This window comes from Mobula hypostoma, chromosome 1 (assembly GCF_963921235.1).
Source record: "Mobula hypostoma chromosome 1, sMobHyp1.1, whole genome shotgun sequence".
In the NCBI taxonomy this organism is placed as follows: Eukaryota; Metazoa; Chordata; class Chondrichthyes; order Myliobatiformes; family Myliobatidae; genus Mobula; species Mobula hypostoma.
The window spans coordinates 157,229,937-157,374,115 of NC_086097.1; positions in this window are offsets into that span (position 1 = coordinate 157,229,937).

Consider the following 144,179-nt stretch of genomic DNA (forward strand, 5'->3'; position numbering starts at 1 on the left):
TATTTCTGCATAAATATGAACTAAAATGTAAATGGATCTTCAAGTAAGTCCTAAAACTAGATAAAGAGAACCCGATTAAATAAATAACACAAAAACATTATACTTGTTATATTCATTCATTTGTTTATTGAAAAAAAAGATCCAATATTACATTTATTTCTTGGAGAAAGTATGTGAACCTTGATTTCAGTAACTGGTGTGACCCCCTTGTTCAGCAATAACTTCAATTAAATGTTTCCAGTGACTGTTGATCAGTCCTGCATATCAACTTGGTGGAATTTTAGGCCATTCCTCCTTACAAAATTGCTTCAACTCTGAGATGTTGGTGGGCTTCCTTGCATGCATTGCTTGCTTCAGGTCCTTCCCCAACATTTCAATAGGATTAAGGCCAGGCCATTCCAAAACACAAATTTTCAATTCTGTTGTTGATTTACTCTTGTCTTGTGGATCATTGTCTTGTTGCATTATCTAACTTCCATTAAGCTTCAGGTGATGGACTGCTACCTGACATTCTCCTGTTAAATATCTTGATACAATTTTAAATTCATTGTTCCCTTCATGATTGCAAACTTTCCAGGCCCTAAGGCAGCAAAGCAGCAGCAAACCATGATGCCCCTTCCACCATGCTTCACAGATGGGATTGATGTGCATTTGGGAGGTTTTGGTGTTGATGTGCAGTGTCCTTTTAGCATTATGCATTTCTGCCAAAAAGTTCAACTTCTATCCACAAAACACTGTTCCAGTTATTTTGTAGATTAGAACATCCAGGTGGTCTTTTGCAAACTTGAGATGTATAGTAACGTTGGTTTTTATTTGGAGAGAAGGGGTTTCCTCCATGATGTCCTTCCATGAACACCATTCTTGTTCAGTGTTTTTCTTATAGTGGACACATGTACTGTTTAGCAAGTTCCAGAGATTACTGCAGGTCTTTTGCTGTTATCCTTGGGTTCCTTTTCACCTCTTTTAGCATTGCATGTTGTACTGTTGGTGTGATCTTTGCAGGATAACCACACCTAGGAAGGGTAGCAACAGTACTGAGTTTTCTCCATTTGTAGACAATTTCTCTTGCTGTGGACTGATGAACACTCAGGTCTTTAGAAATGCTTTTGTCGCCTTTTCCAGCTTCATGCATCTTTACAATGCTTCTTCTAAGGTCCTTTGAAAGCTGTTTTGATCGAGACATGGTGCACTAAACAGATCTTTTTCATAGGACAGCACCTGTACAACCCACACCTCCGATCTCATCTCATTGACTGGAACACCTGACTCCAAATAGCTTTTGTAGAAAGCATTACCCCAGAGGTTCAAATACTTTTTCCAACAAAATACATGTAATATTGGATAATTTTTCACAATAAATAAATGAATAAGTATACTGTTTTGTGTTATTTATTTAATTGGGTTCTCTTTATCTAGCTTTTGGACTTGCGTGAAGATCCATTCACATTTAAGTTCATATTTATGCAGAAATAGAGAAAATTCTACAGGGTTCATAAACTTTCTAGCACCATTATAAAACGTAGGACAATGCCATAATAGACAATATAATAGCAATCAACTATTTACCAGACAGTAGTGCAAACAGCCATGAGAAAGCAACAATGGGCAGAATGGTCCTATGCACAAACATCAGTGATCAAACTGAAGCAAAGGTGAACTTATGAACAGACTCAATAATTATCAACAAAACAAGAAGAGCAGGAAAGACCATTTAGTGGATGTTGTGCAGGGATAGTTAGGGTATTACTCCTGAGAGAGTTTTGTTGAGATGCTGGATAGCTACAGAACATAAAGTTTCAGAGTTGATATGTAGTCCTGGTGGTGATCGACCTGTAGTGTCTACCTGATGGCAATTTGCTGAATAGGTAACTGCTAAGGTAGCTGGAGTAAACAATAATATTTTCAGCTCTTTTCTTCAGTCTGGCAACTAACACGTTTATTAATGTTAGTAGTTGACAGCCGATGATCTTCTCCGCTGACTGGTCCACTCGCTGCAACCTAGACTTGGAGAGGGAGAAGGCAGCGGGAAAACAAACGGCGATAGAGGTGATCACGACACTCTCAATGATGGGTGAGTATAATGTCATCAGGATACGCCCTGAGATGTTAAGTTTCCTAAACTGGCATAGGAAGAAAAATCACAGAAACACCAGTGATTCTGCATCACTGGAAATCCAGAGCAACACACACAAAATGCTGTAGGAACTCAGCAGATAAAGCATCATCCTTGGAGAAGAATAAACAGCTGACATTTTGGACCAACACTTGATGAACTGTCTTGTCCCAAAACATCAACTGTTTATTCCTCTCCATAAGTACTGCCTGACCTGTTGAATTCCTCCAGCATTTTGTGTGTGTTGCCACTTCAGCACAGTGCTGAGGAGGGCTTGCACTGTTGATGGGGTTCTCTCTTAGATAACATGCTCTATTAAATGGTATTAAAAGCAGGGAAAATTTGCTGGGCAATATCTGTTATTCAATTAATCTTGAGGTAATGAAAAAGGAATAACTTGGTCAGTATCAGCTTACAGTGTTCCCTTCATTACAGCTGCGACAATATTGTGCAAGTGCCCTACTGGTAATGAAATACCAAGCAATGTTCTGAAAGGTGCGATATAAGCACAAGCCCAGCTTTTAATGACTTTATACTTAATTTTCTCAATCTACAGAGGCCATGTAAAGCAACCTTGCTGATCTGTAGTGTTTTATACCCACAATACATGACACTTTTTTTTGGAAAGAGGGTTTGCTCTGCAAAGCAATAGATTCACAGTGTGATGGTACTGACCAAACGACTTCAACTAATTCTGTACTGCATGACCAGGAAGAGCAGAAATTTCTGTATATTTGTCTCAGTTACTTGACATCACCTTAAAGTCTTCTACTGCCAGAAGAATATTGCTGACCTCAGAACACAAAACACACATTCGTCAGAAGGAAGCAAGGATTAAAAGAGTTAATGTAGAATGATGGTTTGCTCAAACTTTTCCCCTTGACTACAGAACAATAAGAAGTTATGCAACAGTAATGCCTAAGTTGTTAAAATATTTGATAGGGTGGCTGAAGAAAAATTAATTTGATGAGGTGAAATTTGGAGTATTGTGTGCAATATTCTTTGGTTTCTCTTCAGATGATGTAAACCTTTCTGGGCACCTACATACAGGAAAGAGCACAGGGCAAAATCACAAGGGTGTTGCCAAGGCATGAGGACCTGAGCTATAGGGAAGGTTGAATAAGTTAGGCCTTTATTCCCTGGAGTTTAGGAGAATGGGGAGAGATTTCATGGGTATACAAAATTATGAGGCTTGTAGACAAGTTAAATGTAAGCATGCTTTTACTGTATCACTGAGGTTGGATGAGACTGGAATAAGAGGTCATGGGGTCTAGATGAAGTACTTAAGGAGAATCTGAAGGGAAATTTCGTTACTCAGAGGATGGGGCAAGTCTGGAATGAGCTGCCAGTGGAAGTGGTGGATATAGGTTCTATATCAACATTTAAGAGAAGTTTGTCTAAGTACATGGCTGGGATTGGTACGGAGGGCTATTGACCAGATGCAGGTCAATGGGGCTAGGCAGGTTAACAGTTTGGCAACAACTGAATGGGCTGAATGATCTTTTCTGCATTGTAGTGCTCTATAATTCAATGACTCAATAATTCCTCTTTTGGGGTAGCCAGGAAAGATGGAATAAAAATAAAAAACAAAACCAGAGCAGCTAAGGAATCTCAAACAAGTGGTGATTGAATAGTTAAATTCTCTTCCTACTTCTAACAGCTAGGTTATTTGAAAATTGTAACATTTCAGTGATAATGATTTATTTGTTGAGAATTTTAGGTTTAGGGATAGGTGGGATGAAATGGTTCTCAGCCATGAATTGGATGGTAGGGCCAGGATGATTCTCCTATTCTGATTAATTCTTCCCTTGTTTGGATCCTGTACTGAATGACCATTTGTGTTTCTATTGTCCTAAGCAAACTTCATAATGTTACAAATGCAAAATAATCAGATAGAGAAGAATTGATTTTTATATTTATAGAATGTACTTAAACCTGGATTTGTATTTAAAATTGTAAAGAACAAATTTTAAACAAAGTTACTCTAAAATTCTTTGATTAGTATTTCCATGAGGACAATTGCTTTCTAATACACTTCCATGTATGACTCAGGCAAGTCTGTTGTATTTCTTATTCACGTGTGACGTGCAGTGATCACTGGCCAGGTGAATACTATTGGCCTCGAGAAGATATTGATGATTTGCCATTTTGAAATGATGTAGAAAGCATGATACTAGTATGCGATAGGGAGTTCTAGGATTTTAGCTCAGTGAGAATGATGAAACAGTGAAAAGTTTCTAGGTTGGGATAGTTTGTAACTTGCAGGGAATCTTGCAAGTGATGGTGTTAACATGTTTCTTCCATTCTTATCTTTCTTGATGGTAGATTTTGGAGGCTACTATCAAAAATATTTTTGATTTCCTTCAAAGTAGGTTGAAAAGTATGAATGCTTGAATGATTAAAGGAATGCGAATTGAGTGGGAAGTTTTATACAGTACTATTGGATACTAGTTTATTGGATGCATTAGCGGTCACATTCCTGTAGAGGGCATTCCGTCATATAACTGTCTTGTGCCTTGTAGATAGTGAAAACCATGGAAAGCCAGAAAGCAAGTCATTTATGACTGGATAACTAGCTGTCTTGTAGTTAATTGTGATTTACAGGATTCTGAAGTGGCACTGATATCATTGAACATCTGGCTATATCCACAGAAAGACTGTCAAGTGCAACTTTAATGGAGCTGGATGGTTGGACAGTGAGGGCATTTTATTTTGTGAGAGAACAATATACTTAAAGAACCTGCTAGCTGTGAGAACTGGATTGGTCCTGATGAAGGGTCTTGGCCCAAAACGTCAACTGTACTCTTTTCCATAGATGCTGCCCAGCCTGCTGAGTTCGTCCACCATTTTGTGTATGTTGATTGTATTTCCAGCATCTGCAGATTTTGTCTTGTTTCTGCTTGTCCTCAGCCTTCAGAAATATTAACATAAGCATGGACTACTGAAATAAATAATCCATTACAAAAATTGCCCCAGTTATCCAAGAGTCTGCAATCGGAAATCTTGCTGTAAATGTCAAGGATTAGCTAGAATCAGTAGAGATACACAGCTGGAGAAGATTTTAAGACTTGTTATTTTTCCCACCTAACATTCTGGGTACAGAAACAGTTTTCACACCTGAAATTCAATTTAAATGAAAAGTGTAACCAAATATAACTACTAGAATTTTTTGACCACCCAAAACGCAATTTAGATAATGAAATTTTCATATATTAATTTCCTTTTCAAACAAATGAAGAAGATGTAGGATAGCAAGCTAAATCCTGTTTCTGAAACCACTGTTTGGATCGAGGAATGGAGAGACCACTCCTTTGGAAGCGGCGAGTGAGAGACTGTCACATGCATACACCTTCCTGTGGTAGCTGCGAGCAAGCGACTGTTGATGGCATTCCACACTCACCACAATGTTTTCAATCTTCCTCGATGCTTTAACTGGTGAGATCATAAAGCACCATCAATGAATACTGTGGGATATAGATTAGTTACTGATACACGTAGAGGAAAACCTGGTGGAGTTTAATCAGGGCAAACGTGAGCAGTTGTATTTTGGGACATGAAATTAAAGAAGAAGGTACACTGTTATTGTCAGCATTATTAACAACTGTGAAGTACAGCAGGATCTTGGGGTTGAAGTCCATACTGCCCTTAGCAATCCCTTCTGAGCCCGTAAAACCACAATGGAGACAATTTATTCTCCATCCTTGAGGACTATCTACAGAGAAGAAAAATCCAATGCTGAGATGGTCATACAACCAAATTAGAAATCCTAAATCCCTATTGATATTAGGCGAATCCTCATCATAGTGGCTGAAAAATATATTTACAGATAAGGGAAACATATTCCTACAAGAGGACCACAACTTTGTTGTTGTTTGGAGGCTTGCTTGCCCCAATAACCTGGAGAGCTATGCTGGCTGGAGTCCAATTCTTATGCTTTGGTTCCTGATAAGGTCACCTATGCCAAACAGATCAAAGGGTAGAGGCCAGACCCAGAGTGATCCACTGTTCCTCCAGGTTTGGGAGTTCAGCTCAGGGCTAGCAACCCTGACTAGTCAAACAAAACTATTATGGAAAGAGCAATGAAGAAACCTTCTGCATCTGTGTATGATGGTACAGGAGACCAAAGCCAACTTGGTGGTGTACTGTAGAGGCATAAATGAGGGCCCTGAACCACACCTAGAGCACAATAGAGAAGAAGGCCAAGCACAGACAGAGATGGAGGACCTTCATTGCTGCCGTAAACGCCAGCAGTATGATGGAATCAGTGTTTTTTAAGGGATTGTGGTCAGAGACAGAGAGAATCCTTGTGGGAATATCCAGGCTGAGATTTCAAAGACATTGCAAAAAATATATTAACTGGCTATGAGTGGCATCTAAATTATAGCAAGAAACACCATTAAGTATAACAAATAAGAGTGTACAGTATATCTATACATGTATGTTATTGTACACACAAGTGGCCAGATCTTCAGTGTTTGTTATGTGTTCGAGCTTCTGGGCTAAAAAGTTAAAAAAGAAAGTGTAAAGTTAACAAGTTGAAATGAAAAGTTTGGATACAATGGTGTATTTGTTGAGCTTCACAGGAATATAAATTGTAATGCTGAGGATGGAGCCTTCCTTCAAAGCAACAAGTGAGCTTCAGTCAACAAGTCTCATAAATCAGTAAGTGCTGGTTATAAAGTGACTAACATTGATCATAATAGAAAAATATGATTTATAACATGGAGTATGCTCATAAAATATAAACACTGCTTTTGCAGATGGAATATAATATTGTTTTACAAACTAAGAGCAATACTTATGATAAACAGAATATTTCTATAAAATTACAACTAATTTGAAAGGGAACATATTGTTTCAAAAATTAAACCACAGTCTTCCACTGGAATTGCTTTTGCTAAACTTAGAGAATGGAATTACTCCCAAGGTGCGATTATGATCACAACAGTAGTTTCACATGTGATTGAAAGTATATCTCAGCACAAATATTAAAAAGCTTTGATTCCCTTGAAATTCACAGTTTTAAGAAAAAAATTAAAAATTTGTTCCAGTAATCACTATCTTTATTTTTTAATTGTGAATGTTACATTGTAAGTTTGTAATAGTGATATAATTCCTCTCATAAATAAATGTAGTTAATACATTACATTTTACACCGAATTTAGTGCTGGAAGTTCAAACATGATATTGAGATCAGACATCGCTGCACAGTGTAATGGAATTACAGTATGCGCTAACAAGAAGCAAAGATATAGGGGTAGAAATTCAACCTAGCCAGCTGCCCATGTTATTCCCACTTTGATCATTTTTCAGTTTTTCCATCTATTGAGAATAAAATCAGCCAGAGTACAACTCAAACTGTTGATTCACTGTTTTCTCATTCATAGCCTAAGATGAATATCTACCATAAAGATTTCAAAATGACACTCTGCAAAGATTAATAAATGGGTTAACCCTTCCATTAAAATAGATAAGAAATTTCATTTAAGATTTCATTAGTACACTGTATGCAATTCCAAAACAATTATCTGTTTTATCCTATTAAAAAGATATAAAGAAACTGTCCAAATATTGAGAGCAATAGATTTATTTGCAGACATACTTCAACAAAAGATGACAGTTACTGAAATTGTTGGACATGTTTCTGCATACTGTAATAATCTGGTAGGTCAGGATATCTGGCATTTTCTTGGCATCCACAAACCCCAGATGGTTTACATTCTTATTAATATATTCCATCTGAGCTTTACTTCATTATCTTTTCTAGAGCTTTACCTTCAGTATCATTTTATGCTAGTCTCACAGGCTTTGCATGCTGCCGAATAATTCCAAATTATTTGTGGCTCAGTTAAATTGATTTGGTATCTGTATTTCTTGCTGCCGATGACTTTATTTGATCAATATCCATTCCATTTTTCTTTTGGAATATCAGCTATTGAAATGCAATATCTCATCAGTTAATATCACAGCAGGGGTGATTGATAAGTTTATGGCCTAAGGTAGAAGGAGATGAGTTATTAACTTCAAACTTTCTGCATAATCACTCAGAGTTGAACTGCATGTGCATGTAACATGAGCTGGATAACTCATCTCCTTCTACCTTAGGCCACGAACTTATCAATTACCCCTGCTGTGGACACTTTCTGGAGGTCCAAGATCCGTATGTTCCACGACCGCTGGACTAAGTGTGTAAATGTAGGAGGGGACTATGTTGAAAAATAAATGTGCTAGGTTTTCTAAAATTGAGTCCTTCTACCCTATAGGCCACAAACTTATCAATCACCCCTCGCACTTGGACAGTACAATTGTGGCTGTATCTTGCTTTTGTACACTGCTTATGGATTACATTGAAATCCTTTGGATACTTCCTCAGGAAAGTGTTTGATATGTAAGCAAATACAAACAGCCGATTTATATGCACTGTACAAAATGGACAATGATTCAAAGTATAGATTGTCTGTTTTTAAAGGAGTTGATTAGGAAAACCATGTTGGCAAGAAGGGCTCAACTTTCTCTGTTCTTTGCCATGTGCCTACTCTAATGTTTCATCGTAAAATTATTATAGCATAAAATTATTGAATCACAGTTACCGATGGTAGACTGCCATTTGGCCTGTCAAGTCTGTACCAGTTATATGTATGAATAATCTAGCTTGTCCTACATTTATAAAATTTCTCTTACTTCAGATACTTGTCCAGCTCCTTTGAGAACACAACAAATTAACCTCTCATCCCTGTTATGCCTACCAGTGCATTTCAGAATCTAACCATAGGCTATGCAAAAAAGCTCTTCTCCCTCATGTTCCATTTGGTTCTATTGCCAGTCCTGATGCAAGGTTACAACCTGAAATGTTATTTGTTCATTTCCTTCTATAGATTCTGCAACTCACCCATTACTCTGGATTCAAGCACCAAGTGTTTCCATAACCCTATTGCCAAACACCTTTATTGTGTTCTTCAATTCCTGGTCTTCTTTACCAATCGGAACACTTTCTATTTGCTCTTTGTATCCTGCATTATATCAGATCCCTTTGAAATCAACTCTATTCCTGGGAGAATGACCATGGGGTATCCACATAACAAAAGCATATTATCTCTGTGATCTGTTCACAGGATCTCTTTCATATCTTTTCTGAAGCCTTTACATTTTTCCAAAAAGGTAGTGTGCATAAATTAACACAATACATCAAGGGTGGTCACATCACCATTTCACAAATGTTCAACATGTTTTCTTTTCTCTGTTTTTCTACTTATCAGACCCAAGTTCTTTTCCACATCTTTAACTACTTCCTCAATTAAATATGAACATCTACCCAAGATCTCCCTGTTCCTAATTCTGCAGTTTATTTTGCTTCTTCTCATTCTTCCTGCCACTTTGCATTGCTCAACATTAAATTTTAAATTTTATTTACTTGAGGTCTTCTGTTGGTCAGGGTTGACCATGAATGTTGTGTCCTAGCTCTCCACATGATATGTAAGACAGGGCAGTACGATATGGAGAGCAAGCTGTTTCTCATGTAGCAGACTCCCCCTCACCTCACTGCTGAGGAATTCAAAGGAATGGCAGGTACCGATAGAGGTTGGTTCCAGCGGTGTCAAGGCGTTGCCGGTCAGCATTGAGCTCAGCATGGGACTGTCTTAGGGACTCCAGCTCCGTATTTTTCCCTCTGGGTTTACTCCCAAATGAGTGGGTATAGCTACAAGGCAGTGGAGGTTTGTGATCAGAGGTTTCCTTCTCCTAAATGAGCTGCTAACCATGAATGATGAGCCCCATCTGCCCACAGCAACTGTTTTTTAGGTGTCAGTAACACGCCTTTTCCCCTTCTTCTGTCAGTAGAAACAGTTCTTCCAGGATTAATAGTTAAGCCTCACCTGAAGGCCACAAGCTGGATTGATTGTCAGAGGCTATTTGGGATGCATGCCATTGGGAGCATTTAATAGGTAGCTAGGGCTTATTCCTGTTACCACCCCCAGCTACAACAATCATAAGGAATACACACAAACTGCTAGAGGAACTCAACAGGTCAGGAAGCATCTATGGAACTGAATAAACAGTCGATGTTTCAGAGGAAGACACCAGCATAAAAAGGTGGGGGAAGGGGAATGAGAATAGCTAAAAGGCGACGGGTGAAGCCAGATGTGTAGGAAAAGCGAAGGGCTGGAGAGGAAGAAATCTGATAGGAAAGGGAGTTCACCATAGGAGAAAGGGAAGGAGGAGATGACCCAGGGTGGGTGATATGCAGGTGAGAAGAGGTTAAACGGCCAGAGTAGAGAATAGAAAAAGAGGGAAGGGGGAGGGAATTTTTTTTTTACTGGAAGGAAAAATCGAAACTCATGCTGCTAGGTTGGAGGTTACCCAGACTGAGTATAAGGTGTTGCTTTTTCACCTTCAGGATGGCTTCCTCGTGACAAAAGAGGCGGCCATGGACAAACATGTTGAGTACAGAGAGGAAATTAAGAACCTGGTGGCATGGTGCGAAGACAATAACCTATCCCTCAATGTCAGCAAGACGAAGGAATTGGTTGTTAACTTCAGAATGAGTAGCAGACCGCACGACCCAATTTACATCGGTGGTGCGCAAGTGGAACAGGTCAAAAGCTTAAGATCCTTGGGGTCGATATCACAAATGACCTGACTTGGTCCAACCAAGCAGAGTCCACTGCCAAGAAGGCCCACCAGCGCCTTTACTTCCTGAGAAAACTAAAGAAATTTGGCCTGTCCTCTAAAACCCTCACTAATTTTTATAGATGCACCATAGAAAGCATTCTTCTAGGGTGCATCACAACCTGTTATGGAAGTTGTCCTGTCCAAGACCGGAAGAAGCTACAGAAGATCATGAACACGGTGCAGCACATCACACAAACCAATCTTCCATCCGTGGACTCACTTTACACCGCACGCTGTCAGAGCAATGCTGCCAGAATAATCAAGGACACAACCCACCCAGCCAACACACTTTTCGTCCCTCTTCCCTCCGGGAGAAGGCTCAGGTACTTGAAGACTCGTACGACCAGATTTGGGAACAGCTTCTTTCCAACTGTGATAAGACTGCTGAACGGATCCTGAACCTGATCTGGGCCGTACCCTCCAAATATCCGGACCTGCCTCTCGGTTTTTTTGCACTACCTTACTTTTCATTTTTCTATTTTCAATTTATGAATGTAGCCCCCTGGCCAGCCTCAGGGTCACTCAGCTCGCTGTTGTCTAGGGAACCAGCCCTTGGCCCCGCCAAACTGAGTAATTAGTTTGTGTGGATGCTGTGTGATGTACCCCACCCCGCCCAAATAACAGACAATACACCAGATACGATTAACTGATTTACAGTTTATAGTTATTACTGGAACTATATAATTAATAGAGAATAAAATATAAAAGGAAAATATAAGGTGCCACACTTAACAAAGTTCAATCTGTTCGTGCACAAACAGTTGGAGCTCAGGACCCTCCTTCTTCACTCTGCAATCCCCTCGGACCACCTCGACCTGCCACCTGGGACCAACAACAGTGGTCGACCAGATGATCCACACGAGTCCGTCTCCGTCTCCCCTCCTCGCCGAACACCCTGGACCTCGGATTCCTGCTCAGGGTCCGACCCCCTTAACGGACTCACAGCACCTGGTCCATCCTCTGTCTCTCTCTCTCCTGCCTTCTCCCCCAAAACCCGTGCATACAATATCTTACAGACACACAGAAAGCATGACAACTATCCCAATTGGTTCATTTGTCCTCTTATCAATAGATAATCCAAAACAATCTGCTAGCTGGAGGACTTTCTCAGCAGTTAGCATAACAAAGAAGCCCTTTCAATTATAACATAACAAAGAAGCCATTTTAATTAGACTACACGGTGACAAAAAAACCCTTACAATTTATAATTTAAATTTTTAATATTTACTATTGATTTGTAATCCAGGGAGCGGGAAGCGTGGAATCAAATATCGCTGTGGTGATTGTGCATTCTAATATCAATTGTTTGGCGACAATAAAGTATAAAGTAAAGTGTAAAGTAAAGTAAAATTAAATCAAATTAAAATGTTTGGCCACTGGAAAAGTTTCACTTTTGGTAGATGGAGACGTAGGCGCTCTATGAAGCAGTTCCCCAATTTACCGCAGGTCTCATCATTGTAGAGGAGGCTGCATCAGGAGCATTGGACACAATAGATGGCCCCAGAAGATCCACAGCTGAAGTGTTGCCTCACCTGAAAGGACCGTTTGGGGCCCTGAGTGGAGGTAAATGGGTAGGTGTAGCACTTTGGCCGCTTGCAGGGATAAGTGCCGAGAGGGAGATTAGTGGGGATGGACAAATAGACAAGGAAACCACAGAGGGAGCAATCTCTGCAGTAACTGGGTGGGGTAGTAAAGATATGTTTGGAAGTAGGATCCCTTAAGGATCCTACCATCAAAGGAATAATTTTATGGGTCATTTTTAATTTACTACCAATCATTTATTCTATCAGCTTAATTATAACCCCTTATTATTACCGTCAAATACTCAGATAGAGGCTATTTAACGTATTGTCCATGTTGGTTCTTTGCAGAGTAATCTAGATATCCCATATCACTGCTTTATCCCATTGAAATGCAAAGTATTTTTCTTCAAGTGTCTGTCTAATTCCCTTTTGATGTCAAAAATTAATTTTCCATCTCTGTCAATGGAGTGCATAGTGACTGTATGCTACAGTCTGTAATTGATTTGAAATGGAGTTGTATTACAAATGTGAGCCAATATTCCAGTCCTCCACCTAGGACAAGAATCAAGCTGGGTATTTCTTGAGGTGGTCTGTCCTCAGAGAAGTGCCATACATTGCTCATAAATAGTTCAGAGTGAAAATATTGCATTCTAGTTATATGAGTTAATACAACTTGAGGCTATTATAAATGATTAATTATAATATTATTGCAAAAGTAATAAATAGAGGCTGCATGGTAACAATCTACAATAAGCTTATTAAGCAGTTAAAAGGATTTCATTTATTGGAAACCATCAAGCAGAGCAAAATTATACACACACAAAGCCAGAAGGCATGTGCTTCTCTAAGTAGTTCTTAAATGTGTCTGGAATTTAACATTTTCAAACAAATTCATTGATAATTGTGTGAATTACAGATAGCATTCTCTCATACTTAGCTGTGAGCAGCCACACTCTGAAGACCTGGCTTATCAGTCTCCTTAGTAAGAACTTATTTATACAGGCTTGGTTAGCGCACTGCCAGTAAATTTAATATCATGTCAGAGTTGAGTTCATATTCTCCCAAAAATTTTAAAAGGAATGCCGTACCTGCCATCTCAGTGAGCTAACAGGATTTCAGTTTCAAAAGGTGGCACGTTCTGTGGCACAGCATTCTCTCAGTATTCATTATCAACTTAGATTTTTGTGTTTGAGTCTCTGGCTTGAGACATGAACCCACGATCTTCTGTCCTTCCCCCCACACCCCCCCCCCCGATCCTCCAGCTCTCAGAGGAAACAGAGAACGAGTGAAGAGCTTTGTGTAAAAGCGGTTTTCCCAGTATGTTGAAATGACCTGTGGGTAGGCTGAACAGAAAGGCGCATGCACTTGTCATGATCAAAATCATGCCCAAAGAGCACTGGATGCTCAATAATCCAGTTTAGGCATTTCTTCCGCATCATATGACAGCTCCTTTCTTCACAGAAGAGCCATGATTCTCATGGGACTAGTGCACTGAACGTGTGCATTCTGCTGAGCAATTTAGGCAACACATAGACTTCAAGCTTCCATATCCAACAGCACAAGGAGTTGAATGACAACTCTCGGATCTTTCTACAAAGAACAAAATACACCTGAAATAAAACAATTCCTCCTTAGTTTTGCTTTCCCCTTCATTTGCTTGAAAAGCCAGTGGTGTTGGTTGATCTCCTCAGAAGCAATGGTAAGCTAGAAGTTTAGAATTATGGTTATTTAGAATTGGTACAGCAGTTTCAGGTAACCTTAAATGGAGACTAAAACCCACTCTAGTCCTTGCTAACTTTGTATGGAAACAACAGACTCAGAATAGGCTGTGGGTACCAATTTAACTTAATTTTTATTTATAAATTCCAAGTGTATGTTATTAGTGCTATTTATGTTAATTGGCAGATTGGTCAGTTGGTAACACATGGATTATCCAAGCACACCAGAAGTATGCACAGTACGCTATTGATGTCATCAATTTCGTTGCAACAGCCATTGATGCCAGTCCTGCCAGCTTTGCATGTGACAATCCAGTAAGGATTAATGAAGCAAGAGGAAGCTAGCATGTAACAGCAGGGAGACTCCATAATCATCTCTACTCAACATAATGCCCACAAAGGGGATCCTAAACATCACATATGTTTGCTTGTTGTTGATATTATTGGGGAAAACTGTAGTAATAGCTTTGAATAAAAAGGTAACACTCTCGTAATCCTTCAGTGAATGTTTAAGATGGGTCTGACTGCTCTGTGCAAGGAACGTATTGTCTGAGCTGTGATGGTGGGTCTGACTGTTAAACTCTTACTGTCTCTTACGTCCAGGTCTGGCTTCATCTGAAACAGAGAGGTACAGTACCGAAACAGCCCTTCGGCCTACCATGCCGATGCTGATATTCTATACCAGCACGAGTCTATAGCCTTGTATTTCTAGGCTATTCAAAGACAATTCACTCTATTTGGTGTGTAGTGGTAGTGCAGTGGTGGAGAGCAGCAAAATATGGCTATGTAGAGTCTTGTTAACTTTGTGGGCTTGCCAGGGGAGCAATTTTGACTGACAGCACCCAATTTGCCTTGCCAAAATTTGGTATTAGCACCCTCCCACAGGAAATCCCAAACCACAGTATTATAAACCTGATGGTTAATCATGGACATGAGAGGCAGTGTGGAAAGGTACCTTAAAACCTTAACCCTCCTCCAAGCTCTTTATCTTTTGGTTCCTACACTGGACCAATAGATTGCTGCTTGAGAAAAAGGTTATCCTTGTTAAACCTGGTTCCAGACACCAATCCAAGCCAACACAGGAAGTGTTCTTGAAAAAGGATAAAATAATCAGCAGACTATTGGCATTCGAAAGGAATAGTCTCACTTATTGAACTACTTTCGACATAAAACTGTTATGCACTGCAGTGAAGGTTTTCCAGCATGTGGTGATTGCTAATTCTTCCACAATCTTGGTTTAGTCCATGTTCAGACACTATCAAGAGGAGAGACTGAATGATAGAAATGGCCTTAAAAAGCCCTCCTATTTTTTTGGACATGCAGCATGGTTTTCGGCCTTTCGGGTTCAACAAGCCTGCACTGCCCAATTGCACCTATGTGACCAATTAACATACTAACCCACATGTCTCTGGAATCTGGAAGCAAACTGGAGTACCCATAGAAAACCCATGTAGTCAAAGGGAGAATGTACAAACACCTTACAGGCAGTGGTGAGAATTGAACCTGGGTCACTGTGCTATAACAACGTTATGCTAATCATGCCATTACCATGTCACTTTCGTATGGATAAAGCTGTGACGAAAAACATCATAATATCACTTCATTCTTCAGGGAAGCATTCTAGGTTCAAGAATCCTTGTTGCTTCTTCAACAGTTTCAATAGATTCAATTCTTCATAAGATTAGAAGTGAAGGGTATCCATAGCAGATCGTAGGTGACAAGTAAAACTTGTGCTGCTGCAAGGTCCAGGTAATAAGCAAACTGCTGGGTCAACTCAGCAGGCCAATCAATACCTGGGGAGGAAAAGGATTTGAATGCATTTTGGGGAGGGATCCCAAAACATCAACTGACCTTTTCTCTCCACAGTTGCTGCTCAATAGGCTGAGTTCCTCCAGCAGTTTGTTTGTTGCTCCTGATTCTAGAATCTTCAGTCCCTTCTAATCTCCGAGTGCAGGCAGTGATTATCTATAACAATGACAGCTAACCCTACTCCTCTTAAAATTCAACAGCACTCATTGTGAGCTCCTCCACCATAAACATTCTGTATGTCATCACACATCAGAAACAACTAGTTTGATGAGTAAAAAAAGCACAAGTGCTGAGTATCTGCTGGTGTTCTGTATGTCAGGTTTCTTTGCAGCAGCTCCATATCCCCCACTTCTACCATCTGGAAGAGAAAAGGCGGCATGTGTCTGGGTAACTCACCATCTGCAGGCTTACCTCCACATGACACATTATTCCAAGTTGGAATTACAGTATTTTAGTGATCCTTCATTCTCAATCTATTAAAACCTAGCAAATCTCTTCCTAACAACACGTTGGCAGTACATTCATCACAAAAACTACACTGGCTCATGATAGTGAACCCTGGCTATCAGGACAACAAGGAGTGCGTAATAAATGCTTGTTTTGAAAGCACTGCCCATGTTCTATAAAGGAATATGAAAAATGTGAACTCTTATTAAATCTGTCTAATAATCTCTTCTTCCTCATTAATGTATTTAGTTGCAATTAGTCATGTTCCTCATTAAGTAACATGCCTGGGTGAAGGTATTATGTTTCTGTATTCAATTTCCCCACCATGCAATGTTGGAGACTTGCATCTAATTGGAATTGCATGGTGGTTTGTGAACAGTAAAACTGAGGCACTGCACATTAATTTTGATCATTTGCAGTCTTTATAGACTCTAAAATTGGAATTACCCAGCTTGGTGGAGGGTATGTACTGCCACATGGAATAACCATACATCACAGGGATTAATCACAATGCCACATAATATAAATTAACTCATGTCTGCATTATAATTATTTAGCATTTGTTTATTTCTCACAAAACCTTTATTTCCTACTAGAACAGTTAATAATTTTTAAGAACTCTTCCAGTATTTCAATATGATTAATCATATTTTTACCGTCAAAAGTATCCTGACCGGTTACATCATGGCCTGATATGATAATTCAAATGTGCAGGAACATAAGATATTGTGGAGAATAGTAGACTCAGCTGACCACATTCTTTCCCACCGTCAGTTGTATCTACAGGTGACATTGACTTAGGAAGGCGATATCCGTCATCAAAGAACCCTACCATCCTGCACATGAAATCTTCTTGCAGCTACCATTAGCTACCATTAAAGGTTAGAAAAAAAACTTGAAGTTCCATATCACCAAGTTCAGAAGCTCAGCAAGCCAATCAATACCTGGGGAGGAAAAGGATTTGAATGCATTATGGGGAGGGATCCCAAAACATCAACCGACCTTTTCTCTCCACTGTTGCTGCTCGTTAGGCTGAGGTCCTCCAGCAGTTTGTTTGTTGCTCCTGATTCTAGAATCTTCTGTCTCTTTTAATCTCCGAGTTGCAGGCAGTGATTATCTACACCAATTGACAGCCAAACCTCTTCCTCTTAAAATTCAACAGCACTCATTATGAGCTCCGCCGCCATAAACATCCTGTATGTCATCGCACATCAGAAACAACTAATCTGGTGATTTAAAAAAAATACAAGTGCAGAGTACCTGCAGAGTGTTCTATATGTCAGGTTTCTTCTGCAGCAGTTCCATATCCCTCACTTCTACCATCTGGAAGTAATTCACCATCTGCAGATTTACTTCCACATTGCACATTATTCCAGGTTAGAATTACATCAAGAGTGTTAAAAATTAAGTTAAATGATATTTTATCATCCCTTATCTTTCAAAGATAAGGAGCCCGGCAATTTCATGTTCTTGTCTCTTTAATGTATTAACCCATTTATCATATATAAGGCAGAAACAGCTTTCATACAGCACAACTCCAATGCCATATTTAACTTTGCTGATGACACCACAATTGTTAGCCAAGTCAAAGATGGTGACAAATGTGTGTATAGGAGGGAGACTGTAAATCTGGTTGAGTGGTGCCACAACGGCAACCTCTTTCTTTTCGTTTTCTTAGCCTTAATTTTTCTTTTATTTCTCTTTTATTTTTTATTTTACTTTTTTTCTTTTTTGCTCTTTTTTCTACATAATTTTACACATTTTTTTGTTTTACTATTTTGTATTGCAATGTACTGCTGCCACAAAACAACAAATATCATGACATATGCCAATGATATTAAACCTCATTTGATTCCGATTCTTACTCAATGTCAGCAAAACCAAAGAACTGATTATTGAGTATAGGAGGAAGAAACCAAAGGTCCATGAGCCACTCCTAATGAGTCCTAACTCACTAGTCCTGCTGAAGGGTCTGGGTCCGAAACGTTGACTGTACTCTTTTCCATTGATGCTGCCTGTCTTGCTGAGTTCCTGCAGCATTGTGTGTGTGTTGTTTGGATTTCCAATATATACAGATGTTCTCTTGTTTGTAATTGGATTTATTTGTAATTGTATTCATCTCTCTGACTTTTTGTTTCAGTCTTGTGAAGTCTTGACCGAAACACAGTGATGGTAACACTCCCTACTTACCTCAGTCCACATTCCTAGAAAGTGGATCAGTGATTTGTATAGACACAGTTAATGGAGCAGTATTAATTTAATTCCAGGTTACTGCTTTTGAGCCACAGTGATGGCATTAGTTTCTAGTTAGTTTGAGAATTTTTATAGTTACTGGCCCTGTTGGCCTAGTGTTTATTATTTTCCTTTGTACTGTACAGGTCTTAATAAAACTGAGTAAACTGTTCATTCCGTATCTGTGGCTCTCCCTCTGCACTGGGGCCATCACTGAACTCCTGTCATCAGCCTACTGAACCAGAATGGGTAACTTCACTCACTTCAACACTAAACTGATTCCACGACCTATTGACTCACTTTCAAGAACTTTACAACTTATATTCTCAGCATTTGTTTATTCATTCATAATTATTATTATTATTTGTCTTTTGCACATTGGTTGTTTATCAAGCTTTGATAGTGTATAGTTGTTCATTGATCTATGGTGTTTCTTTGTTCTGCTGTAAATACCAGCATGAATAAATGATTTTCAGGTGTCATATGATGACATATGTACTTTGATAACAAATTACTTTGAACTTAGAAACAGTTATACATTGAGTTATATCATTTTACTATAAGAAGTTTGAATTTTACAAAATTTATATACATATAATAATACAGAAATTGAACTAATTGAATGGGTTAAAGCTCAATTCTTTGGAAGAGGTTTAAGGTATTTTTTAATATAGGATGTGCATAAAGGATGGTTCCAATTGCAGGCAAGATCAGAGCAATAAGTAAAAGTATACAATAAAATCACCAGCAACTTCAACAGAGATACAGGAAAAAAACATGTTTGCTGATATATTTGTTAGAAAGAGCCCCACAAAAGGGATTTGGACTAAATAACATACTGTAGTTTCACATAAAGGAAAGTGAGAATAACGTATGGAGTTAGGAAACTGGAGGATATGTTTGTGGAGTTTGATGGACACTGATGATGAGTCTGTGTGTCTTGCAACGAATGAGGCGAACCCAAATGCAGGACACAGGCATGGAGATTGAGTTAGGATGCAGACGCGGGCGTGAGCGCTGAACGGCAAACAGGAGGGAGTGCAGGAAAGCAGGAGGCAGGCAGAACTTATCTTGACACAGAGCGTAGAAAGGAAAGTGGCAGACAAAACTTTTCTTAGCACAGAGAGACTGAGTTACACAGGTAAACCTTGGTGCTGAAATAAACCTTAGAATACTTATCTTGACATGGAGAGACTGAGTTTCACAGGTAAATCTCGGTACTGAAGCAAAACTTAGAACACACAGTCCTAAGCGGCCGGGAAACGTTAATTACCACCCTGACAAAACCAACAATCTGGCAACTAGTGGGTGCAAAGCCGGGCTTCTTATGCTACAGGTCATGATGAAAACAGGTGTGCTATCATCAAAGGAAATTAGGAGAAAATAGGGAATTAAGGTCGGAACCCTGGCACAATCAATGGGAATTAGGAGAAAATGGGGAATTAATGGTCAGGACCGTGACAGTAGCCTCTCCTCAATGGGAGCCTCAAGGTGAACCACTAGGCTTGTCTGGATTGTCTCAATGTAAATCTCGGATGAGGGAAGAGTCCAGGATGAAGGAGCAGGGAATCCATGAGCGTTCTTCCAGGCCATATCCCTCCCAATCAACCAGGTACTGGTGACCCCTGCCTCAACAATGCACATCCAGTATTCGCCGGATGGTGTAAGCTGGGTAGTCATCAATGATCCGGGCGGGTGGAGGAGGTTCAGCTGGATGGCACAAAGGGCTGACAGACACAGGTTTCAGTTAGGAGATGTGGAACCTGGGATGAATGTGCATGGACCTGGGCAGTTTGAGTTTGACCATCGAGGGGTTGATAATGCTCTCTATTTCGAATGGTCCAATGTAACAAGGAACGAGTTTCTTGGGTTCATTCTTGAGGGGGATGTTTTTTGAAGAGAGCCAAACCTTCTGGCCAGGCTGATAGTTGGGTGCAGGAATTCGATGGCGATCGGCAATCCTCCGGTTGCGTTCAGCTGAGTGGAGCAGGGCCACGCGTGCATCCTTCCAGAACTTACAGCACCAGTGGAGATGGGCCTGAACTGAAGGCACAGTAATGTCGTCTTCATGGGCAGGAAACAGAGGGAGTTGATAACCGAGGGAGCTTTCGAAGGGAGACATTCCGGTGGCGGTGCTAACCAGGGAGTTGTGGGCATACTCCACCCAAGAGACACTTACAGTACCCTGGAGGAACTCAGCAAGTTGGGCAGCATCAGTGGAAACGATGAGTCAACGTTTCGGGCCGGAAGGATTTGAAGAATCCACCCAAGTGAGATGGGTGCTCCAGGATGACGGGTTGTTGGCAGATACACAGCACAGTGCTGCTTCCAAATCTTGGTTTGCTTGTTCCATTTGACCATTAGTCTGTGGATGGAAACCGGAAGACAGACTTACTGAGTCTCCAAGGGCTTGACAGAAGGATCTCCAGATTTGAGAGATGAATTGGGGGCCCCGGTCAGAAACAATGTCAGAGGGAATTCCATGAAGGCGGAATACGTGATGGACAAGGAGGTCGGTGTTTCATGGGCTGTAGGGAGTTTGGGAAGGGCTATGAAGTGCAGGGCTTTGGAGAAACGGTCTGTGTCTGGACTCTTCCCTCATCCGAGATTTACAACAAGACAGTCCAGACAAGCCTGGTGGTTCACATTGAGGCTCCCATTGAGGAGAGGCTACTGTCACAGCTGAGTACAGCAGTGTTACCATGTGAAGGGGTAGTCCAGCAACAAAATCCAGAGCAATGTGGGACCAAGGGCAGCCAGGGACAGGGAGGGGACGAACCAACCCAGCGGGTGGCCGATGGGAGGCTTTTCCGTGGGCACACACAGAACAGGCAGAGACGAAGGAACGAGTGTCAGCATCCATGGTGGGCCACCAGAAATGTCACTTCAAAAGGGACAGAGGTCGATCGATTCCAGGATGGCAGGTGAACCGGGAAGTATGCCCCGAATGGAGAACCTGAGACCAAACAGAGTTAGGCACGAAGAGACCACTGGGGGGTCCATTGCCTGGGTCAGGTAGATTCTGTTGTCCTCCTTGATTATGGATTTGATCTCCCAGGTGAGGGCAGCCACAACACAGAACAAAGAACGTAGAACAGTACAGCACTGTATAGTCCCTTCAGCCCACAATGCTGTGCCGACTCTCAAACCCTGCCTCCCATATAACAGGATGGTGGAAGGATGTTATCAGGGTTGGGAAGGCAGTCCTTGGAGACGTATTGATGAGAGAGAGCATCTGGCTTCCCATTCTTGGAACCAGGACAATAGGTGAAGGTGAATTTGATACAGCCAAAAAATAATGCCCAACGGGCTTGGTGGGAATTAAGGCGTTTAGCGGTTTGGATGTATGCCAGGTTCTTATGGTCCATCCAGACGATGAATAGATGTTCTGCTCCCTCCAGCCAGTGCCTCCACTCCTCCAATGTGAGTTTGACGGCCAGCAACTCCCGGTTCCCAATGTCATAGTTCCGTTTGGTGGGAGATAGACAACGAGAGAAGAAGGCGCAGGGATGGAGCTTTTGGTCTGGGACGAAGCATTGAGAGAGGACCACTCCCACCCCAGAGTCGGAGGCGTCAACTTCCACAATGAATTGGCAAGAGGGATCAGGTTGTGCCAGGATGGGAGCAGAGGTGAAATGCCTCTTCATCTCTGAGAAGGCTGAATCCACTTTGGGGGTCCAGTGGAAGGGGGTCGCAGGAGAGGTGAGTTGAGTAAGGGGCGCTGCCACCTGGCTGTAATCCCTGATGAAGCAACGGTAGAAGTTTGTAAACTCCAGAAAACGCTGGATTTGTTTGAGTGTCGTGGGTTTTGGCCACTCTGCCACCACCGGGATCTTTTCGGGATCCACCCTTACTTGCCCGCTCTCAATGATGTACCCCAGGAAACTGACAGAACGGGCATGGAACTCGCACTTCTCTGCCTTAACGAATAGCTTGTTCTCCAAAAGCCTCTGAAGAACCTGACAGACATGATGGGTGTGTTCCTGAAGACTACGGGAGAAGATTAGGATGTTGTCCAAATAAATGAAAATGAAACGGTTAATAAGGTCCCTAAGGACGTCGTTGACCAGGGCTTGGAAGATGGCAGGGGGTATTGGTGAGACCGAATGGCATGACCAGATATTCAAAATGACCAAGGGGGGTGTTAAAAGCTGTTTTCCATTCATCTCCCTTCCTTAGGTGTGCTATCATCAAAGGAAATTAGGAGAAAATGGGGAATTAATGGTCAGAACCGTGGCACAATCAAAGGGAATTAGGAGAAAATGGGGAATTAACGGTCAGGACAGTGACGGTGTAGAGTTTAAACACCGGTGAAAAACCTATCTTGGTTCTGAATTTGCCATCTAGTTGTAAAGTTGTCTGATTAGATATTTTGTAGTGAGTGAAAACCCTTTGGCATAAGGGATACAACAGCAATCATTCAGTGATTTTAAAATTGGAACAAGTCATTTGTACAGACCTGAAATCTGATGAAAAGTTATTGGCATGAAATGTTCTCTCTATGAATGCTGCCTGATCTGCTGAGTTTTCCAACATTTTCTGCTTTTATTTTATATTTAAGTTGTGATAACTTGCCATCCTCTACAAATGAAGGGATTATAGATCCTGTGCAGGCAGACAGAATTAGTTTAATTTGGCTTCACATTTGGCACCAAAGGACCTGTTTCAGTACTGGACTATTCTATGATCTATATTCGTCCTCAAATTGTCATTGTGATTCACTACAATAAAAACTCTCCATCTCCAAAGATTCTGCTTTAAAAGATCTTGCACAGTAGGTTGCAAGAAGCCATCTCCTCAACGTTATCCAACTACTTGCCCTCAATTGTACTGACGAATATTTTTGATGTACGCTTACATTTTTCATCCTATCTTTAAGACAGCAAGAACTACAATATCAATTGACCTTACTGGAGATTATTTCCAGAGATTCCAGTCTGTTCCCCCTCCATCAACCAGGAAGTAAAACAAGAAGTTGACCCAAACATGCTGGATTATATTGATCCTCTTAATTTGTTTTGAAGAGAGAAAAACAATGTTTATCTGAGAAGGACTAAACTATAAATGTAAATGATAAGGCATGTTAATGGAATTCCCTCTAGGATCATTGAGAGAACAAATGGTTGTTAGTCTTTAAACAAAGGGATTTTCGTGACTCAGGCTTGAGTAGATTTTTCATTGACTCCTTTCAGTGTAGGAACACAATTGTGATTAGATAATGTTGTAAATAAGTAAAAGACCAACAAATATCACAAACTGTCTTCAGACCCATAGGCTGCTTGCTCAGTCTTTGGACCTTCTGAAATGTTCAGCAGTCCCTATGACTGTAATGAGCTGTTTTCAATTATGTGCATCCTGGCTTTATTCCAGAGCAGCATTTCTCTTTTCATTGCTAAACTGTTACCTTTATTTCTCTGTGACTTGCAGCTGGATTATGTTAGGTTCCCAGATTTCTGTACTCACCTGGCCCATGTGTGGAGAGGAGATCACACTGGCACTCTGAATTGGCTGCAACAGCCCAGCATCCTCTCATCCTGCACCCAGAATGTCACTGGGGTCTGCCTTCTGTCAGAACTTCAGGTGAATCCAACAACATTTAATGGTCTCTAGTTATGAAAATATTAAGTAAATCATTTTAAACTAACTAAAATTAAGTAGTAAGAAGTTAAATAGAAGCATACAAATAATTTAGAAATAATTTGAAAAACTGAATATAGTAAAAAGAAAATGGCTTACTTACTCCTATGACATAAGAGATTCTACAGATGCTAGATATCTTGAACAACACACACAAAATGCTAGAGGAACTCAACAGGATTTTGCTAGCATCTATGGAGGGAAATGATCAGTCCATGTTTCAGACCAAGACCCTTCATATGCAGATGAACATCAGTTCTAATGAGTCATTCAGCTCAGAAAAAAAAAGCTGTTTAGTCTACTGAATCCACACATCAATCTACACTAATCTCATTCAATAAGTCTCTCCAATTCTGCGTATTGTTCTGCTGAGCATTGTGGACATGGTATGCAGACACTGAAATGTGAGGAAAAACTTGAAATATTGTGTTGGTTGTTAACATTAATAATCTACTTCACATGTAAATTTGATTAATAAATTAATCAATTTAATCCAGTCCAATCTGATATGCCCGCAATCACATGAATAATAGCAGCAGTTTACAACAGCCTACCAGCCTGCTTATTTTGGAGTTGTGGGAAGCCAGAGAACTTAGAAGAAGCCCATTTAAATATCATATAAAGTACCAGAAGAGTTGATGAAAGTATGAGGAAAGTAAAATGAAATAGGTGTAAAGGGGAACCTGAATATCAGCATGGAACTACTGGCCTAGTTCCCTGATATATTTAAAAAAAACCTCAAAAGTTCATTTCTTCAGCAGTTCACTGGGAAATCCCTGTAAGTCTGGACTTCACCATAGAAGTCCAGCAACAGAGTGCAGTCACAAATGCGAAACCCCCTGTCTCTGTAAGGCTCAGCCTTGTTGAGCAGTCTATCCATTTCAATGGATGAAAGCCAATCAAAACTGTCAAAATCAGTCTTGCAAGATTCAGTCCACCGTATCATCAGAAATGCACAGATCTATACATGCAATGCAATATCTTCAAAGTGGAATTGTTTGAATTGCACACAATAATTGTATTAACCTGATTCTGCGAAGAAAGTTAAATATAATTGCACTTTTGAAGAAAAATACCATGGCAACAACATCTAAACTTCCAATTCCTTTTGTCAGTAGAGTATGAATTTTGCAATGAGCTATGTAAGAGATGGAACAGGTTGTGTGAACATGAGATGTGATATTTAAATTCTGACTGCTGACTTTTGGAACCTATTCAGAATGAAATCCAGAGGAAAAAAAAAGAATCATTACTACACAATCTGTCAGTCTTAATTCAATTAAAATTACAAAATTAGACTGCTTTATAATGGGTAAGAGCATACTGCAGGATTCTGAAACTACAGTATGTAACATATTAAAGCAAAATTGCAGTTATTTGTCATTGTTTAATGAGACAATCTGTGTAGGTTGATGGAATAGGACTGGGAAACCATTTGACAGTAACAACATAGAAATCAATTTCTGAAAAAAAGATAAAAATACTCTTAAGTACTAGAGTCTCAGAGTACATACTAGAAATAAACAGCAGAAATAAATATAAAACAATCTAGGGTCACCCTATTCCAGTGGTAAGAAAAAGAAAGAAACATTGGTTAAAAACAAAGGATTTCCCAACAACACACACAAAATGCTGGAGGAACTCTGCAAGTCAGGCAACATCCATGGAGGGAAATGTACAGTCATCATTTCGGGCCAAGACCCTTCATCAGGACTGGAAAGGAAGGGAAAAGAAGCCAAAATCCCAAACAAATTTCTGCATTTGCAGTATTTTTAAAAACACAGACAATTGTGGAATCTGCTCCCCCCCCTTAAGTCGTTGGAAAAGAAAATTTAACTTCAATTAATGATGCATTCTGTATATCATTAATATCCTATTTTATAATTAACTAAACAGGAATTTCCGTAACCTTAGTTACCTTAGTTCAAAGTTAAGATTCCTAAAGCTCAATGCAATGTTTACTATCTCAAGAGGGGATTGGCACTTTAATAAGACATACATCACAATCATATTTTGCACCAAAAATAAATGACTATAGTTACATTTCAAATTGCTTATCAATTGGCTTAGCCATCCACATAGTTTATTGTTATATGCATATGTCTGGCTAAATATAAAAAGTATAAGTTAGGATAATATCCAAGATAAATATGTCCAGCGGTAAGTGGAAGGGATTTTTTGCTCATTAACTGAGGGAAATATGATAATTGTTATGACGTACATCCCTATAATTAACTATTTTTCTGGTTTATGGGTCTGCACTTGTTGACTGGCAATGAAATGACATCCAAATATCCTTAACAACCAAACAAGTTCTGGGCTTAGCATAGAAATAGAGATTTAGCATAAGAACAGACTGATATTCCAGCAAATAAACATAGAAACAGCTATCCAAGGAAGCACAATTTGAATATCTGAACATATGACTATGTAGTTTTGAATATATGAACATGTGGACATACAAGTGGTCAAATATTTGAACACTCAAGCATGGCAGCATTTGAATTAGCTTAGAAAGGACTTACTGATCCAAGAGCCCTCTCCAACACATTTCCATATTTATACTCTGCAGCTGGGGTTCCTTACCTGGGGTCCACAAACCCCTTGATTAATGCTCACGTTCCATGGCATAAAAAGGGTTGGGAAGCCCTACTCTACAGCCTTCCTGGCAGTCACCCAATCTCATGGAATAGGGGAGAAACAGATAAACCCCAAGTTATTTAGGAAGGACATAATCCAGGACATTCATCTCCAAAACAAGTCAGAGATCTTGTCACTGATAAACACCTCCCGGTTCATGTATAAGCTGATTTTTCAGGCCAAACTGTAAACTCCGGAACCCAATAGAAGAATTCATCAAATCAGTGTTCATTTCAGAGCCAGCAGGCTGCTCCACTGCTCCACTGACAAAAGAGCTTGTTTTCATCTTCAACCGAGATTTGCTCTGATATCCCTTGAGATTATAACCCTGTGGTTTTCCCCGAGATTTCACAGATTCCAGCTGATGTAGGAAGGATGCAGTCCTGACCCATGAAAAGTACAAATTAGAAATTCAAAGATTAGCTTGTCAAACTTACTGTTCTTACTGTCAGATAGTCAGTTCCTAAATTATTGCAGACATCTGGCTCACTAAATCCACTTACACTAAATGTATTTCGTTCTCCCCAGTTTCCCAGTAACTCTGCTACAGTTTCATCGTTCCCCTATTTACCACAGCCAATTTATAGCAACATGCATATCTTTGGAATTGTTGTGTATTTAATATTTCAGTAAAATTTGAATAATATTGTAATTATGTTGATTAAGCATTCTTTGTTTAAATAATTCATTATGGATTATTTGTAAAAGTACGTAAATGGCATTCGTCATCACACCACTACATCTTGTGCACACAGCTTACTTAGACGTAAATACAAACCTACACAGTTACTCTCAGCTCTGTGCTTTTATATTCAATTAGTGTTTTATGCTGTGCAGTTACAAAACATAAAAACTAATTGTTAAAGTGCAGCAAGAAATGATTGTGTTAAAAAAAAGCACAGCACATCTTCACCAAAGGAATGACAGTTCAGTTTAAAAAAAGAAAAAAAAGACAGAAAATGGAACAATTCACTGGTTCATAAGTAATGACTATCAGTTGATCATAATCCAAAAAAAAAGAGCAGAAATTTCTGGCTACATCGGATAGATTGTCATGCTGGATTGTTCAACAGATAACTGGTTCATGTATTCTGAGCTTATTGAACAGTATTTTGAAGCACTGAAATAGCCATTGAGAAGTGACTACCAGTATTGCTATGTATTGGGATTAAAGGCATAGAATTTGTTTAGAAATTTGACTGAGATAAGCTGAAAAGAGCATGAGTGATACTGTGAAAGTAATACAGCAACCTTGAGAACTGAAACCATGGCTGATTGTAGAACACTTTTAGGTTTTATAACCAAATCAAAAAGAAGGTGAGTCTAATTCAGTTTATTCGGCTGAATTAGAGATTGTCGGAGCATTTGTCAGTTCAATGATGGTCTTAAGTTTGATCATTTAGTTTGAGGAATCTTACAAGAAAGCTTTCAAAAATGCCTTCTAACTACAACTTCAGAGGGAAGACAAAAATATTTTAAAAAATCAAGTCGCAATTTCAAAAAGAGCTCTCATCTTATGCTGTTGATGAACGATCTAGTAATGATGAGAATGAAACAGGACTTGATAGCTTTGAGATTTACAATGTGAAAACTAAAAAGAGACATGCAACACACACAAAATGCAAAAGGAACTCACCAGGTCAACTGTTGAGTTCCTCCAGCATTTTGCGTGAGTTGCTCGAATTTCCAGCATCTGCAGCTTTTCTCTTGTGTGTGAAGAGACATGCAACATGGATTACACGGAAGTGAGCAGCAAATTAATTAAAATTTCATTGGTCATTGGCTCTGCTGTTTCAGTCATTCCACAAAATGAGTTTGAACAGCATTTCAAAGGTACTGAACTGAAGCCTGCAGACATCCAGTTTAGAACCGATAATGATGAGAGTGACACAGGACAGGGTAACCTTGATATTTACATGTGAAAACTAACAAGAGACAAACAACATGGCTTACACCAAAAGTGAATGGCAGATTAATTAAAATTGGCATTGCTTTGGCTGTTTCAGTCATTCCACAAAATTAGTTTGAACCTCATTTCAAAGGTATAGTACTAAAGCCTATAGATATCCAATGAAGAACTTATACTGGAGAAAAGATATCTCCTATAGGAGTACAGTCATATCAGTAAAATAAAACAACCAAAAAGAAACAATGGGCTTGTATGTGGTAAAAGCAGGAGGGCTAGCATTGTGGGGATGTGAGTGGCTGAGACAACTATAATTTGATTGGAAATCCATCCACCATTTGCATGCCACATTCCCTGTAATAGAGTCAACTGAGAGCGAATGAAAACACCTACAAAATGTAGTGGAGATGGCACAGTCCATCAGGGGTAAAGTCCTCCCCACCAATGAGCACATCAATATGAAGCATTGTCACAGGAAAGTAGCATCCATCATATCACCAGGGCCCTCTACTACCCAGCACATGTTCCCTTCTTATTGCTGCCATCAGGAAGGAGGTACAGGAGCCTCAGGGCTCACACCACCAGGTTCAGTTACAGTTATTACCCCTCAGCCATCAGGCTCTTGAACCTAAAGTGAAAACTTCACTTGCCCATCACTGTGACATTTCCATAACCTATTGACTCATTTTCTGGGGTCTTCATCACATGTTCTTGATATTTATTGCTTAGTTATTTATTATCACTATTTCTTTTTTTTGTACGTGTTGTCTTTTGCACACTAGATGAACACCTAAGCTGGTTCAGTCTTTCATTGAGTTTATTATGGGTATTATTCTATTACGGATTTATTGAGTATGCCCACAAAAAAATGTATCTCAGAGTTGACATCTATGTACTTTGATAATAAATTTTCTTTGAACTTAAAAAGGATGGACACTATAACAACACTGACTTCTCAAAACAGAAGACCATTGATGCATACAAGAAAATCACCAAAACAATTCTAAAAGATAAGCTATCTTCTTCAGTTTGTTCACTAATTCTCCAATTACAGAGACAACTGAAAACCGAGCGTAAAGCATTGGACATTGATGTTCCACCTCTGGGATCTCAGTTTGAATTAAACTCAGACTAACAAGATTAAAGCCTCCTGGAGATATGGGTTATACAAGAAATAAGTTTCAGCCATCTCAAATCTGAGCTCACAGCAGAGACAGCAGCAAATAACTGTTAATTGGGACTTCACTCAAGAGAGCCAGCGTGGGAAGTGAAAAGATGTCAGAGTGCTGCAGCAGTGTGTTATCCTTCTAAGTTTGGGGCTCAATACATTTTCAGGGGAAGGTAGAGTAGGTTTACCCCACAACCAGCTATTATATTCTAAAATGGAAATCCTTTTACTGATTTGAAATTAACCCTCGTTAGTGTTCACAAACTCTACCCATTGATAAGCATAAAATCAAAGCAAAGAGATTAAAGTAATAATCAACAGAGGGAAAAAATGTACTTATAGTCAAGAGTTTAAGCAGAAAATTGCAGCCTGCTCCCCACGTTAAAGTGAAAATTAAACTTCTGTTCTAAGCAACTTTACAGATGTTGACAGGTCTGGGAAAGCTAATGTATCAAAAATAATCTCAGTGCTGTGGAGAATTGCCAAATGCCTTTTAATTATATAGTTGCTTTTCATCCATCTTGCTTCTTTCATGCAAATATGACTTTTTCCACATATTTGCCTTCTCTTCTATTATAAATTCTTGAGGTTAGCTACGGTCTCATACCCCTTCCTACTGACCTGTAGAATTTAAGGATTGAATATCGGTACAGATTTTATTTGTGGATTTAAATGGCTCTGTAATCAAAATCATGTATAGTCACACTCTAGACAGAAATCACAGTGCTGAACTTAAAGTGCACTCTTATTTTCCCCTCCATAACTCAACCGTAAATTTACTGCTTTCATCACCATTGCAAATCATGTCAACAATTTAGGTAGCTTTAGATTACAAACATTTCTTTCTTTTGTCATTGAATTCCCTTGCAGAATACAATGTATGAGTAATTGAGCTAATATAAAGAAAGTGCTTCCAAGGAAATAGTTGATTGGCTCTCCTCAAAACAAATTAAGAGAATAAATATAATCCACCATAATCCATCTTGCTTTACTCCTTGGTTGAGTGAGTGTGTGTGTGTGTGAGTGAGAGAGAGAAGAAAAAAATGAAATAAAAGAAAACATACCAGAATCTGGAAACAATCCCCAGTCGGAACAAATGATATTGTAGTTCTTGCTATCTTAAAGATAGGATGAAAAGTGTGCGTCAGAAATATTCTTCAATACAATTGAGGGCAAGTCGTTGGATAACTTTGAGGGGATGGCTTTTTGCGACCTTCTGTGCAAGATCTTTTAAAGCACAATCTTTGGAAATGGAGAGTTTGTTAATCTTGAGGATTTTTGTTACTTGTTTGTGTCCCAAATTCTGTTTTTTGTAGCTCTGTGCATAATTGATACTAAATGTCTTCACACATTTCATCAATATGACGAACTACATAGTTATTACTTAGGGGAATTGATTTTAAAATAATGTTATCCATTTTGAGAACAGTGGTGAGCTCTTCTGATATAGCAGGCATTATTAATCTTTCACCAGTTGTATGAGATTTTGCACACTTTTCCATCATTTTTGGATATGTTATAAGAAGCAATGAGACCACTATCAAGGTCATTTTAGCTTTCTGGGCATATGACTAAAGTGTGCAATGCTCAAATGCTTCTTATCATCTTCTGGAACTGAGTAATACCATAAGTAGCCTTTCCAGGGTGCTTTTATGAAAGTGTTCCTACACTTCGTGATTTCATGGCTTCATTAGACAGTACAGTATTACAAATAAGACACATGGTTCATCGCTGATCTGATAGGAAGGGGATATGTAATGTTGTATTGACACACTTTCTGTAGTTTCTGTTTCTTAGGATTAGAATTCAAGGCTTCACTGCCTTCAGGGCTAAATTAAAATAAAAATTAACACAAACTGGGAGTGTCTATTGGATGTTGATGACAGCAGCGTGTTAACATGGAACAATGTAGCGGCACGCAAAGGAACGGTGAGGAGATAATGAAGATCATCATCAACAGTGAAATTTATGTTGACAAGATTCAGACTGGAATCTGAATGTTAGTCAGGATAGAGCTGGTGTTTGGGAAGCTACCTTTATACTATTGCTGTTAGCGCAATTGACCTATCATGCATGGTCTCATAATCCCCAAAGATGGTTCTTGACTGCACATATGAAGTTAAGGCCTCTTTGAACACCTCAAGAGGAATCTTCAAGGTCAGCAGGTTTACTGATTGGCTCTATTTCATCGTTTGATTCCCTCAGCGCTGTATTGTTGCATGACCTGTTTTTCCATAGGTCTGTAGAGAAAGTTGAGAGGGTGTACTTGACTTAGCAACTGTTAAATGACATGAATTTGTTCCATTCCGCAAGTCAAGGAGAACTGTTGGGCAACCTGGTTACTAACTTATCCATTCCCAATCATGTCTGTTTGATTGGTGTGGTCAAATGAGATTGTCGAGTGTCAGACACGTTATGAGGACAAGTTCTCACCATCTGAAGAGCTATGGTTCTTCCTGTGTTCCAGTGCCTCATCCTTTTTTCAAGGAAGTGCCTCCTCTATTAACGCTCAGTCAGGTCTCTTGCCTCAAGTTAGGGTGCGGATTACCTCCCCCCACCCAAGAATCTTGAATGTCCGCTGTCGACTTCTATTTTCACTAATGCCCCCCTAGCACACGTAATTGCCCCCTGTTGGGAATCACTGCTCTCAGATTAAAGCTGATCAAAGGAAAAATGGAAAATTAGATTCAAAGATGATGTTGGTCAGTATTTTTGTGACTGGAAATCTCTGAACAATGGTGTTTGACAGTAACCATTGCTGGAATCCCACCTATATATATTGTTTTATAATATAATACATATAATACAATTATATTTTGACCATCCACTAGATTATTTTATATAAAATCTAGATGTGAATGAGAAGGCATGATGAGTAAATTTGCAAGTAGCATGAAAATTGGTGATACTTTTGACAGATGATATAGAGTATTGTGAAAAAGTCTTAGGCACATATATATAGTTAGGGTATTTATGTATTGCAATTTACTGCTGCCACACAAAAAACATAGTTCATGACATATGTGAGTGATAATCCTGATTCTATATGTATCTCCATTGTGGACTGAGAGTTAGAAGGGGGCAGAGAGAGGGAAATCATGGTTTGGGAAAGGGGAGGGAGCAGGAAGCACCAGAGAGACATTCTGTAATGATCAATATACCAATTGTTTGGAATCAACTAACCTTGCCTGGTGTCTTAGGGTCAGGTATGTCAGCACCCAAGCCACTGACAGCCCCGGCACTCTTCTCTGCCAGGTGTCCTACACCCCTCCCTCATCAATCCACCCTCATCATTTCCAACATCCTTTGCTCCCTGCAGATTTACATACTTGCTCTCTGCTCCATGTTCAGGAATACAGTACTGTGCCTAGAACTGTACATCCATTGAAAAGGTGGAATTTATTTCTGATGAGTGTGCAAGGCAATGAATTTTTTAAAGTCTTGTCAGGGTATACACCATGAATGGAGAATGCAGAAATGAGGATCCCTGGGAGTACTGGAGAACAGATATGTTGCTGCTGAAGTCCAAGGATTCATGAAGGTGAAATCATAAGTAGATAAGTTTTGAAGAAGGTATATGAGATATTTGTTTTCATTGGCTCAGATGTGGAATATAAGACCAAGAAAATTATGGTACAACTTGAGGAAACATTAAGTGAAACTACAGCCGGAGTATTGTGTTCAACTCTCGTGACAACACTATAGGAAAGACACAATGGCTCTGGAGATGGTACAGAGAAGGTTCACAGAATGTTGCCTGGAATGGAGTGTTTTGTTAGTGAGGAGAGAATGGATAGACTGTTTTTGTTTCCATTGGAGGGTGAGTTGGACCTGACTGTGATACAAGTACTCCGCAGGTCGTGGCAGCATTGCATTCCTGTGAATTGTTCATAATCTGGACAGCTCACAAGTTGGAAATGCTGCCAGCACCAAGTTCTTCAGCTGGCTGAAAATGCCTGCAGCCCCAGAGCAGCCGGCATATCCGTCCCTTCGGTCTGGGCAGGGGCCAGTATACAAAATTTATGAGGGACACAGATAAGTTAGATGATCAGAAAATGTTCACTGTAGCTGCAGAGTCTAAACCTTGTGGATATCAAGACAAATCTACTGTCAGATGCCGTTATTTGATAAGGTGAAGGTAAAAAAAAAAAAATTGAAGGTAAAGAATAAAAGGTTTAGAAAGCTCTGAGGAGCAATTTGACATGGATGTGGTGGACTAAAAATTCTGTTTCTGAGTGTTGTGAAATGGGACTGGATGAGATATATCCCAGTTTACCAAGCAAGCAAAGGAAGAGATTGCTGCGTCTTTGGTGATGAACTGTGCGTCCTCACTGGCCAAGGCGTAGCACCAGATAACTGGACAGCGGCAAATGTTATTCTTTATACAAGAAAGGGATAACTCTGGGAATTATAAACCAGTGAGTCTTACTTTAGTGGTGGGCAAATTATTTGTGAGACAGGATTTACAAGCATTTAGGAAGCATAGACTGATCAGGGATAGTTAGGATTGTTTTGTGAGGGGCGGGACATACCTCACGAACCTGAGTGAATTTTTTGAGGATGTAACAAAGCACATTGATAAAGGTAGAGCAGATAAGGTGGTGTATATGAATTTTAGTAAGGCAGTGATGTAGTGTACCTGGACTTTCAGAAAGCCTTTGATAAGGTCCCACATAGGAGATTAGTGGGCAAAATTGGAGCACATGGTATTGGGTGTAGGGTACTGACATGGATAGAAAATTGGTTAGCAGACAGGAAACAAAGAGTAGGGATTAACCGGTCCCTTTCAGAATGGCAGGCAGTGACTAGTGGGATACTGCAAGGATTGGTGCTGGGACTGCAGCTATTTACAATATACATTAATGATTTAGATGAAGGGATTAGAAGTAACATCAGCAAATTAGCAGATGACACAAAGCTGGGTGGCAGTGTGAAATGTACAGGGGATGTTGAGATAATGCAGGATGACTTGGACAGGTTGGGTGAGTGGGCAGATGCATGGCAGATGCAGTTTAATGTGGATGAATGTGAGGTTATCCACTTTGGTGGCAAGAACAGGAAGGCAGATTACTATCTGAATGGTGTCAAGTTAGGAAAAGGGGAAGTAAAACGAGATGTAGGTGTCCTTGTTCATCAGTCACTGAAGGTAAGCATGCAGGTACAACAGGCAGTGAAGAACGCTAATGGCATGTTGGCCTTCATTACAAGAGGAGTTGAGTATAGGAGCAAAGAGGTCCCTCTGCAGTTGTAGGGCCCTGGTGAGACCACACCTGGAGTATTGTGTGCAGTTTTGGTCCCCAAATTTGAGGAAGGACATTCTTGCTATTGAGGGAGTGCAGCGTAGGTTCACAAGGTTAATTCCTGGGATGGCGGGACTGTTATATGTTGAAAGATTGGAACCACTGGCCTTAATATACACTAGAATTTAGAAGGATGAGAGGGGATCTGACTGAAACATGTAAGATTATTAAGGGATTAGACACGCTAGAGGCAGGAAACATGTTCCCGATGTTGGGCGAGTCCAGAACCAGAGTCCATAGTTTAAGAATAAGGGGTAGGCCATTTAAAACGGAGTTGAGGAAAAACTTTTTCACCCAGAGAGTTGTGGATCTGTGGAATGCTCTGCCTCAGAAGGCAGTGGAGGCAAATTCTCTGGATGCTTTCAAGAAGGAGTTAGATAGAGTTCTTAAAGACAGTGGAGTCAAGGGATATGAGGAAAAGGCAGGAACGGGGTACTGATTGTGGATGATTAGCCATGATCACAGTGAATGGCGGTGTTGGCTCGAAGGGCCAAATGTCCTACTCCTGCACCTATTGTCTATTGTCTATTTGATAAGGTTCCTCATGGTAGACTGATTCAGAAACTGAGAAAGCATGGAATCGAGGGACGCCTAGATATGTGGATTCAGAATTTACTTGCTCGTAGAAGGCAGAGGGTAGTTGTGTATGAAGTATTTTCTGCCTGGAAGTAGGTGACCAGTGATGTTTCCCAGGGATCTGTTCTGTGATCCCCATTCTTTCTCATTTTTATAAATGACTTGGACGAAGAATTGGAAGGCGAGTTAGCAAGTTTTCAGATGACAGAAAGGTCGGTGGAGTTATCAAAAGTGTCGAAGGTTGTCATAAGTTATAATAGGGCATTAAAAAGATGCGGCACTGGGCTGAGCTGGGCAGGTGGAACTCAATCCAGAAAAGTTAACTGATTCACATTGGAAGGTGAAATTTGAAGGCAAAATACAGGGTTAATGACAAGATTCTCAGTAATGAGGAGGAACAGAGGAATCTTGGAGTTCATGTCCATAGATCTCTCAAAGTTGCTGTGCAATTTGCTAGGGTTATTAAATAGGTGTATGGTGTGCTAGCGTTCATTGGTCAAGGGATTAAGTTCAAGAGCCGCGAGGTAATGTTGCAGCTCTTTTCTTTTTTTCTTTTTCAATCTTTTTATTAGTATCGTAATGATGAAGTTTAACATAACATAATAATCATACAGTTATTGGGATTACATTGTAATTATCATATATAAATATAAACCCAGTTAATACATGGATATTAAACCTCCCAATCTTACAGGATACAAATATTATAGGTAAATTAACATGAAAAAGAAAAAAAGAAAAAAATATATACCCCCCCCAAAAAAACTAATCTAATAAGATAGACCAACAAGACCAACATGAGCTGTTGTGAAAAATAAAAAAAAGAAACGTTGGTGTCGTTGACTCCGCTCCCCTCAATATATACTAAAAAGAAATAGAGTACGTTTGGAAAAGGTCAAATTACATCATATGAATGTATTGAATAAATGGCCTCCAAGTCTTTCCAAATTTAATAGAGGGATCATAAATAACACCTCTAATTTTTTCTAAATTTAAACTCAACATAGTTTGAGAGAACCAATGAAATGTGGTGGGCGGATAGATCCCTTTCCCATTCAGCAAAATGGATCTTTTGGCCATTAGTGTAAGAAATGCAATCATCCAACAGGCTGAAGATGTTAAAAGATTTGGTTCTATCATTGGTAAACCAAAAATTGCAGTAATAGGGTGGGGTTGTAAATCAATACTCAAAACAGTTGAAATAATATCAATGATATCTTTCCAGTATTGTTTTTTAAAAGAGGACATGACCAAAACATATGAGTTAAAGAAGATATTTCAGAGTGAAATCTATCACATATAGGATTTATATGAGAGTATTAATGAGCTAATTTATCCTTAGACATATGAACCCTGTATACTACTTTAAGCTGTATCAACACATGTTTAGCACATATAGGGGATGAATTAACTAATTGAAGAATTTTTTCCCATTTTTCAATAGGTAAAGTAATCTTAAGTTCCCTTTCCCAATCGATCTTAACTTTATTAGCTACGTCTGGACATATTTTCATAATTATATTATAAATGTTTGCTATTACACCTTTCTGAAAAGGATTTAAACCTAAATTTTTTTCCAAATTATCCGATGAACGTAAGTTCGGGAAGGTAGGAAGAATGGTATTTTAAAAATTGTTGCAGCTCTATAAAACCATGTTTGGACCACAATTGAAATAGTATGTTCAGTTCTGGTCACCTTATTATAGAAATGATGAGGAGCTTTAAAGGTAGGTGCTGAGAGATTCAGCAACATTCTGTCTGAATTAGGAGACATGGCTTATGAGGATAGGTTGAGCGAGCTATAGCTTTAACCAACAGCCAGTCCTGATATCAGAAGTTTGGAGAGGAGGGAACTTCCATCAGATCCACTGCCCGAGGATAAGGGGTAGGAGCGGCTCATGGCAGTGCAATAGAGCTTTGATCAGCAGCCAGTTGACATTTGGGATTGATTAGACAGAGCAAATTAAAGAAAGGCAGGAGGAAGCGCAGCGGCTGTTTTCTGAGTGGACATAGTCAGAGAGGTGATCTAAAGGATTTAGCTCTTCGAGGCTTCAGCAAAGAGAGGCTTCTCTCAGAGAAAGCAAAGGGTAAAAAAGCTCATTTTTTCCTTCTCTTCTGTATATTTGTTCAGGGACATTGGAGATGCCAGGCAGGATAGCACAATGCTCCTCTTGCAGGATGTGGGAAGGCAAGGACACCCCAGTATCCCTGGCCACTACACCTGCAAGAAGTGCATCCAGCTGCAGCTTCTTACAAACCATGTTAAGGAGTTGGAGCTGGAACTGGATAAACTCTGGATCATTTGGGAGGCTGAAGGGGTGATAGGTAGGACATATAGAGAGGTAGTTACACCCAAGGTGCAGGACACAGGAAAATAGGTAACAGTCAGGAAACGAAAGGGGTTTAGGAGCCAGTGGCCATCCCCCTCAACAACAGCTATATCTCATTGGATACTATCGGGGGGCGGGGGGAGATGACCTATCAGAGGAAAGGCACAGTGGTCGGATCTCTGGCACTGAGTCTGCCTCTGTGACTCAGAAGGGAGGGGAAGCAAGAGGCACGCTGTGGGTACAGGGGATTCGTCAGATAGGGGAATGAACAGGAGGTTCTATGGGCAAGAGCGAGATTCCCAGATGGTATCTTGCTTCCTGGGTGCCAGCATTCAGGATATCTCGGATCAAGTCCTCAGCATTCTAAGTGGGAGGGTGAACAGCCAGAGTCATGGTTCATGTAGGTACCTATGACATGGGTAGGACGAGTGATGAAGTTATGAATAAGAAGTTCAGGGAGTCAGGTACCAAGTTAAAGGGGAGGACGTCCAGGGTTGTGATCTCAGGATTGCTACCCATGCCACATGCTGGTGAGGCTAGAACTAGGAAGATTATACAGTTTAATATGTGGCTAAGGAGTTGGAGGGAGGATAAAAGATTTTTGGATCATTGGGCTCTCTTCCAGGGATGCTGGGACCCATACAGAGGGACAGTTTGCACCCGAAATGGAGGGAGACTAATATCCTCACAGAAAGGTTTGTTATGGCTGCATGGTAGGACTTCAACCAGAGTTGCAGGGGGATGGGACCCAGGGTACCAGAAAAGTTAGTGGAAAGGTTGTGGAGGCTGATGTTGGTAAGAACTCTGACATGTTAGGAATGAAAAGGTTGAGCATAGTGCAACAAAATCGAAAAGGGTGAATACAGGACTGAAGGCGTTGTATCTGAATGCACTCAGTAAACAGAATAAGGTAGATTAACGTGCAGCACAGTTGCGATTGGCAGGTATGATGTTGTAGGCATCACTGAATCATGGATGAAAGAAGGTTATAGCTGGGAGTTTAATGCCCAAGGAGATACATTGTATCAAAAGGACAGCAGGAAGGCAGAAGGTGTGGCATTGCTCTGCTGGTAAAAAATGAAATCAAATCATTAGAAAGAGGTGACATAGGGTCAGAAGGTGTTGAATCATGTTGGATAGAGTGAAGAAACTGCTGGGGTAAAAAGACCTTGATGGGAGTTGTATACAGACCTCCACACAGTAGTAAGGATGTTGACTACAATTAACAATGGGAGATAGAAAATGTATGCCAAAAGGCAATGTTACAATAGTCATGGGGGACTTCAATATACAGGTAGATTGGGAAAATCAGTTTGGTACTGGATTACAGGAGGGGGACTCTCTAGATTGCCTCCAAGGTGGCTTTTTAGAGCAGTTTGTGATTGAGCCCACTAGAGGACCAGTTATTCTCAATTCGGTATTGTGTAATAAACCAGAATTGATTAGTGACCTTAGGGTAATTTAACCCTTAGGGGTAAGTGATCAAAGCAAGATTGAATTCAACCTGAAATTTGAGAAGGAGAAGCTAAAGTTAGATGTATCAATATTACAGTGGAGTAAAGGGGATTACAGAGGCATGAGAGAGGAGTTGGCCAAAATTGATTAGAAATAAACACTGGCAGGGATGATGGAAGAGCAGCTAGGCTGGAATTTCTGGAAGTAATTCAGAAGGCATGAGATATATACATCCCAAAGAGGAAGTAGTAATCTAGAGGAAAGATGATACAAACCTGGCTAACAAGAGAAGTCAACACCAACATAAAAGCCAAAGAAAGGGCATATGGTTGAGCAAAAATTAGTGGGAAGTTTTTAAAAGCCAACAGAAAGCAATGAAAAATATCATTAAGAAGATAAAGATGGAATACGAAAGTAAGCTAGCCAATAATAGTAAAGAAGGTACCAAAAGTTCCTTCAGATACATGAAGTGTAAAACAAAGGTGAGAGTGGATATCACACCGCAGGAAAACAATGCTGGAGAAGTAGCAATAGGAGTCAACAAAATGTCAGATGAACTGAATGAGTATTTTACATCAGTCTTCACTATGGGAAACACTATCAGTATAGTGGAAGTTCCAGGTGTCGGGGGTATGACATTTGTGAAGTTACCATAACTAGAGAGAAGGTTCTTGGAAAGCTGAAAGATCTGAAGGTAGATAAGTCACCTGGACCAGATGGTGTCCACCACAGAGTTGGCTGAAGGTATCATAGAGACATTAGTAATGATCTTTCAAGAATCACTAGATTCTGGAATGGTTCTGGAAGACCGGAAAACTGTAAATATCACTCCTCCCTTCAAGAAGGGAGAGAGGGAAAGGAAACTATAGGCCAGTTAGTCCGACCTGAGTTGTTGGAAAAACGTTGGAGTCAGTTAAGGTCTCAGGGTACTTGGAGGCACATGATAAAATAGGTCGTAGTCAACATGATTTCCTCAAGGGAAAATCTTGCCTGACTAATCTGTTGGAATTCTTTGAAGAAATAACAAGTAGGATAGACAAAAGAGAATTGGTTGATGTTGTGCATAATTCCCTAAAGGTTAATTTTTAGGTTTAATTTGTGATGAGGAGGGCAATTGTGATGTTAGTATTCTTTTCAAGAGGACTAAAGCTTTCAGAAGGCCTTTGACAAGATGCCACATATGAGATTGTGGAACAAAATATGAGCCCATGCTGTTACAGGAAAGATTCTAGCAAGGATAAAGCAGTGGCTGATTAACAGGAGACAAAGAGTGGGAATCAGGGGAGCTTTTTCTAGCTGGCTGCACATGACTAGTGCTGTTCTACAGGGATCTGTGTTGGGACCGATTCTTTTTACTTTATATGCCAATGATTTGGATGATGGAATTGATGGCTTTGTGGCAAATTTTCCAGACAACATGAGGATACGTGGAAGGGCAGATAGTTTTGACGAAGTAGAGAGGCTACAGAAGGACTTAGACAGATTAGGAGAATGGGTAAACAAATGGCAGATGGAATACAGTGTCAAGAAGTGCATGGTCATGCACTTTGGTAGAAGAAAGGGATGACTATTTTCTAAATGCAGAGAAAATGCAAAAAATAAACTGAGGTGCAAAGGGACTTGGCAGTCCTTGTGCAATATTCCCTAAAGGTTAATTTTTAGGTTGAGTTTGCGATGAGGAAGGCAATTGTGATGTTAGTATTCATTTCAAGAGGACTAGAATATAAAAGCAAGGATGTAACACTATGATTTCATAAAGCACTGGTGAGGCCTCACTTGGAGTATTGTGACCAGGTTTGGGCCCCTTACCTTAGAAAGGATGTGCTGAAACAGCAGATGGTTCAAAGGAGGTTCACGGAAATGATTCCAGGTTTGAACACTTGTCGTAGGAAGAGTGTTTGATGGCTCTGAGCCTATATTCACAATAATTCAGAAGAATAAAAGGTAACGTCATTAAAAAATGTTGAATGATGAAATGCCTTGATAGAGTGGATGTGGAGAGGATATTTCCTATGGTGGAAGAGCCGAAGACCAGAGGCCACAGCCTCAGAATAGAGGGGCACCCTTGTAGAAAAGAAACAAGAAGGAATTTCTTTAGCCAGAGGGTGGTGAATCTGTGGAATTCTTTGCCACAGGCAGCTGTGGAGGCCCAGTCTTTATTATATTTAAGCTAGAGATTGATGGGTTCTTGATTGGTCAGGACACGAAGGGCTATCATAGTCATAGTCATACTTTATTGATCCCGGGAGAAACTGGTTTTCGTTACAGTTGCACCATAAATAATAAATAGTAATAAAACCATAAATAGTTAAATAGTAATATGTAAATTATGCCAGGAAATAAGTCCAGGACCAGCCTATTGGCTCAGGGTGTCTGACCCTCCAAGGGAGGAGTTGTAATGTTTGATGGCCACAGGCAGGAATGACTTCCTATGACACTCTGTGTTGCATCTCGGTGGAATGAGTCTCTGGCTGAATGTACTCCTGTGCCCAACCAGTACATTATGTAGTAGATGGGAGACATTGTCCAAGATGGCATGCAACTTGGTCAGCATCCTCTTTTCAGACACCACCGTGAGAGAGTCCAGTTCCATCCCCACAACATCACTGGCCTTACGAATGAGTTTGTTGATTCTGCTGGTGTCTGCTACCCTCAGCCTGCTGCCCCAGCACACAGCAGCAAACATGATATGAGGAGAAGGCAGGAGATTGGGGGCTGAGAAGAAAATTGGATCAGCCATGATAAAATGTTAGAGCAGATGCGATGGGCCAAATGGCTCCTACATCATATGGTTTTTCTCTTTGGAGCAAAGGAGGATGTGAAGTGGCTTGATAGGAGTACAAGATGATAAGGCGTAAATCAAGGGGGTAGCCAAAGATAGTTGCCCCTGGTGGAAATGGCTATTACCAGGGGGTATAATTTTAAAATGATTAGAAAAACACTTAGGGGAGGATAGAACCACAGAACCATAGAACACTACAGCACAGAAAACTGGCCATTCAGCCCTTCTAGTCCATGCCAAAACATTATTCTGCTAGTCCCATTGACCTGCACCCAGTCCCTAACCCTCCAGACCTCTCCCATCCATGCATCTATCCAATTTATTCTTAAAACTTAAGAGTGAGCCCGCATTTACCACATCAGATGGAAGCTCGTTCCACACTCCCACCACTCTCTGAGTGAAGAAGCTCCCCCTAATGTTCCCCCTAAACCTTTCCCCTTTCACCCTAAAGCCATGTCCTCTCGTATTTATCTCTCCTAACCTAAGTGGAAAGAGCCTATTCACACTTACTCTGTCCATAGACCTCATAACTTAGTAAACTGTAAGGTCCTTACCCAGAAAGTGGTGGATGCAGGGAACCTGCCAAAGCTAGTGGCAGAGACAAGTAAACCGGGTTCATTGAAAAAAATACTCTTAGATACCCCTCCCACTTTCAAATCTCTTGCTAGCTCTTCCTTCAGTTAGTCCTGACGAAGGGTCTCGGCCCGAAACGTCGACTGTACCTCTTCCTAGAGATGCTGCCTGGCCTGCTGCGTTCCCCAGCAACTTTGATGTGTGTTTCTTAGATACGCAAATGGGTGATAGAAAAATGAGATCATGAGAACTGAAGATCAAAAGACATAGGAGCAGAATTAGGCCATTTAGCCCATTGAATCTGCTTTGCCATTCAGTCTTGGCTGATCCTTTATTCCCCTCATCAGCCCCACTCCTCATAACCTTTGATGCCATGGCCAATCAAGATGCTATCAATCTCCACCTTAAATACACCCAACAACCTAGCCTCCACAGCTGCCTGTGGTAACAAACTCCACAAATTCACCACCTTCTAGCTAAATGAATTTCTCTACATCTCGGTTTTAAATGGACGCCCCTCTATCATTCAGCTCCCATCTACAACCATTCTTCAGCCACGATTCAGTGTTGGCCACAAAATCATCCCCAAAACATCCCCAATATACTTATACTCGCCCCAATGGCTGCAATTTTATCCTACCATTTGCCTGCCCTTCCTGACAATCTGACTGCACACTATCTTTGCTTTTTTTTACCAACCATCCAATCCTGAGTTCCTTCTCCAATTCCCATCCCCCTGCCCAATTAGTTTAAACCTTTCCCCAGCACCTCTAATAAACCTGCCTATGAGAATATCGGTTCCCCTTTGGGTTCAGGTGCAACCCATCCCTTTCGTACAGGTCATACTTTCCCCTGTAGAAATTCCAGTCATCCAAGAAACTAAAGCCCTGCCCCCCGCACCAGCTTCTCAGCCATGCATTTATCTGCCAAATCATCCCATTTCTACCCTCACCAGTGTGTGGCACAGGTAGCAATCCAGAAGTTACTACCATCGTGGTCCTGCTTCTCAGCTTTCCTCCTGGCTCACTAAATTCTCTCTTCAGGACCTCTTTGCTTTTGCTTCCTCATTGCTACCAATATGTACCAAGACATCTGGCTTAGTATGTATTGGAGGGCTATGTGGGAAGGAAAGATTGGATTGATCTTAGAATAGGTTATAAGGTCACCACCCCATCATGGGCTGAAGCTTCTGTACTGTGCAGCAGTATTCTATGTTCTATATACTATGAAATTATTCTCAAAGTCTACTAATTCAGGCACATTTATCATTTGAAAAACCTCTCAGGTCATCCATTCTCTGAAGAAAAAGTTCAAGCCTGTTCAGTCTTCCATGATAATTGCACATTTTAGTTCTAACATCATCCCTTTAAATTTATTTTGCAGTGTTCTATATCCTTTTTATGACATGAAGTCTAGACGTGTGCATTACAATCTAAAAGCAGGCTAATCATGGTAAATTTAAATTAACTTCTCTACAACTGAATGTTGTTCTATTGGAAGTGAACCCCAGTGCACTCCTTTTGCAATTTGATGCCTTTATTAACCTGTGTCAATTCATTTAATAATTTATTATGCTGAATATTCAGATTCTTTCAATACATTTATGCCTAGAAATTCATTCCTGTTCAGTCATATTGAATCTTGTTATGTTGTACATTAGTACATTTTGCTACAGATTTCAAATTAATTTCATAGGAGAAGCTAAGGGTGGATCTAACAGAGGTATACAAAATTAGGAGAGCATAGATAAGATAGATAGTAGGAAGAACAGACGTGTCTTCAACCATAGCTTTGGGGTCAGATTTTAAAGCGGATCTAAGGAGGATTCTCTTTTTTAACCAAGAGAGTGGTTGAAGCTTGGAACATACTGCCCAAGAGCCAATATTTCAGGGGTATCTAGCCAGCTAACCAGTCAATCTATCTCACTCCTGTACATCTCCAATTTGCTACTCTGAGATTCTGCCAACAGTGGTGCGATCAGCCAATTTATAGATGGTGTTTAAACTGTGCATAGCCTGACAGCCTTGAGTGTAGAGAATGTAGAACAGTGGACTAAGCACATGTCCTTGGTGTTTCTGTGTTGATTGTCAGCGAGGAAGAGATATTTTTACCAAACCACACTGACTGTAGTCTCTCTATGAGGAAGTCAAGGATCCAATTATAGAGGGAGATACAGAGACCCAGGTTTTGAAGCCTGTTGATTAGTTCTGACCTAACTCTCAATAGATTACAAATCTCTTGGTTCATCCTCAGCTTCCAATTTGGGTATATCTGGTTCATGAAGGCATACACTCGTCCACACGGGTCTTGATGAAATCACTAACGATTGTGGCATATTCATTCTGATGCAAAGATGAATCCCTGATGAATATAGTGAATATAGAATGAATATAGTGAATATAAGATGAATATAGGTCGGTCCAATGATTCAAAACTGTCTTGTAAGCACCCTTGTACCTCCCTTGACCATACCTTCATTGTCCTCATCATCGCTGCTGTGGTCCTCAGTCTCTGTCTATATGACAGGAGTAGAAGTACAGCCATGTGATCTGAATTGCCAAAATGCAGGCATAAGATGGCACAGTAAGCGTATTTGTTGGTGGTGTAACAGTCATCAAATGAGTTGGTTCCTCTGGTTCTAAGTATGACAAAATGATGGTATTTAATGAGATAATTTTCCAAGCTGGCCTGGTTGAAGTCCCCTGCAATGATTAGGAAGGCATCAGGGTGTGTTGTCTTGTGACTATTGATCAAGTTCAATGTGTCAATATCTCAGAGGATCTAAACTGGGCCCAACATATTGATGCAATCCCGAAGAAGGCATGTCATTGGCTATACTTCATTTGTCTGAGGAGATTTCGGATGCACCCAAAGATTCTAGCAAATTTCTACAGACGTACCATGGACAGCATTCTGACTGGTTGCATTAACTCCTGGTATGGAAAAGCCAAATGCAAGAGGAAAAGAGGTTGCAGAAACTTGTTTTCTCAGATTGCACTTTCATTGGCACAAGCTCCCCTCAGTCAAGGGCATCTTCACAAGTGGTGCCTCAGGAAGGCAGTATCTATCATTGAGCACTTCACCATTAGGGACATGACCTCTTCTCATTAATACCATCAGAGAGGCGGTACAGGAGGCTGAAGACATAAATTCAATGTTTTAGGAACAACTTCTTCCGCTCCGCCATCAGATTTCTTAATGGACCATGAATCCATGAACACTACCTCAATATTCCTGCTTTGAATTATGTATTTATTTATTTATTTTAATTGTAACTTATGGTATTTTTTATGTTTTGAACTGCAATGTTACCACAAAGCAACAAACTTTATGACATATGTCAGTGCTAATAAACCCGATTCTGATTCTGTGCAATTGAATTGTTGCTGCACTCAAGGATATGGACCAAGTGCTGTTAAATGGGATTTGCGTAGGTGGGCACATAATCATTGGCATGAACACATTGGACCAAAGGACCTCATTCTGAATGATTAGTTGCCCTTCTGAAGGAATGAAGTAAGTACCAAGGCAATATTCAATGCATTGACATGAACAAATAGTATATCTACCATTGCCAGCTGGGGCTGAATTTGCAGGCGAATGACATACTTTTCAAATGCAATTAGACATATGCATATCTGCATGTATGCACACAGATACACTACCACACAGATGAGCGAACACACGAACACACATTCTTACACATACAGATGCACAATCCACTCACCTTCTCACACATGGGCACAATCTATATTTGTCTAATGAGCATTTTCTATGGACCGAGACTTGATATTTACCATTTTTAGTGCTGATTGGTTGATGAATTTTTATTGACATTTTATTTTAAAATTTTATACACTTGATCTCTAATGCCCTGCTGTCTTGCTGGTTTCTCTGGTAAGAGGTGAAGCAAATTAACCATTCAGCAACTCTGCTGTTTCACCTAGAGTTAATCTTTTGCAAACTTTTGCAGTTCTATACCTTTTTGATTGGTTCTTTGCTGTTGATGGAAATTCTACCAGATGTTTTTTGTGTTACTTCACATAATCCCATTTCTTAATCATCATAAATTTAAAATTGTATCTATTCATTAAGAAAGGACAACCACTTTCATATCTATCAGAACTTTTGGGAGAGGAAGGAGACAAAATCAGTGAAAGAAATTCAGAACATATCAGCAAGCTTAAATGTCTTCGAACTTTTAAATGTCTTTAATAGAAGCTTAGACTTGAAGTAATAATTGTCTCTCCACAGATGATCTTTGAATTGTTGAATATTTTTAGCATTTTCTGTTTTAACTTCAGTCTTCCAACACCTGCGAATTTCCTTTAAAGTTTGCTCATCGACCTGCCACCTCTAATTGTTTTGAGTCATTTTGTTTATTGGACAGTTGTTTAGCAGAACATATTGGAGGATTGGCCAACCATGTCTCATAAATGCTCTGGAAACAGGAGCTCATTACCATGATGCCAACAACAAAGCCATCAGATGGGCTCATTACTGCTACCTGCCAGCTCTCCTATGGCACAATAACTGTAATGGACTTGTTTTATTTTCACTGATGCCAGCAAAATATTCTTGGTTTTCCTGAGCAACCTGAGCAACCAAAAATATATATTTTTTAGTTCTCTTTTTTTTTTGCTGTTGGTATAGGTTTTACTGAGGAACATTCTCACAGTGCATGTTGAACACAGTAGAAATTCTGAATTGTATTAGCATCTTATCTGCATCACAGCTTCCCAAACTTATATGGATTAAAGAGATCACTGCCTCACAGAAGATCCAGGAGAACAGGAAGAGGCTACTAAGGTCATTTTGATTCTGCTATCACTTACCATGAAGACAAGTTGAAATTTCCTCTCTAACTCTATGGTAATAGTACACAAAATAATAGAAGTTAAACTCTCTGCAAACATATTTTTGCAGAGCCTTTGCCTATAGTATTTTAAAATGAAGCACTCTTGCAAAATTTAGGTTAAATATTTTAGATGCACACAGCTCTAGCTCTGTATCGTGACTTAGTACTTCAGCTTTTAGAAGCACAGAAAAAGACAAATAAATGGGATTGTTAGGCCGACTACAATTGAATCTATTATCCATCACATTCAAAGTATTATCAGTCTTCATTGTCAGTCAATCTGTAGACACTTAAAAGTATATTCTGTTACTGAGGGTTCATCTGGATAAAATGTAAATGCAGTGCTGCATAGCTTCAGTGAAAGGCTTGAACATAAGTATGAAAAAGAAAATATTTTGATGTAGGATTTGAAAGGAAACAGTCAAAGAACAGATCTATGTGGACACATTAATATTCTGATAGATGTTTAATGTAATTGAGTTAGAGCGATAATATGAAGTAACAATGAACAGAATTATTTAAGAGAACTCTCTGGACATGGAAGAATTGAGAACTAGTAGTGCTATAAGACACCATCATGAGGATTTGCTGATGAATGAGCTGTTCAGGATAAAGAAAATAGATTCTGAACACGGGCCATTGGCTGAAACACAGGATCAGTTCCCAGCAGTGGAAGCAGGGACGCTGGGAAGTTTGCTCTACAATGACTGTCCACTATTTCTCAATGTGGCCTTGTAATGCTATTACATTCAAGCTGATAAATATGTTTTTTTACTGAAAATGGTTGATAATAAGCCAACTTCCAAGAGGTGTCAGTGGTTTCAAATCATTTACCAGTCCTCATTCTTTCACCACTTCAAATGGGGTAGGATGACAATACTTTTGCCAATCATTCTTTCAAATTTGGCAGAAATATCTTGTGAATGCAAGAAAGAAATGACAGAAAATGGCATTAGTACTAACTAGAAATAAAGATATCAACAAAAGAATCTCGAATCAGCAAACAATTAGAAGATGGACATAAGTTAAAAAAATTAATTATGTATTGCCAATAAATAAAATGATAGGTTCACTTAGTGTTTTGCCGTGCTGAATCTTCTCTAAGTACTTCAGTGTGTTTTGAAGTGCTTTGCTGCAATTAAATAGGTCTGCAGTGAATGGAGAGAGGTAATATAAATTGAATATAGTTCCCATATTATAAATTATAAAGGATGTTCTGAAAGAAGAGATGCAAAGAACCAGTGCCCATGTGCCTGGGAGACATATTGCTTGAAAGAGACCTGCAACAAATCATGTCCTACTAGTAGAAACATATTTCAGAACAAAAAATGGGAAAGCAAATAAAAATCACTTCTTGTTGTTTAATGGAGCAGGTGGAATAAGAAATTAAAATTGTTTCATCTTGATTACTCGCAGAAAGCTTTTGCTATATTAATATCTGTAATTGTATATAAGTTATTAATTATTAGTGCAATGGAATTTCAGGGCAGCAGGCTTACTTGGGGGAAAAAAGATCAAATCCATTATTAAGAAAGCCATAGACCAGTATTCAAAAAAAATCCTAATACAATCAAGCAGAGCTATTCCACTATATATGAATAGGAAACTGTGTTTGATCATTTGCTTTAGAAATTTTTGAAGATGTAAAGAGCAGGATGAATAAAAGTGATCACTAGAAGAGGTACATTTGATGATATACATTATAAAATGTTAGCAACCAACTTAAATATTTATGGCCATGAGATAACATATAGGACAGTTGATTGGTTAACTAACCAAGAACAAAAAGTTGGGATAAATGGGACATTTTCAATTGGCTTACTTAGTAGAATCAACCATAGAGCTTCAAGTTTATTATGAGCTATTTTCAAGACAAATTTAAAAAAACTGCAATCAAATTTACAGATGATACAAAGAAAGGGGAAAAACTACTTTGAAGGACATAACAATCCTCTGGAATTATAGGCAAGTTTAAAAAAAGCTGGCAAACGTATGAGAAAATGGAGTTCCCTGTTGGGAAATGTGAGGTGTGAAATGCCTGTTCACCTGTGACTGACCATGGCCAGATTCTGCTCTAACTCCACCTATAAATTTGCAGCTGACACCACAGTACGGAACTGCATCTCAAATAATGAATAATCAGAGTACAGGGAGTCACAGAGCTTATTAACATGGTGCCATGATAATGACCTTCCCCTCAACGTCATCAAAAAAATAGAGCTGGTTATTGACTTCTGAAGGGGGGATGACGCACATGCTCCTCTACATCAACAATACTGTGGTTCAGAGGGTTGAGAGCTTCAAGTTCCTGGGAGTGAGCATCAGCAACAGCCTGCCTTGCTCTAACAGCCTAGAAAGTTCACCAATGCCTCTACTTCCTCTGGAGGCTAAGGTAAATTCACATGTTCCTATCAACTCTTACCAAGTTTTATTGATGCACCATAGGATGTATAATGGATTGGTATGACAACTGCTCTGCAGGTGGCCGCAAGAAATGGCACGTGGACAAAGTTCAACACATCATGGAAAGCAGCCTGCTCTCTATAAACTCGCCTGTATTTCTCGCTGCATCAATAAAATAATCAAATGGCCCTACCCACCTGGACATTTTATCTCCTCTCGTCATCTATTGGGTAGAAGATACAAAAACCTGAAAGAACATATCATTAGCCTCAAGCACAAATTCTATCCTACTGTTTTAAGATGACTGAATAGTTTCCTAGTACAATAAGATAGACTCTTGTCTTCACAATCTACTTCATTATAATCTTTCACCTTATTGTTTACCTGCACTGCTCTCTGCAGCTGTTACACTTAATTCTTCATGACACTGAGTATCAGGTACCTCCAGTACCTGATAAAATGGCCACTGAGTGTATGTTCACAGTCTTCTGCTGCAGTAGCCCATCTGCTTCAAGACTCAATGTGTTGCATGCTCAAAAATGCTCTTCTGCACACCATTGTTGTAACATGTGGTTATTTGAACTGAAAGGTCTCAGCCCAAAATGTTGACTGTACTCTTTTCCATAGATGCTGCCTGGCCTGCTGAGTTCCTCCAGCATTTTGTGTGTGTGACCTTCATCTTCCTGTCAGCTTGAACCAGCCTAGTCATTTCTCCTCTGACTTTTCGTTAACAAGACATTTTCACCCACAGAACTGCTGCTTAAAGGATGTTTTTTCTTGTTTTTTTGCAGCATTCTCTGTAAACTCTAGAGACTGCAATGCATGAAAATCCCAGAATATCAGCAGTTTCTGAGATACTAAACTACTGCTGTCTGTCACCAACTGTCATCCCACAATCGGTCACTTAGATCACATTTCTTCACCCATTCTGATGTTTGAACTGAACGTCCTAAACATGTCTTAAACATGTCATAAAATCCTATGCACATGATTGGCCGATTAGATATTTGCGTTAATGTGAAGATATACAGATGTACATAATAAGATGGTTACTGAGTGTATTGTTGTTTTCCCTTGTACTATCTCAGTGCACTGAGTAATGATTTGATCTGCATGGACAGTATGCAAGACAAGCTTTTCAGTTTTTCTTGGTGCATGTGACAATAATAAACTAATTCTAATTTTACTTTCTTTGATTATCAGTGAAGAAGGAAGAATGGAAAAGAGGGATACTATTGAAATGGAGAAAGATTTCAGAAACAGCGGCTCAGAAGAATAGGGTGCCCTCATGCATGAATTTAATTAGAAAGACAATGGTGTACAAAAGTAGAGAAGAACTGCTGCACAAATATTGATGAGACTGTACACAAAGTCCTTCTTGCTGTTTTGATCTCCTTCTTTTAAAGGAGATGTCTTCTGAGGAAAAATTGTGCAGTTGGGCCAATGCTCATTGGACATTGGAATGGCTGGCAATCTGTTGAAGCATACAAGTTTCTGAGGAGGTGTTTCATCTAATGGGGGTGTCTACAACTATGAACTATTGTTTCAGAAAACAGGGGTCATGCTTTTATGACTGTTTGAGAATTCTTTGTCAAGAATCATGAATCTTTGAAATTCTCCACACCCAGAGAGCCGTGGAAATAATTGAACAAATTCAAAGCTGAGATGATCCTTGGCCTGAAATCCTATTAGACAGAAACAGGAAAGTGAGGGACAGGTCCAGAGCAACTACAAACATATTCAATGGTGTAATAAGTTCAGAGGATAAATGGCCTTCCTCCTCTGCATAGTATGCTGTTGGGCTACAACACACAAGGCAACCTGATTCAAGATTTACAATGGACAACTTGTTTGCCTTTTAATGTTAAAACCAAAAATGTGAAACCTTTCCAGCAGAGGGCCCTGGTGTTGCAATGTTGCATTGCTTCTAAAAAACAGGCTTGACTACTGAGTACTGTTTCACTAACCTTAGCTATAAGACAGAAATTATGGCATTTTTTATTATGACAGTTCATATGCAAGCAAAGCAATAATCCATTTCAGAGTAATTAAAAATTATCATTTTATCATAGATATATGAACTAAGGCTTCATTCTTTCAGTGCCCTTAGAATATAAAATATTATTATCAATGTAAATGTAATCAGTCTAATTGTCCATGATTATGTCCATTTTTATGCTGACTTTTGACCAGATCAATCCTTATGGTATATTTGCATATTTCATCATAGCTAGCTTTTAGAACTGGCTTAATATTAGTACAGATTTAAAAATAATCATTGCTGATCTGACAGATAAGATGCTAAAGTGTATCTTCCTATGAGGCAGAAAAGACAAGTGCTAGTAATGCATTTCTTTTCTCAATCTATCATTAAATGGCTACCATCAAGAAGAAATGAAGAAAATGTATCCCAAGCTCTTAAAGGAGCAAGAGAGGAAATAATGAAAGCTCTTACTATCATTTCAATGTTCTTTGGTGATAGGCATGATGCCAAAGGAAGGGAAGATTTGTTAATATTTAACCATTGTTTAAAACAGGAGAAAGGGATGGACTAAGTAAGAACAGTCAAGTAGTAACTAGTGGAAACAGTAAGATTCTGAACTTAGTGATGTGGACATTGCTGGAAAAAAATTACTGAGGATAGCATAAATCAGCATTTAGAGGGACACAGATTAATGAGGACAGTTAATAAGGAAAATTTTGGAAAGGCCTTGCCTAATTTGAGGAGGTAATATATGTCCATTAGATTAGAGCTCTTGGTGTAGTTTATGCAGATTTCATCTAAGCATTTGACAAATTCCTTCATCGACCAAGAAAGTAAAAGCCCATGGGATCCAGGGGAAAGTGGCATGACGGAGTAAAAGCTGACAGAAAACAAAGGGCAATGAATGTTAATGAAATGAGGGCTTTATATAGTAGGACAAATTAATGATTGTAACTTCAAAGCTGAGGTCAGAAGTAAGAAACTTCTCAATGATGCCAAAATTAGCAGTTTGGTTGATAGGTGATGATATTATTGAACTTGTTGCCTGGTCAAATGGGCTTACAAGAGGAAATATGTGAGATATTGTATTTTGGGAAGACAAACATCACCAAAAAAATAACAGAATTGACAGTAGAACATCATAAAATGTAAATGAATACACCAAACAAATCCTGAAGAAAGTTGAACAGATCAAAAACAGAGCGAAGAAGGTAAACAGGATACTGAGCTTTTTTAACTAGAAGTGAAAAATTACCAGGGGGATGGTCATTCCAGAAATGTTCTTACACTGCAGCTACAGGCTGGTGAGCACATTACAGAAAGGATTTAATAGAATGAACAATTTCTTAGGGTGTTCTCTGATATGAGAAAATTTTGTTATGGTTAAAACTGCTTGCTTTGAACAAGGAGACTCGGGAGTTTTAATTGAAGTATATAAATAAGGAGAGGGTAAGTCATGGTAAACAAAAGTGACCCATTTGCTTTCAAGAAGATTTCAATAACTGAAAGAAGTGGAGGATGGGATGCATAATTGGTAAATTAGCTTTTTATTTTCACACGTATCAAGGTACAGAGAAAAACTGGCCTTGCATGCTGTTCATACAGATCAATTCATTACAACAGTGCACTGAGGTATTACAAGGTAACCCAATAACAAAATGCAATGTGTTGTAATTACAGAGAACATGCAGTGTTCATTGGCAAAAAGGAGAAATGTCATTATGTGGAGATTGTGAGGTCAAGAGTCCATCTTATCATACTAGGTGCCGTTTAATAGTCTTACAACTGTGTGATACATGCTTTCAGGTTTTTATATCTTATGCCCACTGGCAGAGAGTAGATGAGAGAACATCCGAGATGGGTAGGGTCTTCGATTATGTTGGTTACTTTACCAAGGCAGAAATGTAGACAGAATCCATGGACAGGAGGTTAGCTTCCATGATGTCCTGAGCTGCATCCACAACTCTCTGCAATTTCTTGCTGCCAGATGCAGAGCAGGTGCCATATCAAGCCAATATGCATCCAGACAGAATGATGCATCAATAAAAGTGGGGTGAGGATCAAGAGGGGCATGCCAAATTTCTATAGCCATCTGAGGAAGCAAAGTCATTGGTAAACTTTCTTGGCCATGGTATCATCAAGGTTGTACCAGGCTATTGGTGGAACTTAAAGCTCTCAACCCTCTTAATATCAATACCATTGATATAGACAGGAGTATGTGCACAGTTTTCACCCACCCCACCCCACCCCACCCCACCCCACTTCCTGAAATCAAAGACAAACTCTTTAGGTTTGCAGCCATTAAGGAAAAGATTATTGTCATGACATCTTGTCACAAGACTTGCTCTCTCTCCTTCAGACTCTTCATTATTTGAAGTACAGTCCACTATGGTGGTTGTTGCATGAACGAAATCACCAAAGAGAGAGTTACTAGTAGATACAGAGCAGCTTCTTTATTTGACAAAACAAGGTACAGCATGCATCATACTGAGACACTTTCAGAGGAAAGGTCTGCTGGCCCAACGTGGGGCTCGATATTTACAAAGGACAACTCCATATTTACAAAGTATAGATAATGCTTTCTTTTGAAGCTACATGCAAACTTCACACCTTCTGGTTCACATCCATCCCACAGATACCAGCACTGTCTGTAGCTTGGGATTCACAGCTTTTAGGAAATGCATTGTTACAAATTAAATCCACAATATATTGTCAAGGAACAAAAGTCTGATAGCCAAAGCCATTTGCTAAATGTAAATGACCTAAACCCAAAAATCACTCTAACAGTTCCTCCTCTTGGCCCTCCTGGACAAAAATAAATTTGTACCAGGAAAGGCCAACCTAGGAAGATCTACTCAAATAGGGCAGCAAAAATGCCCTGCCATGAAATTCCCCCCCAATTTTGTGTGCCTCGATATCTACCCCAGCATTCCCTAATCGCTACCTATCAGATGTTAAGCAGAGAGGTTGTTCCAGAAATTTGAACAAGTCTTTAGAAATGTGGCTTCTTTCGTGAGTCTCTCGGCTCTTTCCCTGCAGGCTGATTGCCGCTTAATCACATTCCTTTGTCTTCACACCTTCATTCTCTGGTCTTTGAAACACTCTTTCCAGGAGCACCCACAGGCCCTCTCATCGATGTAAAAGAAGAGGTTGGGGTGGCCTCTATGTAAATATCTGCAAGGACCTCTCCCCAGTGGCACCCACTTCCGAATTGTTCGGTCGATCACTGGTCCAACTGCTGAAAGGGGCCCAGCTCCTCATTCAGACCAAGGGTGACTGCCTTTAGATGTCGTGTGCAGCCTGAAATGCCATCAAAGTTGTGGAACTTGCTGTCTCTGCTTTAACTTAAAAATCCATCCTATCTATTTTCCAATCTTTTCTAGTCTATGCTATGAATCTAATCATCTACCTTCAGCAACCAGCCTTCACTACAGTGTACCATCATCATCACCCTTTTGCATGCTATTCGTGGTTTTCTGTCACACTCTCAGTGTCTTCTGCCACGCTCTCAGGGTTTTCTGCCTTTGCATTTCCTCTGGGTATGTTTTCATCAGCTGTGGTCAGGTCTGCCATGGCCGGCTGGTGTTCCTCTCTTAGGTTATCTGTAATTACATGGTTACTGCATACATTTGATCCCCCGCTCTGTCTGTGGGAGCAACAAGAGGGTGAGTTGTATGTCCAATGTTTCCACTGGTTGCCTTGCCAAGTCTGCACACAGACACAAGTATCATTGGTTAAGAGTACCGACTGTGGTCCTATCCACCTGGGAGCGAACCCCAGCCTTTCTGGCAGCACCCTCACCATGAGTTAGTCGCCGGGCTGTGGAAGGACGATCTCCTTTCCCTCTGGCTCTCTCTGATCAGTGATTCGCTGCTGTTGTTTTGCTCGGTCCTTCAATACTTTAAGTTGATTACAAAGGTCTTTCACGTACTGTGTCATTCTATCCCTGTAGGCCCCAGGCTCCGCACAACCCATAATTACCCCATGATATAACTTCAGTAATACCTGCCTAATACATGGTGGGGCCACCGCGACTCTTCCCTTCCCGTGTGTCCAGCTCCCGTCTGGCCCTCCTTTGCTCCCTTTCTCCGCCACCTCTCCTCTTCTGCCTCCACCTCTTCATATAATTTTACTAAACTGACTTCTGTCACTTCTTCCTGCACATTCGCAATTTCAGTTGCCTCTTGTCCCCCTGCTACCTTATTCGCAATAATGTCTGCCCTCGGAGGGACTGGAAAATCTTTATGTTCTGGAGACAAGCCATTCAGGATTGCTACAGGGCCGGCCACTATGGGATGCAATCTTGACATGGTCTTAAGGGCGGTATAGCCTCTTAATGGATATAATTCACTGGGCTTTACTGGCCATGTAAACAAGTTAGTAGTGGCCGCAGTCTCTCTGAGTATCCCCTGGTGTTTTTGTTCCTTCACTATACCCTGAACAGCAGTCAGTGTGTTAGTTTTTATAGGGTACTGCTTATAGGGTTTATACAGACCCTCCTCTATTTTAACTGGGTTTATCTTTACTCGACCACAATCTTGCTTGTGTCTAGCTCACATAGCTGGGAATTGTTGACAAGGTAGCCCATAGACCCCATACTGGCTTCAGTCTCTGGTGATGGTGGCAGCTGCGACTATACTAGCCAGGTTGTGTATTCTGTTGGTTATGTGTGTTCGCTGCCTCTGACTTTTCCATGTTATTTCTCCCTTTTCCGAATCTATAACAGCTCTTGCTTCCCTGAGGATGTCTATTCCAAGGATAGTGCCCTCGATATTTGGACGTACCCAGAAATGCACTGGGAGCTGCATTCCCCCGATTTCTAGTACTTGTGACTTGCTTTTTTCTGCTTTCACCGCTTTCCCTCCTACACCCCTAATATCAATGGCCTGTCCGGTTGTTGGCAAGGGTAGGTCTGTTATTGATACCGATGCCCTTGTGTCCACTAACATATTGCATTGCCGTCCCCGTAACAAGGCTATTGTGTACATCCGTAGGTCACCTGCGCTGGCAGTGGGGCCCGCCGCCACATCTTTTTCTCACCTAGGAGGGGTCATTACTAGCTCTTTGATCTGATCGACAGTCAGACTAGTCAGACTGGGCACCGATGGGGTGAAAGATTACGTGTCTGCTCCGACATTCACATGTTTTTCCTTCCTCTTTTTTGGACACTGCCTCCAACCATATCCCAATAGGCCGCACCTGTAGCATATCAACTCCTCTACCTTCCCACGTCTATTCCAGCAATTCCTCGCTTGTGCCCTGGCTGCCGGCAAACAAAGCAAACTCTCTGGGACATCTCAGCAGCTGCATCCACTATGGCCACTTTACGATCTCTATTGCACTTTCTTTGGTCTATCTCACTGGCCCATGAAACTATCACAGAGTAGGTTGACCCCACTGTTAAGCCTAAATCTAAAACTTCCTGGTGGGCTGAGCTCAAGCCTTCCTTCAGCATTTTCAGGAAGACTTGGTCGTCCCTCCCTGGATTATCCAACCCTGAATACTCCTCACATGCTCAATATTTACGTTCTGCATAATCCACGGCCATCTCATCTGCTTTTTGAATCACTGCCATTATCGCTCCCCAGTTACTCTTGTCTCCCCCCAGTCGCTGCCTCACTTCCCCTTTAAAAGAACGATGTCTTTCTTTATTGTGGCATTCCCGGTAGTTGCCCAGGAACCATCCCGCACCCCCTGGGCCACCCTGTCCCACATATTCCCTGGAAACTTTGCTTTTACCAACACATGTATATTTTTAGGGTGCATCTGGTGAACTTCAACCATTTCCTCAAGTTTACACCAGAATTCTGAATTCCCACATGCAACTTTAAGTGAGGGCAACTCAGACAAAATGTTCTGTCTCTCGCCAGCGGTGAAGGGCTTATGAATGGTCATAATAATTGTCAAGGGCTGACTTGGATCATCAGGGTTCTCGACCTGACGTTGCTTGATCTCAACAGGTGCCATCCTGACAGATATATCTGGGTAAAACCTCTGCCTGAAACACCACCACAGTAATTCCCACACTACACAACATATAAAACAGGGGTACCAGTTAAACAGCACGTACTTAAAACCGTAGAGTATGTGCTCCACAATCTGCCACTTTTGAGCACTTGAACTCATGTTGCCTGCTGTATTCCTTTGCATCGCACTTGCAAACACATACACTAAAATGCAGCTCCCCGAATGAGTACACACGCCCCCACTCCGGAGACCCAAACTGTCGGTAACCACCCTTCACAAATGGAGAATGCTTTCTTTTGAAGCTGCATGCAAACTTCACACGTCCTGGTTCACATCCATCCCACAGACGCCAGTATCGATTACAAACTAAGTCCACAATACATTGTCAAGGAACAGAAGACCGGTAGCCAAAGTCATTTGCTAAATGTAAATGACATAAACCCAAAAATCACTCTAACAATGGTAATATAATTGGCAAACTTGTAGATGGAACTAAAGCAGACTCTAGCCATGGAAGTATTGCTGCCTACCCTTACTGATTACAGTCTATTTGTGAGGAAGCCAAGGATCCAAATGCAAAGGGAAGTGTTGAGTCCCAGATATACAAGTTTGAAGGTGAGTTTGCTTGGAGATATAATGTTGAAGGTAAAGCTGTAGCCAATGAGCAATGGTCTAATGTAAGATGGCTTTACTGTCCAGATTCTCCAGAGATACGCACAGCAAGTGTAAGGCCAGAGTAATGGCATCCACCGCATATCTATTTTTGAAGTAGGTGAATTGTGGTGAGCCAAGGTTGTCAGATGGGCAGCTTCTATCCCACATATGAGTTTTGAATTAATACATATCATGACCAGCATCTTGAAGCAATTCATGATGTTGGATATCAGAGCCACCCAGCAGTTGTCATTAAGGTGTCTTATCTTGTTTTTCTTACATACTGGGGTGCCACAACAGGTCAACAGCAGATTTTATTTGATTGGCTCTTCATTCAGCTCTGGAACATGTGGACAGTGAAGATGCTTACATCACGATTCTCTTCATTGACTGCAGATATTCATTTAGTATCATCATCCCCTCAAAACTAATCTACAAACTTCAAGACCTAGGTCTCAATACATTGTTATGCAAATAGATCATCAATCTGCTGACCCAAGTCTCCACAATCACCATCAGCACAGGTGCACCACAAGGCTGTGTGCTTAGCCTCTGCGTTACTTTAAATTACTTTTGCAGGAAAGTAATTTCCATCGTCAAAGACACCCGCCACCTGCGCCATGTTTTCTTTTCACTGCTGCCATTAAGAAGGTGGTCAAGGAGCCTTAGGACACACACCACCAGCCTCAGAAACTGTTATGACCCCTAAACTATCAGAATCTTGAACCAGAGGGGATAACTTCACTCTATGTTACTCACCCCAACACTAAACTGTTCCCACAACCTATGGACTCATTTTCAGAGACTCTTCATCTCATGTTCTTGATATTGATTGGTTATTTATTTATTATTATTATTTTTGTATTGGCACAATTTGTTGTCATATGCACATGGAGTTGTTTGTCCTTCTTATTGTGTGTGTGTTTTATAGACTTTATGGTGTTTCCCTGTACCTACTGTGAATGCCCATAAGAAGATAAATCTCAAGATGGTGACGTATTTTGTTAATAAACTTGATCTGAACTTTGATAGCAGATGGAAAACTCCGATTCAAGCAGGGAGAGGTGAAAAATGTCTGCAAATACCCCCACTAGCTGGATCTGAGCAGGGTCCGAGGATAGACGAGGGGTACCATCCAGACCCAGAAACCCTTCACAAATTCATCTCTGGAAGACTGATCTTGCATCTGCAGTTGCGACTGTAGGTCCAGATGCATTAAACTTAAATTATTTTGTGAAGAGTAGGAGGAAAAACTGATGAAGAGGTAGGGGACTTGAAGTTACTGTGTGGAAGAATGATGGGATTAGAAGTTCTTATCTCATTTAAAGTAAGTGCCTGGGTGAGCACTTGAAGCTCCACACCAATTTGGGCAACAAGATTAGCCTGGTCTATTTGTGATGGTGGTAATGGTAGGCCAAATTACCTCCTTTTGTGTTGTAAATTTTAATGATTCTATGATCCACAGCCAACATTGACTTTACGTGGGACTCAGTCCTCAATAGTAGATGCTTTTGGAGATTCTGTTTGTTGTTATTGTTAGGAAGTAGGAGCTATAATTAGGAGTTATGGCGTAGTAGATATTTCATACAAAGAAAAGTCAGTATTCAAACTGTTTTCAAATGTAACCCACAAACAGTAATTGGTCTTAAAATTACAAAGACAGCTACATAAACAAATACCACACTGATGAAAAGTGCAGCCTACTGCACACTGCAGAGGGCCACTAAATACAAATACTTTGGAAAATAAAAAGAAAACCTCTTAGCAGTTACCTGTATAAAGATACCTTGAAAAAGCTGACATCAATCAATACAATAGAGTGTACAGAGCACTGGAATAGCCATTAGGCAAGTGACATCATAATCTTTGCACCACTAGATAGAGGAACGCAATAGATCAGAATCAGAAGCAGTTTTAATAGCATTGGCATATATCATGAAATATGTTAACTTTACAGCAGCAGTAAAATGAAATGCATGATAAATAAATATAGTGAAATGATTAAATTATGTTAAATATTTATTTATTTAAAAGGTTAAGTTAAAATGTAATTCCAAAAAAAACCTCATAATCCTGGTCTCATTTGTCAATCTATACTTGTATGGCAGGGTGGGATGCGTCTCTACCAAAGGAAGTCAATTCAAGTCGTGAAGTTTACTGTCATTTAACTACATACATGTATTTAATGTTCATAGAAATGAAACGTTTCTTCGAATCAAGGTGTGCAGCACATAACACACGATAACGTAGGAAGGCAAGGATAAAATCTACAGATAAATTGCACATAAATACCAAACTGAATTGCATTAATACTAAATATCGTAAAGTACGGAACAGATTAACCAGTGACACTTCAAAGACAATGCAGTCGGGACTTCAGATGTCTATGGTCTGGAGGAAGAAACTGTTTCTCATCCTGACCGTTCTTGTTTTTGTGCATCGTTGTTTCCTGCCTGATGGTAGAAAGTCAAAGAGGATGGGTAAAATCCTTAATAATACTAAGGGGCCTGCATAGGCAGCGCTCCTGATAAATGTCCCTGATGGATGGTAGGGAGACCTCTATGATCCTCTCAGCTGCTCTCACAATCCTTTGTAGGGACCTCAGGTCCGATGCTCAACCACCCCCATACCAGATGGAGATGCAACTTGTCAGGATGTTCTCAAAGGTGATCCTGTGAAATGCAGTTAAGCTGGGAAGTGGGAGCCTTGCTTGCCTTAATCTTCATGTTGAATATAATGTCCTCCAAAGGGGTTGTCTATTGGCGAGCCCTCAGGTGGCTGTAGACATTGAACTGGGCTGTTAGGGTCGATTTCCTTACTGGAGAATGCCTGTGTGTGACATTGTTTAAAATGGGCAGGTTGATGCACAGGCAGCTACCACACCGTCCTTGACGGATCGGGATCGGGATCGGGGTCAAGATCTAGTGGCATGGAGTGTGAGGGAACTGAGGACCCTTCATTTCTGCAGGCTTCCTCCACCTTCACTGCTGTTGTGATGTCTCATCATCTCCATCAGCTCAATTGCTGGGGTCTCGGTTAGATCGCTCTTTGACTGAAACTTCCTCCTAGACCTTACCACACTGGGGTGACCTTACCAGGAGCTAAGCACCTGATGGCTGAACTCCAGACAGCATTACTCTTAGGATCTCCGGAACTCACAAGCATCTCCAGCACAAAAAGGTGACAATCCTCAGAGAAGGGAATGGATAGAACAAAGGGACTGTCTCTATAGGGTGAACCCAGTTAAGGGAAGTAGCAGTGAGGATCAGATTATCCTTCTTTGTCTGAGAAATATGTTGCAACATAGCATGTTCTAGCAGGCTGATGATGAAGAAAAAGATACACTGAACCAAAAGATGATAGACAGAAATATCCACTTCTGATACACACATAAAGAAGGAGTGAGAAATCTAAAATTGGAGAGTTCAACAACAAGTTCAGAAGACTGGATCACGCCCAGGTAGAGGAAGAGGTGTTGTTGCTCAAGTTTACACTGTGTCAAACTAACAGTGCAGAAGGCCCCGGACGGAAAGATCAGAGTGGGCAGAGGATGTTGAATTAAGATGGCAGGCAATAGAATTCTCCAGCAGACTTGAAGTCTTGCACTGCCTAGTCCTTACTTGGTACCAGCTCAGGAATTGTGCTTAGCTTCCTGCATTTGCCCAGGTAGAAATTCCACATCCAGGGCTTGCTATCAAAGCAAGCCTTCACAAAATTTCTGCAGTATGGATCATTTACCACACTCCAGGTTGAAAGGAGGGAAAACAAGAAACTAATGCAAGATTGTACAATCCATTGACTTCACTTTGAGATTACAGATTTAATAGATTTAAAATAAATTCAAAACATAGCAACAGTATAACTCATTAATTAAAAATAATGAAGTGTTTCAATATGTAATCTTCCATATTGAAGGCCGTTGTGGTATAGAAGCACAGAACATGAAAAATCAAATCAAGAGTAGCCTATTCTGGCATTTGAGCCTTTCAGTAATATCAAGGGTGATGCTCTATCTCAACAGCATGTTACTATTCTCTTGCTATAACCTTAATCTCTTCTGTTTCTGAAATGCCATGAAATGCCCTGACCCACCTGGACAGCCCCAACTCTTACATCAGAATGCTGTTCGTTGACTTCAGTTCGGCAGTCAGTACTATGATCCCCTCCAAGCTGATCACCAAACTTCGCCAGCTTGGTACCAGCTCATCCCTCTGCAATTGGACCTTGGACTTTCTGACTATCAGACCCCAATTAGTTAAGTAAGACAACCTCTCCTCCTCCACTCTCACCCTGAACACCAGTGTACCTCAAGGCTGTGTGCTGAGCCCTCTTCTGTACTCCCTTTTCACCTATGACTGCGTTCCTATACATGGTTCTAACTCCATAATAAAGTTTGCAGACAACACCATAGTGGTTGGTCTGATCAGAGGGGATGACGAGACGGCCTACAGGGACAAGGTCCAGCACCTGGCTATGTGGTGTGCCGACAACAATCTGGCCCTTAACACCCAGAAGACCAAGGAGATCATTGTGGACTTCAGGCATTCTAGGAGCCACACTCACATCCCCATCTACATCAACGGAGCTGTAGTGGAGCATGTATCAAGTTTAAAATTCCTCGGTGTCCACATTTCCAAGGATCTCACCTGGTCCCTGAACTCCTCCATCCAAATCAAAAAGGCGCAACAGTGCCTTTATTTCCTGCGGAGCATCAAGAAATCTCACCTCTGTCCCAGGATACTGACGGACCTTTACCACTGTACCATTGAGAGCATACTCACCAATTGCATCTCAGTGTGGTATGGCAATTGTCCCGTATCGGACTGCGAAACACTCCAGCGTGTGGTGAAAATTGCCCAGCAGATTATTGGCACCCAATTGCCCACCATTGAGAACACCTACCATAAATGCTGCCTGGGCAGGGCGAAAAGCATTATCAAGGATGCATCTCGCCCTAACCATGGACTTTTTACTCTCCTCCCATCCAGTAGGTGCTACAGGAGCCTCCGCTCCCGCACCAGCAGGCACAGGTGAGCTTCTTCCCTGAGGTTGTGACCCTGCTGAACCTCACACCACAGCACTAAGCAGTATTGCACCCATATTGTACTGTCTCAGTACTTTTATATTTGTGTGCTGTAGCACTTACTTTTTATTTGCAGTTATTTTGTAAATAACACTATTCTTTACATTTCTGGTCAGATGCTAACTGCATTTCATTGGCTTTGTATCTGTACTTGGCACAATGGCAAAAAAGTTGAATCTAATCTAATCTAATTTCCTTATATACATACAGTCAGCAGCCACTTTATTATGTACACCTCCTCATTAGTACAGATATCTAATCAGCCAATCAGGTGACGATAACAATGCATAAAAGCATGAAAATGTGGTTAGGTAGTTCAGTTGTTGTTCAGACCAAACATCAGAATGAGGAAAAAATGTGATCTAAGTGACATTGACCGTGGATTGATTATTGTTGCCAGTCAGGATAAATTGAGTATCTCAGAAGCTGCCTGGGATTTTCATGCACAATTGTTTCTAGAGTTTACAAAGAATGGTGTGATAAATAAACAAACAAACAAAAAAACATCCAGTGAACAGTAGCTCTCTGCTTGAGTACAGCTTGTTAATGACAGAAGTCTAAGGAGAATGGCCAGACTGGTTCGAGCTGACAGAAGGGTGACAGTAAATCAAGTAGAACACGTTACAACAGAGCATCACAGAACATACAACACATTCAACCTTGAAATGGATGGGTTATAGCAGCAGAGACCATGAACATACACTCAGTGCCCCTATTATCAAAATCTCTTGCTACAAGGGCCACAATGCCAATTGCTTTTTTAGCTGCTTGTTACACCTGCAGGTTAGTTGTCAGTGACTGGGCTGCTAGGACTAAATCCTTTTTGTTCATTAGCATCTCCCAGTCTATCGCTATTTAAAAAAAATACTCTGCCTTTCTGTTTCACTACCAAAGCAGATAACTCAAGGTTATATTGCATCTGCCATGCATTTGCCCACTTATTTAATTCGGCTATATTATCTTGAAGCTTCTTTGCATCTTCTTCACACCACACCATCAGATCCAGTTTCATGCCATCAGCAAACTTAGAAATAATTAATTCAGTTCACTCTTCCAAATCATTGATGCGTATTGTGAATAGGTAGAATTCAGATGCTGTTCCCTACGTAACCCTGCTTATTATCTCCTGCTACCCAAGAACGTTCTGTAACAGATTAAACAATCCAAATGGTAATTAAATTTGTATACAGTAATGAGTAAGAAAAGAGAATTATGAAGATAGAGGAATATAGGAGATGAGATGTCATGGTGTTATGACTCAGTTGCATGTGGCAAGAGAAAGACAAGTATGACTAAAGCCTCTGCAACTCTCTCCCACTGTAATTTGGAGACACAGGTGTTCTATGGCATGCTAATTACTTATATCTCTGAATGGAAATTAGATTATTAATATAGCAAAAAAAAAGAAGCAGCTAAGTAATGTGTTGTCACTAGGCCCATTTTCAATTATTCTCCATATTTCTAACAATGAGATACATAATCTCAATGTACCTAACATATGCTGTGAAGTAATTGCTTCAAATTAATGAGCTTGATTTCCATGTAACATCACATTATCAAATGTGCCGTGGTTACTTATTCATTTCCCTCAAATTATAAACTGTCAGCTCAATGAGTTCATTGAGGAACCCCTTCAATATCATCAATGACGCAAACTACTGAAGAAAAATACGACTTTGATGCAGTTGAATTATATTCAGATGCTTTATCATATTCTTAAGGCCATCCAGTTCTTTATAAGAAGTGATTAAGGTATTCATTATTCAACAGAATCTTGTTAATATACCTCATTAGCAAGTATTTTTGCTCCTGTACATGAAAAGGCACTCGACAGCATTTCTTTGTGAGTGTTTTTTTCCTGAAATGTTGCAAATGCAGTGGATAATTGTGACAAACTAGTTGACCATGTTTAACAACCATTTCATGTGCAGCCAGATTTCACAAAGTTCTATGTTAATAACCACTGATTATACAGTCATCGACCGGAACGTTAACTCTTCCCTCTTTCCGCATATGTTACTGCTGAATAGTTTCAGAGTTTTCTGTTAATATTTCAAGTTTTCATCATCTATATTATTTAGCTTTTGTATCTATTCATTTATATTCGGTTGTGGTGATAAAAATCCTCGTTATTCCCCAAATAATGCACTGTAAACCAAGGCATTTTATCATCCTTTATCATATACTGAAACACCATATTATCTTATATCCATACATCTTGGGGTAGGATTTAGCCTTCAGTTTTCTAGAAAAGTCGGACAGATTGTGATGGAGTTGTTGATATTGAAGTCAGCCTTCCAATTTGTACATTAATTTAATGTCCACAGCTGAGTAAGTCAGACCATGAAATTATGAGCTTTTATTCAGATTTTATTTTGGGTTTGCAGTATCTGAATTATTTTTTTCATTCGTTTTAATTGAGTGTAACATTGTGACTGATTACATCTTCCAGTCTCGTTAGCCTATTATAGGAAAGAGAAGTTAAATTGAAAGAGTGCAATAAAGATTGATGAGAATGTGAGAATGTTGACAAGGGAGACACTGACAGATAGAACTTCGTTCCTTAGAACTGAGGGTGTGTTATAGAGCTATATAAAACCACAAGGACGTACAGTGAATGCATGAGCATATTTGCAGAGAAAGGGAATCAAAAGATAGCAGGGCGTAGGCTTAAGGTGAGAGGGGTAAAATTTAAGAAGAACACGAGAGGCATCCTTTTCACACAGTGTGTGATGCGTATATTGAACAAGCTGCCTGAGGAAGCGGTTAAATTTACTTACTTAGGCCCAACACCCCTACTGAACCATTGGCCACTGATAGAAGCTCACCAGAATCCTCTACCCTGGGCTATTCTTTAAAGTTGTCCCTAGGTTTAGCCCATCTTGAAGATCCAACTTCTGCGAGGGATACTTCATTGCACCTGTGTCTGAACAAATGACAATAAACTCTGACTTTGAACTGGATTTGCTACATGTCAAACAGCAATAGAAACTCGTAACAAGAATGAATAAATTCAGATAGCTAAAGCTAATCAGGAACAGATTCGTATGAAGAGATTCATATAATTAATTTCTTGGGGCTGAATTTAATTTAATATTTTATGTGACATGAAAATGAAAATTTGGGCCTCAATCAAAATTGCTGTTCTAGCTCGTCGTTAGAGCAAGATGCCACCTGATAAAGGAGTAGAGGTCAATATATGAAATGGCTCCTAGGAGACTTGCTAAATACTGATTGTTGCTTAAAGATCTGCATATCATTTTGATGCCTGGTGCAGCAGCTGATAACTCCTCTTAGCAAATAGCAGCTGTTCAAGAGAAAACATGCTATTGATACCAATTTCAAGTACTAAGAATTGCACTCTTTCATATTCATTGCTTCTTCAGATGCAAAGGCCGTTTCAGAAATACATTGGCATGTTGATTGGCCATAATAAATTGTCACTGGTGTGCTGATGAGTGGTAAAATCTGAGCAGGGCTAGCAGGAAGAATAAAATGGGATTACTGTAGGATTGACTTTTATGAGTACATGTTGATCAGTGAAATTTTGGTGATCATTCGCCAAAGCTACACCAAAACTGAGCAGCATTTAGTACAGAAGTTCTTTGAAAACTTTACTGTTATGAATAATTGCTGTACCAGTCTACCTGGCTGGACACCTTATAGCAATCACCATAAAAGAATAATTATATACTTGGCTTTGGGCACCCAGTTTCATTCTGATCATGAACAGAATTAGAATATTTGCCATGTAGAGTAAGACCAGATGCTCTTTGGCAAACTTAGTAGAGTTCTTTGAGGACCCAACGAGCACAATGGGCAAGGGAACAGGTGGATGTTGTATATATGGATGTCCAGAAGGCATTCAATATGGTGCCACATAAAAGAGTAGAAATAGGGGATGTAGTCTAAAGACTTAGGATGGAGATGAGGAGAAACTGCTCATCCCAGACAGTAGTGAATCCGTGCAATTCTCTGCCCAGGGAAGCATTAGAGACTACCTTATTAAATATATGCAAGACATAGTAAGATAGATTTTTTCATAGTAAGAGAATTAAAGGTCATAGGGAAAAGGCAGGTAGGTGGAGCTGAGCCAAAGACCAGATCAGCCCTGATCTTATTAAATGACGGAGCAGGCTCAGCGGGCCAGATGACCAACTCTGCTCATATTTCTTATGTTCTTAAGTTGGAGGAGAAAGGAATACATGAATAATTATGGCAAAGTCCCATTCTCCATCAACATGAGTAGACAACATTACTTCTCCTCTGGACCTCCACTTCCTAGGTCCAGTCTGGGTTTTCATTCAGTCTTAAGTTTTCCTGCATTCTGCCACTCAGTACCAGCCACACTATTCTGCTCCTTAAAAGCTATGCCTCATTTCCATCTGACTTCTAACCTTGCAAGATCTTCTCTTTCCTATCTTTGTGGAGTTTCGATTGATGTTAATAAACAACTCATACCAAAATTCTGTGCTTCATGTGGGCTTTCAGGCAGGCATTTCTTATTAACATAGAACATAGAATAGTACAGTGCTGCACCCATTTTGTGTGTAATCCCCATGTATATCCCCTCTCTAAATTTAGTTGAATTACACTGATTTTAGTTGTCTAACTTATTTGTAGTCATTTTCTTTAAGAAGACATTGAAACATTTGGCTGGAAATACTGTATATTAAAGACATAAAATGAAATAATAACTAGACTCTTAAATCATGGGAAAATTTGCAAGTCTGCTAATTCAAGCTTTGGCTGGAACTATACAAAACCACTCTCTGCTTTCACATGTGCTTATTTTTAATGGGTCTAATCTTCCTGGGTTGATTGCACTCAGCAGATCAAAAATGCATAACAAGTAAATCTCCTACGGTGTTGCTTGCGAAGATTCAGAAGTGTTATGAAAAACATGGTTCATGTATTACCAAAAATATTCCCTGTTCTCCTCCTCACTAAATACCTTTTCTGCACTAGGGACTGTTATGCGGACTAGAGTGGGGGTCTGAATTAAAACTATGAAACAGACTAAATAGTGAACTGCTGGAATATTCGTTTCTGTGTATGTTTTTCAGGGAGAATGAAACCTGCTTGAGACATCAGGTAGGAGGAGTGGGATCCTGAAAGCATGATGCACAGAACTATGTTTAAATATCTTTACAGAATTACAAATTAAAGCAATTCACACCTCACCGATCTTATGCATCATGCTTGTTACCTGCAATGCATATAGTCAGTGCCACCATTTCTATAAATACCACTTACTACAAGTCATTCCTTAGCAGATTTTCTGTGGATGCCTACAGTTCCTCACACTGTAGGCATTCAAACTCAGCTCTATAATCGAACTAAGATGTCAGCAGAACATCAAGAGTAGATGCTTCCAAAGGCAAGATATTGCAGATGCTAGAAATATGAAGTGAAAAGAAAAGACAATGCAGGAGATACTCAGCAGGTCACCAAATACCAGCTGAGAGAGAAAGAGAATTGACATTTCAGGTCAACAACCTTTTGTCTGTACAGGGAAAAGTTTAAAAAAAAGTTTTATGTTACAGTGAAAAAGGGAATGTTAGTGAGAGCATGACAGAAAATGTTTTGTGTTTCTATTGAATAAACCACAAACACTTTTTTTAAAATACTGAACTCTGGAAATCATTTTAAAAGTTCATGTATGCAATTCATACAATACTCACATCCAATGTTTTATAAATAATGAACCAAATTATTTTATGGAGTTCAAAAGCAGTATGTTGTGGATACTAAAATTCTGATTTGAAAATAAATTATGCTTTAAATTTGCTACAATTTAGACAGTGTCTGCGGAGATGAGGATCGTGTTCATATAAAACAGACTAATCTTTGTATCCGTTTAAACTCTTGCACTATTTGAATGAAAATCAATGTGTACCTGAGGAATAGTAGGTCATCTTTCAACCTGACACATTATCAAGGTTATAATGTGTCCAGCTGAACTCATTACAGCCTGAATTCAACAATATTGATTCCACTATTCCCATTTGTGCCCTTCAATAATTTGTTCAATCCTGACCTTTTTATACCTTGCATCATCCACTTCATCATCTAATCGCTCCTCTCTTTGATATCCTTGGTATTGTGTCCAGTTAAAACCAGTTCGTATGGAAGTTCATTGACCTAAAACATTGACTACTTTTCTTTCTGCGGTGACATGACATGACTTGTGGACTGTTTCTGTTTTATCTTAATTCCAAAGGACGCTCACCAGTCGAGAAAGATGATCAAAAAGTAACAAATAAATATTTGTTAAATCATCTGAAGAACAATAACTAGAATGAGATGAATGAGGGCAATAAAGAGGAGAAAATAAAAGCAATGCGGGAAACTGTGAGATGCAGAACACAACTATTGCTGGATATCTGAAATAAAAAGAATATTGAAAACACCGTAGAGTGAGAAAAACTGAATTAATGTCACAGGTGGACAACCTTTCATAAAAACTGACTAATTGTATCATAAGCAGGAAAAGCTTATGATCCGGAGTTGTGACTTTATTCTTCCAAGGACTGCAAAGTTCTCAGGCAGAAGATGAGTTTCTGCTCTCTGAGCTTCTAGATTTCTTGGGAGCAATGTGGGACAGAGGGATCAGAGTAAGAATGGGATGACAAGTTAAAGTGACAGCAGCAGGAAGCTCACATTCAACTTTGCAGACTGATTGAAGGTGCTCTGCAAAGTGACTGCCCAATCTGCATTTGCTTTCTCCAGTTCACTGCAGACTGGATCGTGAGCCCAGAATGTAATACATTAAATAAAAGAAGCACACATGAACTGCTGTTTCATCAGAAAGACTGTTTTGGTAAGAATGAGCAGTTAATCTATTTATGGTGCTGTGTGAGGAAGCAATATTGTTCAGCATTTGATTTATTATATCATTCAAAGGATAGCACCTAGAAAATAGAGTATTCCCATAAAATGTCAGCCCACAAAATGTGCTTGCGCATGAGTGACTCTCAATCCAGCCTTTTCAGGTCAGTCATAAGTGTTACTTACTAAGGTAAATAGCAATAAGGGGTATAGCCAATTAGATATATAAAAAGATCATTAGCGCAAGGATCTGGGTCAACCTGCATCAAATCTAATTTCTCCATCAACAACTTGCAGCCTTGTTTTCTATTTAAGTCAGGCTATAAAAATCAGTTTCTCGGCAATGTAATGCTGAAATTGCATTAAAGCAAACCTTAGAACAAGACATATTTTGCAACATTCATTTGGTTTCACTTGAATTTTGATTTCAACCATAACAGTTCCAACCCAATTCCATGCCTCTTGCTCACACTAAAAAAAAGAAAAAAAAATTGCACTAAAAATGACTTTTTTTAATTAAATGCAATCGCGAAGAATAGTCAGTTCAGAAATGCTGATCAAGTCAACTAGTTACCAAAGAGAACTCTGACAGGCCAATCAGATAGTTCATTGCTGCTCAGCGATAGAACACAAAAATAAATCATATGTACAATTAAAAAATGGTAGAAATACTGGAGTCATGATGATCATGATGAAGTCTGCTGGAGAGAGACATTTATACACATGCTGTCCTCCATAATTCAAAGAGCTTGAAGGATAAGGTTGCAGGGTGACAAAACGTGGCAGGAGCACAATTTCAATGGAAAAGATTGAAAGATCTGCAAACAGGAGAAAATCCGCAGATACTGGAAATCCAAGCAAGACACACAAAGTGCTAGAGGAACTCAGCAGGCCAGTCGGCATCTATGGAAAAGAGTAAACAGTCAACATTCTTGGCCTGAAACATCGACTGTTTACTCTTTTCCATAGATATTGCCCGGCCTGCTAAGTTCCTCCAGCACTTCATTTATGTTGCTTCAAAGAAGATCTGCACGAGGTGAAACATCAGGTGGCTTTGGAGGTTATCACAAGCAAGCAGTCCATGTCAGAATAGCCCTACCTAGTGCAAGGTAAATCTTTAAAATGTTTACTTGTCCCTGAGCTCACAATCTTCTTGCTCGGTGCCATTTTATGTTTTGGATGCTCTATCATACAGAAACAGAAATAGGAGCAGAAAGAGGCAATCATGGCTAACCATCCTCTTCTGGACTCTGTTCTCATCTTCTCCCCGTAATTCCTTGATCCCCTTAACTTACTTGAATGCATTTAATAACTTGGCCTCCCAGTGTCCCAAAATCTTTTCTCCTCTCTTCAGTTTGAAATGTCATTCCCTTCACCCTGAGGGTGATTTGCCTAATTTTGAACTCTCCAGCCACTGAAACTTCCCTCCTTTATCAAGTCTGTCTAATTCTGTTAGAATTGTGTAGGTTTCTATGACATCCTTTCTCCTTGTTCTATATTCTGGTGAATATATGCTTAACCAACTAGAACTCTCTTCATACAACAATCATGCCATCCCAAGTCAGTCTACTACACATTTCTTTCACTCTCTCCATGACAAAAATATTCCTCCTTAAATAAGGAGAACAGAGCTCAGGAGGGAGGTCTCTTCAAGGCCCTCCAGATGAAGTAAGATGACCTTGGTCCTGTAGCCAAGTCCTCTTGCAATTAAAGCCAAAGTGCAACTTACCTTCCATACTATCGCTGCACATTAACATTTGCTTTCAACAACTGTTGCACCCAACTAGCCAAATCTTTCTGCACCCTCTATCTCCTTTTAGATAATAATTTTCTTTCACATCCACAATCACCTCCAGAATGATTTATGTCAATTACGAATCTGTACCACCCTCTCTCATTGGTTTGTCTTGGTAGCCAACCCGTTACAGACGTCCAATTTTTTCACTTCACAATGTCCCTTTATTTGCAGCTTAAAACATATGTGATCATACCTCTGCCTGGTTAGGATGATAGGTCATCAACCGAGCAGTTACTTCTTTTCCATTCTGCATAGATGCTGCCCAATTGCATGAGTATTTCCACTATTTCTGTTTCGATTAGCTGTTTCTATAGGCACCTCTAATGTTTTGTGTCATATATTTTATCGCTTTTGTCCTAATACGAAATCCATCTTCCAGCCACCCTTGGCACCTATCCAAAACTGAACTAGACTATTTGCAAATCTGGTGTAACATCTGAGACTAAATTAAACTTCAGATCTCATATTTGATCATTAGTAAGTTGGGCTGTATGCCCATAACATTAGCTGAGTCTGCCCCAACCCCACTATTAGTGTTGCTAAAATCATTATCCATATGTTCGTTGTTTCTAGAATTGACTCCTGGCTGGCCACCTGTTTTTTGATTTGCTGTAGCTTTATAATCCAGACTTCATGTGCACACATCCTAAGTGTCACAGGGTTACATCTGTGAATAAAGATTTACTTTGTAAAGACATCAAAGTAGCTCATCAATTATAAAGTTTTAATCATTCATCCTTTCATGTTTCTCTGTTTTCTTGCCCCTACTCGATTCAGATTCAGATTTCCCATTTCAAAAGCAACTCTCTATCCTCCCCCTCTGTCTTCATTACCAAGCCAGTTTTGGATCAGACTTACATTAGGGCTGGTATCAGAGCGTTAGCATCAGATTGTGTATTGAGATATTAATCTTGGAAATTACTTAATGGACTGTGGAATCCTATTAAATGTTGTATTATCCTGCATTCCCAACAAAATAGATGACAATGACTACAGAAGCTTACTGAAACAAATGAGAGACAGCACACGAATCCACACTTTTCCTCTATAAAAAGCAGCAAATTAATTCCATATGATTCAATTACCATTTTCTATTTCACTCTTCAGTAAAGATAAAGATTAGCTTTTGTTTGTCAGCTGCATATCGAAACATACAGCAAAATGCATTATTTGCATCAACGATCAACACAGTCTGAGGATTGTGCTCAGGGTAGCTCGCAAGCATCACTTTTGGCCCCAACATAGCCTGCCCAAAACTCACTGGCCCTAAGCTGCAAGTCTTTGGAATGTGAAAGGAAACCAGAGATCTCAGAGGAAGCCCATGCAGTAACAGGGTGAATATACAAACTTCTTCCAGGCAGCCGGGTGAATTGAACCTCAATTGGTTATCACTGGCACCATAAGGCAATGTCCTAACCACTATGCTATTATGCCGCCCTCAAAATTTAACTTTATCAAAAACTTTTGCAGAATACTTTCAATTTTATGGGATTATGCACACTCCACCATTACTGAAGTAATGCCTTTAGAATTTTTAGCATGTATGCACTTGTAGCTTTATTCCAGGTTTTATTTCAGTAGAGTCGCAGCTCGTAACAAGTCTGTTGAGTATCATTGTACCATACGGTCTGGTACCTCTTGTGAATTATTAACACTGTTTCACTTTTGCATTGTTGCTGCTTCCACCTTGAAGAGCCCCCTCTCCTATTTCTTAAATTATAATTGACTTGTTTCAGCAGAGTTCAGCAGCATCCGCTAACATAAATCAAACAGAATATTGTTATAACCAATAAATTTTGAGTTTTAATAACTTTAATGCGATGAAACCACAAGTGAACCTTGCACAAAGGGCCAAAGTGGCCTCATATTTTCAGACTTAATGCTCATTAAGCTGAAGGATCCCAACATTCAAGAAAAGCTTGTATTTAAGCATCAGTCGGAGTATCAAATTTTTTTCTAGGACATACACAGCACAACTTTGCTTAACTATATGACTCAACTACTATCTAAAATTCTCCAATCCTAAATATTCACACCATATCTCTGAAATATCTCCATCTTCTACAAGTATTCTTGAGTCTTCAGTCCCTCAATACCCTCAGACCTTTTCCATGTGATTAGATGCATGGCACAGGTTGTATTGTTGCAGATTTCCAGTGCAGACCACATGTATTAACTGCTTCCTCATTGGAAAATACCAAGGTGAAAAAATTACTTATCACTTTAGTAACCTGTGCAGCAGTCATCAACATAGACTCATCCAATCACACTTCCAAGTGGTCCTCATGACCCCTTTTTATATTTTTTTTCCTCTTAAAATAACCGAGAAACCTTTTCCTGTTCTTCATTACTTCTTCCGTTCCCATTACCCTGTATAATTGTGTTTATGCATTTTCAATTCAAAACTTTTTTTTGTTAGTTTTAGCCATTCACAAATGAAATACTGTAAATTATATCATGAAGTAACTCATTTCAGTTAAGTCAGAACCAGGATGAGCTTGGTAGGCGTGTGACAGTGTTCTGCAGTGAGCAGTGGCTATCTACAATGAGAAAATAGCACAAAAACCTCCCTCCAATATTTTTACCAGCAATTCCATTGTAAAGTTCTCCACCAATGGCATTCTGGACATCAATTCTGACCACAACCTTAACAATAAGCCACATTTATGTAGCACCTTTACCAATATAAAATATGTCAAGATTCTTCATGGAACAATTAGTAATCAAGGATTTAGCACTGTGACAAAAAAATAGTGCTTCACAGATTATATTCTGTATGTGTTGGTGACACAGTGGTTAAGTAGCCAAACTGGAAAGCCTGTCCTAACAATCTAGCAAAGGGAGTTTGAATCCCTTGTTTACAGAGCAGAACTGAAACTCAGAGAAATAATTTTATAATTTAAGAAACAGGACTAGTCCTAAAATGCTAACAAACTAGTGGATTATGCTATATATTTTTTTAAAAATCTGCTTGACTAACGTCCTTGCAAGATGTTTCCCTGCCATCCTGACCCACTCTAGCATTGGACTCATAGCTCCAAACATAAACACAAATTAGGAGATAGTAAAACCTTCCTTGGCCCACGTGATATTTCAAAGTCTTTCTCAGAAATACTTGGAAAGTGCTGTCTTAATTGGAATAGTTTCTGCCAACTGCATCTGCAGACAATTGTATTTGAAACCTTGTTGCCATTAGTTTTCAACTATTTAATTTGAGAGTCTGACCTAATTGGGTGACGAGTGCAGAAGGGCATGCTGAGAGCAGAACCAGGACCGTAGTTAAAAATGTGATGTTGTACTAGTGATACTGCAACATGGCCTCAGCCGGAAGCCTCAGTTCTTTATTCCTTTCCATAGATGATGCCTGACTTACTGAGTTCTTCCAGCATTTTGTGTGTTGCTCTAGAATTTGAGGAGCTGAACAAGCACTTGTATTTTTAACATGGGGAAAACAGCTGTGCTAAATGATGCATGCCAAAGCAAGAAAAAAGAGCACATAAAAGACAGATATGTAATTTTTCAGTCAATGGATTAGATAATAATTTTCAGCCAGCAGTACTGAGAAGTGATGGTGGGAACCTCAGCTCCCTCCTGAGACTACCACGACTACAGAATCCAGGTTTCAGCCAATTGAATTTGGTTGATGTGTTACCAACAAACAGCTGGGAGTACTGGAGACCATCTTAGCTGGTGTACTGAAATCATGACCTCTAGATCTAGTGGCTCCACCGGCCAATTTGTTCCTGTACGATGTGTCTCTGCCAAAGGAGGGGCAGTGAACTACTTCGCCCCGCTAGCCTGCAGGTCACCCTTGGGTAAGGTGTAGCACCTGCTTAGCCCCACAATCAGGTCCCATGAAACCATGGGAGCAGGTGGTGGATGGTCCTATGGGCAGCTGGTGCTTATCACTAGACCTGGTTATGCGACCACTGACGCCAGACAGACAATCTCTGAAGAGTATTGATAATGGTTGGAGTCACATGTCTTGTAAAGGCACTGCCCAAAAGAAGGCAATGGCAAACTACTTCAGAAGAAAAGTTTGTCAAGATGATTGCCCATGTCATAATGATGATGTTGATGACAACGACTGCTAGAGCATTGGGCAAAATATCTGATAGTGGGGAAAAATGACCAAGTATGGCTTGCTCACTGAAAAAACAGTAAATACAAGCTGGTTGATCGACACAAAATTAATCTACTCCCAATAATCAGCGAATTGACAAAAAATGTTACGACAGTGCTATCAGGAGCCACTAATTCTCCAATAGTCTGGTTTCCAATTCAAATCAATGTCTATTGATTGTGGAATTCTAAAGGAAAAAAAACTAAGCTGACAAAGTTTAGTAGGTTAGGAAAGGAGAAACATAGTTAACATTTCACATCAAAGGCCCTTGTAATGTAATGTTAATTCTGTTTCTCTTTCCACAGATAATGTCTTATCTTGTAAGTTCATGCAAACACGAGGAATTCTGCAGATGCTGGAAATTCAAGCAACACACATCAAAGTTGCTGGTGAACGCAGCAGGCCAGGCAGCATCTCTAGAAAGAAGTACAGTCGACATTTCAGGCCTGGACCCTTCATCAGGAATAACTGAAGAAAGACCTAGTAAGAGATTTAAAAGTGGGAGGGGGAGGGGGAGGGGGAGATCCAAAATGATAGGAGAAGACAGGAGGGGGAGAGATGAAGCCAAGAACTGGACAGATGATTGGCAAAAGGGATATGAGAGGATCATGGGACAGGAGGCCCAGGGAGAAGGAAAAAGGTTGGGGGGAACCCAGAGGATGGGCAAGGGGTATAGTCAGAGGGACAGAGGGAGGAAAAGGAGAGTGAGAGAAAGAATGTGTGTATATAAATAACGGATGGGGTACGAGGGGGAGGTAGGGCATTAGCGAAAGTTAGAGAAGTCAATGTTCATGCCATCAGGTTGGAGGCTACCCAGACTGAATATAAGGTGTTGTTCCTCCAACCTGAATGTGGCTTCATCTTTACAGTAGAGGAGGCCGTGGATAGACGGGAATGGGATGTGGAATTAAAATGTGTGGTCACTGGGAGATCCTGCTTTTTCCAGCGGACAGAGCGTAGGTGTTCAGCAAAATGATCTCCCAGTCTGCCTTGGGTCTCGCCAATATATAGAAGGCCACATCGGGAGCACCGGACGTAGTATAGCACCCCAGCCGACTCACAGGTGAAGTGTTGCCTCACCTGGAAGGACTGTCTGGGGCCCTGAATGGTGGTAAGGGAGGAAGTGTAAGGGCATGTGTAGCACTTGTTCTGCTTACAAGGATAAGTACCAGGAGGGAGATCCGTGGGGAGGGATGGGGGGAGGACGAATGGACAAGGGAGTCACGAAGGGAACGATCCTTGCGGAAAGCGGGGGGGGGGAGGGAAAGATGTGCTTAGTGGTGGGATCCCGTTGGAGGTGGCAGAAGTTACGGAGAATAATATGTTGGACCCAGAGGCTGGTGGGGTGGTAGGTGAGGACCAGGGGAACCCTATTCCTAGTGGGGTGGCGGGAGGATGGAGTGAGAGCAGATGTGCGTGAAATGGGGGAGGTGCGTTTGAGAGCAGATTTGATGGTGGAGGAAGGGAAGCCCCTTTCTTTAAAAAAGGAGGACATCTCCCTCGTCCTGGAATGAAAAGCCTCATCCTGAGAGCAGATGCAGTGGAGACGGAGGAATTGCGAGAAGGGGATGGCATTTTTGCAAGAGACAGGGTGAGAAGAGGAATAGTCCAGATAGCTGTGCAAGTCAGTAGGTTTATAGTAGACATCAGTAGATAAGCTGTCTCCAGAGATAGAGACAGAAAGATCTAGAAAGGGGAGGGAGGTGTCGGAAATGGATCAGGTAAACTTGAGGGCAGGGTGAAAGTTGGAGGCAAAGTTAATAAAGTCAACGAGCTCAGCATGCATGCAGGAAGCAGCGACAATGCAGTCGTCAATGTAGCGAAGGAAAAGTGGGGGACAGATACCAGAATAGGTACGGAACATAGATTGTTCCACAAAGCCAAAAAAAGGTAGGCGTAGCTCAGACCCATGCAGGTGCCCATAGCTACACCTTTAGTTTGGAAGTGGGAGGAGCCAAAGGAGAAATTATTAAGAGTAAGGACTAATTCCGCTAGACGGAGCAGAGTGGTGGTAGAGGGGAACTGATTAGGTCTGGAATCCAAAAAGAAGCGGAGAGCTTTGAGACCTTCCTGATGGGGGACGGAAGTATATAGGGACTGGACATCCATGGTGAAAATAAAGCGGTAGGGGCCAGGAAACTTAAAATCATCGAAAAGTTTAGTCAGGGAACTTAAGATGATCAAAAAGTTTAGCCAGGGAACTTAAAATCATCGAAAAGTTTAGTGTTTCTTGTAAGTTCAGTTTGTTCTCCCTAGGACCAATCAGCCTTGATATCATCAAGCCCTTGTTTCAATATGGTCTAAAGAGTTCATATGCTAACTTGATGTCAAGGAGCGTTATCAAGGTGAGGGTTTGACTCCTTGGCATCAAGTTAGCGTCTGAGTGAGTTTTACGTCACTGGGCCCAGGTAAAATTGAAGTTATATACATACACACAATAGCATTTCATTCACTGCAGTCATATATCACACAAAAGGAAGTGGTAGTGGATATTGAATTCAGTCCTCTCAGCTTTAGAACATTAGCACACGAGTTCCTCAGAATCGTGCGCTAGACCCAAGCACCTTCAGTGGCTTCAAGGACCTTCTTCAATTATATGGTCATCTGCCGGCTGATGCCGAGGATGTTCTACGAGTCTGTGGTGGCCAGTGCTATCATGTTTGCTGTTGTGTGATGGGGCAGCAGGCTGAGGGTAGCAGACACCAGCAGAATCAACAAACTCATTCGTAAGGCCAGTGATGTTGTGGCGATGGAACTGGACTCTCTGATGGTGGTGTCTGAAAAGAGGATGCTGTCTAAGTTGCATGCCATCTTGGACAATGTCTCCCACCCGCTACATAATGGACTGGTTGGGTACAGGAGTACATTCAGCCAGAGACTCATTCCACCGAGATGCAACACAGAGCGTCATAGGAAGTCATTCCTGCCTGTGGCCATCAAACTTCACAACTCCTCCCTTGGAGGGTCAGACACCCTGAGCCAATAGGCTGGTCCTGGACTTATTTCCTGGCATAATTTACAAATTACTATTTAACTATTTATGGTTTTATTACTATTTAATTTTTTATGGTGTAACTGTAACAAAAAACAATTTCCCCCTGGGATCAATAAAGTATGACTATGACTATGACTATGATTGTGCATGTTACTATTGATTGTCCAATTTAATTCAAAGCTCCTCAGAAAATAGCACAATCCATGCCTGTCTGCAAGAAAACGTCATCAACATTCAGACCCAGATTGACAAGTAGAAAGTGACATTTGTGCCATGAAAGTGCCAGGCAATAACCAGCTCCAGCAAGAGAGTCTAATTCCTGACCACTGATACTCAATAACATCATCATTGTATTCCCCTGCCAATAATATACTGAGGGCCACCATGGACAAGAAAAATCATCTTGATCAGTCTCGTAAATATTGTTACAATAAAAACAAATCACAGACTAGATATCCTACAATGAGTGACATCTCAGAGTCTCTCTGCCATATCCAACACACCAGTCTGGAGTTTGGCAATCCACTTCTATGTATTGGTTCTGCTCCAATTATCCAAGATGCTTGGCACCATTCTGAACCAAGGCAGCTAACATTGTTTAACTCCTCATCCACCATCTAAGAACTCACTCCATAAACCATTAGCATATAGTGGCTGCAAAGCCCCCATCCACAAATTATAGTTCAGGTTACTCCAGAAACATCTCTCAAACCTGTAACTTTTATCATCAATCAAGGGCAAAGCTTCATGTTCATCTATGTTTCCCATCAGGATATATACTATTCAGAACTAAAAGCACATCAATGTTCCTTCAATGTTGTTGGATCTTAATTCTGGAGCTCACTACCGAACAGCACTGTGGGAACAAAACTAGAAAAAGCTGTTGTAACTCAGTCGGTCAGACTGTATCTCAGTCAAATATTAAGTCTGCAACCTCTCAGCAGAAGTGGTGATCTCAATCTCTTTGCTATATTTTGCTTTGCCTGCATTTTGTCAATTTCTAATACTTTTTTTCTTTCTGCCACCTTAGAAGGCTACTGCTATATAAAAGAGTGAAGCATAACTCTCCTAAAATAAAATAGTACATATCAAAGTTTCAGGAGGATATCACTCCAAAATATAGAGTAAAATCTTGTACAAAGGATAATAGTTGTGGTTGTTGGGACTCAGTACTTTCTTCTCGTCTCTTCCATAAGGTAGAAATTTCAAAAGCATAATATGCATAGCTCCCCATGATTATAGATTTCATTTGATATTTCTGTTATTTTCTCTATTCCAAATCTTCTAAGGCCAGTATCATTTCAACAGTGATGTTGTCTGGACCAGTTGCTCTGTTAGGTTTTGTTTTATTTACGGCTGCTCGAATTTCTGATTTTAGAATGCTAGGTCCTTCAAGATTCTTCTTTATGTTTGGTTTTTCTCCTCTTTGGCCTTCAAAAAGTTCTTTTATATATTCTGCTTTGTCCATCTGTTTAGGATTTCCTTTTTGTTCATAATTAAGCTGCCATCTTTTGCCTTGATGCATCCATTTGCTGAGCAAGGTAATTTCCCCGTTAGTTCTTTAATCTTATTGTGCATCAGCTTTGTTCCAGGGTTATGGGTTTGTAGCATTTCTATCTCTGAGCATTTCTCATTTAGCCATCTGTCTTTAGCTTCTCTGCATCTTCTTTTTATTGTCTTATCAAGTTGTTTGTATTCTTCGCTGTCTCTTAGTTTGATGATCTGTTTTTGTTTCATCAATTGTATTATATCTTCAGTTATCCATCTCTTCTTACTTTTCCATTCTTTTCTTGGGATTGTTTCTTTTGCAGCTACAACCATCTACAAATGAAATCTATGATCATGGGGAGATACCTGATGATTTAAGTAAATCAGTGTTCATCACACTTCCAAAGAAAGAGGGAGCAACAGAATGAGTTACATCGTACAATAACCCTGATGAGCCACGTGGCAAAATTATTCTCAGAGTAATCATGATGAGAGCAAGACACTGTATAAAATCAGAAATCAGTAAAGAACAATGCCTCTTTGTGGAAAACACTGGAACCAGAAACACAATTTTCATGCTAAGGATGATCTGTGAACGAGCCATCCAGGTATAAAAAGATATCTAACTATGTTTCATTGACTATACAAAAGCTTTTGACACTGTCAGACAGCAAGATCTTCTGGAAAGGTTTCAAGATCTTGACATAGATGGGAAATATATACGTTTCTTAAGAAACTTATACTGGAACCAGACAGCATCCATCAGAATAGAAGGAGAAGTGAGTGAGTATGTGAATATCATGAGAGGAGTCAGGCAAGGTTGTGTCTTTTCACCAGACTTATTCAACCTGTACAGTGAAAATATCTTGAGAAGTATCAAAGACATCAAAGGATTCACAATTGGAGGCCATAATTTAAATAACATCAGATATGCTGATGACATCGTACTAATAGCTGACTCAGAAACAAAACTTCAAGAACTTCTCACTATAGTGGCAGCAGAAAGTAATCGCAGAGGCCTCTCAATCAACACCAAGAAGACAGAAAGCATGGTCATCTCCAGAAAGATAAACATCCCACAATGTGTGATCAAGATCAGAAATACAAACATCAAACATGTCAACAAATTCAGATATCTTGGCAGCCTAATAACAAGTAATGGCAGGTGCGACACAGATTATCAAATACAGAATAGCAATGGCGAAAGAAGCTTTCCAAAAAATGAAGACCATATTAACAGACAGAAAGATGAGCATGTACACTAAAAACAGAATACTGCAGTGCGACATTTATTCTATCCTGACTTATGGAAGTGAATGCTGGACCATTTCTTCAGCAATGGAAAAGAGACTAGAAGCAGCTGAATTATGGTTCTACAGGAGAATGTTAAAAATATCATGCACCACACACACATCAAATGAAGAAGTTCTCAGAAGAGCCCAAGCAGTTCGATCACTCATACCAACAATAAGAGAAAGACAACTCGGATTCCTAGGACACATCATGTGGAAAGATAAACTAGAAAAACTCATACTCTCTGGAAAGTTCGAAGGGAGCAAACCTAGAGGAAGACCTCGGCTTATGTACATCAAAAGCATAGCCAGGTGGCTACACATCGAGGAAATGGAAGTCATCAAAAAAACGAAGGATCGATCTGTATGGAAAATCATGGTCACCGAAGTCCGCATCGGATATGGTACCTAGACAGACAGAATACACATATCACCAAGCTCAAGAGCAGCTTCTACCCTACTGTGATAATACTACTAAGTAATTTCTTGGAACAATAAGTTAGACTCTTGGCCTCAATAATTTTGCACCTTGTTGATTCCTTGCACTGCATTTTCTCTGTGGCTGTGGTACTTTATTCTGTCCTGTTATTCTTTTACCTTTTTCTATGTCAATGTACTGTGTAATAATCTGATCTGTATAACAGTATACAAGAAAAGCTTTCCAGTCTCCCTCAGTACCTGTAGCAATGATAAAGTAATTCCAGTTCTATTTCCAATCATTTAAGCATCAGCACATCATTACAGAAATTCTTCAGAAATAATATAAGAATTTAAGAATTAAGAGTGCAAATATGCCAAACAGCCTTTAGAATCTGATCATGGTTGGTTTAATCACAAACAGGAGAAAATCTGGAGATGCTGGAAATCTGAGCAACACACACAAAATGCTGGAGGAGCTCAGCAGGCCAGGCAGCATTTATGGAAAAGAGTAAACAGTCAACGTTTCTGGTTAAGAACCTTCATCATCCTGACAAAGTGTCTCGGGCTGAAACATCGACCATTTACTCTTTTCCACAAATGCTGCCTGGACTGCTGAGTTCCTCCAGAATTTTGTGTGTGATAGTTGGTTTAATTCTCAGTCTCAACACCTTCCTGCCCCGTTTCTTGGTTTTTTGATTCCCCTGGTCCAATAAATCTATTTATCTAACTCTTGAATATGCCTAACAGGTCTGTGTTCACAGATCTCTGGCAAAGCGAATTCCCAAATGGATTCACAGACTGCTGAGTAAAGAAATTCTTCCTCATCCTTGTCTTAAGTGGACTGTATTAGAACACGAAACATAAAACAGTATAGTATAGTGCCTGTGATACTGTATCAGCCTTTTAACATACTCCAAGATCAATCCAACACTTACCTCTCTCGTAGTCCTCCATTTTTCTTTCATCAATGTAATTTGGACATTAATCAAAGATTGTGTCCCTTTTGGAATATTCCCTTGAAATTATTCTCATGGAATTTTTCCTTTCTTCCACCCAACCCTTGTTCAGCTTGCAGCCATGTTTCTGTAATCATAACTTCTTATCTCTGTTTGTGTATATATTGTTGTGAATACTTATTGCAATCATAAAGCAAGTATTTCATTTTGATATCATGATTTTTTTTGGTTCCATATTGTTTCACTGCTACACCATGACCTGTCCCTTCCCTGTCAACATCTGCTTCTGTTTTACCAATGTCACCACACTGTACAACTGCCCTTTTCTTATCAACTTTCTAGTTTACTTATTTGTCGAACTATCTGTGCTTCCTTCCCTTTCCTACCATCTCAAACTGTGTTCCAAAACTGCATGCCATTCAGTCCTCCTGAATACAACAACAGGGTCACTCTATTCTCAGTTGCATTTCAAGAAGATAATGTAGATAACCATCATTATTGTTGAATACTGCATGTTACTGCTGAAAATATTAGTTTCTACAGCAACAATACTTGATTACTATTCTGTGGCACCTATTTATTCATTAGAAACACTAATATTGATGGAAAATGACTCAAATTAAGGAAACCTGCTACATTTTGAAACCTCATCAAGTTCTTTAACTGATATACTTTTAACAATAGAGTGCCCTGAAATGATTCTCCTACCTTCAATTATTGCTTCCGTTATGGTGACAACAAACAGCTCTGCTGTTTTTTTTATGTTTAATCATGTTTAATGCATTTGTAAAAGAACTCTTTTTTCACCTCAGTCATTGTGTTTTTCTTTGTTCAATTCAGTCAGCAGTCTAACTCTAACAAGATTTCTGTACAAGGAATACAACATGTTTATTCGTGGATCATGTGGGTAACACTTGGCTCAGACTGGGAGTTCTGTACATCTAGTATTACAGAATCTATGCAACACAGGAAGCAGGTATTTATTTGGTCTATCAAGTGTAGCAGCTCTTTGCACTCCATTCCCCAACTCTTGAAGTGTAACTTTACAAAATATTTTCCTCATATACACATCTAATTCACTTCAGAGAACCCTGACTGATATTCAGTCCTTCTATCGATCATCCTTTCAGTCTGAGCACTTCGTCACAAGTACTCTCTGCCTCAGGAAGCTTTCCTTCACCACACTATTTCATTGGTCATCATTTTAACATTACTATTTTTCTTTGATTCTGTTTTCTCACTCATCCCTTCAACTATTTACGATCAGCTTTCCTCCACTTATCATATGGTACTGGTAGGCTGGAAAGGCAAGATGTCGGGATTAGAGGTAAGGCCCGGGCCGATTCTCCTCGCTCTTCCATGGTGTTGACTCCTCTCTCTGCGGTGCTGAGACTGTGAGGATGCTCCAGCTGCTGTGCGCGCACCAAGTGTCTGTAAGCTTTGTAATGATTTGCCCCGCTATATGATAAACTGAGATCGAGGCTTTGGGCCTACTCGGAGATTCAGGACTACTATGGACTCAATCTGGTTCGGAATGCTGTTGCTCAATCTTATTATAGAAAATACACAATAGGTGCAGGAGTAGGCCTTTCGGCCCTTCGAGCCAGCACCGCCATTCACTGTGATCATGGCTGATCATCTAGTATTTACAGATGATTCAAAAGGGGGAGGGGGGGAAAACCCAAAGGATGGGCAAGGGGTATAATCAGAGGGACAGAGGGAAAAAAAGGAGAAAGAGAGAACGAATGTGTGTATATAAATAAATAACAGATGGGGTACGAGGGGGAGGTGGGGCATTAGCGGAAATTAGAGAAGTCAATGTTCACGCCATCAGGTTGGAGGCTACCCAGACAGAATATAAGGTGTTGTTCCTCCAACCTGAGTGTGGCTTCATCTTTACAGTAGAAGAGGCTGTGGATAGACATATCAGAATGCGAATGGGATGTGGAATTATAATGTGTGGCCACTTGGAGATCCTGCTTTCTCTGGCGGACAGAGCGTAGGTGTTCAGCAAAATGATCTCCCAGTCTGTGTCGGGTCTTGCCAATATATGGAAGGCCACATCGGGAGCACCGGACGCAATATATCACCCCAGCCAACTCACAGATGAAGCGTCACCTCACCTGGAAGGAAATCAACATATTATTCTCCGTAACTTCCGCCACCTCCTACGGGATCCCATCACTAAGCACATCTTTCCCTCCCCCCCCCGCTTTCCTCAGGGATTGCTCCCTACGCGACTCCCTTGTCCATTCGTCCCCCCCATCCCTCCCCACTGATCTCCCTCCTGGCACTTATAGACAATAGACAATAGGTGCAGGAGTAGGCCATTCGGCCCTTCGAGCCAGCACCGCCGTTCACTGTGATCATGGCTGATCATCCATAATCAGTATTCAGTTCCTGCCTTATCCCCATAATCTTTGATTCCTCTATCTTTAAAAGTTCTATCCATCTCTTTCTTGAAAGCATCCAGAGACTTGGCCTCCACTGCCTTCTGGGACAGAGCATTCCACATCTCCATCACCCTCTGGGTGAAAAAGTTTTTCCTTAACTCCATTCTAAATGGCCTACTCCTTATTCTTAAACTGTGGCCTCTGGTTCTGGACTCACCCATCAGCAGGAACATGCTTCCTGCCTCCAGCGTGTCCAATCCCTTAATAATCTTATATGTTTCAATCATATTCCCTCTCATCCTTCTAAATTCCAGTGTATACAAGCCCAGTCGCTCTGATCTTTCAACATATGACAGTCCCGCCATCCCAGGAATTAACGCAAACACGAGGAATTCTGCAGATGCTGGAAATTCAAGCAACGCACATCAAAGTTGCTGGTGAACGCAGCAGGCCAGGCAGCATCTCTAGGAAGAGGTACAGTCAACGTTTCAGGCTGAGACCCTTCATCAGGTTAATCCCGGGAATTAACCTTGTTTGCATGATTCATGTTCTTTCCCCTCTTTCTCTGCGCATTGAGTGTTTTTTTTTAATTGGGTTCTTTCAGGTTTCTTCCTTTGTGGCTGCCTGTAAGCAGACGAATCTCAAGATTCCATAATTTATACATATTTTGATAATTAATGTACTTAGTTTGAATTGTAATGTAACATGATTTTGTGTAATGCTGTCTGAGCTTTTTTTCAGCGTTTTATGCCCCAAGGAAACTATCCCACCTTCTCTAGTGTAACTTTAAATGTTAGACTGGAGGGTTCAACAGCTGAAATACTTAAACACGAAAGCATCCTGATAAATCTTTTTGCCACCTTTTTGCAGGCATTCAGATGCTTTCTAAACTGTATTAACTAGGACTAGATACAATACTAAATGTGTTGCCTAACCAAACTCATCACAACCTCCCTCTTTTTAGAAGATGGAACACAGTACAGTACAGCAAAGGGAAAGGCCCTGTAGCCCATCATACTTGCACTGACCATGATTTAGTAGGACATTTATGAAACCCAGGATATGACATGCTTTGATCATCATTCTCTCAACTCTACTGCCACTTATTTAGGCACATAATTTGATAAGGTAATGAATGAAGAGAAACACTTAATTTTCACATATCTGCAACCATGTTCCTTTTATGTTGAATACTAAAATACTCAAAGCTTTACCATAATTGAGGCTTGGAAACTGAGATAAAGACAACGTTAAAAGAACTATTAATGTTAAATGGAGGCACAAGAAATGGCAGATGCTGACATTTGGGGAAAACAAAAATGTGCCAGGCAGAATCTGTAGGGAGAATTAGACAGCGGTATTCTGGGAAGACTGTCCATTTCCTTTCACAGATGTTGCCTGACCCACTGTAAATCTTCAAGCAGCATTTTTTTGGCTCTTGATGTCTGGTGGGCAAAGGAAATGCTTCAAAGATAACATCAAAAACAGGCTGAAAAACATTAGATCTAAAATCTGGGAAGACATTGCACTCCATAGATCCACCTGGAAGAAATCTGTTCAAGAGGGAGCTGCACTACATTAGAGCAACCTCCACTGTGTCACAAAGAACAAATGGCAGCTGCGGAAGGAGAGACTGAACAACCAAAGGGCTCAACCACGAACCACAGCCAAAATTTTCTCTTGCTGACACCCACCAAAATGTGTAGATACCAGATCGGCCTCTACAGCCACCTGACAGCCAGTAATAGACAATCCTTTGGGGGAACATACTAGACTCGACAATAATAGTAGTGCTATTACTCAAGTGTTAAATTTTGGAGTTGAGTTACTATGATATGTGGCATATTGAGACCCACAATTTCACCTTAGCATAATTTTAGAGGTGGTTGATCAAGATGTAATGGTTATAAGTAATATATTGATTTATAAATAAGTGGCAAAGGGTCTTGATATTCTGCCTTCTTCATTTCACCTTCTTACCTTCTCTGTTTATGTAGTCCCTTATATTCCAGTACATGAATTCACCTTTCACACTCTCCTCCATACCCATGGAATTTCATGGCCCACTTCAATATTCAACCTCACTAGATAAACCATAAGACATAGAAACATAGAAAATAGGCGCAGGAGTAGGCCATTCAGCCCTTTGAGCCTGCACCGCCATTCAGTATGATCATGGCTGATCATCCAACTCAGAACCCTGTACCTGCCTTCTCTCCATACCCCCGATCCCTTTAGCCACAAGGGCCTTATCTAACTCCCTCTTAAATATAGCCAATGAACTGGCCTCAACTGTTTCCTGTGGCAGAGAATTCCACAGATTCACCACTCTCTGTGTGAAGAAGTTTTTCCTAATCTCGGTCCTAAAAGGCTTCCCCTTTATCCTCAAACTGTGACCCCTCTACCCACATCAATACCATACCCCCAATACCGTGTGCTTTAAGTTTGCACTCTAATCTCCTGTGTGGGACCTTGTCAAAAGCCTTTTGAAAATCCAAATATACCACTGGTTCTCCCCTATCCACTCTACTAGCTACATCCTCAAAAAATTCTATGAGATTCGTCAGACATGATTTTCCTTTCACAAATCCATGCTGACTTTGTCCAATGATTTCACTGCTTTCCAAATGTGCTGTTATCACATCCTTGATAACTGACTCCAGCAGTTTCCCCACCACCGATGTCAGGCTTACCGGTCTATAATTCCCTGGTTTCTCTCTCCCTCCTTTTTTTAAAAAGCGGGGTTACATTAGCCACCCTCCAATCCTCAGGAACTAGTCCAGAATCTAAAGAGTTTTGAAAAATTATCACTAATGCATCCAGTATTTCTTGGGCTACTTCCTTAAGCACCCTGGGATGCAGACCGTCTGGCCCTGGGGATTTATCTGCCTTTAATCCCTTCAATTTACCTAACACCACTTCCCTACTAACATGTATTTCCCTCAGATCCTCCATCTCACTAGACCCTCTGTCCCCTACTATTTCCAGAGGATTATTTATGTCCTCCTTTATGAATACAGAACCAAAGTAGTTACTCAATTGGTCTGCCATGTCCTTGTTCTCCATGATCAATTCACCTGTTTCTGTCTGTATGAGACCTACATCTGTCTTAACCAATCTTCTTCTTCTCACATATCTATAAAAACTTTTAAAGTCAGCTTTTACGTTCCCTGCCAGTTTTCTCTCATAATCTTTTTTTCCCTTTCCTAATTAAGCCCTTTGTCCTCCTCTGCTGTTCTCTGAATTTCTCCCATTCCTTAGGTGAGCCGCTTTTTCTGGCTAATTTGTATGTTTCTTCTTTGGAATTGATACTATCCCTAATTTCCCTTGTCAGCCACGGGTGCACTACCTTCCCTGATTTATTTTTTTGCCAAACTGGGATGAACAATTGTTGTAGTTCATCCATGCGATCTTTAAATGCTTGCCATTGCATATCCACCGTGAACCCTTTAAGTATCATTTGCCAGTCTGTCTTAGCTAATTCACGTCTCATACCTTCAAAGTTACCCTTCTTTAAGTTCAGAACCTTTGTTTCTGAATTAACTATGTCACTCTCCATCTTAATGAAGAATTCCAGCATATTATGGTCACTCTTACCCAAGGGGCCTCTCACGACAAGATTGCTAATTAACCCTTCCTCATTGCTCAATACCCAGTCTAGAATGGCCTGCTCTCTAGTTGCTTCCTCGACATGTTGGTTCAAAAAACCATCCCACATACATTCCAAGAAATCCTCTTCCTCAGCACCCTTACCAATTTGGTTCACCCAATCTATATGTAGATTGAAGTCACCAGTTATAACTGCTATTTCTTTATTGCATGCATTTCTAATTTCCCGTTTAATGCCATCCCCAACCTCACTACTACTGTTAGGTGGCCTGTACACAACTCCCACCAGCGTTTTCTGCCCCTTAGTGTTATGCAGCTCTACCCATATCGATTCCACATCCTCCCGGCTAATGTCCTTCCTTTCTATTGCGTTAATCTTCTCTCTAACCAGCAATGCTACCCCACCTCCTTTTCTTTCATGTCTATCCCTTCAGAATATTGAATATCCCTGAATGTTGAGTTCCCATTCTTGGTCACCCTGGAGCTATGTCTCTGTGATCCCAACTATATCATATTCATTATTAACAATCTGCACTATTAAGCTATTAAGAATTAAGCTATTTGCCTCATCAAATCTTTTCTCATATTTGATCATGGCTGATTTTCCCACTCAACCCCATTCTTTCACATTCTCCACATAAAATTTGATGCCCTTTCTGATTAAGAATCTATCAACCTCTGCTTTAAATATACCCACAGCCATCGATGGCAATGAATTCCACAGACTCACTACTCTCAGGCTATAGAAATTCCTCCTTATCTCTGTTCTAAATGGATGTCCTTCTATTCTGAGGATGTGTTTGCTGGTCTCTCACTATTGGAAACATCCTTTTTACATTCACTCTATCTAGGCCTCTTAACATTTGATAGGTTTCAATGATATTTTTCCCTCGTTATTGTAAACGCCAGTGATTCAAAGCCTAGAGCCATCAAATGTTGTTCGTATGTCAAACTTTTCATTTCTGGATTCTCCAATGGCAGCATATCTTTTCATTAATATGAGGCCCAAAGCTGCTCACAATTCAAGACCTTATTTATTTTAGTTAAACACACAGCATTGCACATGTTGAATCTGCTCATTTTTCCTTTGCAGGACCTGGAATAAAGGAAGACCGAGAGAACCGTGTGCTGTCTTCCAGTCATCAGATAGCTAAAGAACAGTAGGGCAGATAATTAGGTTTTCACCTGGTGATTTATGCTTCACAAATGATCAAGAGCAAATGGGGATCAACAGCAGAGAATTAGCATTAGACTGTGCAACTATTCCCAGGCTGTGTTTCAGCTTGGCACAGATCCTGTACCCTCGGGACTGCTGAGTGAGTAATAAGTCCAGCTGTGGCATGTGTGAGGTAATGTTGCAATTTTGCAAGATGAGGCACTGTCCATGTTAGAGGTTTGAACTACAGACTGCCAGATGCTTGAATCAAATGCCTGTCTCTATCAATTATGTACAGAATCTGGATGTTAAGACATCACCCACCTGAAACAGGATGATGAATAATTCAGTCTTTATGTTGCAAGAGCTCATTCATTTGCAATCGTCTTGCTGTCCAGCATTGAACTATCAATGAAGTAGAACAATAAAGGTAAAAGAGGATATGGAAGGCAGGAATTAACTTGAAATCCTTTTATTTTACATCCATAATCTATCTCTTCAGTCAAGTAACACATAGTCCCATTTGTCATTACTATATCAGATACTGCACAAGTATAAGTGACACATCTTTGTAGGATTGTTCACCAAGCTTGGAGATTAGGTTGCAAACGTTTCATCACCAGTTGAGTACACGTCATTGTGCACAATTAAGTGTTGTTTCTGCCAAGTACTTGCGTTTTTATTGGTCCAACTGTTTCTGACTGGTTGGCTGTCATGCTGGCTGCTGGTCTCCACTGGGTCTCAGCCAATCAGATAGCTGAGTGTTCTCTGCTGGCCTGTATCCCTGGTTATCCGCCTTTGTGAGCATTGGTTCTTCAAGTGTCAGCAGCTCACCCCTCTACCCCGATCCTGCAGATCCACAGGTTTGTAAATAGCATCCAGTTCAATATGCTTGTTATAGAGCCTTCATTGAGAACCAAGCTTCTAAGAATTCTCTTGATTTCTTGTTTTGTGGTTTTGACTGGTGATGAAATGTTTGCAGCATAACCTCCAGGCTTAGTGAACAACTGTACAAACAAGCAGCAAAACCGAGCTACCAATCTTCTCCTTCATCTCGAACAAGTGACATCATCAGGGGCTTCAAAACCAAGTCATTAGGGTATGGACCTGAACATTCAATTTCTACATCTGCTCACGCTACAACAGGTGAATCATTTGGGAGTTGCAGGAAATAGGAAAACGAGATTTTGTTGTACATATGAACTGTTACATTAAGTTTCTCAACATGGAGTTTCTCTTCACTTGGTATTAAATGTTAACCAGCCTATTTAGGTGCAAAAGTGAATTCTTGCAAGTGAGAGCAACTCCAGCTTTAAAAAATGCACAATGCACAGGCTGTGAAGCCTGACCAAGAAAGAGAAGATCCAAGAATGCTAGACTCTGGGGGATTTTTCACCCCCCCCCCCATTTTCTCTTCTGTATTTGCCTAATCTGGACCCCCTCTTACTTCTCTTCTCCTCACCTTCCTATTACATCTCACTCTTTCACCTTTTCCTTCCCTTTCTCCCATGGTCCACTCTCCTCTCCTATCAGATTTGTTTTTCTCTAACCCTTTACTTTTTCCACCTATCATCTCCCAGCTTCTTACTTCATCCCACCTCCCTAGTTTCACCTATCACCTTCTAGCTTGTCCTCCTTCCCCTCTTCCCACCTTCTAATTCTGGCACCTTCCTTCTTCCTTTCCAGTCCTGATGAAGGATCTCAGCCCAAAATATTAACTGTTTATTCCTCTCTGTAGATGCTGAATGACTTGCTGAGTTCTTGAAACATTGTACGTGTGTTGACTGGATTTCCAGTATCTGTGGAACCTCTTGTGTTTATGTTTAGAGAACTTCACAGTGTGCAGAAAGTGAGGAGTAGTGGTATTGCTTTCGAATGCTTCAGCAAAAAGCTGGTACTATCAACGGCACTGACACATTCATATGTGTCCTTCATAGCAATATAAAGTGCTGTAACCTTGCATATTATGTAATCCAAGCAGATCACAGCACATAATTAGCTTTCCATAGATGTCAATATGGATGGGTTTCTGGAGTATAGGCACTGTCTGTGAACAGACTGTTAAAGTAAACTCTGCTATTTCTTAAGTTAATAGATTTGCTGTACCATCTGCTGTAAACATTGACATGAGTCTTGCCCTCTAACTGTGATTATCAGAGCACAAAACACTGCCAGGAATCAATCTGTTAAACACCACAGACTCCCTCAATCACTTACACAACTGAGGGCAAGAGACCCATGCCTTTGCACTGTAATATAGGTGCAATCTCATCAAGCCCTTGTTAGGGATTGTTAAGGATAAAGCAGCTATTATCAAAAGTTAAAGGGTGACAGCCATTAATATAAATGAGAACTAGTCTTCAAACAATTTCCACTGCGACTACTACAAGCAGTAATCAGATTTGAAACTACATAGAGAGCAGCATGAATAAACATCACTGTCCATGTAGAAAACAGACTACCAGTTCACAGTGGGTGAACATTTAAGAGTTTGGAAACTGATGACCTTGAGACATTCTTCAATGCATTGGGCATATGTGCAGAGCAAAGAGCTATGCTGACTGGCATACATCAAACCAAACATCGGCCATCTTCAGTTCAGATATTTTGTTCTACTGCAACTAAGATGGAGGAGGTTGCCGACTAACTATTTTGCCATTTAGGACAAACAGTCCTGTTCAGTTAACCTACACTTGGGATGCGTGTGCATTCAGAGATCCATACATTAATACAAAGGTAAACAAAAGCTGAACTTGGTGTCTGGATTCCCAACACACGTAGAGCGCTGTGGGGCCGAGAGGAAAACTAGATCAGCTATGAGGAAATGGCAGAGCAGACTCAGTGGGCCAGATGGCCTAGTTCTGCTCCTATTTCTTATGGTCTTATAAGGACTTTAGCAAGGCCCCGACAAGGTCGCTCATGGCAAGCTGGTCTGGAAGGTTAGACCACCATATGGGATCCAGGAGGAGATAGCAGACTGGATTCATAATTTGTTCACCAATATAGAAGCTGCAGGTGATGGTCAAAGTTTGTTTCTGAGACTAGAGGCCTGTGCATTTGTTTCAGTATTCACCAGGGAAAAAGGACCTTGGCAATTGAGCAAAGAGACGTTAAGAAAGATGATGTGCTGGAGCTTTTGAAAAGCATTAAGTTAGATAAGTCACCAGGATTGGATGAGATGTATCCTAGGATACTGTGGGAAGCAAGGGAGGATATTGCTGAGCCTCTGGCGATGATCTTTGCATCACCAATAGGGACAGCAGAAGTACCAGAGGATTGGAGGGTTGCAAATGTTGTTCCCTTGTTCACGAAAAAGGGAGTAGAGATAACTCAGGAAATTATAGACCCGTGAGTCTTACTTCAGTGGTGAGCAAGTTGTTGGAGAAGATCCTGAGAAGCAGGATTTATGAGCATTTGGAGAGACATAATCTGATGAAGGATAGTTTCCATGGCGTTGTCAAGGGCAGGTCATGCTTTACAAGCCTAATTGAATTCTTTGAGGAGGTAACAAAACACATTGATGAAGGTAGAGCAGTGGATGTAGTGTATATGGATTTCAGTAAGGAATTTGATAAGGTTTCCCATGCAAGACTCCTTCAGAAAGTAAGGAGGTATCGGCTCCAAGGAGACCTTGCTTTGTGGATCCAGAATTGGCTTGCCTACAGAAGGCAATGGGTGTTTGTAGATTGCTTGTACTCTTCATGAAGACTGGTGTCTGGCAGTGTTCCACAGAAATCTGTTCTGGGATCCCTCCTCTTTGTGATTTTCATAAATGACCTGGATGAGGAAGTAGAAGGGTGGGTTAGTAAGTCTGCTGATGACATAAAGGTTGGGCATGTTGTGGATAGTCTGAAGGATTGTCAGAGGTTACAGCGGGATATCGATAGGATACAGAACTGGGCTGAGAAGTGGCAGATAGACTTCAACCCAGATAATTGTGAAGTGTTTCATTTTGGTAGGTCAAATCTGAAGACAGAATATAATATTAATGGCAAGAGTCTTGGCAGTGGGGAGGATCAGAGAGATCTTCGGGTCCATGTCCATCGGACACTCAAAAGCTGCTGCACAGGTTGACAGTGTTGATAAGAAGACATATGGTGTGTTGGCATTCATCAACCATGGAATTGAGTTCAAGAGCCATGAGGTAATCTTACAAGTTACAAGACATGGGTCAGAACCCACTTGCAGTTCTAGTCACCTCACCACAGGAAGGATGTAGATACTATAGAGTGCAGAGGAGATATACAAGAATGTTGCCTGGATTGGAGAGTGTGCCTTATGAGAATAGGTTGAGCAAATGTGCCTTTTCTCCTTGGAGCGACAAAGGATGAGAGGTGACCTGATAGAGGTGTATAAGATGATGAGGGGCATTGATCGTGTGCATAGCCAGAGGTTTTTTCCCAGGGCTGAAATGGCTAACACGAGGGGGTATAGTTTTAAGGTGCTTGGAAGCTGGTGCAGAGGGGATGTCAGGGGTAAGTTTTTCACACAGTGTGTGGTGGGTATGTGGAATGCACTACCAGCTACAGTGGTGGAGGCAGATACAATAGGGTCTTTTAAGAAACTCTTAGATAGGTACGTGTAGCTTAGAAAAATAGAGAGCTATGTGATTGGGTAATCTTGGCAGCTTCTTAAGTAGGTTACATGGTCAGCACAACATTGTGGGCCGAAGGGCCTATAATGTGCTATAGGTTTTTATGTTCTATGTTTCATGTTCCAGTGGTAAGGCACAGGGTCAATGCTGGAACTTCTGTTGTTCGTAAATTTATATAAATGACAGATGTGAATGTGCAAGGTATTTTTAGTAGATCTGTGGATGATACTAAAATGGATGGTATAGTACAAAATAGATGGGATAAAATAGAAACTTATGAAAAATTACAGAAGAATCTGGATCAACTAGGTATTTGGGCTGAGTATTGGCAAATGATGTTCAATGTTTAGGCTAGGGTCAAATCGGGGTGATTCCTGGACAGCAAGGCTTAAAGAGCTAGAAGGGCCTATTTCACACTGTATTTCCCAATTATTTTTTTAAAGTGTTTAATTATTTGTAGTTACTTATTTTCAGCAAAGTTCTTTTTCTGTTGTAAATATATATTGCAATGAAATGACTTATCCAAACTCCAAAGTATTGAAGTACTCTGTGCAATTGTAAATTTGATGCTGTACTTTACCACCCTGGTGATATACGTCTGCTTAAGGAGTATAAAAAGTCTATGTATTTTCAGTTCAGAGAGACTCTCTCAGGAGATTCTGCCAAGAAATTCTCACACAAGGTTTCCAATTTTGTGTCTGCTTCTGCTGAATAACGACCTATACATCTCGAGCTTTGGTCTCCATATACATCATTCAAGGTCACAACCTCCCCTTGAAAATGTAATAAGTTATTCTTCTCTTTGTACTCTATGTCTTGCAAATAGGCCAACATACTTAACTGCTTGCTGCACTTCATGTTAACTGTCAGAGAACCAAGAGTATTCAACTCCCTTTAAACACTGCCCTTCAGTCTCTCATCACTTTAAAATTCCTTTGCCTTTCTACTTTTTTCTGCTGAGATGACTTCATATGTTCCCACATTATTACCTATTTTTACGTTCTCCTTTCACTTAGCCTGCCTATACACCTTCACGGCCTCTCTGGATCTTCCTCACAACACTCACATTTCCACTCGCATTAGCATCAAAAACAAACTTGGCTACATCACCCATGTTTGTCTCATTACTATTAAAGATTGTGAAGTCAGGTAATCCCAGCAGCAAACTATGGTAACAATTCTCAACCAACAAACTATCTATTTATTCGTATTCTTCCTTTTAAGTCCAACAACCCTCAGTTCATGCTGATGTGCTGCCCTCAATCCCATAGGCTCCAACAGAGTTCAAAAAGCAAAAAATCCCTTATTCCATTACGAAACATTTTACCGTAAGAAAGATGGAGACACAAGAGACTGCAGATATGGGAATCTGGAGCAAAAACACAAGAGATTCTGCAGATGCTGGAAATCTTGAGTCACACACACACACACACACACACACACACACACACACACACACACACACAATGTGCTGGAGGAAATCAGCAAGTCAGAAAGCACTGTGGAGGGAAATGAGTAGTTGACGCCTTGGGCCAAGACTGTTCATCAAGTCTGGAAAAGGGGGAAGAAGACAGAATAAAAATGTGGGGGAGAAGAAGAAGGTGTACAAGCTAGCAGGTGATAGGTGAAACAAGGTGAAAAGGAAGATGGATAGTTGAGGGAGGGCAATGAATTAAGAAGCTGGGAGATGATAGCTGGAGGAGGTGGAGGGCTGAAGAAGAAGGAATCTGATAGGAGAGAGTAGTGAACCTTGTGAGAAAAGGAAGGAGCAGGCGCACTAGAGGGAGGTGATGGGCAGGTGAGGAGGAGAGAATAATGAGTGGGGAAACAGAAAGGGGAATAGAAAATGAGATTAAGAAGATCATGGATACATTACTAGAAGTTTGAGAAATTGATGATCATGTCATTAGTTTGGAGGGATCAAGATGGAATATGAACCAACATGTCAGAATGGGAATGGAAAGCTGAATTGAAATGAGTAGCCATTTGGAGGAACTCAATGTGCCAGTCGTCGTCGTTGTCGTCATGGCTATCCCTCAAGGTTGAGGATGATGGTCTTTGTTCTGTTGATCTACTTATGGGCTCTCAGGTGGCTTATGAGTCCAATCTTGGCTTTGAAAGTTCTTCCACATTCAGGACAGGTAGTTCCAGATGGCAGATCGGGCTTTGGTTGTTGCTGCCTCCCTTTCCATTTTCTTCTCTTTTCTTCTAATTCTGCACATCTGTTGGTTTCGAAAGTTGCTGTTCCTTCTCGGATGATGGCTTGCCAGAGTTTCCTGTCCTTGGCATTGGTTTCCCAATTGTTGATGTCGATGTTACAAAGAAAGAAGTTATGAAAGGAAATGGACAGTTGACATTTCTGGTGAAGACCCTTCATCTGGACTGAAGTATATTCTGGACTAGAATATCTACGTGATTCTGCCTTACCCATCCAGTTCCTCCAGCATTTTCCCCCCTAAGGTAAGGAAGCTTTGGTCTACTGCACCATTTTTTTCCAATAATTTAGGAATATTACTGGCAATTCAAATTCTGAAGTGAAAACTAGTTTGGTGACCATAACAATATTAAAGGTCTAATTGGAACAAGTGGTTGTTTTATCTCAAATAAAGACTTAAATGAAATGAATATAGGATAGTACAGGCCCTTTGGCCCATGATATTTTGCCAAGCTATATAAGCCTATGTCACTGTCAATCTAAACCATCCCTCCTACAAAGCCTATAACTCTCAAATATTCTTACATCCATTCAAAAGTCACAAACACCCCTATTGTATTGGCATCTACCACTACCCCAGGCAGTGCATTCCAGACACCCACCATTCTTTGTATAAAAATCTTACCTCTGACACCTCCTCTAAACTTTTCTCTTTTGTTTAGGGAAGATTTGTTAACTTCCTCAAACAAATCTCATCTGATATAGACTACTGCCACCCTGGGAGAAAAGTGCTGACTGTCCACTCTATCCGTGCCTCTCATACTCTTAACATACCTCTATCAAGTTGTCTCTCATCCTCCTTCACTGCAAAGAAAAAAGCCTTTGTCAATCTTTCCTCATAAGACTTGTTCTCTAATCCAGCATCCTCTCTAAAGCTGCCACATCCTTCCCCTAATGAGGCAACTAGTTCTGAACACAACACTCCAAGTATAGTCTAGCCAGAGCTCTTGGACTCATTCCCCCTTCTAATAAAGGCTAACAAATCATATAGCTTCTTAAACACATTATCAACAAGCAAGGCAACTTTGAAGAATCTATGGACACGGGTCCTAAATTCCCCCTGTTCTTTCATACTGTTAAAAATCCTACCATTAAACTTTACTCTGCCTTCAAGTTCAACATCCACACTTTTCCAGATTGAACTCCATTTGCCACTTCTCCATCCAGCTCTGAAAACCATCTATGTCCCCAAATTTACCTTATCTACAACACTACTGACCTTCATATCATTTAATATAAATTGTCATTTAGTATCAACATTGAGAGCTAAATGGCCTGTACTTTGTTGTACTTTTGTTCTATGTTCAAATAGGAGTTGAAGGGAAGATTTGCCTTTCCAGTGCAAGAAGAACAGGGATCTTATAAACTTAAATCAGAAAATGCTGGTAAAACTCAGCCCAGCTAAGAGAGAAACAGAGTTAATGTTTCAGATCAAGCACATTTCAATGAAAGATTTTCCTCTTTTCTTGAGGTCATATCTATCTTGCCTCTGTACCTGAGCGAAACATAGGTAAGATAAAGATACAGTACTTGAAATTAAGCTGACCAAAGAGTAGAATCGAAATATCTAATGTATTAATAACATAGCAGAAAAGCTGCATACAAATATGTTAAGCTCTGCCCACAATCATTCATGGCGATACTGATTTCCAATACAGCAGAAAAAAAAACAAGCAATTATAACACATTACCTCACAAAAAATAATTTATTTTCCACAATCGTCTTCTGTTTTATTAGGTGACACACACTTCTTTTTTGGATTTCTTCAGCATATAAATCTAAGGCTGCCTGCAGCTCCTGTTCAGTTTCATTTCACTCCTATCTCAAAGTCCCATCTTTCAACCTATAGTGATATCAGTGATTATGCCCTAGAGAATGATGACTTCATTTTCCGGGCAGCTGAATGAATGCCCAGGAATGTTCAGGACATCAAATAGATTGGAAAGGGTTGACAAGGCCAATAAACTTATCAAACCTTTTTAAACTTTCTCTTAGTATTGGGATCTGAGCTACAAACCAAGTCACTACTGAGGACCACTCAGAGAATTCTAAGCCTCCAAAGTGACTACCATTCATATAGCATTCTTAAAGTGGATTGTCCATGGAGACCAGAGACAATCTGATCATCAAATCTGTTCCAGGCTAAATCACGTGATGAGAATAACACTGATAAATAAAAATGTATTTAGTAACCTATTTCTGTGTTTTCATTTTAAAATCCTTACATCATAAGGCAGAGAGAATACTGAGGTTATTAATCTCTGCAATTAATTTGTGCTTAGAAAGAATAAGTTTATATAGAAGAATACCCATTGATTTGTGAGTTTAGCTTTATAAAATCCCAACAGTTTCACAGATGATCTTTAGGGAAACTACCACTGTTCCCTGGTCTAGCTCTTTGTGACTCAGTTCCTACTTCTCTGGACACCTTAGTTTATTCAACAGCTTCTTATGGACAGCCAGGCATGGGAGATAAATTCATGAATTACCCACTTCTTAAAATTTGGTATAACTTTGTGGAAAAGCCATTTTCAGGCTGTAAAATATTCCTATTGCTTTCGGTAACTATTGACATGATGAATTGACCTACTCATTATTACTAATAAATCTGTAAATTAAAGTTGTAATATTCATTATGCATTTACTTTGCCTCTGTATATAGAGCTATTTATTCGTATGGTAGTATCACACAGAAATATACCCTTTGGTACACCACAACTATGACCATCATTTTGCACATTTATATTAATCCCGTTTGTCTGCTGTTACTCCATATCCTTCTATATCTTGCCTACTTAAGACCATGTCTAAACATCACTTAAACGAAATGACTATATCTTACTCTATCGCCTCCTTTGACAGGGAGTTGCAGAAATTAGCCATTCTCCATGTCAAATCATTTCCTTTCAAATCTACTATAAAACTCCTCCTCCTAACTTAAATCTATGCCCTCATTTTTTTTCCTCTTTGATGCCCTGCTACAGGAAAAAAATTCTAAATACCCTATGTATGCCTGTTTATAGATCTCATTTGGGTCACCACTCAGCCTTTATCACTCAAGGAAAAGCAAACCCTGTATAACCAATCTCTCCCTAAAATGGAAGTCCTCCAGTCCAGGCAACATCCTTCTAAATCTCCTTTGTACTCTCTCCAGCACAAGATACTTGTCCTGTAACTTGTAACGTGGCAACTGGAACTCCGCAGAATATTCAAAGTGCAATCTAGCCAATGTTTTGTAAAGTTTCAATATTATATCCCAAATTTTGTACTCTATGCTATAATCTATGAAGGCGTGACATGCAAGCCATAAGCCTCGCTTGACACTGGCTTCCTGTGTTGCCACTTTCAAAACTTCCTTAGTTTCATATCACTTACTTTACATTGTCTTACCCTTATTTGACTTTTCATTATGGTGACAAGATAAAAACTTCGAAAAAGTAAGGACTAATTTCAAAGTATATGCATCAAGGACAGCCTGCCAGTAGATTTAAAGCATGAATCAAAACTATGAAAAACTGAGACAAAAGTAAAGTTCTACATTTTTTCTTTAAAATGATAAATCATTGAAATATTGTTTTCGTACACATCTCCCATTGTGGAAAAATTGTGACATTTTTATTAGAGATTTCTATTTTGGAGTTTGCAGTGTATTATTGAACTTCCATAATCATTCTGGCTTAATACAATTAATATATTGATGTTAGTTATGAAGAAGCAATCAGGATATCAGTGAGTAGCAATTGTTAGGAAAATTGATAAGTACCAATCAAAAATCCTATGTTTCCCATCATCAATCAATGGTTATATATGATCCATATTAATTGTAATCTATTATATATAGTCCTACTTTAATACTGATACATAGAATTTGAATTAATTACAAATAAAAATTGCATAGCCCTTGAGAAGACAATATTGATATCAAGTCAAGGAAACTGAAAGAATGGTTTGAAATGAAAAGTAGAAGAAAGCTAGACATTAGTCAGTGTGGCAGAGTCCTGAAGTGGATTTTGTATCCATACTCAAAGGGAGACCACCTCTTTTTCTCATGTACAAAACCAGTTTATCCTGGATTGGGACCACATGCCAAGGTAATTTTTATAGTCTTATTCATCCTGCATTGAAAGTAAATTTTTTAATCAGCTTCATAGAGCAGTAGAAATATTATGGATTAAGATAAATAACAGTATATGATTCAAGACTGCTGAGAACTGTCAAATTGACCCTATTATAACGGCGATTTAATTGGACAACTGACATAATTACCCAAAGTCTTGGAACTCCCTCAAACAGTCCATAATAAAAGGAAGGCAGATGGTTGGACTGAATCTTTGCACACTGAGAAGTAGGACTGTGTAGGACAAACTACAATTTATACGGATTAAAAATTCTACCAAAGTTGTTTGCATATTCAAATAGCAAATCATAAACAGACTTCAAAGTTATTCTCTATTGTCTCTAGCCAAAAGAACTCCACAAGGTTAGTTTTTAAGTACTTAGAGGCAATTTGATATTTTACATTCCATGTGTGTGTGTGTGTGTGTGTGTGTGTGTGTGTATGTAAGTTGCCAGCTAAATTCAACATCAGGAGGTATGAACTGTCAGGAGTAAACAATAAAGAATGATAAATCAATAAAGAAGATATTACTGACAGATAATGTCTAATAAGTCTAAGGTTAAGCTTTCACAAATAGAGGGTCTGAGACTTGCAAAATTTTGATGACGGAAATTGCTTTCTTGATGATTGAACAAACGTCAGTGTGGAGTTTAGCTCTGTGTTAAACAGAGTTTTTAGTTTTCAAATTAGGGTGGAAATTCCATTATTTGTTCATCTGTTACCTAAAAACATTACCATCTAACAGGAACATTTCCTGGACAAAACTCATGTAAACTATATGTGTCTCTCAAAGCTTCTGTTGAAGTAATATTTCATTTTTCCCCTCAGTAAATAAACTTACAGACAGTCACTTCAGTTCTTTTTGTTTTAACTTTCTTTACTGAGCTTCTTTCCTAAGTGCTGCAGTATGATGTGTGAGTGAGCAAAATTTGGGCATCAGCCCAATTATCCCTTGGTTTGGGTTATCTTAAGGGAATGTGTTTCGTTGTGCAGCACAGTCACAATGCGCAAGTGAAGAATAGGCTCATAACACAAAACTGTTTCTAATTCAACAATAATTGGCAATCTCATTCAGAGAGATCAAAGGTTAACTTGAAGTAAAGATGTAAGATATCATTCTGGTACAATAATGAGTACTGTTCAGATGCTGGTTCTGACGTACACCACTGAGAGAGAGTAAACAGAGCATTAGTCTGAGTATAACTGTATGACGCCAGCCTTGGAAACACTTACTGTGTCACTAAGTGACTGAAATATAAGTATTCTATTCCCCAGCACAGATACCTCTCATTTTGTTGATAAAAACAAAGAATCTGCACTGAAAAAGAGAGAACCAAGCTTACATTTCATGACACAATGATGAATGGAATGCATAAACACAAAATAGAAATGTGCAAAAATAACAAACTCCAGAACAAAATATGTGCCTTTTGGGGCTGGATTTTCTGAATTAAATTTAAGGTAAACAAACAATGTAACTTAAAATGCCAACACAAAACTACGTTATGGAAGTTTCACAGTCATCAATCAATTTTCAGCCAAATGTTTCCTTCATTGCTCAGGTGCAACATAATATGTCTCCCTCTTTTCTGATATCTGTTATCATGGCAACACCCCCTCGGGGAATGAAAACATTAAATTCTCTTGTGATAGACAGTTGTTACATGGGCACTTTAAGAGCACAAACTGTAGTGCATTTTATATTTACATATTGCCCAAATATTTTGTTTGATTAAGCACTCTTTATTTGTTTAATTAATTCATTACAGATTATATGCAAAAACTACATGAATGGCATATGTCATTGCACAATCATGTTATATGTTCACCTCACTAAAGAAAGGGAAAGTAAAAATTAAGTCAACCAATTTCCCAATTCCCGTGTTTTCTTTTGAGAAGTTTTTGGAGTTACAAAACAAAAGATTAACGATGAGGTAGTTTTAAAATGAACCTGAAATGACTACCTACCTGTTGAAGCGTAACATGTTTGAATTAAAAAATGCAGAAAATAAACAAAATTCATGGGTTCATAAACAGTGAGTATTAGGAGATGATGATAAAATTTAAAAATGCAAAATTGTCTGTCCATATCAGGAAGATAGACATGTTCAATTCATAAGAGGTGGCTGTATCATGTATACTGAACAAATATTGAAGGAAATGAAATAGCCACTGAAAAGTGAGTCCCAGTGTTACAGATTGTAATGGGTGGAAAAGTATACAGCATGCTTAGAAGTTTAACTGCTCCAAGCAAACCAGCTGATATTGTGAAAGTAATGCAGGAAAATTTAGAACCAAAACCACTGTTGATTGCAGAATACTTTAGGTTGTATAAGGATGATGAAAAGGAAAGCGAATCCATTTCAGTTTACACGGCTGAATTGAAGAAATTATCTGAGCATTGTCAGTTGAGTGATGGGTTTAATAATGCCCCAAGAGATTGCTTACTTTGTGAAATCTTACAAGAAAGCATTCAAAAAAGACTCCTAACTGAAGCAAAACTCACATTTAAAAGAGCTCTTGAAATCACTGTATCAATAGCAACAGCAGCCAGAAATGCAATTGAGTTGGAGTAAGGAATGGCAGTAAGTATAAACAAAATTGCAGCTTCTAGCCTGAGGCCGCCCTGGCCAAACAAATAATGTTCCCATTGTGGCAGGGGCTCACATAAACAAGAGCAACCCAGATTTAGAGGTGAAACTTGCAAAAATGCAACAAAGTAGGACACATACAAAGTACATGATGAGCAAACAAAAATTAAGTGGACTGTACAGGGAAGAGAAAAAGATTTTTAAAAAGTCTCAGTTTCAAAAAGAGCAATAATCTCCATGCTGTTTATGAAAAAGCTGATAATGATGAGAGAGACACAGGACTTGAAATTTACAATGTCAAAACTAATAGACACACAAAATATATATATGAAGAGGACTGTCTAACACCCAATGTGCAGAGATTAAAAAAAACACATCATGCTCACAAAAAAAGAATAAAATATCACCCAATGACCATTTTTTTTTTAAAATCATGCAAACAGTAACTTCAAGACCCACTTCTTCTGGCAGATAGAGCGCAGGTGCTTAGCAAAGCTGTCTCCCAATCTATATCGGGTCTCATTGGTATACAGCAGAACCAAACCAGGAGTATCAGACACAGAATATGACCCCAGCAGACTCATAGGTGAAGTGTCGTCTCACTTGGAAGGACTGGTTGGGGCCTTGAATAGTAGTGAGGGAGGAGGTGTAGGACAGATAAGTAATGTGGCTTACACCAGAAGTAAACAGCAAACTAATTAAAAGGGAATTGGACTCTGGCTCAGCTGTTTTAGTCATTCCACAAAATGAGTTTGAATGGTATTTTGAAGGTACTGAACTGAATCCTGTAGCTATCCTACTAAAAAGTTATACTGGAAAAAGATAACTCCTGTGGGAATGACGTTTGTAATAGTAAAATACAACAACCAACAAGCCACATTGGGTTTGTATGTGGTATAAACAGGAGGGTCAGCATTATGGAGATGTGATTGGCTGAGACAAATACAACTTTATTGGACATACATTCACCATTTGCATGCCACATTCCCTGCAACAGAGTCAACTTAAAAGCAAATTAAGAAAGGTACTGGATGATGCAATAGCAGTGTTCAAGGATAGCATTGAAGAACTCAAACTCAAGAGTAAACTAGTGTTAAATGAAAATGCCACACCCAAGTTTTACAAAACCAGTCCAATTACTGACAGTATACCGTCTGTGATAAAGTAGTCAGTGAGCAAGATCACATGGAGGCCAAAGGAATTCTTTCCAAGGTTGAGTGGAGCCCATTAGCAACACCAGTGGTCCCAGTAGCCAAAAAGGATAGATCTGCAGGGATCTTTCATCAATCCTGTACTGAAAGTAGATCAATATCCTCTGCCCGGAATAGAGGATATTGTTGCACACTTTTTGGAGGAAAACATTTCAGCAAAGTAGACTTAGCTGAAACCTACCTACAAATGGAGATGGAAGAAAAGTCTAAACTGTTTCTCACCATAAGCATTCACTAAGGGCTTTATCACTATAATAGGCTTATTTTTGGAGTAGCATTTGCACCTGTATTCTGGCAGAAAGCCATGGACGAGGGGCTGCAAGGCTGCCTGGGCTGGATGACATAATTGGTACTTGTGTGGAAGATAAGAAACATTTCCAACATATCAAGTTACTGTTAAAAAAGATTAGAAGATGATAGATTCAAAGCATAACACAACAAGGATGAAATCTTAAAATGAAGCATCTCTTGCCATGATCACACCATTGATGCACAAGATTTACACAAGTGTACCAAGAAAATTCAGGCATTGGACAATGCCCCAAGTCCAAAGGATGTGTCACAGTTGCAGTCCTTTATATGAATTGTCAATTACCATACTGTGCAAAAGTCTTAGGCACTGTAGATTTTAATGTAAATTTTTTTTAGATTTTTATTTGTGTTTTGTCTTCTGCATTTGTGTATCTGTAGAAAAGAGCAAATTTCAGACTTACAATTATTTATTTTTCAAAAAAATTTATATATTACAGACAAATTTGTGTATTTTGTTAAAGAAAGTAATATAATAAGTAATGGGCTGCTCTTTGAACAAAAACTTGATTATTTTGTAGGTACTGTCTATAGTCCAGTACAAGATTAAACAAAGATAACAAACAGGTGCTAGTGATCAATGATATAATGAGCTGAATGAAGCAAACTGATAAACTGAAATGGAAATGGGTGTAGAAGAAATCAAATTGGGCGAAGAACAACCAAACTAAAAGGTGAGCGTGTTGGCAGATGTGACAGTTTAACCTTCAAATCCTTATTCCTGCACCATTGCATCAGTGAGCATAGCAACCAGATACAAGGTGGTCATCCTGCATCAGCAAGGTCTCTCCCAAGAAATTTTGTGGTATACAGGAGTTTCAAGATGTATTTCAACACACTACGTGAAAAGGAATTTGGTAAGTTTTGTTGGGCCGAATGGCTATTTCTTGTTAAAAACCTTCTAATGCTCTAATGATCTATCCAAGGTCTTAAGAAATGGGCAAGGTTAGGAACAGAAATGCAGTGGCTGGTCTCGGAAACTGAGTGCAAGGGACAAGAGATATATCAAACTGATGCACTTTCAAAATTGGAAGAAGTCCAGCACTGCCACCAGCTCTGAACCCACTGGAACCTAAGTACACTCCACTACAGTCTAGAGAAATCTTGTTAGAAATGATCTTCATGGAAGAGTTGCTAACAAAAAGCTGTTCCTTCAAAGTGGAAACAAAGTCAAGACACTAACCTGTGCACAAAAACACAAGGACAAATGTGCTGAACAATGGCAGCAAGTGCTCTGGACCGACAAGTCAAATTTTGAAATGCTGATTCAAATAGGACGCAGTATGCCTGTAGAAGATCTGGAGAGTCCAACATTGATGAGAGCCTCCAGCCAACAATGATGTATGGCGGAGGTTCCCTGCAAGTTTGAGGCTGCAAATGGAGTTGGTGATCTGGTCAGTATGAATGGAATCCTCAATGCTGAGAAGTACAAGCAGAGTCCAATGCATCACACAATTGCATCAGGGAGGTGTCTGATTGATCTCAGTTTCATTTTGCAGCAAGACAATGACTGCAAACACATGGCCAAGGCCATAAAAGCGATCTTCAGTGTAAAGAAGAACAAGGAGTTCTGCAATAGATGGTACAGACTCAAAAGAGCCCTGATATAGAAACATAAAAAAGCCTACAGTACAATACAGGCCCTTTGGTCCACAAAGCTGTGCCGTACATGTCCTTCCCTTTTTTTTCAGCCCCGTTTTGCATCCTATCAATGTCCCACTGTAACCTCTGACAGCCCTTTCACACTACCCACAACACCTCCAACCTTTGTGTTATCAGCAAATTTATTAACCCATCCCTCCATTTCCTCATCCAGGTCATTTATAAAAATCACGAAGAATAGGGGTCCCTGAGGCACACTACTGGTCACTGGCCTCCATGTAGAATATGACCCACCTACAATCACTCTTTGCCTTCTGCGGGAAAGCCAATTCTGGATCCACAAAGCAATGTTCCCTTGGATCCCATGCCTCCTTACTTTCTCAGTACGCCTTGCTTGGAGGTACCTTATCAAATGCCTTGTTGAAATCCATATACACTACATCTACTGCCCTACCTTCATCAACGTGTTTAGTCAAATCCTCAAAAAATTCAACCTCATTGAGGCTGCTTGCGATTACCTGGAGAGACTAAAGCAAGTGAAACTGCTAAAATCTGCAGAAGAACTGTGGTAATTTCTCCAAGATGCTTTAATCATCCTACCAACCAATTTTTTGTATAAAATTCCACGACAGTATACCCGACAGAACTGATGCAGTTTCAAATGCAAAAGGTAGTCACATCAACTATTGATTCGATTTAGTTTTTACCATTTACTGCTCTTTATAGTAAATATTTGATATTTAGAATTGTTTCATTTCTATTATTTTCGAATGCAAATAGTATTAGTGGGTACAATAGTCAGCATGGAAATGGTGGGCCGAAGGACCTGTTTCTGTGCTATATGACACAATATAGTTGGCCCTCCTTATCCATGGGGGTTTGGTTCCGGGACCCCCCTGCGGATACCAAATTCTGTGGAATCTCAAGTCCCGTATATAAAATAGCGTAGCATTTGCATATAACTTACGCACATCCTTCTGTATACGTTAAATCATCTCTAGATAATGTTATGTATATAGTTGTTATACTGTATTGTTTAGGGAATAATGCCAAGAAAAAAAAGTCTGTACATGTTCAGTACAGACGCAACCATCGTAGTTCTTCTGGGAATGCTGATGCTGCCTTGGCATCAGCTGATCCTGATTCTCCCGTGATCTTTAAGTTCTTGAGGCTGTAGCACTTTACATAGCTAGCCAGCCATCCTTTAGTAGCCTTAAACTCCTTCATCTCGCTCATAACACAAGTAGCGAACGAACGAGACACAAGGTGAACAATGCTTAAACAACAAGTAATATTTTTAATCATCTCTAGATTATAGTACTTGATGCTCCCTCTTACCCTTTGAGGAATTGCTTTGACCACTTAATTGCTTTCTGGGAGCCATTTTTTCACAGAAACAAAGGGTGCTCACAACACAAGTAGCGACCAAATGAGACGGGAGGCGAGCAATGCTCAAACAACAAGTGCTGGAGAGAGAACTTCCAGGTTTTTTCTTCTGTCCTGATCCGCGGTTGCTTGAATCCGTGGATATGGAGGGCCGACTGTAATTCTATTTTATCTTCATGATTTCAGCACTTTACTCATCTTTCTTGTTGCCTCCATCTGTATAATATGCTGCTCATGCCTTGTCTCCTCATAGGCACCACTTCTGAATATGCAAATTCAGATTACGTGATTCTCATGTGTGATAAGTTTGATGAATTTCATATGGTCAAAAAATAGCTCAAGTTAAATTATAGCATAGTAGCCCAGGTCTACAGCTGAACAATGAGACACCTAAACTTGAACCCTGCCTATCAGGATGCCTTTAAAGTCCCTTTCATTCATGAGTGGCAATTCTAAAGTGCAGGAACGTAAGAAGCTGCAAAGATTAGAGAATTCAGTCCAGTACGTTATGGGCACTCCCTTCCCCATGATCAGTGGTATTTACATGTCATAAAAATTGCTGACCATCCGGACTATGCCATATTCTTGCTTCTACCATCAAGCAGCAAGTACGGAAACCTGTAAGCTTCAAAAATGGCTACTCCCCTTCAACTGTTTGGTTCTTGAACTATTCAGCCCTAATCACTACCACACTAAAGCAACACTATGACCACTTTGCAACATATTTGGTCTAATTGTATTTTTTCTTGGATAATTTATATAATTTATGTTTTCTTTCTTGTAAATGTTGTAATTTGAATTCCATCTGCTTGTCATGCTGCTCAAGTAAATTTTTCACTGCACCTGTGCATACATGAACCTGTGCAGATGACAATAAGCTCAGTTTGACTGTGTGCCCTAACCATGGATAGGTGATAAATGTTAACCTTGCCAGTGATACTAATGCCTTAAAATCAAATCAAAGATTATCCCCTTACAGTTATCTTTCCCTCTCAAGCCTCAAAGTGAAGAAATGTTTGGATATTTGCATTGTGAGTGGTGATCAGTAAGCGTAAGTTTTCTGTATGTTTGCAAATCCAGACTTTCAGCCCAATTACGGATTGAAAAACATACAGATATTTCATGCCAAAATATCAAAAAACATATCATAGACAGGATTTGCCAATCTGTAGTCTGGATTTCTCTGATTTTTACTTGAATTGAGTGATCATTAGTGAGCTGATAATGCTGCAAAGCCTCTAAGAAGTTTAAAAGAGTACATTTTAATTTCCTAATGGTTAGTTCATTCAGTTAATATTTGTGCTACACAGTAGGACATATGAAAATATTGTGCAGGAAACAGTGTCAAATATTTGGGACCAAATGATTTACACGATTGATAGATACTATTGATATTGAAAGGCTACTCTGGGGGTATTAATCAAATCTATTTCTGTAATTAAGAAGTGTAGTAATTGAATGTAGTGATCCTTGAGTTCTTGAGTTAGTCCTGGGGAATTGATCTAAAGTTGCATATTTGAATTAAAATGAGGAATTTTAAATCAGGTAAGGATTTAATGCCGGAGCCCAGTGGGGCAAGACCCAGTGTTAGGACAATTTATACACCAGCCTAGGTAGGCTGGAAAGGCATGGTGCCGGGACCAGAAGTGAGGTTCGGGCCGATTTCACTCACTTTCCCAAGATGTTCACTCCTCTCTCCTCAGCACTGAGGCTCTGAGTCTGTACCCACTGCTATGCACTTTGTGTCTGTGAGCTTCATGGCGAATTGCTCCGCTACATGAAGAACTTGAGACTGAGGATTTGGGCCTACTCCAGCTGCTCTGGGGATTTGCGTCTGTGGACTCAATTTGGTTCTGAAAGTGGTTGCTTGCTTTATTGTTTGCATGATTTGTGTTTCTTTTCCTCTTTCGTTGTCCATTGAGTGTTGATCTTTTATTTTCAATTTGGTTCTTGCGGGTTTCTTGCTTTGTGGCTGCCTGTAAGCAGACAAATCTCAAGGTTATATAATTTATACGTATTTTGTACTTTGAATCTTTGAATGACCCTTTGTTGTCTTAATTTCCATTCCCATTGGTATCTTTATACATATTACTGCAATGTTAGTTGTCAAAAAATTATCTTTAAAGAAAATTTGAAAATCGGAATATTTTATACTGATGGGACACTAACCTTTAAATAGCTGGATGAGTTTAAATGTGTTTAATAATAGAATTCTGAGCACTTTTCATAAGATCAGGGCACAAAATTATGCAAGATGGCAATCCACAACACAGCAGATAATTGTTCTCTCTACTCCTATTAACAGAATACTTTAGAAGTCTACAAGGGTTCAATGAGAAGAAGAGGGCCAAATACAGGGCTTGCTCTGTATCATGGTTAGCAGGAGTGAGTAGATGACTCTGGTTTTATTGGCCAAGGTGAGATGTCTAAGAAATGGTGCAAATGGCCATATTTCAAATGGGAACTTGTAGAATGCTTTGGGCAAGGTGTTGAAGAAGAAATCTGATACGGCAGTTGAGCATGGCTGTGAAGACATGGTCATCAGGAAATCTTATGGACAACACCAGTACTGAAAAAAATGTATCTTACTAGTCCTAGAGATATAGTATTGAGAAAGGCTTTTTAGTTTAACATGTGCTGACCATTAAGCGCTGAATTTACTCTAATCACACCCTAACCCATTTTACTCTCCCTAAAGTCCCATCAACATCCCTCCCATCCACCAGACTTACAATGGCTAAGTAACTTCCTAACTCAAATATCTTCATGATGTTGGGGGAATCTGCAGCACCTGGGTTAATTTACAAGGTCGTAGGGAGAATATGTTGACTTCACACAGACAGTATCAGAGGTCAGGAATGAACCCCTGTTGCAGGAGCTGTGAAGCAGTAGGTGTACTAGCTGCACCACTATAAACAGAAAAAAAAATACAAGCCAAGAATAGAGCAACAAATACAAAATGCTAGATGAACTCAGCACGCCAGTCAGCATCTGTGAAAATGGATAAACATGACGTTTAGGGTTGAGACTCTTCATCAGGACTGTAAAGGAAGGGGGGAGACGCCAGTATAAAAAGGTGGGGGGAGGGAAAGCAGGACAATCTAGAAGGTGAAAGGTGAAGCCAGTTGTGTGGGAAAGGTAAAATGTTGGTAGAGGAAGGAATTTGATGGAGAGGAGAGTGGGCCATGGAAAAAGTGAAGAAGGAGGAGGGGCAACAGGGGGAAGTGATAGGCCAAAGTGGAGAATAAAATAAGAGGGAAGGGGGAGGAGTAAAAGAAAAAAGAGAAAAAACACTGGAAGGAGAAATCAATGTTCACACCATCAGCTTGGAGGCTACCTAGACATAATATGAGGTGTTGTTTCTCCATCTTCAGTGTGGTGTCATCATGGCTGAAGAGGAGGCCATGGATTTACATGATGAAACAGAAATGGGAATGGGAATTAAATGCGACAAATATGATACACTTGCCCAGTCACAAACTCCCTCACCTCCATTCAGGGCCCCAAATGGTTCTTCCAGGCAGAAGTGGGAGTTAATTGGCAGGATGCTCATGCCAGTTCATATTTTTTGCACTCCTACTCATTACATGCACAGCACTACTAAAAGGGGATGAAGTTGCTTGCTCTTAGACAAGAACTACTGTAGCCATCTGGATTTGTAAAAGTGCATAATTTCTATGTAATTAAAAAGAATGACGTCTGAAATAAATATATAAGTCGAGTGTGAAAGGCAATTGCACATAAAATATTCATACTCTTGCAAGGAATATTTAAATTAACCCAGTTCAATTTGTGAACTTTGTGTGGTGAAATTATTACCAGTCGTGAGATCTTTTTTCACTGCTTGTGGAATCAGTAGGGATAACTGGATATTAGATTAGGAATATCATGGTTTGCACATTATGAATGCTGCAACATATTTCAATGATTGACTCATCCATTTTTGGTGGAATAACCTCCATCACAAATCCTACAGTGATCCTTTTGCTTGCATTCAACTGCCGCAAAATATTGACTTGCAGGAGAGAGGATTGAATATTTAGCAAAGTAACTTAAATTGAATTTTAAAGATCATTAACTGAATAGTCAATCAAGTAGCAATGGACTGAAATCAATCAAAAGTGAAGCAGAAATGAATATCACTGGAGTATTTTACTCCCAGAATATGAAATTGTTTCAATAATTTGTCAGATATGGAAATGATCTGGTAAAAATTCATGTTATTCAAAATAGTATTAAATCAGCGACTCATCACATTATAATTATGAGCTTCAATGAGCAAGATGTCTTTCTCCACTTCTAGCACCATTTATTAACACTGAAAGCACTTTTTTTTTCCTAAAATTAAGTTGTGGTTTCAAACCTATCGTCAGAAAGATGAACACAAACATACTGAAAGAGCATGTTTTGAATGAAACATCAAATCAAGGCCCATTATGTTCTTGCACAGATATAAACAACTGCAAGACATTATTGCAAAGTTATCCTAGATGTCTTAATCAATATTTTTAGTCCACACCTGAATAGAACAATTAGCAGATTGCCACTAGAATGAGCTTACTCTCTGGTAGTTGCCATTGCTTTTCCACCTCTTCATAATGACAATCAGCTGTAAGTCATTATTGTACAAATTAGTCTTGAGCGATGTGCTCAAGATCATTGCTCAATGATCATTCTTTTTCTAACTTATTGTAACATGATCCCTAACAAGGAACAAATAAGACTTAATTGACAATCATCAAATCTCATTTTTTTTATATAAAGAGGTTATGTGGCAGTTCTGATTATCAGTAATTCTAAAGGATAGTTGTACAAAGGAAAGTAATCATCCTGATATTAAAAAAAAGAACAGGAGAAGGTCAAGTTTGCTCTTTACTTCAGTATGAACATTGATGATCTTATCCTGTGTCCACTTTCCAGTTCAGTCTTCATCCCACTTGATTCCACCATATACCCATAAAAGAAGAGGATGCATTTAATCCTCCAGGTCCATTTTGGCTCACCTCACAAACCTATTTCCCATCTCTTTATTTCCTTGCACCCTTCAAAATCCTCTCTCATTTACCCACAAATTCCCGCACTGTTTTTTTTGCCATTACACTATAGCAACTTACATAAAGCTATTGACCTACCAGAACATTTGTGGAAAGTAACTGGAGCATCCAGAGAATATTTAAGTAGCCATAAAGGGAATGAGTAAACTCCACACCTCCCATCTCTGAGGCTAGCATCAAAGTTTCCTTGCTGGAGCTTCGAGGCAGCAGCTTGAATTGATGCTCTACCATGCCCCACCTTCTTTTCAAAATGTCTGTTGAGTATCCACAAGCCCCAAGAGTAAAGAACTCTATTGATTCACAACCATATGAAAGTAAAGACTTTTCAATTCTGAAGAATTGATACCATATCGAGAGGTGAGTCCCCAAGTTTTTTTATTCTGCAACAAGTAGGTAACAGCTCCTCAGAATCTACTCTATCAAATCTTTTCAGAAATTGAAGTTTCAAATGAGATTGTTTCTTATTTCTGTAACCTCATGAAAGTTAAGGCCTGCATCACTAATTACCCCAGGAACTGAAGTGACTTTTCACTGAAGGTGTGATGGCAAACATTTGTGTCACATTGACCATCAATTTGAGCATGAAGCCACCTAACCTCTGGGTATCAGTAGAGGCAAGGTTGGAAAAGACTTGTCTTTTGAAAATCTACTTATTCTAGATTTTTAATCAAGAACAATATTTTAAATAAAATGTCCATTCACTTCCAGCCAATGTTGTAGGATTAAATAAAATATAGATGATCAGCAGATCAGACAGCATCTGTGGAGTGTGGAGCAAATGTTAGCTGACCAGGTTGATGCGGGATAAATCACTAATTTTGTTTCCTTGCCAACAAATGCTGCTTGATTTACTGCACTTCCTGCTTTTCCTTCACATCTCCAACACCCATTGTACATATGTTGCCTTTTGATAATCAGATGATGGTTGCAGAATTTGTGTGGTGGTGTGCTAAAATGATCAAGATGTCCCATCAATGGAAAGAGGGGCGAAACTGCACTCAATACCTGGATTAATTGCCCCACTGTCTGAACTAAAGAGCTACAGGATTGATGGGAGCCATAGGGAGAATATTGGAGGGTTTCCTAGGCCAAAAATAGCAACATTTATCCACTGCCTTTGTAGCAGCTGCAAATGTCTGGCCACAACCATGACAAGGCGTGATCTTCATTGGCACAGTTTTATTGAGGTTGTGTGGTACAAGCAGTACTAAATCGCACAGATGGTACAAACAGTAACCTGATGTGATTTTTACTGGTTTTAATCTTCTCAGGGTAGAAAGTCCAGCAGGCACAAGAATGGGCCAGTTAGAGAAAGCAATAGGCTGGTCAGTCATAAGAAGTTGAGGCAATAATGATACATCATAGTAACCTTTGTCCACCACCTCAGCTGCATCCTCTTTCTCCTTCCAGCCTTGACACTTCCTCATCTTGCTCAATGACCACTCTCCTCCCAGTCCCAGCAATAACTCAGGATAGCTGATGATTGTCCTTGGTATAATACTTTCTCTCTTCCTTTGGTCGCTTTTCACTTTTCGCCTGGGGCATTGTCTCAGGTTTGAGGATAATTTGCTTCCAGTTTAGTTTTGTGGGTTCTGATGAGACCAATGCAGAAGCCACAGACTCATCATCAGATGGGTGAGGAGGTGACTAATCAGGCAGGTGAAAGGGCAGTTTGTGCCCCTCCATTTATGTAAAGCTCTGTATACTCCTAATACTCAGATAAGAGATTGAATTATACAGCACAGGTACAGACCCTCAGCCCAATTTATCCATGCCAACCAAAGTGCCTCTCTGTTATAGCCCCATTTGCCTGCATTTGTTCCATATCTTCTTAAATGTTTCTTATCCATGAACATGTCCAAGAGTATTTTAAACATTGTAATTGTTCCTGCCTCTCTGGCAGCTCCTTCCATTTACTCGCCACTGTCTGTGTGGGAAAATCTTGCCTTTCAGGTTCTGCTCCTGCTCCGTCTCCAAGCGGAGCAGTCATGGGCCGTGGATCTCCTTAAGTCACTGGTGATGCTGCATTCTTTCAAGGAGTTTTTGAGTACATCCTTGAATCTTGTCCTCTCTCACTGCCAGGAAATCTATCCAATGTTGAGATGATTCCCTTGTTGGCATGTAGGTGTCATTGAATGCCCAATGGGGCTGACTTAATGTGATTAGGGTTTTGGTGCCGGGAAGTTAACTTGCCAATTGCTTCACTTATTCTTCCAGTGAAGTGGGAGGATTTGCAAAGGAGGAATCAGTTATATATTTCTCAGTCTCTCTTTCATATATTGCTCCTCAGCTCCAACATCATTCCCGCAAGGATATCCTTCAGTCTTAATGAATGACTTTAGATGTGCAGCAAATACATTAATTGGTCACTTTATTGGGTACCCCTCTATACATGCTTGTTAATGCAAATATTTAATCATGTGGAAGCAAGTCAGTGCAAAAAGGCACATACAGACAGGGTCGAGAGGTTCAGTTGTTGGTCACACCAAATATCAAACTGAGGAAGGAATGTGATCTAAGTGATTTTGACCGTGAAACAGTTGTTGGTGTTGGATGGGTGGTTTCAGTATCTCCAAACTACGGATCTCCTGGGAGTTTCACACACAACTCTAGAATTTACAGAGAATAGTGTAACAAAAACAAAAAAAAATCCAGTGAGCGGATGTTTTGGGGACAAAAATGCCTTGTTAACGAGAGAGTTCAGAGGAGAATGGCCAGACTGGTTCAAGCTGACAGGAAGACAATAGTAACTCAAATAATCACATGTTACAACAGTGGTGTGCATAAGAACATTCCTGAACACAAAACATGTAGAATCTTGAAGTGGGTGGGCTACAACAGCAGAAGCCCACAATTGTACACTCAGTGGCCACTTTTTTAGGTTCGGGAGCTACATAATGAGGTAGCCACTGACTGCACTCTCCCTAATATCAGTCAATGAATTGAAGCATACAGATGGCACTTGCATTTGAATTTACTTGAGAGCTGAACCTCCAGTCCTCTTTACAGTGCCCGTCACAATGGTCAGTCTTCACTCTTGCTGCCCACCATTTTGCTGTAGGTGATCAAACTGTCACTGATTAATCAAGTCCATTTCATATCAGCTGCAACCTGATGGCCACACTTTTGACCACAGTATTGCATTCAGTTCACGTCGCCTCATTATAGGAAGGATGTGAAGGAGGATGAAGAGGAGATTTACCAGGATAATGCCTGGATTTGAAAGCATGTCATATGAGAATAGGTTAAATGAGCTGAGGCTTTTCTCTTTGGAAAGAAGGAGGATGAGAGGGCAGTTGTCAGATGTGTAGAGATGATGAGAGGAATAGACTGAGTGGACAGCTAGAGAGCTTTTCCCAGGGCAAAAATAGGGGAGCAGAGCTTAAGGTATTAAGAGGAAAGTATGGGGGATGTCAGAGGTAGTTCTTTTACACCGAGAGTGGTAGATGTGTGAATCATGCTGCCAGAGGTGGTGGTAGAGGCAAATACATAAGAGGCAGTTAAGAGACTCTTAGGTACATGGAGGAAAGAAAAATGAAGGGCTATGTGTGAGGGAAGGATTAGATTGACTTGGAATATATCAGCAAAATATTGTAGGCTAAAGGGATAATACTGTGCTGTACTGTTCTATTATCAATACTCTATGATGGTCAACAGTGAAGCTGGCAAGATCCCATTGTGCTATGAAGAACCTCTTTATCCGGGGATTCTTCTACATCATCTCGATTTCTGTAAACAGCACTGTCATTACCAGAGACAGGTTGATAAGTATAAGGAGTGGTATCTATTGAATCTAACAGAGTACATATTATATTGCTGCTACTTTATTCTCTTGCAAACCCTTGTCTGATCAAACATTCATCATCAGGACCATGCTGCCAATTTGTGAGTCTCATTCACAATATCCCACTACATAAGGAGCAATATACTTGGAAAAGTTCAAAAGAGGTTTATTCCTATGGCTAAGGCTTGTCTTATTAAGTAGAGTGGGACCATATTAATTAGAGCTCAGAAGAATGAGAGGTGAACATAAAGTATTCTGTAGGGACTTAACAAGATAAATGGTTGGAGGATTTCTCCCTTTGGAGAAATTTAGGCAGAGTCTTTGAATAATAGTTACCCTGATTTAAGATGGAGCTGAGGAGGAATCACATTTTTCAGAGAATCACATGTTTTTAAAATTCTCTACTCCAGAGGGTTGCAAAAGTTGGGTAATTTAATGTATTTGTGACTGACTAAAGAAAAATGTCGGCCTTTTGGGGAGTCAAGGGTTAAGAGTAACAAACATAAAAAGTGGAGCCAAAGTGAGGATAAAATCAGCTAATTTTATGAAACAGAAGAGCAAGCTCAAGGGCCCTATGCCTGTTCCAACTCCCATCTTTTTATGTCAGACCTACCATGTAATTAGCTTTAAATTAGTCATCAGAATAGAAGCATTTAACTCAGCGTCAACTATGTTTTATGCAATTTAATAAAAAAAAACACATGTCATTCCCACCAAGGGACTCTTTATTCTCATTTTAAATGAGTTGGTGAAGATTTGTCATCATCCTCATTTTGCAGGTGACAATGTATCTCTGTGGCATTGGACATCATTGTCTCCTCAGTTTTTCTTTAACTGGTGCACATAGCAAGAAAAAAACTGTTTTGCTTTTGAGCTTGAGGTAGTGTATATTGTGGCAGAACTTATCACCTGTAGTCCTGATATCAATGCTCGAATTCTCCTGTGTTGATCCCCAAACGAGATCTTACCAATGTGTTTTACAAGCTGGCACGTAAGCTGTCCTTTGCATTTCTCCTTTTAGTTCGACTTTGACAAAAGCTATTTTTCAATACATTAAAATTCAATCCATGGGATTACAAGCTCACTTTCAAACACTTTTGAAGAGAGCAACATTCCACTTTATTGAATCGAACCATTGAGATTTAACCCTCTTTAGGGTAACTCTGTACATTGAAGCACTGTGAACTAGAAGGGCGCCTTTAACTCTCTAGTAAATCACCATTTGAAACATGAAACTGCAATGTTAATGGCATATTACGCCAGTAAACCAAATGAATATATAATAATAAAATTTAATTTTGTGAGCTAATAAAAATGACATAACATGGACAGTTTTAATCTAATGCCAACCCACCCTCCATGCCCACATGAATAAAATGCCCTGTCTCTAACTTTTTATTATTACAAACTAAATACTAATCTTACAATTCTAACAAGTGGTACAATCCAATAGAGTCTCACATTTAGGTTATATTCAGATAAAGTCACCAGGTTAACAAAGGAACCATAAAAACAAGAGATTTGCAGGCGCTGGAAATCCAAAGCAACCCACATAAAATGCTGAGGGAATCTCAGAAGGTCAGGAAGCATCTTTGGAATTGAATAAACAGTTTACATTTTGGGCCATGACCCTTCATCAGTTTAAGGGAGACCAATATCCTTGTAGGCAAGTTTGCTACAGCTTTTAGAGAGGGTTTAAACAAATTTGCATGGGGACGGGAAATGGAATGATAGAGCTGAGGATGGGGCAGTTGGTATACAAGTCAATACATTGTGTAGTGAGATGGTGAGGAAGGACAAGCACAGTAAGCACGCTTGATTTTAGGATGGCAGAGGAAACTCAATGGGTAAGTGACCTAATTCTGCACCTATTTATTATGGTCTTTTAACCTTATCTCCATAAGATGTGGATCCAATCTGCAGCAGGTTCATCTGTTTCTCCAGCTAGCAACTAAACAATCTTGGATGAGCTCCAGTCCAGATATTACTCTGATCTGTGGCCACTCAACTGTATGCTCAACAAGATTACAACCAGAACAAAAATCCATCAGACCCCATGGCTTATCAAGGAGTGAGCACAATATTTAGGTGGGTCATACTTAGGTGAATCAACGTTCTCTCTTCTTAGCAAACAGTTGGATAAAAATTAACAGGATGTTGCAGAATTTTTTTTCAAATATTTATCAATCTTTACTATTAATTTATAGTTGGAGATTTGAAGATGTATGAAACAGTGGAAGAGTTATTGGCGCATTCTGTCAGTATTTCTGCAAGTTCAACATCAGAATTAGAATCAGCTTTAATATCATTGGCATATGTCGTGAAATGTGTTGCTCTGGGGCAGTATTACATTAACAAGCCTATAAATTACAGTGAGAGGTATACATCTTAAAAAACAGTACATAAGTAGTGCATAAAGAGAGGAAACTGTTCCTATACATTGAGTGTGTGTCTTTAGGTTCCTATACCTCCTCCTTGATGGAAGATATGAGAAGAGGGCATGTCCACAGTGAATGGTGGTGCTGATTCGAAGGGCTGAATGGACTACTCCTGCACCTATTGTCTATTGTCCTGGGTGATGGGGGCCCTTCATGATGAATGCCATCTCTTTGAGGCATCTCCTTTTGAAGATATCCTCAATGCTGAGGAGGCTAGTGCCCATGATGGAGCTGGCTGAGTTCGAAAATTTCTGCAGCTTTTTCCAATCCTGTACAGTGGCTCCTCCATACCAGATGGAGATGCAACCACAGTGCATTTGTAAAAATTTGTGAGCGTCTTTGGTGACACACTGTCTCCTCAAACTCCTAATGAAAGATAGCCTCTGTCATGCCTACTTCGTAATTGCATCAAGATGTTGCACCCTGATAGATCCTCAGAGAAGCTGATACCCAGCAACTTGAAACTGTTCACCCCTTAAGCAAGATGGCACCAGTGACAAAGGTGATATGTTGAAGAAATATCACAAAACTTCAAGATACCCTTCTTCTTCTAGACTACATCCTGGACTTTAAGAGGGAGGAGGTGGAGGAAAACCAATCAGTGATAGGCGTGGTCACAACACTCTCAATAATGGCTGACTAAATATTCATCAGGATATGCCCTGAAATTTTAAGTTTCCTGATGTTGCAAAGGAAGAACAATCTATGCTGGTCTTTCCTAGTGATGAGTGCTCATTCACAGCCATTCATGATGTTAGGTTTCACTTTGTAGGAAGTAATGGCCTGCAAATGCTGCCAGAGGTTACTTGCATCTGATTTTGTCTTTAACTTCAATCAGAATTGTTTTATTGTTCTTAACCTAGCCTTCCATGCATCATACCTGGACTTTATGTATAGTTCTGTATCATAGGTCTTAAATGCCACAAATCTAGCCCTCAGGAGCCTATGAATATCCTGCATCATCCATGGCTTTTGGTTTGGTATGCCTGGTATTTCCTCGAAGGCACACATTCACTCATACGCCTTGATAAAGCCAGTGACAAATGATGCATACAGTATTCATTCAGATTTGAAGATGAATCCCTGAATATTGTCCAGTCCACCAACTCAAAGCAGTCCTGTAAGCACTCCTTCACATCCCTTGATCATACCATTTTAATCCTGACTAATGGTGCCACAGCCTTTAGTCTCTGCCTATATGCTGGGAGTAGAAGTAGAGCCAGGCGACTGAGTTTCCAAAGTGCAGTCGTGGGATGACATGGTAAGCATTCTCAGTGGTATAACAGTGGTCAAGTGTGTTGACTCCTCTGGTTCCATAGGTGATACATTGGTAATAGTTGTTCAGAAACTTCTTCAAGCTGGTCTGGTCGAAATCCCCTGCAATGATAAAGAAGGCATCAGGGTCTGCCTTTTTGTGATTGCTGATCACAATGTTCAGCTCCTCCAGTGCGTGCCTGATGTTGGCCTGAGGTGGAATATAGGCCACTACCAAGGTGGTGGCAGGAAACTCCTTTAGCAGATAAAACAGATCACATTTACCTGCTAGATGTTCCAGGTCAGGTGAGCAGGACTGAGACACAACCATCACATTTGTGCACCAAAACAAGATAATCATGAAGCCTACTCCCTCTCCTCCACCTTTAAAAGACTTGAGTGATCTGACCTTACGGTGAATGGTGAAGCCATCTGGGTGCAATGCTGCATCCAAAATGGCAGGGATTAACCATATTTCTGTAAAGCTCAGTGCACAGCAATCCATGATGTCCCTCTGGTATTGCAATCTTGCTCTGAGGTCTTCAGTTTTATTTGCCAGAGACCATATACTTGCCAGCATGATAGTCTGGAGTGGGAGACTAACGCCTCTGTGTTTCCATCACATCTGTAGCACAGCACATTCATTTTGTTAAAGGGAAACAGCACTCACGACCTGAGTCTGCCATCTATGGTATATCAATTTGAGGATCAATAGACTTTTTAAACATTTTAAAACAATGTTGCTTACTGAAGTATCCATAGCTGCTCTCAGAATTCTCTCTGAAATTCAGTCAACAAGGAATAATTCTATCTCTCTGAATACTTTAGTGGATTCATGGGAAGAGAACTAGGAGAGAGCTAGGATCTTCTATTAGTGTTGGAGAAGAGTGGGAGATTGATGTGAAGCTAAATGTGGCAGAGTAGTTTCTGGAGGTGAATGGGACTTAGGAGTGAGGAATGTTCCATACTTGCGATGACCTAGTACATGGGCTACAATCTGCAGGTCATAAAACAAAGGAGGCAGACAGTCACATCCAGGAACCACATGGGGAAGATAAGCAGGGGACATCAACTCCACAAGCCTCCTCCTGTGGACCATCTCCAACAGGATCACCATCACAAGTCTGGGGATCTATAGTATAAACCATCCAGCAAGGTCTGTGATGCATCTGGAGACCTGCTGCATAGTATCAGCCATGGCACTTCTTCAGTAGAGTTCTCTCTGTGGAGGCCACGTGTACTTCTCCACAATTACTGGACTGGAATATGCTGACAGCTGGATAGCAATTCTGTTGAAAAATGACAGTTAGCCGAAATGTGCAAGTACGCTTATTCCAAATTTGGCTGTGTACTTCAACATTGTAGTCATGAGCTCGATTTCTGACTTCTGTGTTGAAGTTTGACCATTCAATTTCCAGGTATAGCTTGCACATCCAACCATTTGAAAAGATTTAAAAAGTTTCAGAAAGTCAAGGTCTCATGCTGCACTGCTTGAAGTCTACTCATTACTTGCAGCCCATTCCACTTCACACAGTGGCTGTGGCCGTAAGGCCCTATTGGTTGCCAAAGGTTATTGTGGGTAAGAGGCAAGTGCATCAAGTATCAAGTTTGGGACCAAGCTGGATTTTAATCAGTATTTCACTGTGATAGAAACTACACATAGTACTTCACTATGCATCTTTAGTTTATCATCTCAAGGTAACCTCAAGACAGCAAACAAGACCAAACTGTTGTGCAGGAAGCAAATTATCAAGGGAGCTTCTTTTAGTGGCACTTAGGAATACAACAATATAGGAAATAGAAGCAAGTGTAGGCCATCTGGCCCGCTGAGCCTGCTCCTCATTCTTGGCGGACTCAGTTCCATCTACCTGATTTTTGCTCAAAACCATTAATTCCTCTGCTATGCAAAAAATCCATTTAACTGTGCTGTATATGTATTTAGAGAAGTAGTTGCGCCTGTTTCCCTGGGCAGAGAATTCCACAGATTCACTACTTTCTGGGAAAAGTAGTTTCTTCTCATCTTTGTACTGTGTCTCGAGGCTATGTTCCCTAGCCTAGTCTCATTTGCCAGTGGAAACAACTTTCCAGCCTTCATCCTATCTGTCCCTTTCATAATTTTATATATGTCTATAAGATCCTCTCTCATTCTTCCAAAATCCAGCAAGTATTGTCCTGGGTAACTCATTCTCTCCTCATAGATTAACCTCCTCATCTCTGGAATCAACTGGATGATACTCATCTGACTGCCTCCAAAGCCAGTATATTTTTCTTCTAGTAAGGAGATCAGAACTGTGTAGTGCTGTGGGTGCAGCCTCATAATATGATCTTTTTTCAGTGCTTGTTGGTATCCCAGATACTTCCACGTTTCATATTCATCCATCAGTTGTATTGTACCTTGCTGCTTTGTATTCTACTAATTCTGTTGCACCTTACTTTATGTTTAATGTTCTGCACTTGTCCAGTCCAAAGTTCATGTTTGTACCTTTTTCAAATAGTTCTACTATTTGAATGTTTGTTTTAGTTTTACTGATGAAGGAGTGTATGACTTCAGATCATCCATATATTATTGTTATTTTTTTATAATTTTTTTTTCAGCTCAAGCTGGTAAAACCTGAGCTACAGGCATAGCCAAGCACACTCATTTCACAATTGCTAAGTACTTTGAGAATATTCTGTTGGTGTTTAGTATTGTGGCTTTCTGAAGATTTACATATTTATTATTATGTAGCCCTAACTGTTTAATGCTATTGTGTAGTGCCTTTGGGATGACACCTGTTGTAGATATTACTATCAAGACAATGCACACCTTGTTCATGTTCCAAAGTCTTTAAATTTCCTATTTTAATTCAGCATATTTCTGGTATTTTTCACATTGATTTCTGTAAGTTAGTTACGTTTGTTTGGAACGGCTATATCTATTAAGTGAGTTGTATTTCCTTCTGTATCCTGTACTATTATATACGAACGGTTATTGTGCATTGTCCTGTCTGTAATAATGACATATAATTTAATGTTGTAATATAACTTGTGATATTCTAACTCTAAAACTGGATCAGTGATATATTTATGGTAAGGTATGATTTGTTTTATGAGTTTGTATTTTAAAGCAAGATTTTGGTGAGTGATGTTTGCCATTTGATTGTGTCTGTGAAAGTAATCAGATTGTGTTAAGCTGCTACAGGAGCCTGTAATTTATTGAATTGTTTCTGGTTTTCCTTGGCATTTTCTACATTTTTCATGTTGACTTTTGTTGGTCTTTTATTATGCATTTTTAATATTTTTGTGTTAATCACCCGGTCCTGTATGTCCACAAGGAACCCTTCTGTTTCTGGGAAGAGGTCTCCAACTCTAAACGAGGTGTACAACACTTCCTTGTCGACATCCAGCCTGCTCAGACCATGGGGATGTCTTTCATGGGGGATCATGCTCTTCCATTGGTTAACTTTTTCTTCAACGGTGATAATTTCTTCATTTTCCTGGGCTGTGCTCTCATTTAAGTTTTGTGGTATATTCTACTTATCAGAATTGCAGATGGTTAGGTGGAGTTTTTCCTGTTTTTGTCGATGAAAGTATGTCCTTAGAAGTTTTATCTGATAGTTGTGCAGATTTTTAATGTCTGTTATTCCTCTTCCCCCTTCTGTCCTAGGTGGTGTTAATCTAGGTGCATCTGAGTGTGCATAATGTTTTCTGAAATTTGTCATTTCAGTTTTCATTTTTCTTTGTAAATTTTCCAGATAGGTTTCAGACCAAGATATTATGCCAAAAGAATACATTATTTTGGGTATAGTGAAAATGCGTATTGCTTTTGTTATAATTTTACTGTTGAGCTCTTTTTGGCAGATTTTCTTAAATCTTGAAGTAAACTCTGTCAAAAATTTTCCCTTTATCGCACTATGATCTATTTCCTATGCTTGTTGTTACCGCAGATAATTATATGTTTCATATTCATCCATTGGTTGTATTGTATCCTGCTGCTCTATTTTATATTCTAATAGCTCTTTTGCACCTTACTTTATGTTTAATGTTCTGCACTCATCTAGTCCAAAGTTCATGTTCATACTCAATGTCTTTAGAAATTATTCTATTTGAATTTAATTGATTTAGCTTTACCGATGAAGAAGCATATAATTTCAAGTTGTCCATGTATAGAAGGCATGCCAAGATATAATTTGTTTGGCTGTTTCTGACGTGATACCCAATTTTTATCCGATTCAGTAAATTAGAGAGTGTGTTTAAAGCTAGACAAAACCACAGGGGGCTTAGAGAGTTGCCCTGGAAAACGCCTGTTTATTTTCATAAATGTGGTTGTGTTATTTTTTTTGGTTGTTAATAGGTAGGGTGCTTGTAGTACACCAAGGCTTCATCTGGTGTAGGAATTCAACAAGTATTGAGTGTAGTTTACATATATGAAGAACTTCTATTAACCGTGAGTGTGGGACAGAATCAAATGCTTTTTGTTAGTCAATATAACAACATGAAAGTTTTCTGAATTCCGGCCTGGCTTGATTTAGAGTTACAGAAACTATTATCAGTTGTTCTTTACATCCTTTCATACCCTTACAGCATCCTTCCTGCTCTTCTGTGAGTATATTGTGGTTATCTAAATGAGTGCTAATTAGTTTGAGATGCATGATGTTACAATTTGATATATAGTTTGTAAAGAAGTAATAGCACAATATTGTGCAGGTCATTTGTGATTTCTCCTTTGGGTAAAAGATATGTTTTTACCTTCTGTCAAAAATTCTGGCACTTTCTCAGGTTTTTTAAGAAAATCGTTTATATGTATTAATAGGTACACATAAAGTTATTATTATTTTTTAAGTTTTTCTCAGCTCAAACTGGTAAAACCTGAGGTACAGACATAGACAATCACATTCATTTCGCAATCACATAAATATTGCTGTGTAGGCCTAATTATTTAATGTATTGTGTCATGACTTTGGGGTAATACCATTTATAGATATTACTATTGGGACAATGTATGCCCTATTCCTGTTCCATAGTCTTACAATTTCCTCTTTTAATTCAGCATATTTCTGGTGTTTTTTACATTGATTTTTGTATGGTATGTGTGTTTGGAATGGCTGTATCTATTATGTACTGTAAGTTGTTCCTGTTAATCCAGTAATATTATTTCTAGATTGTTATAATGGTTGTCTTATCTGTAATAATGGATCAGTCATAATATAATTTGTAAGACTTATTCTAAAACTGGAACAGGCTTGTATTTATAGAAAGATAAGATATTATTTATGAGTTTGTATTTTTATTATTAATTTTATGAATTATTATATTTGCACATTAATTGTTTGTCAATCCTGTTGGGTGCAGTCTTTCATTGATTCTATTGTGCTCCTTGCATTTACTGTAATGCCCATAAGAAAATGAATCTCAGGGTTGAATATGGTGACATACAGGTACTTTGTTAATAAATTTACTTTGAACTTTGACTGTGATTCACTGTCTCTGTCCGGCCATTCGATTGGGAGTGGAATCCTGATGAGAGGCTGGCTGTGGCTCCCGAAAGAGAACAGAAAGCCTTCTAAGAGTGGGACATTAACTGTAGTCCTTGATCGGATACTGTGTCCTGAGGGAAGTCATGCAGGCTGAGCACATGCTGATCCATGAGAGTGGCAGTGTGACAAGCTGACAGGAGTTTGTGGATAGCAATGAAATGGGCTGTTTTAGGAGAACTGGTCCACAGCTACTAGAATGGTACTGTTCCCATCTGATGGGAGAAGATCAGTGATAAAATCTACTGAAAAATGTGACCGGGGATGGTGGGGCACAAGCAGCAGGTGCTGACATGACACCTTGTTCTAGGCACAAATGGAACAGCGAGAGTCGAAGTAGTAGACATCTTAAGACATGCGTAGATGATCAACAAAATCATCTCTTTATAAACTCCAGAATCCCTTGAATTCTCAGATGGTCAACCAGACAGGAGGAGAGACTCCACTTCATTCTGAGGTACACAGCAGCAGGAACAAACAGCCAGTTGGGAAGTCCATCACGTGGACCTGGATCCAACTGTTAGGTAGCCCTCACCTCTCTTTCTATTCCCCATATCACTGGAACAGCTATGCATGAGTGAGTGGATAGGTTTGTTATATGGCACCTTATCAAATGCTTTCTGGAAACCCAAGTATACAACACTCACCTGTTTTCCTCTATCCACTGCACTTATTATAACCTCAAAGAACTCCAGTTTGTCAAACAGGACCTGCCCTTCATGATTTAAAAGGGCAGACATCCTGCTTCGGGTTTGATTCAAAGAAGGAGTCTGAGAGTCTGAGTGGGAGTGCCGAGAAAGACATTTTTGAAATTTTCGTTATTTTTTTTCTCCAACGGCGTTCTGAGAGGCAGGACTGCACAGGCGTGTGACGTCAGGCTGTGCAGCGCGGCAGATTTAAAAGGAACAGAGCCTCATAGAGTGGGCAGCGTAGTTTGCAGGCGGCGAGTGAGCTGGGAGCAGAGTGAAGACTTAAGGGCTTCGGCTCAACGGGCTTAGGCGGAAACGGGCGAGGCGAGGAAGGTTTGGCATTCATTTTCTGTTGTTATTTGAGGAGAGGGGCAGTATGAGTGTGAGGGCAATTTGCTGTTCTCGGTGTCGGATGTGGGAGGCCCTGGAGTCTCCAAGCCTCCCGGACGTCTACATCTGCGCCAAGTGCATCGAGATGCAGCTCCTAAGGGACCGTGTTACGGAACTGGAGCTGCAGCTCGATGACCTTTGTCTGGTCAGGGAGAGTGAGGAGGAGATAGAGAGGAGTTGCAGGCAGGTGGTCACGCCGGGGCCACGGGAGGCAGACAAGTGGGTCACGGTTAGGAGGGGGAAAGGGAAAAGTCAGGTAATAGGGAGTACCCTGGTGGCTGTGCTTCTTAATAACAGATACTCCTGTTTGAGTACTGTTGGGGGGGACAGCTTACCCGGGGGAAGCGACAGTGGGCGTGCCTCCGGCACAGAGTCTGGTCCTGTAGCTCAGAAGGGTAGGGCAGGGAAGAGGAGGGCAGTTGTGATAGGGGACACGATAGTAAGGGGGTCAGATAGGCGAATCTGTGGACGCAGTCCAGAGACCCAGATGGTAGTTTGCCTCCCTGGTGCCAGGGTCCGGGATATTTCTGATCGTGTCCAAGATATCCTGAAGTGGGAGGGTGAGGAGCCAGAGGTCGTGATACATATAGGTACCAATGACATAGGTAGGAAAAGAGATGAGGTCCTGAAAGGAGAATATAGGGAGCTAGGAAGGGAGTTGAGAAAAAGGACCGCAAAGGTAGTAATCTCGGGATTACTGCCTGTGCCACGCGACAGTGAGAGTAGGAATGCGATGAGGTGGAGGATAAATGCGTGGCTGAGGGTTTGGAGCAGGGGGCAGGGATTCAAGTTTTTGGATCATTGGGACCTCTTTTGGCGCAGGCGTGACCTGTACAAAAAGGACGGGTTACACTTGAATCCTAGGGGGACCAATAATCCTGGCAGGGAGATTAGCGGGGGCTACTGAGGTGACTTTAAACTAGAATGGCTGGGGGGTGGGAATCAAATTAAAGAGGCTAGGCGTGAGGAGGTTAGTTCACAACAGGGGGATGGGAACCAGTGCAGAGAGACAGGGGTGTAAAGTGAGGGTAGAAGCAAAATGTACTAAGGGAAAAAGTAAAAGTGGCAGGCCGACAAATCCAGGGCAAGCATTAAAAAGGGCCACTTTTCAACATAATTGTATAAGGGCTAAGAGAGTTGTAAAAGAGTGCCTGAAGGCTTTGTGTGTCAATGCAAGGAGCATTCGTAATAAGGTGGATGAATTGAAAGTGCAGATTGTTATTAATGATTATGATATAGTTGGGATCACAGAGACATGGCTCCAGGGTGACCAGGGATGGGAGCTCAACGTTCAGGGATATTCAATATTCAGGAGGGATAGACGTGAAGGAAGGGGAGGTGGGGTGGCGTTGCTGGTTAAAGAAGAGATTAATGCAATAGAAAGGAAGGACATAAGCCGGGAAGATGTGGAATCGATATGGGTAGAGCTGCGTAACACTAAGGAGCAGAAGACGCTGGTGGGAGTTGTGTACAGGCCACCTAACAGTAGTAGTGTGGTCGGAGATGGTATTAAACAGGAAATTAGAAACGTATGCAATAAAGGAACAGCAGTTATAATGGGTGACTTCAATCTACATGTAGATTGGGTGAACCAAATTGGTAAAGGTGCTGAGGAAGAGGATTTCTTGGAATGTATGCGGGATGGTTTTTTGAACCAACATGTCGAGGAACCAACGAGAGAGCAGGCTATTCTGGACTGGGTTTTAAGCAATGAGGAAAGGTTAATTAGCAATCTTGTCGTGAGAGGCCCCTTGGGTAAGAGTGACCATAATATGGTGGAATTCTTCATTAAGATGGAGAGTGACATAGTTAATTCAGAAACAAAGGTTCTGAACTTAAAGAGAGGTAACTTTGAAGGTATGAGACGTGAATTAGCTAAGGTAGACTGGCAAATGTCGCTGAAAGGATTGACGGTGGATATGCAATGGCAAACATTTAAAGGTTGCATGGATGAACTACAACAATTGTTCATCCCAGTTTGGCACAAGAATAAATCAAGGAAGGTAGTGCACCCGTGGCTGACAAGAGAAATTAGGGGTAGTATCAATTCCAAAGAAGAAGCATACAAATTAGCCTGAGAAAGTGGCTCACCTGAGGACTGGGAGAAATTCAGAGTTCAGCAGAGAAGGACAAAGGACTTAATTAGGAAGAGGAAAAAAGATTATGAGAGAAAACTGGCAGGGAACATAAAAACGGACTGTAAAAGCTTTTATAGATATGTAAAAAGGAAAAGACTGGTAAAGACAAATGTAGGTCCCCTGCAGACAGAAACAGGTGAATTGATTATGGGGAGCAAGGACATGGCAGACCAAATGAATAATTACTTTGGTTCTGTCTTCACTAAGGAGGACATAAATAATCTTCCAGAAATAGTAGGGGACAGAGGGTCTAGTGAGATGGAGGAACTGAGCGAAATACATGTTAGTAGGGAAGTGGTGTAAGGTGAATTGAAGGGATTGAAGGCAGATAAATCCCCAGGGCCAGATGGTCTGCATCCTAGAGTGCTTAAGGAAGTAGCCCAAGGAATAGTGGATGCATTAGTGATAATTTTTCAAAACTCGTTAGATTCTGGACTAGTTCCTGAGGATTGGAGGGTGGCTAATGTAACCCCACTTTTTAAAAAAGGAGGGAGAGAGAAACCGGGGAATTATAGACCGGTTACCCTAACGTCGGTGGTGGGGAAACTGCTGGAGTCAGTTATCAAGGATGTGATAACAGCACATTTGGAAAGCGGTGAAATCATCGGACAAAGTCAGCATGGATTTGTGAAAGGAAAATCATGTTTGACGAATCTCATAGAATTTTTTGAGGATGTAACTAGTAGAGTGGATAGGGGAGAACCAGTGGATGTGGCATATTTGGATTTTCAAAAGGCTTTTGACAAGGTCCCACACAGGAGATTAGTGTGCCAACTTAAAGCACACGGTATTGGGGGTAAGGTATTGGTGTGGGTGGAGAATTGGTTAGCAGACAGGAAGCAAAGAGTGGGAATAAACGGGACCTTTTCAGAATGGCAGGCAGTGACTAGTGGGGTACCGCAAGGCTCAGTGCTGGGACCCCAGTTGTTTACAATATATATTAATGACTTGGATGAGGGAATTAAATGCAGCATCTCCAAGTTTGCGGATGACACGAAGCTCGGTGGCAGTGTTAGCTGTGAGGAGGATGCTAAAAGGATGCAGGGTGACTTGGATAGGTTGGGTGAGTGGGCAAATTCATGGCAGATGCAATTTAATGTGGATAAATGTGAAGTTATCCACTTTGGTGGCAAAAATAGGAAAACAGATTATTATCTGAATGGTGGCCGATTAGGAAAAGGGGAGGTGCAACGAGACCTGGGTGTCATTATACACCAGTCATTGAAAGTGGGCATGCAGGTACAGCAGGCGGTGAAAAAGGTGAATGGTATGCTGGCATTTATAGCGAGAGGATTCGAGTACAGGAGCAGGGAGGTACTACTGCAGTTGTACAAGGCCTTGGTGAGACCGCACCTGGAGTATTGTGTGCAGTTTTGGTCCCCTAATCTGAGGAAAGACATCCTTGCCATAAAGGGAGTACAAAGAAGGTTCACCAGATTGATTCCTGGGATGGCAGGACTTACATATGAAGAAAGACTGGATGAACTGGGCTTGTACTCATTGGAATTTAGAAGATTGAGGGGGGATCTGATTGAAACGTATAAGATCCTAAAGGGATTGGACAGGCTAGATGCAGGAAGATTGTTCCCGATGTTGGGGAAGTCCACAACGAGGGGCCAAAGTTTGAGGATAGAGGGGAAGCCTTTTAGGACCGAGATTAGGAAAAACTTCTTCACACAGAGAGTGGTGAATCTGTGGAATTCTCTGCCACAGGAAACAGTTGAGGCCAGTTCATTGGCTATATTTAAGAGGGAGTTAGATATGGCCCTTGTGGCTACGGGGATCAGGGGGTACGGAGGGAAGGCTGGGCGGGGTTCTGAGTTGGATGATCAGCCATGATCATAATAAATGGCGGTGCTGGCTCGAAGGGCCGAATGGCCTACTCCCGCACCTATTTTCTATGTTTCTATGTTTCTATGAATCCACGGTGCATCTGCCTGATGGAACCACTTACATTCAGATATCTCGCTATTTATTTTAATGACAGCTTCAAGTATTTTCCTGGCCACAGATGTTAAGCTAACTGGCCTACAGTTACCCACCTTCTGCCAACATCCCTTTTAAACCAAGCAGCTTTTATAACCCCAAAAATAAACCCTCAGTTTATATGTTCAGCACTATTGAAGAGGAACTGCAGGCTTTGCAATACAGCTGAGAGCAAGTATATCAGTGTAAGGCTTGATTGCTCATGGAATTTAAGTCAAAGAGATCACAGTTTAGTGTCTACCTTGACAATGCCATATTCTCACCTGTGAGAAGGATTGATCCTAGCCAGTATTTACCTTCAAACTGCATCATTAAGATAGTAATCTAATCATTTATCCCAGGTGCAGAGACTGCTACATTCAAACTGGCTGTAAAATGTGTTGATACATTGTTTGCTTATAAAACAAAAATATTTAAACACAAGATAGCCAACTTTCCTTTAGTTTTATGATGAACCCAGTTTCAATATTAACCAAAGGCATGAGGAGAAGTTAAGGTCAGGACCAAGCTCTCATGCCAAGGTCCATAAAGCACCTTTGTTGTCTACTTTCTCCAGCCTGAACTGGGCAGGTATCAACATCCGGCAAAGGGTGGAAAGTAAATTTGGGCAGCATATTTTTGTTGGCAGGACCTGCAGTCTGTTCACCTATGGTCTGCTGGATATTGATAGGGAAAGGTGGCAACCTAAGAAAACTTAGGCCCAAGATGTCCAGGAAGAAAAAATGTAATAAGAAAAGAGTTATTCTAGCCGTAGTCAAGAGCTTCTTCAGTTTGTGCGCAAGTTAAAATGATATTCTAGCCTTTGGGGATGTTGCTGGAGTTCAGTCTGCATTTTGAAGATGGACCATACAAACTTTGGGCCTCCTGTCCTTGTTCCAACAATTCAAATTCAGGTTGCACCATGACACATGGGCACCATGGACAAGGTCTTAGCTTGCATTGCCTGGGTCCCAATCACCACCAGCAACCCACTCCACTACACAGAATGGCTGTGCTGGTAAGATCCTGAAGTCACCGCAAGCTACAAGGCTAGTGTAGTTGTTGCAAGATAAGTAAAGGGCTGAATGTTTCACAAACGAGAAGATCTGCAGATGCTGGAAATCAAAGTAATACATGCAGAATGCTGGAGGAACTTAGCAGGCCAGGCAGCATCTGTAGAAAAGAGTAAACAGTCAATGTTTTGAGCTGATACTCTTCACCAGGACTGCATCAGGTTTACTCTTTTCCATAGAGGTTGCCTGGCCTGCCGAGTTCCTCCAGCATTTTGTATGGGTTAATATGGGCAGAAAGTTTCACGCGGGCAAGCAGAATTGCACAGTTAAGGTTACAGTCAGATCAACCATGATCTTTTTAAATGCATGGTCTTATTAATCAATCATGATCTTATTAAATGAGAAAACATGGTCTGCTCCTGCTCCTAATACAGTAAGTTTGTATGTTTGAGTACTCCACTGCCTGGTTTCATCATACAAGGAGAGTTTAAAGTGAGACCAATGGCCTATTGACTGTCATGAATTTCCATAACATCTCATAAAGAATGTATCATCAGGTGATTCATAAAAGCCTGAAAGTTGTATCATTTTCTAATGTGATTCAGAGCACAGAAGAGACAGAGATAGAAATACTGTGCAAGTATAGTTGGGCACATTAGCACTGGAAAACATCTGACTCAACCAATATAAGTGTATATGGAATTTCTGCTGGTTAAAGAAGTGAAGATTATCTTTGACAGATCTAAAGTATTCTGATTTGACTATACCACCTCAATTGGCTGATACCTTGCATTATACATGATATATTATGCAATACTCATGGTGGTGATGATACTGAAACTGTTAACATCTTCTAACAATGAAGATTCTGTCTGTACTTTGCATAAAAGAGCAGCAGTTGAATAAAATGAGTAAGAGATGTCACAGATAGGATGATGAGAACAGCGAATAAAATTAATTTTAATAACCCACCTACAGACTGATGTTATACAGGAATAAAATCCACAATGTGCTTCAGTTTCACCTCTGTGAGCTGCTTAATCTGGTAAATGCATATGCATCAGTGATGGATAAAAATGATCTAAAACATGAATTAATAAATTCACCCTACAATATCAGTTTTTCAGAACATTTCAGCTGGTGTTCAGAAAAGGTTTATGTGCTTTTTCACAAGTAAGGAGAGAGAGATGCTGGACAATCATCTAGCAAATTACCTTGTGTCTTTTTTTTTCCCACAGACATCTTAATATTGAAATACAGTGCTGTTGCCTCACATCCCTAATGACCCAGAATTGATTCTGGTCTTTTGTTGCTGTTGCTGTAGAGTTGCACATCCTGCATGCAACTACTTAGATTTATATGGTTTCTCATGCCTTTTTTACCATCCCAAAGATACTCATGATGTTAGATTAGTTGGCTTCTGTAAGTTATCCTGAATGTAAGTGGGGGGTAGGAACATCAGATAGGAGTTGACAGGCATCTGAGAAAGAGTGGGCTGCAGGGAAATGGTGGGGGAATGCGGGTGGTAGAATTTCTCTGTGAAACATGATTGTGTAAACTCAACTTCATTTGCCTAATCACTGAATTGTTCCCAGAACCTATGGATTCACTTTCAAGGACTCTTCATCTCATGTTCACGATATTTGTTATTTATTTATCTGTTTATTTCTCTATTTATCTGTTTGTTTATTTCTTATTTTCTCTTTCTTTTTCTGTTTGGTCAGTTTGGTTTTTTTTTGCACATTGGTTGTTATCCATCCTGTTGAGTGCAGTCTTTCATTGATGCTATTGTGTTTCTTGCATTTACTGTGTTTGCCCAGAAGAAAATGAATCTCTGTGTTGTATGTGGTGACGTATATGTACCTTGATAATAAATTTACTTTGAACTTTGACTTGATAGGTAGCATGGCCATGTTGTAATATTATGAAAATATGATATGAATGTGAGAGTTAATGTAATAAATGGCAGAAACTCAAAACTGGGGACTAAGTTGGAATTGAAAAGCTAAGCACCCCAAAGGAGCATAGAGTTGCAAAATGGTCCAGCTAGAGGGCTCTTTCAAAAGACTTCTTTCTATACAGCACATTTCTAGGAATATTCCTTCACTGAAATACAAAAGATGCAAATAATGATTGGGAATGCCGATATGTGTAGAAATGAAAGATGTGACAGGAAACATGACTTGAAGCAAACAACAGACTATGTAACAACAATGAAGCTAAATTTAGGTAGAGAACCCTCATTGCCAAATGTTCTGCTTGGAGCATTTACTGAAAACTAGATAAAAGAAACAGCAGATTATTCTGTTTCAGCACTACGGTAACTATACGGATATTTGTTGTACTAATTGACTGGTGGATTCTGCCAAGGCAGAAGTTTGAATTGCAGTATCATGACACACATTAAATATTCTCTCTATTAGAATACATTCATTCATCGAGGCCTGCACCCATTTCCTTTACTTTTCCAAAGATAAGGCAATGCCAGCTGCTCACAGGTAAGGATAGTGGATCAATAAGAGTTTAGATACTTACACTGCTCAATATTTAGATGAAAATACCTCAACTTACAATTTAGTTAATTGCAAAAATAAAAATAGAAAAAGCAAGTAATATTCAGAAACTCTGTCAGCACATGTGAAGAGACAGACAGAGTTAATTTTTCTAGTCAATATAGAGTACACCCAGTATAGGATAAAGCTTAGTGACCTCATCCATGGAATCTAAATGAATAATTGGCATCACTGCCCCCACGTAATGCTCAAGAGAATATGCCCTAAACTCACCAAAGCTGCAGTCTCCATCAGGTAGAGGGCAGAGATGACATTAACATGTTCCAATGCATTTTTTATACACTTACTATTTCTCCAGCACTAGCACAAATATCTCACAACCTCCACACACTTCCAGCTATTCAGATGTGAAGAGTATATCTTCCCAAATTAACTCACTAGCATATTTCTCTCTACCTCTCTAGTCAGAGAGCAACGTAAGAAATATCAAGTGATCTCAGCTGGGTCTCATCCAGACTTGTCCGCTAGTTATTTTCCTCCATAGATGCTGCCTGACGCGTTGTGTTGCTTCAACGTTCAGTGTGTGTCGATCAAGATTAAATGAGTCATTGGCTTTGTATTCTGGATGACGCAGTCATTAGAACTGGAATAGCAGCACAACAAAAGAAACACTGTATCATACCAAGAGATCAGACCGTACCCATGCGATGAGAAACAGAAATAATGTTTCAGGTCCAAGATTCATCACCGGATTTCCTTTCCTGTTTTACTTTGGAAAATTATGGCTGTTTATGACTTAATCTATAGTTCATATTCCACTTTTACCTCATGCAACAACTTTGTTTGATTTGCAAATTGCACATGCATATGCATGTGCCTCTTGCTTCCTTCTCCTTCATCATGACCATATGTGTGGGTTTTTCTTCTTCAAACTGCCATAACTCTGACCTGGCAAACAGTGACCATCTCAGTGGTTGCACACAGCCGTTGCTCAGGCGTTGAGGTTGAATATGATTAGAACCTCCACATGATGAGCTGTTGGTCTTGAGCTGACTGCAGCACAGCCAAGCGTAGAGAAACTGCAGATTCCAATGACCAATGAGGTGGTTGCACATGGGTTCTGTTGCACTGGACTCAGAGGTAGGCAATAATAAAGAAGACTAGAAGGAATGGTTGATGAAAGTGCCCTGTGACATGATGAAGTAGTGGTCCTCTTCCTGTGCTGAACAACTGATTCAGGTGTAACTTTAACACAGTTAATTGATAACTACAAGAAAAGACATTAGGTCGGCAGCAATTCCGTACTGCAGGAGGATATACGCTCAGTGGTCTCTTTATTAGACCGTGAGACGCAGAATAGAATTAGGCCATTTGGCCCATCGGGTCTACTCCGCCATTCCATCATGGCTGATTGATTATTCCTCTCATCCCCATTCTCCTGCCTTCATCCCAAAACCTTTGACGCCTGACTAACCAAGAACCTATCAACTTCCGCTTTAAAAATATTCAGTGTCTTGGCCTCCACAGCAGTCCGTAGCAATGGATTCCACAAGTTCACCACCCACTGGCAGAAGAAATTCCTCCTCATCTCTGCTCTGTTCTGAGGCTGTGCCCTCTGGTACAAGCTTAGAACTATCAAACGCTCCCCATACGCTAAACTTTTTATTCCCAGAGTCATTCTTGTGAACTGCCTCTGGACCCTCTTCAGTGCCAGCACAACTTTTCTTAGATGAGGGGCCCAAAGCTGCTCACAATATTCCAAGGGTGGTTTCAGCATCACATGCTTGCTCTTATACTCTCATCCTCTCAAAAAAAATGCTAACATTGCATTTGCCTTCCTTGCCACCAACTCAACCTGCAAGTTAACCTTTATGGAATCCTGCAGAAGGACTCCAAATTCCCTTTGCATCTCTCATTTTTGAACTTTCTCCCCATTTAGAAAATAGTGTACACCTTTGTTCCTTCTACTAAAGTACATGACCATACACATTCATAGAGTATATTTCATCTGCGACTTCTTTGCCCATTCTCCCAATCAGTGCAAGTCCTGCAGACTCCCTGCTTCCTCAATAATACTTGCCGCTCAATCCATCTTTGTATCATCAGCAAACTTGGCCACAAAGCCATCAATTCCATCATCCAAATTGTTGACATATAACATGGAAAGAAACAGTCCCAATACTGGCCCCTGCAGAACACCACTAGTCATTAGAAGCCAACCTGAAAAAGCCTCCTTTATTCTGCCTCTTTCCCTCCTGCCTGCCAGTCAATCAATCTTCTATCCATGCTAGTATCTTTCCAGTAATACTGTGATCTCCTGTCTTGTTAAGCGACTTCGTGTGGCATTTGTCAAAGGCCTTCTGAAAATCCAAGTAAGCAACACTCACTGACTCTCCTTTGTCAAGGAGAAAGTTATTTTCTCAAAGAGTTCCAACAGATTTGTAAGGCAAGATATCCCCTCAAGGAAACCATGCTGACTTTGACCTATTTTACCATACACCTCCAAGTACCCTGAAACCCCATAGTTAATACTGGACTATGTTAAATGGTCTATAATTTCCTTTTTTTCTGCCTCCCTCCCTTCATAAACATATTGTCAATTTTCCAGTCCTCCAGAACCATTCCAGAATCCAGTGATTCTTAAAAGATCATTACCAATTGCTCCACAATCTCTTCAGTACCCTGTGGTGTAGTCCATCTGGTCCAGGTGACTTAGCTACCATCAGACCTTTATTCTTCCCAAGCAGTTTATTCAGAGTAATTGCAACAATACTGACTTCTGCCATCTGACACTTTGAATTTCTGGCACATGGCTAGTGTCTTTCACAGTGAAGATTGATGCAAAACACTTAAATTCATCTGCCATTTCTTTGTCTCCCATTACAACCTCTCCAATATCATTTTTCAGTTGTCCAATATCCATTCTTGCCTATCTTTTACTCTTTGTATAGCTGAAAACTTCCCCTTTTATATTATTGACTAGCAATCCTTCATACTTAATTTTTTCTCTCCTTATGGCTTTTTAGTTGCCTTCTGTTGCTTTTTAAAAGCTTCCCAATCCTCTTGGCTATTCTGGATTATACGTCCTCTCTTTTATTTCTATGCTATCTTTGACTTCCCTTGTCAGCCACGGTCATCTCTTCCTTCCTTTAGAATATTTCTTCACCTTTCAGATGTATCTATCTTGTGCTGAATTGTCCACAAAAACTCCAGCCATTTGCTCTTCTGCCACACCCCAGCTAGTGTCGCCTTCCAGTCAACTTTGGCCATCTCCTCTCTCATGCCTCTGTAATTCCCTTTATCCACTGCAATACTGATACATCTGACTTTATTTTTTTCCCCTGAAACTGCAGAGTGAATTTCATCATATTGTAATCATTGTCTCCTATGGGTTCCTTTAACTTGTGCTCCTTAATCAAATCCATTTCATTCCACCCAATCCAGACTTACTTTTTCCATGGTGGGATCAACCACAAGCTGCTCCATAAAACCGCCTCATAGGTACTCTACAATTTCCCCCTCTTTGGATCCAGTACCAAACTAATTTTCTCAATCCACCGACATATTGAAATCCCCCTTGGTTATTGTAACATTACTTTTATTACATGACTTTGAAATTTCTCATTGAAATTTATAACCCTCAATCTGGAAACTGGTGGCCTGTATATAACTCCCATCAGGGTCTTTTTACCCTTGCAGTTTCTTAACTCTACCCACAAGGATCCTACATCTGCTGATCCTACATCACCTCATTCTAAAGATTTGATTGGAATTTTTACCAACAGCGGCACCCCACCTGCTTTTGCTACCTGTTTGTCCTTCTGATACAATGTGGATCCTTGGATGTTAAGCTCCCAACTATGATCTTCTTTTAGCCACAGCACAATGATGGCCACAACATAAGATAGAAGCAGAATTAAGCCATTCAGCCCATTGAGTCTCCTCTGCCATTCCATCATGGCTAATCCTGGATCCCTCACAGCCCCATACACCCATCTTCTCACCATAACCTTTGATTCCCTGACCAATCAGGAAACTATCAATTTTCACTTTAAATATACCCACAGTCTTGGACTCTACAGTTGGCTGTGGCAGAACATTTCACAGATTCACTACTCTCTAACTGAAGAAAATTCCTCTTAACTCTGTTCTAAAGGGTTGTCTTCTAGTTCTGGACACCCCCACCAGAGGAAATATCCCCTCCAGATCCACCTTATCTAGTCCTTTCAACATTCCGTAGGTTTCAATGAGAATCCCCCACATTATTCCAAATTCCACAGCTGCCAAATGCTCCACATATGTTAACCCTTTCATTCCCAGAATCATCCTCATGAACCTCTTCAGGACTCTCCAACGACAGCACATCCTTTCTGAGATATAGAGCCCAAAACTGGTGACAATACTCCAAGTGCAGCCTGACTAGTATCTTATAAATGATCAGCAATATCTCCTTGCTTTTATATTCTATTTCCCTTGAAATAAATGCCAATATTGCATTTGCCACCTTTACCACGGACTCAACCTGTAATTTAACCTATTGGGACTCTTGCACGAGGACTCCTAAGTCCCTCTGCACTTCTGATGTTTGACTTTTCCCCCATTTAGATAATAGGCTGCACTTTTGTTCCTTCTACCAAAATGCATTATCATACATTTCCCAACACTATATTCCATCTGCCACTTTTTTGACCATTCGTCCAATTTGTCTAAATCCTGCTGCAATCACATTGCTTCCTCAGCACTACTTATCTCTCCACTCATCTTTGTATCAGCTGCAAACTTTGCAACAAAGCCATAAATTCCATTATCTAAATTATTGACAAACAATGTGAAAAGTAGCAGTCCCAATACTGACCCCTGAGGAACACCACTAGTCACTGGCAACCAATCAAAAACGGTCCCCTTTATTCCCACTCGTTGCCTCCTGCCAGACAGCCATTCTGCTGTCCATGCCAGTATCTTTCCTTAACAGAATAAGATTTTATCTTGTTAGGCATCCTCATGTCAGCACCTTATCAAATGCCTTCTGAAAATCCAAGTAAATGACTTTTACTGTCTTTCTTTTGTCCACCCTGCTTGTGATTTCCTCAAAGAACTCTAACAGATTTGTCAGGCATGATTTCCCTTCACAGAAACAATGCTGATTTTGATTTATTTCATCATCAGTCTCCAAGTACCCCCAAACCTCATCTTTAGTAATGGACTCCAACACTTGCCCAATCAATGAAGTTAGGCTAACTGCCCTATAATTTGTTTTCTTTTGCCTTCCTCCCTTCTTAAAGAGTGGAGTGACATTTGCAATCTTACAGTCCTCCGGGACCATGCCAGAATCAAGTGATTCTTGAAAGATCATAGAAACGTAGAAACATAGAACATAGGTGCAGGAGTAGGCCATTCGGCCCTTCGAGCCTGCACCGCCATTCAGTACGATCATGGCTGATCATCCAACTCAGAACCCTATACCTGTCTTCTCTCCATACCCCCGATCCCTTTAGCAACAAGGGCCATATCTAACTCCCTCTTAAATATAGCCAATGAACTGGCCTCAACTGTTTCCTGTGGCAGAGAATTCCACAGATTCATCACTCTCTGCGTGGTGGTTTTTCCTAATCTCGGTCCTAAAAGGCTTCCCCTTTATCCTCAAACTGTGACCCCTTGTTCTGAACTTCCCCAACATCGGGAACAATCTTCCTGCATCTAGCCTGTCCAATCCCTTCAGAATTTAATATGTTTCAATCAGATCCCCCCCCTCAATCTTCTAAATTCCAGAGAGTATAAGCCTAGTCGATCCAGTCTTTCATCATATGAAAGTCCTGCCATCCCAGGAATCAATCTGGTGAACCTTCTTTGTACTCCCTCTATGGTAAGAATGTCTTTCCTCAGATTAGGGGACCAAAACTGCACACAATACTCCAGGTGTGGTCTCACCAAGGCCTTGTAAAACTGCAGTAGTACCTCCCTGCTCCTGTACTCGAATCCTCTTGCTATGAATGCCAGCAAACCATTCGCCTTTTTCACCGCCTGCTGTACCTGCATGCCCACTTTCAATGACTGGTGTACAATGACACCCAGGTCTCGTTGCACCTCCCCTTTTCCTAATCGGCCACCATTCAGATAATAATCTGTTTTCCTGTTCTTGCCACCAAAGTGGATAACCTCACATTTATCCACATTAAATTGCATCTACCATGAATTTGCCCACTCACCTAACCTATTCAAGTCACCCTGCATCCTCTTAGCATCCTCCTCACAGCTAACACTGCCACCCAGCTTCGTGTCATCCGCAAACTTGGAGATGCTGCACTTAATTCCCTCATCCAAGTCATTAATATATATTGTAAACAACTGGGGTCCCAGCACTGAGCCTTGCGGTACCCCACTAGTCACTGCCTGCCATTCTGAAAAGGTCCCGTTTATTCCCACTCTTTGCTTCCTGTCTGCCAACCAATTCTCTATCCACATCAATACCATACCCCCAATACTGTGTGCTTTAAGTTTGCACACTAATCTCCTGTGTGGGACCTTGTCAAAAGCTTTTTGAAAATCCAAATATACCACATCCACTGGTTCTCCCCTATCCACTCCACTAGTTACACCCTCAAAAAATTCTATGAGATTCGTCAGACATGATTTTCCTTTCACAAATCCATGCTGATTTTGTCCGATGATTTCACTACTTTCCAAATGTGCTGTTATCACATCCTTGATAACTGACTCTAGCATTTTCCCCACCACCGATGTTAGGCTAACCGGTCTATAATTCCCCGGTTTCTCTCTCCCTCCTTTTTTTAAAAAGTGGGTTTACATTAGCCACCCTCCAATCCTCAGGAACTAATCCAGAATCTAAAGAGTTTTGAAAAATTATCACGAATGCATCCACTATTTCTTGGGCTACTTCCTTAAGCACTCTGGGATGCAGACCATCTGGCCCTGGGGATTTATCTGCCTTCAATCCCTTCAATTTACCTAACACCACTTCCCTACTAACATGTATTTCCCTCAGTTCCTCCATCTCACTAGATCCTCAGTCCCCTACTATTTCCGGAAGATTATTTATGTCCTCCTTAGTGAAGGCAGAAACAAAGTAGTTATTAAATTGGTCTGCCATGTCCTTGTTCCCCATGATCAATTCATCTGTTTCTGACTGTAAGGGACCTACATTTGTCTTAACCAATCTTTTTCTTTTCACATATCTATAAAAGCTTTTACAGTCAGTTTTTATGTTCCCTGCCAGCTTTCTCTCATAATCTTTTTTCCCTTTCCTAATTAAGCCCTTAGTCCTCCTCTGCTGGACTCTGAATTTCTCCCAGTCCTCAGGTGTGCCGCTTTTTCTGGCTAGCTTGTATGTTTCTTCTTTGGAATTGATACTATCCCTAAGTTCCCTTGTCAGCCACGGGGGCATTACCTTCCCTGGTTTATTCTTTTGCCAAACTGGGATGAACAATCGTTGTAGTTCATCCATGCGATCTTTAAATGCTTGCCATTGCATATCCACTGTCAACCCTTTAAGTATCACTTGCCAGTCTATATTAGCTAATTCACGTCTCATACCTTCAAAGTTACCCTTCTTTAAGTTCAGAGCCTTTGTTCCTGAATTAACTATATCATCATAACTAATGCATCTGCTAACTCTTCAGCAACCTTTTTCCAAAACCTTGCAAGTCGTGAATCTGGTCCAGGTGACTTACCCACCCTTATGACCATTCAGTTTGCCTAGTACTTTTTGCTTTGTAATAGCAATGGCACTTGTTCCATTGCTATTACAAAGCAAAAAGTACTTTGTTCCTGTTCCCTGACACTCGTGGACCTCTGGCACACTGCTAGTGTCTTCCACAGTGAAGACTGATGCAAAGTACCCATTAAGTTCATCTGCCATTTCCTTGTCCCCCATTACTACCTCATCAGCATTATTTTCCGGTGGTCCAATAACAACTCTCACCTCCCTTTTGTTCTTTATGTTACTGAAAAAAAAACTTTTAGTATCCTGCTTTTTATTATTAGCTAGTTTGCCCTCATATTTCATCTTTTCCCTTCTTGTGACCTTTTTAGTTGCCATTTGTTGGATTTCAAAAACTTCCCAATCATCCAACTTCCCACTCACTTTGCTACCTTGTATGTCCTTCCATTGGCTTTTATGCAATTCTTAACTTACCTTGTCAGCCGCAGTTGCCTACCCCTGCGATTTGAGAACAACTTCTTCTGTGGGACGTATCTATCCTATGCCTTGTGAACTATTCCTGGAAACTTCAGCCTCCTCTACTCTGCCATTATCCCCGCCAGTATCCTCCTGAAATCTACCAGGGCAAGCTCCTCTCTCATGCCTCTATAATTCCCTTTATTCCATTTTGATACTAATACATATGACTTATGCTTCTCCTTCTCAAGTAGCAGTAAGAATTCAATCATATTATGATCACTGCTTCTTAATGATTCCTTTACCTTAAGCTCCCTATTAAAATCTGGGTTATTACACAACACCCAATCTAAAATAGCCTTTCCTCAAGTAGGTTCATGCA